Consider the following 144,179-nt stretch of genomic DNA (forward strand, 5'->3'; position numbering starts at 1 on the left):
TTGACCAAAGAGTACTTACAATATGAACATAGTGAAATAAAACAATAATATTTTTACTGGTGAGAAATGAAACCTACCTTCATCATGTTTATATTGGACATATGGACATCCTTCCTTTAGTAATTGCAGTTACAAAACAAATGTATCTGTTGGAATAACATGGTTTTTACGAATTCATTATACCATAAAATATTAATGTGCTAATTTAATAACCACCGTTTGCAACAGAATATTACGTTTTGCTAACAAAATGCAATATCGGGATGTAATATTTAAATTGATCTGATCCGATGTTTAGAGTTAATGTCATATATGAATTATTTAAATAAAATGAAATGGAGTTTAACTTCCTACTGTTCTGCTCCGACTGGGCTAACGAAGACGGGCATACGCCATACTGTGTGCTATGAGGGAAATTTTGCCCAGGCAGCGGAGTATAACCTACTCTTATATCAAAGTCCAACTGCCATGTGATCTTGTATAAACGGGACCTTTGTTTTTCGTCCTATCGGAATAACTACACACCTGTCCTTGTCAGGCCCTCCGTCCTGCACCACTGACAAGTGGGAACCACACCGGAAAATCTGGATGAACTTTCTCGGCCAATGCAGGGAGCGAACACCCGACTTCCAGGCTAGTGAACCAGTGTCTTACCCACTTAGCCACCGTGGCCCCAATATGGTAAGCGGAAACATTTGTAAATTATTGAAAATGGTTGAGACCTACCTTCATACTGACGATAAACACATATCTCTTCTAGTAAGTGAAATTACGTAACAATTGCATCCGTTGCAAAGCATTAATTATCATTAACCACCGTTTAATTGTGCGTGACATTTAGATATATTCTGATCCGATATTTTGTTTTAATGTCAAATCGTCCCTTGAGTAAGATAAGGTCGTAAGTGACAATTATTTCATTTCGAGATAATCGCATTTAAAGGTTTAAAAATAACATCACTAAATGATGTTTTAATATTTTTTTTAGCTTTTTGAAACTTAACCATAACTCCTCTAACAGTTTAACATGCAAATATCACACACCGGTTTTCAGGTGTTTTCTGCTCAAAATTTCACTTACGACCTTACTTTACTCAATTCTGGTTCGATATTTTGTTTTAATGTCAAACGCTTTATATTAATTATAACTATTTGAACCACAGAAACGGGCGTGATATTGACAACATGGGTATAGACACTAATGTCTTGATTTGTTCTCCGATGAGGGGGGGGGGGCAAATGGTTAGCACGTGCGCGCTGTATCGTAAGGTCTGTTATTGAGACAACTGGCGTGGTTTCGATTCCCCGGTTGTACATGACAAGAAGTAGGGTCGCCTATCGAACAAAATGGGTTTTCTACGGGTCCTCCGGTTTCCTCCCACTCTAAAGACCCCAACGTGCATGCGAATTTTGAAAATAAAATTGAACCATGTGTTAGGCCCGAATTGACATCTCAGCATATTCTCGCTCTAAAATTGTATCCATAAAGTCATAGTAATCTTGCTTTAAATTGTTATCCTTTTCAAATCTATGCAACAAGTTATTAAATCGCTTAAACGCATAATTACGATTATTTGGCAAACTAGGCCTACTGCCTTTAAAAGGTAAACACATTTCAAAATGATGCGATTCAGTTAAGTGAATAGAATCATTCATTTGATCAAGAAAACCTCGATCATCTTTGGATAAACGTGTACGTACATGGCGCCGCGATATCTCGTCCCAAACGAATGACTAGACACCATATATTGCCAGGCCCTCTGTCATGCACCAAAAACCGGCAGTTGTAGAATAGATCGTTAAACCCCCTTTTATGATCATCCATGTGACAGTCTATTCTCTCAGTGGCGTGGTTTCGAATCCCCGGTTGAACGTGACAAGGAATAGGGTCGCCTGTCCAACTTCGTGGGGTTTTTTCCGGGTCCTCCGGTTTCCTCCACTGCTAAAGACCCCTAAGCGCAAGCGAATTATGAACATAAAATTGAACAATATGTATGTCCCGAAAAGACCGAGTTTGTGTCGAGTGGACGTTAAACCCCATTTCTCTCTATTCTCTCTCTATTTGTGTATGGAAAATTCCACTACATGTAGTATGATTCACCGACGTAAACAAAATCCAACTACGTGGTTGGTAACATATTGTTATGTTAATTTAATAAAAATCCATGTAAATTCATGTAAAACATGTTGAATTCAGTTTGATATTTTCCAAACAATCAATAAGCTGATGCAACGATTAAAGGCCCTGTCCAGGTTAGTATTCTTCCTTTTGGATACCAAATCGCTGGAACTAACCTGCTTTCTGGTTCTACCCAATTCCGCACAGTAGCAGGCAGTGGCGTGTAGAGAGGTAGATGGTCCTGGACACCAATTTCAGGGTTGGGCGTCCAATCAAATATTGAAATTACATTTTAAAGATAGGTTCCCAGAAAAGTATGGAAAGTAGAGATATCCAATCTTACTAGAAAAATACTGGATTCCCCGAAAAACACTCATGGAGCATATACAGGACAAAAATGTAAGGGTTCCCTCCCCTAATCAACAGCCCGATGATTAGGAATTTCTGCACGCGTGATGTCACAGGTCACACGCGAACATTGAGCTCTTGATGTACAAGTTGATAAACTTTATGTAGAGTTAGACGTTCAACACTTTCTGAGATAAAAAAGACGCGGGTAGTGGATAATCCGAGAATTTAATTAGGATTCGATATTTGTAGTAAGCGATTAAAGACAACATCGTCTTATGTATGCAATGAATTCTCCTCTGATTTCTAAGAGAGGTAAGCCCCGTTACGTAAACATGACCTGGTTTGATCGAATTTTTATAGCAGGACATCCCTTCGCAATTACAATGTTTGAGAAGGATTTGAAGCAAAATTATGACAAATTTATTAGTTTGAATATGTTTTTAGTCCATATATACCATTAAATCACCCAGTTTGTACTCGGGGACCCATCTTTAATTTTGTTGTACAATATACATAATGCAAGAGCTAAATCTGCCTATATTGCAGGTCTTTCTTTATTCCTGAAATGTTATCTAAATTATTAAGTAGACATTAATTAACTAATCCAGACCATAATCATCGCTCGATGGCATCGCTAGGCTGCGCTGTTTATTGGATTAGGTTCCAATTTGCTGTTCGACTTCCATTCATAATTAAATCATGAAATGGATAATCGAGACTATGATTTTTTATCCTATCGACTTGAGTAATTATGAGTGAGAACCTCCAGCTCTTTATCTGATCTCCCATAATGTATCTTTAGTATAAATACAAAGTTTATTTCATCTGATATTTAAAATATCTTCCTTTCTCACATTTCTTAGCTGATTACTATAGGTCATGTAGCTGAGTCTTGTTGGCATACAATCAAGGAATTAGTCCAAGGCATTACCAAACCTCTACATGCTACTAATCCAACCCAGCATTCTGGTAACTTTTTAGAGAAAATATGTATAGACAGATTCTACATAACTACCTCCTAATGCGACTAATCATCATTTCGGAATTGCATTTAATGTATGTCTTTCATCTTTACTTATTCAAAATGTCTTCCCGTCCCATATTCGGGGCCACGGTGGCTAAGTGAGTAAGAAGTTGGTTCTCTAGCCTGGAGATCACGGGTTCGCTCCCGGTGTTGGCCGAAAAAATTCATCGGAATTTTTCCGGCTTGGTGTCCCCTTGTCAGTGGTGCAATCGCCGTTTGGATGGGACAAAGAAACAGAGGTCCCGTGTACACATTGGCGTGCAAGTAAAAGATCGATGTAAGAGTAGACCGTAACGCCGCTGTCCGGGCAATTTTCCCCCATAGCTCGTTTTCATTAGCCCAGTCGGAGCAGAACAGTAGGACGTTAAACCCTAATTTATTTCATTTCTGTAGTTTCAAAATTTCATGACCTCGTAAGATATTATTGGTAAGAGAATATCAGTGCTTGTATTTACTTACTCTGATTGGAGGTACAAAAGATTACTACATCTATTAGTTAACACAATAAAGGTTATTAGTTAAAGACCCAATACCACTCTTGTTGTAACTGAATATGTCCCAATCTTTATTCTGGTCAACAAATTGTACTATTTTACAATATTCCAATTAATTGATGATACAAATTTCATCTTAACACACCTAATTTAAAAAATTCGAAAAATTCAACTAAATGATTTGAAAAGCCTGACGTAAAGCTTTTCAAATGTGACTTGGATTTAAAAATATTTTTGAACCTTTTAGACAAGTAAAATATGATTTAATGGTTAATTTACACAACAGGTAGGACACGAACACATCTAGTACTAAGAATAAGGCTATTTTTTATTTTCTGGAGTAGTCAAGCCAGCAAGAGTGTTATTGTCCCTTTAACAATGAAATACCTATCACCATAACCAACAGTACTTTTTTGTCATAAGTAGTTTTATGTCTATCGCATATTATGTACCCGTGGATTGACCAAAGAGTACTTACAATATGAACATAGTGAAATAAAACAATAATATTTTTACTGGTGAGAAATGAAACCTACCTTCATGATGTTTATATTGGACATATGGACATCCTTCCTTTAGTAATTGCAGTTACAAAACAAATGTATCTGTTGGAATAACATGGTTTTTACGAATTCATTATACCATAAAATATTAATGTGCTAATTTAACAACCACCGTTTGCAACAGAATATTACGTTTTGCTAACAAAATGCAATATCGGGATGTAATATCTAAATTGATCTGATCCGATGTTTAGAGTTAATGTCATATGAATTATTTAAATAAAATGAAATGGAGTTTAACTTCCTACTGTTCTGCTCCGACTGGGCTAACGAAGACGGGCATACGCCATATTGTGTGCTATGAGGGAAATAACCTACTCTTATATCAAAGTCCAACTGCCATGTGATCTTGTATAAACGGGACCTTTGTTTTTCGTCCTATCGGAATAACTAGACAGCTGTCCGTCCTGCACCACTGACAAGTGGGAACCACACCGGAAAATCTGGATGAACTTTCTCGGCCAATGCAGGGAGCGAACACCCGACCTCCAGGCTAGTGAACCAGTGTCTTACCCACCGTGGCCCCAATATGGTAAGCGGAAACACTTGTAAATTATTGAAAATGGTTGAGACCTACCTTCATACTGACGATATAAGTGAAATTACGTAACAATTGCATCTGTTGCAAAGCATTAATTATCATTAACCATCGTTTAATTGTGCGTGACATTTAGATATAATCTGATCCGATATTTTGTTTTAATGTCAAATCGTCCCTTGAGTAAGATAAGGTCGTAAGTGACAATTATTTCATTTCGAGATAATCGCATTTAAAGGTTTCAAAATAACATCACTAAATGATGTTTTAATATTTTTTTTAGCTTTTTGAAACTTAACCATAACTCCTCTAACAGTTTAACATGCAAATATCACACACCGGTTTTCAGGTGTTTTCTGCTCAAAATTTCACTTACGACCTTACTTTACTCAATTCTGGTTCGATATTTTGTTTTAATGTCAAACGCTTTATATTAATTATAACTATTTGAACCACAGAAACGGGCGTGATATTGACAACATGGGTATAGACACTAATGTCTTGATTTGTTCTCCGATGAGGGGGGGGGGCAAATGGTTAGCACGTGCGCGCTGTATCGTAAGGTCTGTTATTGAGACAACTGGCGTGGTTTCGATTCCCCGGTTGTACATGACAAGAAGTAGGGTCGCCTATCGAACAAAATGGGTTTTCTACGGGTCCTCCGGTTTCCTCCCACTCTAAAGACCCCAACGTGCATGCGAATTATGAAAATAAAATTGAACCATGTGTTAGGCCCGAATTGACATCTCAGCATATTCTCGCTCTAAAATTGTATCCATAAAGTCATAGTAATTTTGCTTTAAATTGTTATCCTTTTCAAATCTATGCAACAAGTTATTAAATCGCTTAAACGCATAATTACGATTATTTGGCAAACTAGGCCTACTGCCTTTAAAAGGTAAACACATTTCAAAATGATGCGATTCAGTTAAGTGAATAGAATCATTCATTTGATCAAGAAAACCTCGATCATCTTTGGATAAACGTGTACGTACATGGCGCCGCGATATCTCGTCCCAAACGAATGACTAGACACCATATATTGCCAGGCCCTCTGTCATGCACCAAAAACCGGCAGTTGTAGAATAGATCGTTAAACCCCCTTTTATGATCATCCATGTGACAGTCTATTCTCTCAGTGGCGTGGTTTCGAATCCCCGGTTGAACGTGACAAGGAATAGGGTCGCCTGTCCAACTTCGTGGGTTTTCTCCGGGTCCTCCGGTTTCCTCCACTGCTAAAGACCCCTAAGCGCAAGCGAATTATGAAAATAAAATTGAACAATATGTATGTCCCGAAAAGACCGAGTTTGTGTCGAGTGGACGTTAAACCCCATTTCTCTCTATTCTCTCAAGAATTCCCGTTCTTAGGTTAAACGTAACAATCAAAATTGGATAAGTCAAATCATTTGTTTTTTAAAAACACAAAGTCTAAAACCGGACCTAGAATTATTATTGGTCCTTTTTTACAGAGAGAGAGAGAGGGGGGGGGGGGGAGAAAGATTAAACAAATCAAGTAAGGAAATAATTTAAATTTGTGTATGGAAAATTCCACTACATGTAGTATGATTCACCGACGTAAACAAAATCCAACTACGTGGTTGGTAACATATTGTTGTGTTAATTTAATAAAAATCCATGTAAATTCATGTAAAACATGTTGAATTCAGTTTGATATTTTCCAAACAATCAATAAGCTGATGCAACGATTAAAGGCCCTGTCCAGGTTAGTATTCTTCCTTTTGGATACCAAATCGCTGGAACTAACCTGCTTTCTGGTTCTACCCCATTCCGCACAGTAGCAGGCAGTGGCGTGTAGAGAGGTAGATGGTCCTGGACACCAATTTCAGGGTTGGGCGTCCAATCAAATATTGAAATTACATTTTAAAGATAGGTTCCCAGAAAAGTATGGAAAGTAGAGATATCCAATCTTACTAGAAAAATACTGGATTCCCCGAAAAACACTCATGGAGCATATACAGGACAAAAATGTAAGGGTTCCCTCCCCTAATCAACAGCCCGATGATTAGGAATTTCTGCACGCGTGATGTCACAGGTCACACGCGAACATTGAGCGCTTGATGTACAAGTTGATAAACTTTATGTAGAGTTAGACGTTCAACACTTTCTGAGATAAAAAAGACGCGGGTAGTGGATAATCCGAGAATTTAATTAGGATTCGATATTTGTAATAAATAGTAAGCGATTAAAGACAACATCGTCTTATGTATGCAATGAATTCTCCTCTGATTTCTAAGAGAGGTAAGCCCCGTTACGTAAACATGACCTGGTTTGATCGAATTTTTATAGCAGGACATCCCTTCGCAATTACAATGTTTGAGAAGGATTTGAAGCAAAATTATGACAAATTAATTAGTTTGAATATGTTTTTAGTCCATATATACCATTAAATCACCCAGTTTGTACGCGGGGACCCATCGTTAATTTTGTTGTACAATATACATAATGCAAGAGCCAAATCTGCCTATATTGCAGGTCTTTCTTTATTCCTGAAATGTTATCTAAATTATTAAGTAGACATTAATTAACTAATCCAGACCATAATCATCGCTCGATGGCATCGCTAGGCTGCGCTGTTTATTGGATTAGGTTCCAATTTGCTGTTCGACTTCCATTCATAATTAAATCATGAAATGGATAATCGAGACTATGATTTTTTATCCTATCGACTTGAGTAATTATGAGTGAGAACCTCCAGCTCTTTATCTGATCTCCCATAATGTATCTTTAGTATAAATACAAAGTTTATTTCATCTGATATTTAAAATATCTTCCTTTCTCACATTTCTTAGCTGATTACTATAGGTCATGTAGCTGAGTCTTGTTGGCATACAATCAAGGAATTAGTCCAAGGCATTACCAAACCTCTACATGCTACTAATCCAACCCAGCATTCTGGTAACTTTTTAGAGAAAATATGTATAGACAGATTCTACATAACTACCTCCTAATGCGACTAATCATCATTTCGGAATTGCATTTAATGTATGTCTTTCATCTTTACTTATTCAAAATGTCTTCCCGTCCCATATTCGGGGCCACGGTGGCTAAGTGAGTAAGAAGTTGGTTCTCTAGCCTGGAGATCACGGGTTCGCTCCCGGTGTTGGCCGAAAAAATTCATCGGAATTTTTCCGGCTTGGTGTCCCCTTGTCAGTGGTGCAATCGCCGTTTGGATGGGACAAAGAAACAGAGGTCCCGTGTACACATTGGCGTGCAAGTAAAAGATCGATGTAAGAGTAGACCGTAACGCCGCTGTCCGGGCAATTTTCCCCCATAGCTCGTTTTCATTAGCCCAGTCGGAGCAGAACAGTAGGACGTTAAACCCTAATTTATTTCATTTCTGTAGTTTCAAAATTTCATGACCTCGTAAGATATTATTGGTAAGAGAATATCAGTGCTTGTATTTACTTACTCTGATTGGAGGTACAAAAGATTACTACATCTATTAGTTAACACAATAAAGGTTATTAGTTAAAGACCCAATACCACTCTTGTTGTAACTGAATATGTCCCAATCTTTATTCTGGTCAACAAATTGTACTATTTTACAATATTCCAATTAATTGATGATACAAATTTCATCTTAACACACCTAATTTAAAAAATTCGAAAAATTCAACTAAATGATTTGAAAAGCCTGACGTAAAGCTTTTCAAATGTGACTTGGATTTAAAAATATTTTTGAACCTTTTAGACAAGTAAAATATGATTTAATGGTTAATTTACACAACAGGTAGGACACGAACACATCTAGTACTAAGAATAAGGCTATTTTTTATTTTCTGGAGTAGTCAAGCCAGCAAGAGTGTTATTGTCCCTTTAACAATGAAATACCTATCACCATAACCAACAGTACTTTTTTGTCATAAGTAGTTTTATGTCTATCGCATATTATGTACCCGTGGATTGACCAAAGAGTACTTACAATATGAACATAGTGAAATAAAACAATAATATTTTTACTGGTGAGAAATGAAACCTACCTTCATGATGTTTATATTGGACATATGGACATCCTTCCTTTAGTAATTGCAGTTACAAAACAAATGTATCTGTTGGAATAACATGGTTTTTACGAATTCATTATACCATAAAATATTAATGTGCTAATTTAATAACCACCGTTTGCAACAGAATATTACGTTTTGCTAACAAAATGCAATATCGGGATGTAATATCTAAATTGATCTGATCCGATGTTTAGAGTTAATGTCATATGAATTATTTAAATAAAATGAAATGGAGTTTAACTTCCTACTGTTCTGCTCCGACTGGGCTAACGAAGACGGGCATACGCCATACTGTGTGCTATGAGGGAAATAACCTACTCTTATATCAAAGTCCAACTGCCATGTGATCTTGTATAAACGGGACCTTTGTTTTTCGTCCTATCGGAATAACTAGACAGCTGTCCGTCCTGCACCACTGACAAGTGGGAACCACACCGGAAAATCTGGATGAACTTTCTCGGCCAATGCAGGGAGCGAACACCCGACCTCCAGGCTAGTGAACCAGTGTCTTACCCACCGTGGCCCCAATATGGTAAGCGGAAACACTTGTAAATTATTGAAAATGGTTGAGACCTACCTTCATACTGACGATATAAGTGAAATTACGTAACAATTGCATCTGTTGCAAAGCATTAATTATCATTAACCATCGTTTAATTGTGCGTGACATTTAGATATAATCTGATCCGATATTTTGTTTTAATGTCAAATCGTCCCTTGAGTAAGATAAGGTCGTAAGTGACAATTATTTCATTTCGAGATAATCGCATTTAAAGGTTTCAAAATAACATCACTAAATGATGTTTTAATATTTTTTTTAGCTTTTTGAAACTTAACCATAACTCCTCTAACAGTTTAACATGCAAATATCACACACCGGTTTTCAGGTGTTTTCTGCTCAAAATTTCACTTACGACCTTACTTTACTCAATTCTGGTTCGATATTTTGTTTTAATGTCAAACGCTTTATATTAATTATAACTATTTGAACCACAGAAACGGGCGTGATATTGACAACATGGGTATAGACACTAATGTCTTGATTTGTTCTCCGATGAGGGGGGGGGGGCAAATGGTTAGCACGTGCGCGCTGTATCGTAAGGTCTGTTATTGAGACAACTGGCGTGGTTTCGATTCCCCGGTTGTACATGACAAGAAGTAGGGTCGCCTATCGAACAAAATGGGTTTTCTACGGGTCCTCCGGTTTCCTCCCACTCTAAAGACCCCAACGTGCATGCGAATTATGAAAATAAAATTGAACCATGTGTTAGGCCCGAATTGACATCTCAGCATATTCTCGCTCTAAAATTGTATCCATAAAGTCATAGTAATCTTGCTTTAAATTGTTATCCTTTTCAAATCTATGCAACAAGTTATTAAATCGCTTAAACGCATAATTACGATAATTTCGCAAACTAGGCCTACTGCCTTTAAAAGGTAAACACATTTCAAAATGATGCGATTCAGTTAAGTGAATAAAATCATTCATTTGATCAAGAAAACCTCGATCATCTTTGGATAAACGTGTACGTACATGGCGCCGCGATATCTCGTCCCAAACGAATGACTAGACACCATATATTACCAGGCCCTCTGTCATGCACCAAAAACCGGCAGTTGTAGAATAGATCGTTAAACCCCCTTTTATGATCATCCATGTGACAGTCTATTCTCTCAGTGGCGTTGTTTCGAATCCCCGGTTGTACGTGACAAGGAATAGGGTCGCCTGTCCAACTTCATGGGTTTTCTCCGGGTCCTCCGGTTTCCTCCACTGCTAAAGACCCCTAAGCGCAAGCGAATTATGAAAATAAAATTGAACAATATGTATGTCCCGAAAAGACCGAGTTTGTGTCGAGTGGACGTTAAACCCCATTTCTCTCTATTCTCTCAAGAATTCCCGTTCTTAGGTTAAACGTAACAATCAAAATTGGATAAGTCAAATCATTTGTTTTTTAAAAACACAAAGTCTAAAACCGGACCTAGAATTATTATTGGTCCTTTTTTACAGAGGGAGAGAGAGGGAGGAGGGGGGGGGGAGAAAGATTAAACAAATCAAGTAAGGAAATAATTTAAATCTGTGTATGGAAAATTCCACTACATGTAGTATGATTCACCGACGTAAACAAAATCCAACTACGTGGTTGGTAACATATTGTTGTGTTAATTTAATAAAAATCCATGTAAATTCATGTAAAACATGTTGAATTCAGTTTGATATTTTCCAAACAATCAATAAGCTGATGCAACGATTAAAGGCCCTGTCCAGGTTAGTTTTCTTCCTTTTAGATACCAAATCGCTGGAACTAACCTGCTTTCTGGTTCTACCCCATTCCGCACAGTAGCAGGCAGTGGCGTGTAGAGAGGTAGATGGTCCTGGACACCAATTTCAGGGTTGGGCGTCCAATCAAATATTGAAATTACATTTTAAAGATAGGTTCCCAGAAAAGTATGGAAAGTAGAGATATCCAATCTTACTAGAAAAATACTGGATTCCCCGAAAAACACTCATGGAGCATATACAGGACAAAAATGTAAGGGTTCCCTCCCCTAATCAACAGCCCGATGATTAGGAATTTCTGCACGCGTGATGTCACAGGTCACACGCGAACATTGAGCGCTTGATGTACAAGTTGATAAACTTTATGTAGAGTTAGACGTTCAACACTTTCTGAGATAAAAAAGACGCGGGTAGTGGATAATCCGAGAATTTAATTAGGATTCGATATTTGTAATAAATAGTAAGCGATTAAAGACAACATCGTCTTATGTATGCAATGAATTCTCCTCTGATTTCTAAGAGAGGTAAGCCCCGTTACGTAAACATGACCTGGTTTGATCGAATTTTTATAGCAGGACATCCCTTCGCAATTACAATGTTTGAGAAGGATTTGAAGCAAAATTATGACAAATTAATTAGTTTGAATATGTTTTTAGTCCGTATATACCATTAAATCACCCAGTTTGTACGCGGGGACCCATCTTTAATTTTGTTGTACAATATACATAATGCAAGATCTAAATCTGCCTATATTGCAGGTCTTTCTTTATTCCTGAAATGTTATCTAAATTATTAAGTAGACATTAATTAACTAATCCAGACCATAATCATCGCTCGATGGCATCGCTAGGCTGCGCTGTTTATTGGATTAGGTTCCAATTTGCTGTTCGACTTCCATTCATAATTAAATCATGAAATGGATAATCGAGACTATGATTTTTTATCCTATCGACTTGAGTAATTATGAGTGAGAACCTCCAGCTCTTTATCTGATCTCCCATAATGTATCTTTAGTATAAATACAAAGTTTATTTCATCTGATATTTAAAATATCTTCCTTTCTCACATTTCTTAGCTGATTACTATAGGTCATATAGCTGAGTCTTGTTGGCATACAATCAAGGAATTAGTCCAAGGCATTACCAAACCTCTACATGCTACTAATCCAACCCAGCATTCTGGTAACTTTTTAGAGAAAATATGTATAGACAGATTCTACATAACTACCTCCTAATGCGACTAATCATCATTTCGGAATTGCATTTAATGTATGTCTTTCATCTTTACTTATTCAAAATGTCTTCCCGTCCCATATTCGGGGCCACGGTGGCTAAGTGAGTAAGAAGTTGGTTCTCTAGCCTGGAGATCACGGGTTCGCTCCCGGTGTTGGCCGAAAAAATTCATCGGAATTTTTCCGGCTTGGTGTCCCCTTGTCAGTGGTGCAATCGCCGTTTGGATGGGACAAAGAAACAGAGGTCCCGTGTACACATTGGCGTGCAAGTAAAAGATCGATGTAAGAGTAGACCGTAACGCCGCTGTCCGGGCAATTTTCCCCCATAGCTCGTTTTCATTAGCCCAGTCGGAGCAGAACAGTAGGACGTTAAACCCTAATTTATTTCATTTCTGTAGTTTCAAAATTTCATGACCTCGTAAGATATTATTGGTAAGAGAATAACAGTGGACTGACAGAATCTAATTCTAATCCTACCCATGCCCCTAGGTATCTACATTCAGAAAAATCATCGGTTTTCTTCTACTTTACGATCAACTATATTGTTATTAATTTATACCAACATTAAAACATTACTCGGCACATGTGTGCCCCTAGGCTACGGGCACCTGGACAAGTGTCCAAGCTGCCCCGACTCTCACGGACCCTGTCTATATTGCACATACTGTTATTATTACAGATTATCTTTTAATAAGGCATTGGAGCAACAATGTTTTATCAATACCATTGATCCTAGAAGTGTTATCACATCCAGTGAACACGCGAAGAAACAAGACTTGGTAACATATTTTATCACCCAATAATACATTCTACAGTAGATATCGCTTGTGTAATAAATTTCATAATCTATATCGCTTTACATGAATTTGATTGGTCAGTTAAAAAGGAACTACTTTTTTGTATTTTCAAAAAACAGTTCAATTTTTATTAAAAGTAATTCCTTTTTTTAAAATTAAAAATGAATTATTTTCATTTAATTGATATTGATGGAAACACTGGCTCAATATAAAGGACTTTGCAATGGTTGAATTGCTCTCAAGAAATGATGTATCACTACGCCGTAATGTAATCAGGTTCAGTAAAAGTGAAGTCTATAGCAAAAAATTATATTTATTTATTTGTGCACGTAAGAATGGATTGGGCGATAAATAAAATCTCCTACTCGTCTTTTTTGATACCAAAAAATATCAACACTCGTTGATAAAGTAAAAAAGAAAAACCTCAACAGAGCCTCGTTTTTTGTTACTTTATCGTGTTGATATTTTTTGATATCAAAAAAGACTTGTAGGAGATTCTCTATCTAGATACCAGGAGTCTCTTGAGACAAACTATATCATACACAAAATTTTTGCTCTGTTGGTAGTAAAGAAAATAAAGTACTTTTGCACGGATGTTTGCATTTTGTACCTGACGGTACGTGTCCTCCCTAATCAATGTCACGGAATGCAAATCTACCGCTTCAGGGGCTACCGTTACCATGTCGACATAAGCATCTTCAAATGCTTGTACATTTCAACTCCAGCCAAACCGCAATTCATCACATAAAGTAGCAACCACATGTATTGTCTTTGATGCAGGACGGAGGGCCTGACAAGGACAGCTGTCTAGTCGTTCGGATGGGACGAAATACCGAGGTCCCGTGTACACATTGGCGTGCACGTAAAAGATCCCTCGACAGTTGGAATTAGATATAAGAGTAGGCCGTAGTGCCGCTGTCCGGGCAAAATTTCCCTCATAGCACACTGTATGGCGTATGCCCGTCTTCATGAGCTCAGTTCGGAGTAGAACAGTAGGACGTTTAAACCCCATTTCATTTCATTGCGTTTCCTATAGTTTCAATAAACTACATGTTTAATCCAGCAACCGTACTATTTTAGCAAAAGCTGCTCATTTAATGAAGTCTGCGATATCACCTCGGTGGAAGCGGACGTAAAATACAACTTACCCATCATTTAATGAAAATCAAACACACATGTCTTAGAAATCATTTAGATTACAGCACTCCTCTGCATATGTAGAGCCAATAGCAAATGATTCCTTATTTGCTTGTCTTGCTGTACCCATTTTCCATGATGGTAGATTATGTGGTTAGGGGTATCCCTCCAGAACATGTACATACCAAATATGCCAGTACCGCGATGCAGTATCCCGAAAATGGTAAACGGACCTCGCAATTTACTATATTATGACGAAGTCTTGCAGAGTTATGCCTATTCGTAAGTTTAGGTTTTCGGTCTCAGGTTGTAGGATAGGGGTACTTACACCTGCAAATGGTGTAAGGAACCAGTTAACATCACTGGGTGTATCTACAAATGAGAGAATGAGAGAGGGAGAGAGAGAGACACACATGGGGTTTAACGTCCACTCGACACAAACTAGGTCATTTCGGGACTAACATATGGTTTAATTTTATTTCAATAATTCGCTTGCGCGTAGGGGTCTTTAGCAGTGGGAGGAAACCGGAGGACCCGGAGAAAACCCACGAGGTTGGACAGGCGACCCTACTCCTTGTCACTTTCAACCGGGGAATCGAAACCTCGCCAGTTGACTCAATGATAGACCTTACGATACAGCGCGCTCGTGCTAACCATTCGGCCATCCAACCCCCCATGAGAGAATGACAAAACCTTTTTAGGTATTGTTTTTTAGTGTAGGGTTAAACTTTTAGGATGTCATTCAGTCCACCCAACTCCACCAAAAAACCATTTCTTGTAATTGTTTGGGGGTTGGCTTCCTCCTTTTCATAAATTGACTGATGTATTAAAAGACCTTGGCCCGTTTTTCACAAAACATTCTCAGACTTAAAAATTTACTCCAAATTGTTGGCCTTATTTTAACTAAAATATAACCCTTTATAAAACTTTTGTTGTTTTAATATAAGTGTTTATGTTTCTGGATCAAAGATTTTTCTCATAGTGATTGAAAGTTAAGTATATTCTTAACTTAAATCAGAGAATACCAAATACTGCCAGAAACCACCAACAAACCTTGTCTTGCATCCTTTTGGGGTTGACCCCCTATTTTTCATAAATAGACTGACCTCTAGGTCTGCTCCAACTGGGCTAATGAAGACGGATATACGCCATACTATGTGCAGCATGAGACATTTTCCAACTGTCATGGGTTTTTACAAATATGTACACTGAACCTCAATTTTTCGTCCCATCCAACAACACAGCCTCTTGCCATCGTCTTGATATTGCCAAGTCGGTGCAGAACAGTAGGACGTTAAACCCCATTACATTTGTGCCTTGCCAGGCACCCTATCCTGCACCAATGACAATGGTGGAAACATAACTGAAAATCCTGATCGAACACGGAACCTCCAGTTTAGCGAGCCAGTGTATTATTCGCGGTTAAAACGAGATTAATCAATTCTCAGCGCTGTTATAAAATAGATTGTATATGGACACCAGAAACTAAACAGATACGTAACTGATGTGGTTTCACTCAATTCACATGAACACGTGAGACTGGTTATCGAATCAAATAGTGACACCAAACCTCCACGTACACAACAGGAAAAATACCCCCAAAGCAAAGCAAGACAAGCCCAAACTATCTTTTTAAAAAATCGATGAATGACGTTGATGATTTTAATCAAAATCGTTAAACAACATGTTAACATTTCAGCAACTTGTAACTTTTCTATTTCTGTAAAATATATTAGCAGCTGTCTACCTTTGATTTGTATAAAAGACACAGCTATCTCTGAATTAATCACTTACCTTTTTGATTTCTGTACTCCGTATAGTCGTTGATCTGAAAGATTTATCATCATGCGTTTTTTGCTGACCGTTCTTCTCTTGGTTGCTGTAGTTATGATTGTTGCTGAAGCCAGACATGGCAGTCGTCGTAGACGTCGTGCTAGACATAACAGACCATCGTTGAGAAACGTCAGCTGTGAAAGGGTAAAGAATGCAGGTGTTTGTGAGAGATGCTGTGGTAAGACTTTGTATATTGATCCTAATAACTAAAAGCGCGTGGTTTCTGAAGACGCAAAGCGAAATACATGAAATGAAATGGGGTTTAAATGCATTTTGCATACCGATAGTTCATTGGCCAATCACGCTATTTTACCGAAATTTCGCCTAATAGTTTGGATGCAGCTATGGCGGGTGTGGCGCCAGGCAGGGTAAGCTTACTCTTCCGGACACCTGTTACCACTGTTTGTCGTGTATTTTGTACACGAGGAGCAGTCCATTTGCTGATTACACTATTTTGCTTGAATACACTATTTTGCCTATAACGTTTTTAGGACTTCGATTTCTGTCTTATGGTTGGGATTGTTCGTACTTGGTTTTATTTTATTCCTACTGTTCTGCTCCGAACTGGGCTCATGCATACGGGTATACGCCATACAGTGTGCTATGAGGGAATATTGCCCGGACAGCGGCACTACGACCTACTCTTATAGCGAATTCGAACTGTCAAGGGACTTTTTTCGTGCACGCCAATGTGTACACGGGACCTCGGTTTTTCGTCCCATCGAACGACTATGCAGCTGTCCTCGAAACCCGACCTCCAGGCTAGCGAGCCAGCGTCTTACCCACTTAGCCACTGTGACCCCAAGGCTCAAAGCAGAAAGGCGTGGAGGACAGGGGAGGGGAACATGGGGTTTGCGACTTGAAAATTAGACTACTGTCTCCTGCACTTTGGGACAGGTATCGACAGTCGAAAAAGTACATCAATACCTGTAAATACTATGGTCATAAAATTGCGAAAGAATTAGACTTGAATGTTTGTTGGTTTGTCTAAGTTTAGCTTGCTGCTTGCACGTCGGTTTCAATAGACGATCGGATTGAACGAAATGAAATGAAATAGGGTTTAACGTCCTACTGCTCTGCTCCTATGCTGGGCTAATGAAGACGGGCATACGCCATACAGTGTGCTATGAGGGAAATTTTGCCCGGGCAGCGGCACTATCGCCTACTCTTATATCGAAATCCAACTGCCAAGGGATCATTTACGTGCATTCCAATGTATATACGGGACCTCGGTTTTTCGTATCATCCGAAGGACTAGACAGCTGTCCTTGTCAGGCCCTCCGTCCTGCATCACTGACAAGGGGGAACCACGCCGGAAAATCTGGATGACCTTTCTCGGCCAATGCAGGGATCAAACACCCGACCTCCAGGCTAGCGTGCCAGCGTCTTACCCTCTTAGCCACGTGATCCACCCGAGGTCCTGTGTACATGTTAGCATGCATTACATAATATCCCTTGACAGTTGGAATTCGATATAAGAGTAGGCGGTAGTGCCGCCGTCACGATAAATTTCCCCCATAGCGCATTGGTGGAAAATTTGCAACATCGAAATATTATCGGTGGGACGCTTTGCTTTAAGCCAATGCATTTAGGTTTTTGTTTTACATTTTAGACCCGTGTAAAAATGTAGAGTGTTGTGAACCTTTAACTTGTTCTGGAGGTGAATGTAAATGCAACGGTCAGGTCTGTGGGGACAATGAAACGTGCATGATAGCTGATCCTGCTGTTGGTGCAATTTGTGTCGAAAAGTAAGTTTACTTCTTGTCATGGCAAATCTGATTTAAAAAGAGTGATCTACATTTGGTAGAAAGTTCGGGAATAAAGATAAATAATTGAGCCTTCGAACGATGTGTTATTTGTGTCTAATCTTGATATTCCATTTGACTTTTAAAAATAGTTATGTCCTTGAAGTAAAGGTCAGAATTCCCTGGGTGCAAATTTGGGCGTTGAAAGAGAACAAGACATGGGTTTTTTTCAACTATGTTCTCAATTGTCAGAGGTGGAAGTGCCCGTAAAAGATACCTTGGTGGTCGGAATTCAAAGAAAAGTAGACAAAAACCTAGCTGTGCGGCCAAAAGTTTGTTTGTTGTATTGCGCGTAAAAAAAGAATCTCTTACTCGAGTCTACGACATGCTAAACATTAATCTTTTCTCTTTCAGTATTCTAGGTGGTGGGGGTGGGAAAAGATAAGCAAACCAAAAATTCCAGACCCTTTAAAAAGCAAAAACAGATGTGATTTTCAACTTACTTCAAGTCGACAAACCTATAGTATACACTACAGTCTAGAAGACCAACACCATTTCCGCTGATATTATAATATTGTAAAAGAAGAAAATAAATGCTCCGAAACTATGTCTTGGTGCATCAGGTTTAACAAGGACAAGTTTCAAACGTTCACCTGAGTCATGTCGCTTAAATTTCTTGACTCATGTTGATCCACAATCGGCAATTCGCAAATATTCCAGGCATCATAGAATTCTTGCTTTACAATATCATTTTAAATATATTATAATAAATGAAATTCACATCGGTTTTTCAGTGTTTGTTATTTAATGACAAGTTCATATTGTGTTTTATAAGGACTGCGGTGTGGCAATTATTTGTGTAAGGCTGTCCTTACATAATATTATTTATACATCGTTTCGTTTTATTGATCGTAAAGAAATGACATGAAATGGGCTATATGGAAAATTTTATCAACCAGCAATTGTCGAATGTCTGAATGTCAAAAGTCTCGATCTAATTGGAATAAAACAGATTGAATTGGAACCCGGTGCTGACAACCATATGTTTTTTTCCTGTCATCTAAAAAAATTGAAAGATCCGATTTCTGCCCCCCCCCCCCGGAAACAGAAAGAACACCCGATCAATTTATTAAAATAGTTTTCTGATACACTTCTTCTAAGTTACTCAGATCAGTATTATCTACAGTCTTCGACTCGTTGGCCGGTGTTGTTATCTTACCGTGAAAAGATGCGCTTCTGATATCTAACATTTAAGACAACATGAAAATTTTAAAATTGGCACACAAATCGCGTGCAATAATGCTTTCGATCTCCATTTGTAATTAAGGGACTTGTTGAACGAGATATACATATCCCACAAGAGATGTCAACAGGGTTTGGGCACATTATTGTTGCCGGTGGGTGGGGTGGATGGCTGAATGGTTAGCACGTACGCGCTGTACCATAAAGTCTGTCATTGAGTCAACTGGCGTGGTTTCGAATCCCCGGTTGTACGTGGCAAGGAGTAGGATCGCCTGTCCAACCTCGTGGGTTTTCTCCGGGTCCTCCGGTTTCCTCCCACTACTACAGACCCCTATGCGCAAGCGAATTATTGAAATAAAATTGAACCATATGTTAGTCCCGAAATGACCTAGTTTGTGTCGAGTGCACGTTAAACCCCATTTCTCTCTCTCTCTCTACAGGGCACGAAAGTTAATAATGATATTGAAATGATCCACAACAGGTTTTGCAAATGGGTTCTGGGCGTAGGAATAAGAACCCCAAATTGTCTGGTCAGGGGAGACTGTGGGCAATACGAGTTATGTATACTGTATATGATGAATCCTATTAAATATTTCTTAAAGCTAATAAGCATGCCAGACAATAGGCTGCCTAAATACTGTTTTAAAATGTTATACAATCTTGATGTAATTGGGAGAACCACGTGGTGTACCGATATTAAGAGTACTCTATATAGTTGTGGATATGGAGTTGTATGGGAAAACCAGTGAGTCGGCAATATTAAACTATTTACTATGAGTATGAAGTTAAATTTAAGGACATGAACCTACAAGATTGGAACTTTAATATAAACAGTTCTCACAAGTACAACTTTTATACTAACATTAAAAGTGATCTAGTCTTTGGGGGATGGCCGAATGGTTAGCTCGTGCGCGTTGTATCATAAGGTCTGTCATTGAGTCAACTGGCTTGGTTTCGATTCTTGGGTTGTACGTGACAAAGAGTAGGGTTGCCTGTCCAACCTCCTGGGTTTTCTCCGGGTCCCCCAGTTTCCCCCCACTGCTAAAGACCCCTACGCGCAAGCGAATTATTGAAATAAAATTAAACCATATGTTAGTCCCGAGATGACCTAGTCTGTGTCGAGTGGACGTTAAACCCCATTTCTCTCTCTCTCTGATCCAGTCTTAGAAAGTTATGTAACGTATCTGCCTATCCAGTTGAGAGTAAATTTATAGCATCTTTCAGATACTCAGGGCACCGTCTAGAGATTGGACTAGGTAGAAGGGCAGGCGTTACTAGGTCGGCAAGACAATGTAAGCTTTGTAATCGTATGGCTACTGAAGATGAGCTTCACTTCATGTGTGTGTGTGTGTCCAATGTGAAAAGACTTAAGAGTAAATTATTCACCATGTCATCTATACAAATACACACTCTGGGAAAACCTGAGCTTGTTATTGAATAACACCTGATATCTTTACTACATAGCAATTTTTATATAAAAAAAGGCTAGTCATTACATAGCCGAAATGTTAACGTTTTAAATAAGATCTGATTACCTACATATAGATATGCTAATGTTCTGTTATACGAACTGCATTAGCACAAAATGTAGACTTGAAATGATGTCACTCATGTATGCAATTTGTCTGTAAATGTATAAATGTGCCATAGGCCTAAGGCCTTCAGTGCAAATAATTATTATTATTATCATGGTGGCTTAGTGAGTGGAACGTTGGCTTTGCTAACCCAGATGTCCCGGATTCGATCCCTGTTGTGGCCGAGAAGTTCATCGGGATTTTCCGGCGTGTTTCCCCATTGCCAGTGGTGTAGGATGGAGGGCCTGGGAAGTGATTGCGTACAATCGTTCGGATGGGAAGGAAATCCGAGTTCCCGTGTACACATTGGCATGCACGTAAAAGAACCCTTGATAGTCGGAATTCGAAATAAGAGTAAGCCATAGTGCATTGCATATCGTACGCCCAGTAGGAGGAGAACAGTAGGACGTTAACCCCCATTTCATTTGATTTCTTATGTAACGTTAGTTTACTATACATTCATAGCTATATATTGCAAAATACGTCATGCTTAGTCAGTCATTGCATAGGGAATGAAATATAACTGAATAGAATGAGATCACGTGATCAATATGTATATAGTAATATAACTCGCTATATTAACCTACATAGGAATTTTTCAACAACGTGACGTATGCTCAGTAAAAACCACTGAACCGTTTATTGTATGTTTTATTTAATACAAAGGTGCGCCATTTTGTGATTTTCTTGAAGACTATATTCGTTTTATTTAATTCTAGTTTTACCTGGTTAACTATAACCTGTGTAATCGATATTTAATAATGGCCACGACGTTCAATATAACGCTGTACCTGTTCTCCTGTTTTTGTTCGATTATACAAGGTAAAGTTTCATGTTTACACTCAGTTCGATATATATGATATAAGTAATTCATAATGTTAGATGTTAAATGAAGGCATTAGCCCAGTGACTCGTGAGAGTAGGTTTTATAGGACCAGATTTTACTGGACCAGTTTTCACCTGCATTTCGTGTCTGGGAGGTGATCGAACGTTAAAGGGTGCTATTCCGAGATACGCGGAATGGGGGTTGCGTGTGGATGGTGTAATGTCTAAAATTAGGTAGAAATGTGTTTTAACAAATATTGTTATAAATGATGATCATCTGACAGTGTATAGGTTGTCCCTTGCCAACTATTTTGCTAAGCTGGTTATATCTCTGTGTGTATGTGGGGATGGGGGCTAAATTGCTGAGAAGTGGGACAATGTACTTATAAACTGATGTGTATCGTTCTACATTACATATTATATTACATAAATGTCTGATTTTACATGTATAGTTTGTCATCTTGATTGTTAACGTAGTGCCATATCGTACACATCAGGCGCGACATTCATATGGGGGCCACGGTGGCTAAGTGGGTAAGACGCTGGCTCGCTAGCCTGGAGGTCGGGTGTTCGATCCCTGCATTGGCCGAAAAAGTTCATCCAGATTTTCCGGCGTGGTTTCCCCTTGTCAGTGGTCTAGTCGTTCGGGTGGGAAGGAAAACCGAGGTCACGTGTACACATTGGAGTGCACGTAAAAGATCCCTTGGCAGTTGAAATTCCATATAAGAGTAGGCCATAGTGCCGCTGCCCGGGCCAAATTCCCTCATAGTACACTGTTTGGCGTATATGCGTCTTCATTAGCCCAATATAGGAGCAGAACAGTAGGACTTTAAACCCCATTTCATTTCATTTCATGCGACATTCATACTAAATTTAGGCTATCTGGCTACATTTAGCTCCGCTTGAGAACAGACATTTTAATCCTAAATAGACGATTTTAGTCGAAAACACTGAGCATACTTCGGGAATTTTAAGAATTATTTATGGTGCATCCATTTAATGGAATTGAATAGGTTTTTGGGGTCTTTGTGTGTATGCCAGATGCAATATACTAATTTGTAGATATGGCGGCCATTCAGGGCGGAGATTTAATCGCGGATTATGACGTAGATTGATCGCTGTGACTATGTGCAGAATGAGGCGAAGGAGCTAACTCTATTTGTTAAGGCTAGCTAAATTTTTGTCAACGTCGTTGAGATGTAAATAAGGTTAGGGCACGTGATTGTTGGCGAGGTTGTGGGTTAGGGTTAGCATTTTTGCCAGGGTTAGGGTTGGAATTATCGCTAGCCCTGTTTACATCTCGTGACCTATGACGAAAAATTGAGCTGGCCTTATCATTTAGCACTATCCGGGGCGAAGGGGTGTATCTTGAAGTGCACACTGTGGGGGCATTGCGGCGGATCTCTTAATTTGTTTAGGGGGGGGGGGGGCGCCATACTTCGAACGCATTGCGTTTTAAATAAATATAGCCCCCCCCCCCCCATTTACAAGACCGATTAAATATAATTTTGAAGAAATGTAACAGAAGCATTTTCTTGATAATTCTGAGATTTTGTTGTAAGAAATATGTTCATAAGAATATTCGCATAGTTTAGCTAAAGTCGTGTGGGCTTTTGGTAGTGATAAATAATGCATTCTACAATAAGCTGAAAATGAGTTAATATGGTTGAATTTATTTGTCCACACCACAGGAATTGTTCAAAGAAAAATTCAGTTCAAGATATATTGTGCTGTTTATGGGGATGAAATCCGAAAACAGATGTGGCAAGGAAATCTAACTCGATTGACACCCCTTGGAGGACCGAGGGGGGGGGGGGGGGAATTCGGACCCTAAACATTCAACTTATTATTCTTTGTAAGTTCGCATTAACCCCGATTTGAGCACATCAGCTGTCTGTGGCACATTGCACATATTCTGACTTATTATATGTTGAAATATCTAGATAAAACCCTGATCCGTAGAATGTTCAACAGTATTTTATTTGTTTAATTTCAAGCTTCTTCGGGCGAGTACTGTTCCTATTATGATAATAGTTTTAGAAAGACGTTATCCAGAAAGTATTGCCCTTATGGTTGTTGTAACAACGGTATTGACGCCAACGATAACAACGTATGCTGCGAATACGATGAATTCAGGAGTGGGGACTACAACAGGTAACATGATTTGTTGCAGGAATGTGTCTTTTTGGATCATTTATGGTTTCTTGTATAATTTATATGTCAGTAGAAGGCTCAGCCAAAGTAAAGTAATTATTAGTTATCTCCCTTTATACATACGTGCATTATTATTCTACTTCCATAGCATATCAATATATTTCCAGCTGTTAATCATGTCCTTCGCGACACACCTGTACACCAGTCGTATAAATATCTAAACACCTAATAACCTAACAAGCAAGTGAAAACATAATGAGAGAGAATGAGAGAGATGGTGGGGTTTAACGTCCACTCGACACAAACTAGGTCATTTCGGGACTAACACATGGTTCAATTTTATTTCAATAATTCGCTTGCGCATAGGGGTCTGTAGTAGTGGGAGGAAACTCACGAGGTTGGACAGGCGACCCTACTCTTTGTCACATACAACCGGGAAATCGAAACCCCGGTAGTTGATTCAATGACAGACGTTATGATACAGCACGCACGCGCTGACCATTCAACCCCCCGAAAACATAATGAACTTGCCAGAATTTATACATTTCTTACCGGACTGTGATGGGTCTGAATGGGTTAACGCGTGCGCCATACACAAATTATATCATATCACTTTACTTCAGATACACAAGTTATAATTATTTTACATACACAAATTATATTATTTGACTTTACATAGACTTTATCTCGGTTCATTATATTGAATATTGTAAAATTAAAATAATTTATTTTCAGGAACCTTACCAATACCATCATAGGAATCATAGTAGGTGTAGTGGCGTGTGTTATATCCATCATAGTGGTGATAGTTATTATAGCATGCTGTTGTTGTAAACGACAACCAGCAACACAGGGACATATTATTGCAGCCCCGAACTCAACAGTGGTATATTCTAGTAAGTATTTACTAACACTTGCCCTTCTTTCAGTTCTATATCCGCTTACACGATAGGGGATCACGTGGCTAAGTGGGTAAGACGCTGGCTCGCTAACCTGGAGGTCGGGTGTTCGATCCCTGCATTTGCCGAGAAAGTTCATCCAGATTTTCCGGCGTGGTTTCCCCTTGTCAGTGATGCAGGACGGAGGGTCTGACAAGGACAGCTGTCTAGTCGTTCGGATGGGACGAAAAACCGAGGTCATGTGTACATATTGGCGTGCACGTAAAAGATCCCTTGGCAGTTGGAATTCGATATAAGAGTAGGCCGTAGCGCCGCTGCCCGGGCAAAATTTCCCTCATAGCACACTGTATGGCGTATGCCCGTCTTCATTAGCCCAGTTTAGTAGCAGAACAGTAGGACGTTAAACCCCATTTCATTTCATTTCGCTTACACGATAGTTTACAACACGTTATAATATCTCGGTAAATTGCTCGATTCATTCTCCGTATTTCCCCGTTTCGATAGAACCCAATCCTCTAATTTGCGTAGAGTGTGATCAGATATCAGTATAATCTGTCCTTATTCAAACTGGGTACACAGCATATAATCATTGGGTTGCATTTAGCGATTGAGCATATTAACAATCACAACACAATTTATTTGGAAAACAATCATTGGTTTATACACATATCGATGGCTGAGTATGCATATGCTACATGTCCATTTATCTTGTTTCGAGAAAATCGCATTTTAAACTTTTGAATTCCTTTTTCAAATCAAGGAATTATCCGAACATGGCATACTATATATATGTTATATATTGGGAATTCTGTCATGTAATGACCCATTTTAAAAATACATTTACACAAACTTTAATGTTTAGACCCCTGACAACGTGTTTTGTAGGCGATATGTCCACTGGTTCCTGTTTAGTGTTATGAGCGTTCAGTAGACAAAAGTTACATGTCCACAAATATCTCTTTTGCATACTAAACTTTTGCTGAATGGGGACATGTGCTATATGTTTTCATGGCAATAACATGATACTCTAATTAATCTGGACTAACAGCATTTACACAGTAGAAGGGCGCATGTTTATGCTATTCAAAAAGGTCAAAATATCATTTTGACCAAAACTGAAGCTGTGTGATTAATTATTTTATCTTGGGAATTGTATTTTACAGATAGTACAAGTACGGTTCATCCAGGAGCTGTTTATCCCCCACAAGGAACTAACAATTCAGCATTGCCTCCAACTGGATATTCCGATCCACCACCGTCTTATGATGCAGTTACCTCCCCCGGACAAGATAACAAGGGCTTCCAAACGCATGTCAATATGAATTAGTTAACTTTTGTGATTAAGAGTTGGTATTAACTGTTCATTATATTAACTGTATAATTTATAGCACGGCTTTCATGGGTTAACAGGTTTAACCAGAGCCCGTAGGCCGAGGTTTTAAACCTATTAACGAATGAAGCGTGCTATAAATGACTTGTAACGTTGACACCTGTCAACTATGACGGGCGGATGCGGTCACAATGGGCCATTTATATGACTTACTAATTCCATTTATATGACTTACTAATTCCATTTATAAAGCTTTATAATTAATTACTTACTTAGGCACGTGCGAACGCTGAAACCCCTCGAAGCGTGTGACTGAATTGAATATTATTTTCATAGCTTGATAAATGATTTATAAAGTCTTGTAAATAATATGGTAGCTATATAAATCTATTTTCTAAGTCTTATAAATGAATTATCTAACGAACTAAATATTCGGGAAAGTTCGTACATCTGCCCGGAAATTCCCGAGGTTGCTTCGGCCAGCCAATCACACTCCCGTCCGCGGTTTTCGAGTTGTGTGCGTCGGTGTCATAGGGCCTACATCATTTTATTCGTACATTTTTTCCTTTAATGGAATTCGGACGGACTAATCTTCCTGCAGAAGATGACCATGGTCAGGATGAGGGTATGTTGTCTTCAAGGGCTTGGGCCCACGCGTGCCGCACGGCACGTTCAGAAAACTTCCCTCGTGGCCCACGCGTGCCGCACGGCACGTTGTACACCCTCTCATACGAAACCTTCATTTTTTCGCCTAATGCTCCAAGTCCGAAAATTATAAAAAAACACAGTTATCTTCTCCTACTTCCTGTTTACATTTTCGCTATTTATAGCTAAGCGATCAAAATAAAAACAAAACTACAAATTGCAATCAAAAACGGATATTATTATACGAATTTACGTCAAAATGGCTAACCGAATGACGTTAGAGGAAGTCTTTCAAGAAATTGTGGCTGATAGGGCCTCATGATTCGGATTACGGAGATTTTGATGACGAAGCCGACGGCAATTTTGTCGCAAAAAACTACGTACGCATCTCTAGATTGACTAGAACCTGCGGACATGGAAACACAGTCCGATCATGGTGCCAATGGTGGTAGTGATGATGGTGAGGGGTATGACCCCCCTCCCCCCGAAGTTCAGCACCCCCATTTTTTGTGAGGGGGGTAAATATGGAAACAAATTGTATTGATGATGATGATGATGATGATGAATGATGATGATGAAGGATTTGTCCGACGTGTATCCGTCATGTCATGTCAGTGCATCCGACACGATATTTCGGCAAACTCGCAAGAAATTGTGAAAAGAACTACCCCGGTCGGTGGGTGGAGGGGGAGCGGTGACCTTAGCAATGTAAATTGACGCTAGGATAACTAAAACATGCATAAAACTTATTCTCGTCATTTTATGTTTACAATAGCCGCCATGAAAGGTAAAACACCGCTATATGTAACGAGGGATTTGATTGGCCAATTGGCCGACTCAACGAAGGAGTACGGAGATTGCCGATTATTTTCTAAGTTATATGAATGGATTTATAAGACTTGATAAATAATTACGTAGTTTCATAATTATTTATCAAACTATGAAAATAATATTCAATTCAGTCACCCATTTCAATGGGTTTCAGCGATTGCCGATTATTTTCTAAGTTATATAAATGGATTTATAAGACTTGATAAATAATTACGTAGTTTCATAATTATTTATCAAACTATGAAAATAATATTCAATTCAGTCACCCATTTCAATGGGTTTCAGCGTCCACACGTGCCTAAGTAAGTAATTAATTATAAAGCTTTATAAATGGAATTAGTAAGTCATATAAATGGAATAGTAAGTCATATAAATGGCCCATTGTGACCGCATCCGCCCGTCATAGTCAACAGGCTATGCTTGTTGTTATTGCAAATAAAACCCACCCCACTTTTCTATATGATTTCTACTAAAACTAGTGTAAACCAGCAAAAGTGTGCAATAACACATTGAACATGTCTAGTTATTGCACGGTTAAGCTCCACCCAATCTAGAAGAGGGGAAAATAATCTGCTTATTTCAACGAAAAGAACAAAGGAAGATTTCCCGTCCATGTTACAACTGTATATAGACAACTGTTTATCGTGTTAACTGTATATAGAGAATTGTTTGAGAACTGTTTATTATATTAACTGTATATAGACAGCGAACTGTTTATTATATTAACTGTATATAGAGAACTGTTTATTATATTAACTGTATATAGAAAGAGAATGGTATATAATATTAACTGTGTATATTAACTGTATATAGATAGAGAACTGTTTGTTATATTAACTGTATATAGACAGATGATGATTTAATATTTTAACTGTATATAGACACCAACACCACACATTCCAATCTGAATTTCGTTTCATCTGGATATTCAAGTAAATAATCAAAGTATATAACACCAATTAACCAAAAACTCAGTTCGCTCTGTTTTTCCACCAAACCCTAACTCACTTTAGATCAACAAGATCTCGATGATGTTTATTATAAAATAAAAAAAATCTTTCCTATGTTTGTCTCTTGCGAAAGCCCGACTATCAACAATTAAAATATACAACGCGACAACTTTTATGAACTGCTCGGAGGTCTTAACTGCTGTGTGCGTATGTTTCGTTGCCTGACAACCTATATTTACAATTTCTGATTAGATTTATAATTATTGTCTAATAGTTCTGAATTTACGCCAATCTTGTTCTTATTTTAATTTTTTAACTGCCTTTTTGTGAATTTCATTTTTCTTTCTCATCAATTTTCGAATCGCACTATTCATCCAAAGTTGGTTTTTGGGTCTGATAGTTACTGATTTCTTAGGGATCTGTGTTTTAGCTAGTCTTGTCGGTTCATAAGATGTATTAATTGATTCGTTATTAATTAAATTTCCCCAGTCCGTGTCAGTAGCGCCATATAAATCTATAACTGAATAATTACCGTAATTTCCGAATCTCGTTGGTTATTGGGGGCTTTTGACATATGTTCATTCATTCACAGATCTAGTGATCCTTTGAATTCCCTGATGTAACTTTCTTGACAATAGCTTGTGATAGCTACTCCTGTTCACCTTCCTTGCATTTCATTTGATAGTTCGCACTGATGTTTGTATATATATATATTCATATTTTTCTTATTTTATTTTATCGATTTGTGTACATGCTTGATAACGACTTGTGAAATTTTGTTGAAACGTTGCAGTGAAATAAATCATAGTAATTGTTATTCCATAAAAGTGTGTTTTTGATTATATGTTCCAATTACTAAATATGCCATTCAGAGGAGTATGTGTTGTCACCGTTATGCATTATGACTATTTTTTATTTTTTATTTTGAGCAATGTAACAAAAAAAGTAGTAATTAATGTATTGGTGGGCTAGAACCGAAACTCTGTCATGTTGCTTAGCAACACAGCCATGTTGAATTTTGGGGAAATCAAGGCACCAGCACCGTTGAAAGCCTTGTTGAAAATTGTGGAAAAAGATGAATATGAATCAGAAAAGTCACCAATTAAATGTGAGAGTTTTGACTGTTTATTATGTAGACCATTCTTGTTTAGAATTAAGGTAAAGTTTTGTAGAAAAACTGTAAAATAACAAGTTGTTGGAAAGTTCAGCTTATCTCAGTTATTTAACCTCTGACCCTGGCAGGTCCTCCTTGCTGTGGAATGCCAGACAAAACATTGTTTTCAAGGGAGATAACTACAATTAATAATACATGGACTCAGACTAGCAATTATTTGCCCATTGACTTCAATGTTAAATGACTGTAACATCACAGACTGTAGCTTTTTGCTCAACATTCCGTTGGTTCCAATCTTTATAGGCACAATGGGGACAACATTTGGCAATCTCCTCATCATAATTTTGTAGGGGGTTGACCATTTAGATTTTTTGCTACACGGATTTGAAGTTGACAGGGGTGAAAATCTCACTTCCGACACAATGATTGCTCTGCAGAAAGACACTTTACACCCCCTATCCCTCCGCTGTAATATCATCAGTATTACCCAAAACTGCTATGAAATTGCAAATTTGATCCCTTTTCTCCAATTCTAGACCAAAAAGTCAACCCAAAAATGCAGGAAGAGGGGAGAAAAAAATTAAGGGAAAAATTGTCTATTTATAACTCGCACTACATCATGAAATAAGGGGAAATAATTACTAGTCTTAGTCCTATATACCTCACATGTTTCTGCAGTTTAAACAAATCTGTTGTTATCTAATAAACAAACATATATGCAATTCCCTGGCCAAAGAATATGAAAATCTATGCATTTTCAGATGAGCTGTGCGGCATTCTGCAAACACTATAATACATCAGAAAACTGCGGAATTTCAGACAGAAATTTAAAAGCACATGAATTTTGAATTAAACAGAACATTTTTATTTTTGAACATAAATGCATTCTGTAAAAAGATGAGATAAATTCAATATAAATCAAACACGAAAATACTTTAAAACAGTAATCATGATGCAATATTAGACTTTTTAACACTTTCATCGAAAACCACACAGTTTTTCTCTGTTAACGTAGTTTCAAGTGCCAAATTGTGGTCAAATCTAAAATGTTGAAACATGCAGTGCCTATCAATTTTAAAATATCTCCTATATAGCTGTATTTCCATAGGATAAGTAAGTTGAAATAATCTGATTATGTAACACTACAACAGCTTTTTCATCCCCACCCCCCAGTTTGGAATCTGATAATTTAAAAGCACATGAATTTTGAATTCCACAGAACATTTTTATTTTTGAACATAAATGCATTCTTCAAAAAGATGAGATGAATTCAATATAAATCAAACACGAAAATACTTTAAAACAGTAATCATGATGCAATATTAGACTTTTAACACTTTCATCGAAAACCACACAGTTTTTCTCTGTTAACATAGTTTCAAGTGCCAAATTGTGGTCAAATCTAAAATGTTGAAACATGCAGTGCCTATGAATTTCAAAATATCTCCTATATAGCTGTATTTCCACAGGATAAGTAATTTGAATTAATCTGATTATGTAACACTACAACAGTTTTTTCATCCCCACCCCCCATTATGGAATCCGATACATTGCTGACCAATCATAGGTCGCCCTGTTCACTCGGGCCTGTCAAATGATTTACAATGGCGATGGTGCCTACAACTTTCCTGACCAAGAGATATGCACAACCGTCGATCAACACACAAGCCATTAATGTTATCTTCCAATATGAGAGGCCATGATAAACACACGGGCGTCCTTTTTAAGCTCGGAAATTAAGTCATCACCAAAAAGCAAAGTTTACAGAGGTCCTCGGGGCTGGAACCCAACCTGATTACGATTTGCCCTCCACTTCCACCACAGGTGTCATAGAGATCAGGGATGAAATTGATATGCATCATCGTTCTCCTAAAGCCAGTCCAGGAAGACATCAGGTTTTGAGATGTAGACCTGAAATGTTAAATTTGGATGAGAATGAGAATTCTGGGGCGAATGCTATCCAGGGAAACGGTCATTGACATCCAGAAAATGGTCAAAATGTGGAATTCTGTCATTCAGTTAAATGTCAAGGGGAGAAGACAGGCCTGTGCAGTACCAAATTTCCAGCCCATTACTATTAGTGAGCAGGAGTGTTGGATCAGGTTGGATGTACTTCTTAAAGTGTATGAAATGCACATTTATCTGACCTGTTTTGCTTCTTTTTTTTAATACTTGTGTTGAGGTCAATCATTCCACTCTATGAAACATTACCCTGGCACCTGAAATGATAGGAGGCTGGGGATAAATATGCAATAAAAAAACAGTGAGAAAATAAGAAAAAAATATGGTTTCAACTGGAAATAGAAATAAACCTCTTTATTTCTAGCGAACAGCCTGTCACTGGCCCTCCAAAAAGGAAACCAGTTAACAGGCAGTAAAAAAGTAAACCTTGAGTGTCACATAAGTCTAAGCCAATCTCAAAGGTAGATGCCATGTTTTGAGGTTTGGTCTAAATATTAAGGCCAAGTGCATGTTTGGTCAAAAGTCACACAGGTGTGAATTTTGGAGTGTACATGTTAACATTTCATTGTATGATGTCAAAAACATGTTAGGTCTAAATGTTAAGGCCAACTGCAGACTTGGTTCAAGGTCGCAACATGTAAATAGGGTTAGGGCACATGATTTTTTGACACAATTGTGGGTTTGGGCTAGGGTCAGGACTAGGTCTTGGCTTAGGCCTAGGGTACATGCTTTTTGACAAGATTGTGGGTTAGGGTAAGGACTGGGTCTTGGGTTAGGGTTAGGGTCAGTCTTGTTTACATCTAGTGACTTTAGACCAAATCTGCAGTTGAGTTGGCCTTAATATTTAGACCTTACCATGTTTTGATATCATTGTGAACAAAATGTTACACCTTTACAACCCAAAATTCACACTCAACCAACGGATACCCCCAATCATGGCTATTTTGATACCAAATAGTCAAAAAACTTACTGCTGGGCAATAAAAAAGCAGTATTCTTACCATTTCTGACACTTTCCATTCAAAACTTCAGGAAATAAGCCGTTGAAAAAATATCAACATCTTTATATCATCAGGACTCAGACTAGCAATTATTTGCCCATTGACTTCAATGTTAAATGACTGTAACATCACAGGCTGTAGCTTTTTGCTCAACATTCCGTTGGTTCCAATCTTTATAGGCACAATGGGGACAACATTTGGCAATCTCCTCGTCATAATTTTGTAGGGGGTTGACCATTTAGATTTTTTGCTACACGGATTTGAAGACGACAGGGGTGAAAATCTCACTTCCGACACAATGATTGCTCTGCAGAAAGACACTTTACACCCCCTATCCCTCCGCTGTAATATCCTCAGTATTACCCAAAACTGCTATGAAATTGCAAATTTGATCCCTTTTCTCCAATTCTAGACCAAAAAGTCAACCCAAAAATGCAGGAAGAGGGGAGAAAAAAATTAAGGGAAAAATTGTCTATTTATAACTCGCACTACATTCGTCCATCATGAAATAAGGGGAAATATTTACTAGTCTTAGTCCACATGAAAATCCTTGGAATTTATAATACTTAATTGTTTTTAATTGTTATATTTTGCAGCGAATCTCACTCACCCATTTACTGATTCACCCGTTAACTCATATTGTTGAAAGATGTAAAAAGATGTTATGCTTATTGTTGAAAGATATCATGCTTATTGTTGAAATATATTGACAGATGTTATGCTCTATTGTTGAAATGATGTTGAAAGATAATAAAACGTGAATTTTTAGTGAGATCTCGAATTTTTGGTGGTGTATAAGATGAAAACATTGAAACTAATTTATCACCCAATAATACATTCTACAGTAGATATCGCTTGTGTGATATATTTCATCTTCTACTGCCATGTCTCCTTAGGAGATATCGCTTTACATGTATTTGATTGGTCAGTTGAAAAGGAACTACTTTTTTTTATTTTCAAAGAACAGTTCATTTCTTATTAAAAGTAACTTTTTTTTATTAAAGTGAACTATTGTTATTCAATTGACCTTGATGGAAACACTGGGTCAATATAAATGACTTAGCAATGGTTGAATTGCTGTCAAAAAATGATCTATCACTACGCCGTAATGTTCAGTAAAAGTGAAATCTACTTCAAAGAATTATATTTATCTATTTGTGCATGTAAGAAGGGATTGGGTGATAAATAAAATCTCCTACCAGTCTTTTTTGATATCAAAAAATATCAACACTCGTTGATAAAGTAAAAAAAAAACTCGGCAGAGCCTCGTTTTTTGTTACTTTATCAACTTGTGTTGATATTTTTTGATATCAAAAAAGACTGGTAGGAGATTCTCTATATGTGCCTATCAGAATGAACAGGATTGCACGTAACCGAACTTACAGTATGTATTAGTTGATTAAGATGGAAAAGTATCACCGCATTGTGTTAAAATTACTGGATTGAGGTCATAAAGTCGATATTAAAAGCACCAAATATAAAACAATTATCGATATTTTTGCATGTTGACTTAGGAATCGAATCATGAATTTGACAAAAGGAAGATGTCAAAAGTGCAATGTGAAGCGAAAATATTAAATAAATTGAGTTTTATTGAATCACTTATATCACAAAATGTATACATAGACAGATGCAATTTGTGAAATGTCAAAATGTCAATTTACGCGATGCCCTGGTGTAAGAGAGTTAATTCTGTTCGCACAAAACCCCAAAAACTTTTTATTTGTCAATATTACGAGTTTTTTTTACATTTAACTTGGTACAATTTGCCACATTAGAGATGCAAAAGCACAAACAACATAGAGCTGACTTTTGATTGGGCTAGCGGGGTTTGATGGCCGAATGGCAAGTGCGTTGTATCATAAGGTCTGTCATTGAGTCAACTGCTGTGGTTTCGATTCCCTGATGCACGTGACAATGAGTAGGGTCGCCTGTCCAACCTCGTGGGTTTTCTTCGGGTCCTCCGGATTTCTCCCACTGCTAAAGACCTCTGCGCGCAAGCGAGTTATTGAAGAAAAAATTGAACCGCAATAAGTTTGTGTTGAGTGGACGATACACGCCCCTCTCCCTCTCTCTCTCTCTCTCTCTTCTCGCCTACTGGGCTGATGAAAACGAGTATATGCAGTGTGCTACGAGGCCCTACTCTTATTTCGAATTTCAGCCGTCAAGGATTCTTGTACGTGCACACCATTGTGTGTCTAAGATAGCGGGAGAGAGAGAGGGAGGGGGGGGGGGTCAGACGTGTGGTGACCCATGATTTTGCATGAGGAACAAGATCTCGCCCTGACCCCTTAAAAATAATACTTATATGTGTGTGCGGGGAAGTGGGTGTGATGTAGTCCCTCCCAGTGCAACCGGGTAATATTGGGCTGTGTGGAATATGCTAGAGTCTATCTGTAGTATATGTGACCCACGGTCTATGTTTGACACTGGTTGAGCATTATGATTATGATTTTAATGTTGAAAATCGCATTGAAACCGCGTGATTTCTTTTCCATTTGCGATGGTTGCAAAAATTCAAGGGGCGCAAAAACTCAAAACTTTGACGCAAAGCTCGTCATTGCGTCCCTCTCACCGTGGGAATGTGTGAGAGAGAGAGGGAGGAACAGAGGGGGAGAGAGAGAGGTGGGTGGGCAGAACAGAAATGGGGTTAAACGTTCACTCGTCACAAACTAGGTCATTTCGTTACTAACATATGGTTTAATTTTATTCAATAATTCGCTTGCACGTAGGCGTCTTTAGCCGTGGGAGGAAACCGGGAAAAACTCACGGGGTTAGACAGGTGACCCTACTCCTTGTCATGTGCAAGCGGGGAATCGAAACCAAGCCACTTGACTCATGGACAGACCTTGATAACGTTAGCTTGAGAACGTTGAGAGAACACTCTTAGAAACGTCGCCCAAATAAACAGGTAGCTGTTTTTCCATGTGTTATAGTTTATTGCTCTATCCAGTTACTAAATGCCTCTCAAAGATTAATATTTGTATAGTTATCAACCTCTATATGTTAACCTAAATAGCGTTTGTTCAACAGCATGACGTATGCTCAGTATAAAAAAAACCATTGGACCGATTACTGTATGGTTTATTTAATACAAAGGTGTAGACATTTTGAAAATTTTTAAATTGGAGTTCACTATAACCTGTGTAATCGATATTTAGTAATGGCTGCTGCGTTGAATATATCTTTGTACCTGTTCTCCTGTTTTTGTTCGATTATACAAGGTAAAGTTTCATGTTTACACTCAGTTCGATATATATGATATAAGTAATTCATAATGTTAGATGTTAATTCAATGTATTAGTCCCCCTGTGGCTTGTGAGAAGGGGATTTATAGGACCAGGTTTTACCAGACCATTTGTTATGTTGATTTTGTTTCTGGGAGGTGATCCGGCGTTGAAGGGTACTTTCCGAGATACGCAGGGTGGGGGTTGGGGTGGATATAATGATTATCATGTATATAATAAATGTATAGGTTGCTCCTTGGCCAACTGTTTTACTCAGCCGGTTATGTGTGTGTGCTTGTTAATTAACAACTAAGGGAGTGTGTGCTGGGAAGTGTGACAATTTATAGACTAGCATGCATCCTTCTACCTTGCATAGTATATAAACGGCTGATTTTACATATATTTAGATATTCTCACAGGAGCCTTTATTTGATATCAAAGAAATATCAACACAAGTCGATAAGTAAACAAAAACGAGGCTTTACCGAGTTTATTCTGTACTTTATGGACGAATGTTGATATGTATTCATATAGAAACGAGACGAGTAGGAGATTATATTTACCACCAAACCCTTCCTGACGCGCACAAATAAAAGAAATGTTTAGTATAGATTTGATTTGAGGAAATCTGATTACATTACGTCATAGTGATACTTCATTTTTTGAGAGCAAGTCACCCATTGCAAAGTCATACTGACCCGGTAAGGGGCGGATCTCTTATTTTGTTTTGGGGTGGGACGCCCTAGTTCAGGCGCATTTCCTTTTAATTAAAGATAGAAAACCCCATTTATATGATCGATTGAATATAATTTTGAAGAAATGTAAAAGGCGGATGATTACCAATTGCTATAAATATACCAGAAGCATTTTCTTGATTGTTTTGAATTTTTGTTTTAAGAAAAGTGATACCTGCTAAATGTTCTTCACGAGGCTATTCTCATAGTTTAGCTAAAAGAATCTAAATTCTTGTGGGCTTTTGATAGTGGACAAATAATGCATTCTACGATGAGCTGAAAATGAGATAATATGGTTGAATTTATCTATCCACACCACAGCAATTATTGTACCAAGAAGAATTCAATTCAAGACATATTATGCTATTTAGTGAAAAAAGGGGGAGGGGGTGAAGGGGTAGGTTGGGGGTTAGGGGGTAAAATCCTAGAAACAGACGTAGTGAGAAAATCAAACTTGAGGGACGTGGTGGATTATGGTCCTAAACATTCATATCTGATCTGTAGAGTGTTCACAAATATTTTGTTTGTTTAATTTCAAATTGTTACAGCCGAGTACTGTTACTATTATGAAAATGGTTTTAAATATATCCAAGCCTCTAAGTATTGTTCTGATGGATGTTGTACCACCGGAACTGACGCCACCATTTACAACGTATGTTGCTATTCCTACGACAACGGGGGCGAAAACAGGTAACATCATTTGTATATAGGAATGTGTCCTTTTATAGTTTTATTTTCTTATTTTGTGATATAAGTAGATTGTTAAGCCATGGTAAAGTAGCTATTATTTTGGTATCTCCCTTTAAACATTAGTGCAGTTTTAGTCTCCTCCCATAGAAGTTCAATCTATTTCCAGCTGTTAAAGATATTATATTCTCAGTTTAACCTCTATACATCTAACCATTAAGTGTAAACATATTGAAATTGCATTTCTTACCCAAAATATTATATGGATGGTATGTTTATGGGGTTAAAAATTAAAAAAAAAAAGAATGTCTTTGTGTTTGTGCGAAAAAGAAATGTTGAATTGTTTTAGTATTGGGGTTAATAACATGTAATGCCATAGAGAGAGAGAAAGAAATGTGGTTTAACGTCCACTCGACACAAACTAGGTCATTTCGGGACTAACATATGGTTTTACTTTTATTTACAGAATTCGCTTGCGCGTAGGGGTTTTTAGCAGTGGGAGGAATCGAATCATATGTTTGTCCCGAGATGACATGGTTTGTGTCGAGTGGGCGTTAATAATTCATCGATTTATCTCGGAAACCTAAGTATGTTTTAATAAAATAATATCAACCGCCCTTGTATTGGTAGAATTTATTTATAGATACATGTATACATGTACAAGTTGTATTACCTGACTTCAGATAGACAAGTTGTATTACTTGACTTCAGTTACACAAGTTATATTACTTGACGTCAGATACACAAGTTCAATTACTTTACTTCAGATACACAAGTTATATTACTTTACTTCAGATACACAAGTTCAATTACTTTATCTCAGTTCATATTGAATAATGTAAAATTAAAATACTTGTGTTTCAGTCATTTGATCAATACCATCATAGGAATAGCAGTAGGTGTAGTGGCATGTGTTATATCTATCGTAGTGGTTATAGTTATTATTGCATGTTGTTGCTGTAAACGACAACCACCAACCCAGGGTCATGTTATTGCAGTCCCAAACACAACTGTGGTATATTCTAGTAAGTATTTACTAACACTTACCTTTCGTTCAGATGTATGTTCGCTTACATATATCGATGTATTACTCCATTCAGCTTCCTTAAGTATGCGTCGAGTGTCACCAGCTATCAATATAATCCATCCTTATGTTTGTTGCTGTTAGTTGGTTGTATTTTACGTCCGCTTCCACCGATGTGATATCGCAGACAATAACATGTTATGTATACAAGGTGCAATAATTTACAATGTGATTAATTTACAATCCATCCTTAACGAAACTGTTTTATTTATAACGAAGTGATATAGAGTAGTGCCTTAATCACAGTCAATATCATCCCACGTGTCATGTGGTTATACACAAGATTGTGACAGTACACAACACTGGAACCTTCATATCTATGAGTGGCTGTGTGTTTAATTATCTCATTGTGGGAATTGTCTTTTACAGATACTGTTGATCCAGGAGTTGCGTATCCTTCACAAGGAACTAATAACCCGACATCTCCTGCAACTGGATATTCTTCTCCACCACCGCCTTATGAAACAGGTACCTCCCCCGGACAAGATAACCATGGCTTCCAAACAAATGTCAATATGAATTAATTAACTTCAGTGATAATGAGTGATTATTAACTGTATATAGACAGAAAACCGTTGATCGTATGAACTGTATATGGAGAATTGTTTGAGATTTGTTTGTTAAATTAATTGTATAAAGGCAGATGATGGTTTATTATATTAACTATATATAGATATATAATGGTTTTTTATATTAATTGTATATAGACAGGGAACTGTTTATTATATTAACTGTACATAGACACCAACCCCACATGCCTGAATCTGAATTTCGTTTCATCTGGATATTCAAGAAAATAATCCAATTAATCCAAAACTCACTCATTTTGGATGAACACCAACTTGTTGATCTACTTAATGTTTATTATAAAATAAAAAATATTTCTTAAGTTTGTTTGTCTCTTGCAAAAAAAGCCCGACTATCAACAATTAAAATATACAACGTGACAACTTTTATGAACTGGTCGGAGGTCTTAACTGCTGTGTGCGTATGTTTCGTTGCCTGACAACCTATCTTTACAATTTCTGATTCCCGGGTGCACGTGGCAAGGAGTAGGGTCGTCAAGGAGTAGGGTTTCTCCGGGACCTCCGGTTTTCTCCCATTGAACCATATGTTAGTCCCGAAATGAACAAGTATGTGTTGAGTGGAGGTTAACCAGGATCTCTCTCTCTCTCTCTTTCTCTCTCTCTCTCTCTCTCTCTCTCGAGAATACGTCATGCAGTGTGCTACGAGGGCCTATGTGCGTATGTGAGGGTAGGGAGAGAGAGAGAGAGAGAGAGAGGAGAGACTAACTTATGGTTCAATTTTATTTCAATAATTCGTTTGCAGGTAGTGGTCTTTAACAGTGGGGGGGGGGGGACCAGAGGAACCGGAAAAAACCCCACGGGGTTGGAAGGCAACTGGACTCATGGACAGATCTTGTGATCTAATACATTATTTATTATTAGGTATACATTATAATATTTACAATATTTTATAATTTATAAAAATTCAATTCATTTTATACTTGTTCGCAATAAGACACAAACTTAATAATCCGTCTGGTCTGGTCTTAACAAATAGATTTAGTCATTGATAAAGTTTGTTTCTCGATTGTCAACATTGTGTGATATCGCACACATCAGGGGCGAAGGCGTGTATCTGAAAGTGGACCGGTGCTCCCTCTCATATTCTGGTTTTGGGCTGGGACGCCCTAGTTCAGACGCATTTTTTTTTAATAAAGAGAGAAAAGCCCATTTACATGATCGATTAAATGTAATTTTGATGAAATGTAAAAGGCAGACGATAGCCAATTGCTATAAATATACTAGAAGCCATTTCTTGGTAATTTTAAATTTTTGTTTTAAGAAAAGTGATACCTGCTAATTATATTCATAAGGCTATTCTCATAGTTTAGCTAAAGAGAATATAAAGTCTGTGGGTTTTTGATGGTGGATAAATAATGCATTCTACAAAATAAGCTGAAAATGAGATAATATGGTTGAATTTTTCTGTCCACACAACAGCAATTATTGTACCAAGAAGAATTCAACTCAAGACATATTATGCTATTTAGTGAAAACAAGGGGGAGGGGGTGAAGGGGTGGGTTAGGGGTTAGAGTATAAAATCCTAGAAACAAACTTGAGGGACGTGGTGGATTATGGTCCTAAATATTCAAATCTGATTCATAGCGTGTTCACAAATATTTGTTTGTTTAATTTCAAGTTGTCACAACCAAGAACTGTAACTATTATGATAAGAGTATTAGTTTGAACCAATTCACCAAGAATTGTTCTGATGGATGTTGTACTACCGGAACTAACGCCACCATTTACAACGTATGTTGCTACTCCTACGACTATGAGGACGAAAACAGGTAACATCATTTGTAGGAATGTGTTCTTTTTATAGGTTTATAGTTTTTTTTCTTATTTTGTAATATAAGTAGAATGTCAAGCCAAGGTAAAGTAGCTATTATTTTTGTTATCTCCCTTCAAACATTAGTGCAGTTTTAGTCTACTCCCATAGAAGGTCAATCTATTTCTAGCCGTTAAAGATATTATATCTTCAGCTGTGAACATATTGAAAGTGCCTTTTTACCCAAAACAGTATATGGATGGTATGTTTAAGGGGTTAAAATAAAAAAAAAGATGCATCTTTGTTTCTGTCTTTGTGCAAAAAAGAAATGTTGAATTGTTTTAGTATTATGCCATAATGAGTTGGGTTCGGGGGGGGGGGGCGGGGGCGATGATCCGGTGGTTTAACGCGTGCGCTATAAATCACCAGGTCTGTCATTGGGTTGAGTGGCGTTGTTTCCATTCCCGGTCTGTAAGTGACAAGGATAGTGGTCGCTTGTCCAACTTCGTTGTTTTTCTCCCGGTCCTCCAGTATGCTTCAACGACTACAAAGCCCTATGCGTAAGGGTGTTATTGAAATAAAATTGAATCATATGTTTGTCCCAAAATGGCATAGTCTGTGTCGAGTGGGCGTTAATAATTCATCGATTTTTCTCGGAAAACTAATAAATATGTTTTTAATAAAATAACGTCAACCGCCCTTGTATTGGTAGAATTTATTTATAGATATACAAGTACAAGTTGTATTACCTGACTTCAGATACACAAGTTGTATTACACAATTACTTTACTTCAGATACACAAGTTTTTCTACTTTACTTCAGATACACAAGTTATATTACTTTATCTCATTTGCACAAACTATATTACTTGACTTCAAATACACAAGTTATATTACTTGACGTCAGATACACAGCTTATATTACTTGACGTTAGATACACAGGCTATGCTATATTACTTTACTCAGATACACACGTTATATTACTTGACTTCAGATACACAAGTTACATTACTTGACTTCAGATACACAAGCTATATTACTTGACGTTAGATACACAGGTTACATTACTTGACGTCAGATACACAAGATATATTACTTTAGTTCAGATACACAAGCTATGTTACTTGACGTTAGATACACAATTTATATTACTTGACGTCAGATACACAAGTTCAATTACTCCACTTCAGATACACAAGTTATATTACTTTACTTCAGATACACAAGTTCAATTACTTTATCACATTGAATAATATAAAATTAAAATACTTGTGTTTTAGTCGTTTGGTCAATATCGCCATAGGAATAGCAGTAGGTGTAGTGGCGTGTGTTATATCTATCATAGTGGTGATAGTTATTATTGCACGCTGTTGCTGTAAACGACTACCACAAACAAAGGGTCATGTTATTACAGCCCCAAACATAACTGTGGTATATTCTAGTAAGTATTTACTAACACTTGCCTTTCTTTCAGATGTATGTTCGCATACACGATAGTTTAAAACGCGTAGAAATATATCGATGTATTACTCTATTCAGTCTCCTTAAATGTGTGTCGAATAATCTATCCTTATTGAAACTGTTATATTTATAACACATGAACATAAACAGTTCATATGGGCGGCTTATCTGACGGCCCCATTTCACTCGCAAGGAGATAGACGGTCAAAAGTGAAAATGGACGTTTTTTTATTTTTGACTTAATAATGAGTAATTGCTCCACCAATCCTCAGATATTCAGCAATTTGTCGTGACATGCTCTTAATCAACCGTCCAATCCTCTTGCAGTGCCACGGCCAATTCTTGCAGTGTTGTCGGTTGACGTTGGCGTCGATGAACACGTCTCCCGGGAAAGGGGAAGGATCATGGACTCATGGCTGGCCAAGGCATAGGGACAATATTGTGACGCTGGAGGTAGTCATTCACGACACGAGCGCGGTGGGCACGGGCATTATCATCTTGAGCAAAGGGCAGAACTATCGGTGCCAGGATGCGGTCACGATAATACACACCAGTGACCCTTCCTTGAACAATATGCAAGTCCGTTCTGCTAGTCATGGTGATTCCTCCCCACACCATAACTGACCCACGCCTGAATCTGTCATGCTGTCTGACGTTAACGTTAGCATGACGCTCATTTACACGCCTCCAAACGCGAGCACGCCTATCGGTGAAATCCAGAGTAAATATGGACTCATCTGAGAACATTATACGCGCCCATCGACGATTACCCCAATTTCTACGCTGCCTACACCATTGACGCCTGTTTGCCATGTGCTGGCGAGTTAATGGAGACACAACACGCGGTCGTCGCGCATGCAAATGGGCTGCATGTAGCCGACTTCTAATCGTTTGGGGTGTAACTCGAATTCCTGTAACTTGGTACAAGTTTACAGAAAGCTGATTGACCGTTTGTCCTCGTTTTCGCAGGACCTGGGTCTACGAATGTATCGATCCTGGGCTTGTGTAGTGGCTCCATGACGACCTGAACGAGGTCTATCATCAACATTGTGCGTTTGTTGGTACCGGTTCTACAGTCTGCTGATAACAGACTGTGACACATTAAGCATGTTGGTTACTGTTCGCTGTGTAGAACCCATTTAAGGCATGCCATAATCACGTAGACGTTCATCCTGTTGAAGACGCCTTTATTGCAAATTAAACTTAACACACTAAAGCAAAGATACGATAAACAGTAAATCTTATGCAAGAACCGATAGGAAAGCAAACATCGATAGGATAAACTAGCACGCGGCAGTTTTCATCAACGCTTTCTTGAAGTGTCAAATTTGACAATGAACCCTCCCACGTGTATGGCGCTATTGCGTGTCGCATGTGCAGCTCAATGGTTCTGTTGGGGCGATAAGTTCTTCATCTGTGAACATACTCTCAAAGCATGTCAAGTGTCCATGACTATTTATCATATCACAACCTGCATAAGTATTTGCATTTCAATATCCCCTACCTTTTTGAAGAGTATATATTAAAATCATTCGATGCCATAATAATTGGCAAAAATTAGTAAATACAGCATCACAGTCAATATCATCCCACGTGTGATTCGGTTATACACAAGATTGTGAAAGTGTACGACACTGACCCCTTCATATCTATGAGTGGCTGTATGTCTAATTATCTCATCGTGGGAATTGTATTTTACAGATACTGTTCATCCAAGAGTTGCGTATCCTCCACAAGGAACTAATAACCCGGCATCTCCTCCAACTGGATATTCCTCTCCACCACCGCCTTATGATACAGGTACCTCCCCCGAAAAAGATAACAATGGCTTCCAAACACATGTCAACATAAAATAATTAACTTCTGTGATAATGAGTGGTTATTAACTGTATATAAACAGAAAACCGTTTATCGTATTAACTGTATATAGACAGATAATGGTTTATTATATTAACTGTATATAGACAGGTGGTGGTTTATTATATTAACTGTATATAGACAGAGAAAGGTTTGTTATATCAAATGTATACATGTTTATTATATTAATTGTATGTAGACAGATAATGGTTTATTATATTGACTGTATATAGCTAGAGAACAGGGTTATTATTTTGTTATTTTGTATTTCCAGTATGAATTAGTTAACTTATTATGATTAAGAGTTTTTATATTAAAGAGCCAAATCCCGATAATTTTTTAGAGAATAAAATTGCTCAATTTTGTGTTAAAATGCCTTAAAACCCTGTACCTACTCCGCGAGCAAGTAACTCAATGTTTGTGATATGTTTGCAAACAAATTAAACACGTCAGTCTTCATCTGGAAATAGAGACCGATGTCCAAAACTGTATTATACAGTGTCTGGATAAAACCAGACCTTTTTTTGATAAAAAAATAATGTGTATGTGAAATTTACCGTCCGTTATCAAGTACAGCACATGGGTCATTCACTGTAAAGACCTCTCAAGAAACGGGAATCGATTATCAGGTCACCCAATGAAAAAATTGACCTGAAATCTTAAAAGGGTTACGTGTCCCAAAAAGCAGTTTTGACGTTCACGTCCAAACGACTCAATATTTTGAGCTGAAATTTTGAAACAAGGTCAATACACCATTCCTATATATTTTGGTGCTTAAATTTCATATGTACTCGGATTTTAATTTTTGAGACTCTGTTCTAATCGGAATAGTCCCTTTAACTTTATACAGATTTCGATAATTCGCTTGCGCGTAGGGGTCGTTAGCAGTGGAAGGAAACCGGAGGACCCGGAGAAAACCCAAGAGGTTGAACAGCAGACCCCACTCCTTGTCACGTACAACCGAAGAATCGAAACCACGCCAGTTGACTCAATGACAGACCTTACGATACAGCGCGCACGTGTTAACCATTCGGCCATCCAACCCCCAACTTTATACAGAGAACGTTTTATTTTATTGCTATTTTTATATTAGCGCTTGATATGAGCCTTCACAGTTTTCATCTGTGTTTGATATGAGGTCACAAAATGGACAAATGTCTTGTGTGAGTAAATGTGTCAAGTAATTGCCGTCCCTATTTCCAAGCGACTCAATATTATTAGTTGGAAATATATAATAATATTAATCACTATTTTTAAACGAGTCAATATTATGAGCTAGAAGTTTCAGACCAGATAAATTAAAGTTTGCTTGGTATAAATCATGACATTTCAAACTTAACCCCGTGTAAAAAAACCAATATAATGAGGAATCTAGGGGTGATATACAAATATATATATATATATATATATATATATATATATACAATACCTGATTTTTAACCATGTGTAGAAGCCCTATCCATTTTAAGCTACCATTTATAGTCTCTGGTTTATAAACTTCTAATAGATCTATATTATAACATTATATTATAACATACTTCTAATATAATACTATATATACTGTAGAGCTTATTTAAGTTCTCTAAATGATGCGCTGTTTAATATAAAAATTCGTTGAGTGTATGATGTGTGACGAAAACTAGGATAATGAGGTACCTCGTTGACAATAATGCTGGTATCCATTTCTGGAAGTGGGTTTTTATGGTCCAGGCATCGGTTGCACGTATTGGTCCAATTAAATAGAATAACGTTAACGTAAAACGGTGCCCATACGAAACACCCAAACAATGATACTTTTTATATAAGAAAGAGCGGGGTTAAATGTCCCTTTAGACGTCATTGGCGTTTCTAGAGAGACATATAGTCGACATCATGCAGAGTTCTTACAAGAAGGCATCCCCAGAGCCTCTTCGGGTTAGAGCAGTGGTTCTCAACCTATTTTTGAAAACGGCACACCTTCGAATACATGCACAAATAGCGACACACCTGACTAAATATATATGAAAACATGGCAAGTCATTGACGGCATTTAACCGTGAACACAGACTAGTCATAGACACATAGAATGACCCAACTAAATAAAGAAAAACATAGCTATGAACTTACTTTGTTGCGGTGTTTCGAATTTCATCAGTCAAATAGCTGGCTTCTTTAGTGAGAAATTTTCTTAGCTTTCCGTTCAAAATTTCGAGGCACACTTAGGAAGATCTCGAGGCACACTGGTTGAGATTCACTGGGTTAAAGGCTAGGCTAGAGACAACATGCAATGTTCCTAGGAGAAAATACCTTTATTATCCTTATCTTAGAGAACGAGGCAGATGATCATGTAGACTTAGAAAGAAGAGCGTAAATATGATGGCTTATATATAGCTTATATTTAATGTCATAGCCATGTGTGTAGGTTCCTGTATATAGCCGTTGTATTATGGATGCTATAAAGATATATAAGCATAGTTTTAACAGCACAGGGTTCCAGAGTTAATTGAACCTTAAAGTTTTATACACAACGTGAAAGTCCGAATAAGAGAAGTGTCACCATTGTATCACTGGCCGTTTTCTGGAGGTTCGTGACTAGGATAGTGCCACACTAATAGACCTATATATATATTATAACATACCATTTATAGCCCTCGTATATAAACTTCTAACAGACCTGTCCATTGTAAAATATCATTTATAGTCCCTGGTATATAAACTTATAACATACCTATCTATTGTAACATACCAATTGGAAACACATCATTCGTCAGCGATACACGAATAACCATCCTGATTTTGAATTATTGTTATCTCTGTTATTGAAAAATTTCGAAATCGTTATCCCATACGGGGATACCAGAACAGAAGCATCCGCTTTCTAAAAGTAGCGCAATTTGTCAGGTGTATACCTTCGAATTTCTGTTAGGTCGTGTCCAGTGAAATGAACGTTCTTGGTCTGTTGGTGTGAGACTTGATGCACAAAACAGGTATCACGGTACTCTCGGAAAATATCGAAAATAATCCCATTTTTATGAGATTATTAAAATCAGGATACTGGTGTGTGTTTGTGTGTGTGTGTGGGGGGGGGGGGGCTTTTATGATACATATCAGCTCTAGCCCGACTATAACACCCAGGACATATAAAATAGATTTATTTATTATAGTAATAACATTAAATCTTGCGTTCACTGTTTTTAGTTATGTGTGTAATTTGTATAGTGTTGTATCACCACCGTTAAAATTCCAGGGAGATCAAATCAAAAAAAATTTCCACGTCTGTTGCTTAAAGATACATTATGGGAGATTTTAATAGAGAGTTGGCCTTTCTTGCTATACTAGTTCAAAAATAGATGATAAAAGAAGAATATATTGAAAATTTCAGTCAAATTACTTTATTCTGAACAAAGTTATCACCATTGTAATTTTTGACTAGAAATAGGAGTCAAATTTAGGATTGCGGTCAATCTATGACGTAAACCAATGAGGTGTGTAAGCAGTGGGAGGAAACCGCAGGACCCGGAGTAAACCCATGAGGTTGGACAGGCGACCCTACTCCTTGTCATGTACAGCCGGGGAATCGAAACCACGCCAGTGTTGACTCAATGACAGACCGTATGATACAGCGCGCACGTGCTAACCATTTAGCCATCCAATCCCCCTTCAAGTATATATATAGATCGGGGGTTCGGTAAGTAAACGTTCAAAATAACATTTGAGACAATTTAACAAAAAAAACCATGAGTATACAAAGAATAAAACATTTACATTCAATATGTATAGAGAATTCTTCTTTTTTTTTTAAAAAAAAAGAGAGATAATATTAATATTCCGTTAGTATTGTTTTTATATAGTATTTGAGATTGCCATTAATTATACTTCAAACGATACTAGAATAACATAAAAATAAATGTTTCTTCTGGCGTCTCTTTAATACCCTAGTAATCTGATATACCAATGTTAAGCAGCCAACTACCATCGATTCATCAATTTTGTTGAAATTGTTGATAAGTTAATTAACCCTTAGCGTATTTATCAGCAATATTTTAAATCCAATTAGATCAAAGTAGTATGCAATGTATATAGTATTACTACCATTTAAGAGTTAATATAATAAATGAAATAAAATGAAATGGGGTTTAACGTCCTACTGTTTTGCTTCAAACTGGGCTAATGAAGACGGACATACGCCATACAGTGTATTATGATCGAAATTTTGCCCGGACAGTTGCACTACGGCCTACTCTTATATCGAATTCTAACTGTCAAGGCATCTGCCACGTGCACGCAAATGTGTACACGGGACCTCGGTTGTTCGTCTCATCCGAATGACTAGACAGCTGTCCTTGTCAGGCCCTCTGTTCCGCATCACATGGAACCAAGATGGAACCACGCCTCACATAATAAACAATGTAGGTTTTTTACATAAAACTGATATAAACAAAAATAGATAAAAATCCAATATTGAAGTTTATAGAATAATTTATGCACATCTAATAATATGAGACTTTAATTTTAGCACAATATTCATGAAATTTGGAATGTAAGTAGATCTGACTAATCCGACAATGTTATTGGAAATTTTCTAACGCATCCTCCTCTTGGAGAAATTAAAGATCAAAGTTTTCCAAAAAATCGAAGTCAGATTGCCTTGAAATTTGTTTTCTGTACTAAGACACTACTGATGAGTAGTCATCATCTTGAAAAGTGAAAAATCCCTTAGAATTTTACGTTATTTTAACTACAGACATTTGAGTTACATTGTATTGGAATGAACGCCTAATAAACGTTCTGAACAGAATTGTGATTCGGTCAACTGATGGTCATTATTATGAATTGAATATTAAAAATAGTGAAAAACCCACACTAACGGGTTTGAAAACAAATACAACAGGCCATCCTTTGGCAAATTCGTCTCCTATTTCTAAAATTATTACATTTCTGGGTAGCCTGTTTCAGGGCCGATTTTCTAATATTTGAGATTTTCAATATTTCAAATTCCCCCTTTAAAGATTTTCGTGCCGACAAAGTTGTTTACAGTATTTTTTTCTTAATTTTCAAAAAACTTTCCGATCAGGTCAAATGTTGATGGCAAACGATTAACTAGGTCATTTGATGCCCAATTTAAAAGTTTTATTAAAACAAAGTAACGCCATAAAAAGTGGACAACTCTGAAATCGAGTCAAATGTTGTTAGTTGATGAAGTAGGCTATTTGGTGCTTATTTTATTTTTTTTTTATCAAAATCTGTTGGTAACCTACGTTGGTAACCTGGGTTACTCTTAAAATGTTAAAACGGTAAATTTTGCCCGTTTTAATATTACCATTTAAGATCTTGGACAAAACATCTGATGGGAAGTGACGTTTGGTTTAAACATTTCTCATTATAATTCAGTCAGTTTATGGCCTTCTGTTTTTAATAAGTGACATCTTTAAATTTAATTTCTTTAAAAAGTATAGAACTTTGAAATCAGGTCAAATATTGGTCGGTAACGATTAAGTTGGTCAACAGGTGCTTGATTTGAATGTTAACAAAATTGGTTGGTATACCAAAGGTTCTGTGCAACTTTTAAAATGGTAAATATTTTCCGGTTGAAATAATTACAATTAGAACGAAGTTAATAATTCTTTTTTGTTTAATATTATGGACATAATCAGTAACTTCTTTCTGGTGGTAAATGATACCGGATTATCATGACTTAAGCAGATTTTTGGCCGATTTAATCTGTAATGCATTTTTTACCGATTTTAATAATTATGTTTTCGTTTTGAGATTCTTTATATAAACCATGACGCGAACCTAAATATGAAAGTTTTTATCTGGTTATTATTATTATTAGGTAGAAAACACAGTTAATTTCTCGTTTGACCCACTGTTAAATCCTTGAAGTCTTCAATTTGATTAAGATGTGGCACCTTAGGTTGGTCGTGATGAATTTACAAGCAGATATCCAACGGCAGCTCGTACAAAGGGTTCGCGCTCGTTAAAATATCGTTTTTTTTTTTTATCAAATTGATTAACTCAAATCTTTCAATTTATACTAAGTTAACAAATTCAAAATGCAAGGTTTAATATTTGTTCAGTAAAATTCTTCGTTCATTTTGATTGGATAATAGTTCCAATTATTGTCTTGTATTAAACCATTGGATACACCTTTCATCATCTGACAGTTATCGGCCGTAGTACCACTAGGTGTCACTTTATAGTTTACTCCCCAGCAGTCAACATCTGACGCACATTTTACTAGACAACCAGCACGTGAATTAGTGGTGTAATCTTCTGATCCTAGGGAGAACTTCCGCCCATGTTGTGATGTTGTATGCGATGTTCGTCTGGAGGCTGTGGATAACAAAGAAAATGCACATTATTATCCGTTTGTATTTCTCGACTTTCTGTGTCATGCAAACATACCACGCCAGACGAAGTTATGGCAAAAGGTTTAACGAAAAATCGTCAGTTCAAGAAAGATAATCGGAAACGGAAAAATAAATAATTGATGCATAAATTGAACAATTCTCCTGATGCGCTCGAAAAAAAAAGTAGCGACGAACGGACTATGATACCAAATCAAAATCCTGAAATCTTTAACAACGAAATGACCTTAACACTCTTTTATACACTTTATGGCAGAATTACTGACATTTCCTCGTACCAAGTAATTCTATGTTTACATCGTTGAATGGGTGTCCTCGCGGAAGGAATTCCCACCAGGCGTCGCTAGTAAAAACTCGGTCCCATGTCACCTTATCGATTTTAATAGAACAGTATTTCGAAGTAGCGGGATTAAATTCCATATTAGCAAAAAAAAACCAATGTTTGTCAACATACCAGTTCGTAATGAATAATTAGGAAAACAATGCTGTAAGGTAAACAATGAGGTCACGTGCGATCGCCTCCTCTATGGTGTTACCTAAAAGTTATGCCCCCTTATCTATAGCGAGGACGCCCAATATATCAAATACAATGAAGCTTACCTTGACAGGAAGCGGGTTCATTGGTGTCACCACAACAGATCTTCTTACCGCTAGTAAAACCTGACAATACAGGAATTTTGTATAATTGAAAAAAAATACAATATGTGCATACGGAATCAAATATTGATCGAGCAAAGTTGACCTGCACGCGTCCTGTTGAACAAACAGTTAATTATGGAAATATTTCATCAGTTTGTGTTGAATGATTAGTTAAGTATGGCTAGGGGTGGACTTATTTCATCATATCGGGATGCAAGATCAGTTCATGTCGTTTACTCTTATATCAAATATAAACTTTCAAGTGCCATTTTACGCGCAAACCAATGTGTACACGGGGCCACATTTTTTCGCCCCCACCCGAACAACAATTAAACATTGTCATTGTAAGACCCTCTGTTCCGTACCGCTTGACATGGAAAGATCACGATGGAAAATTCCGAGAAACTTTATTGGCAACCACCGGCACCGAATCACGATATAAGAAAGCAAAAAAAACGAAGTATTAAAAACTAAAGGCAGCAATTCTTACTAACTCCTGGCAGATATAGGGATTAATATAAAGATAAAATATAGGTTCTGTTTAGACCTAAATACTGATTTTGTTTCAGGAGAATACAACCCTTAGATCGTGTGTATTGAATTTATTATTATGAAATTATTACACTATTAATGATTAACAATTATAAAACTATCAAATATATGTGTAATGATCAAGATGGCAATCCAGCAAAACAAATCACATTTGCGATATCAAATTAAATAAACAAGAGCAACGCTAACGCTGCATGATATGATAATTTTAAAACGATAATGAAATATGAAATGGCTGCAACGATTGTAATATGAGACAAAGAAAGCTAGGCGTTGGATTTTTTTTCTGGCCAAATTTACGGACTAAATTGTAACAAATAATTTGGTGTGACACCGTTCGTAGGGGTCGGGCATGCACCAAAATCAATGTTCCTGTTCCTTGAGTATCAGGAATAAATATGTCAAGTTCCAGGATTATGCATTCTCACGGCGGTAAACACAACTATTGGGCGTTGTTGAACCAAACAGTTGCCGTCCTTATGGTATATTGGTTAAATATGCAAATTTCCAAGATGGTCCAGTCGGAATTGCAGTACATAGACCATAAACACAATAATTGGGCGTGGCTCTGTCCTTGATGGCTGGAAATGAAAATGAAATGAAATGGGGTTTAACGTCCTACTCTTCTGCACCTAACCTGGGCTAATTGAAGACGGGCATACGCCATACAGTGTGCTATGAGGGAAATTTTGCCCGGGCAGCGGCGCTACGGCCTACTCTTATATCGAATTCCAACTGCCAAGGGATCTTTTACGTGCACGCCAATGTGTACACGGGACCTCGGTTTTTCGTCCCATCCGAACGACTAGGCAGCTGTCCTTGTCAGGCCCTCCGTTCTGCATCACTGACAAGGGGAAACCACGCCGGAAAATCGAGATGAACTTTCTCGGCCAATGCAGGGATCGAACACCCGACCTCCAGGCTAGCGAGCCAGCGCCTTACCCACTTAGCCACGTGATCCCCCTTGATGGCTGGAAATGGACTAATATAAATAAGTATAACCCTGTTATTGAACTAATTGATCATGCTGAACATGAACAAAATATGTTAATAATTGCAGCATCTAGCTAGAGTATTTACAGACATAATAATAACAAACAAGTGGGCGTACACCGCCCTTAGGAGCGGGGCATGCACCCAAATAAAAGACTGCTTTCCTTTGGGTAAAATGAATCAATATGCCAAGTTCCAAGATGATTCATTCAGAATTACAGCTTGTAGACGATAAACACAAAAACTGGGCGTGTCTCTGTCGGTTTGTTGAAATGACTATGCCGAATTTGAACAATTTCTTAACAAATAATGGGCGTGGCACCACCCCTGGGAGGGGGGACATGCAACAAAATCCATAGTTTCCGTCCTTAGGCTATAAGGAATAAATATACAAAAAATGGGATGGTTCTGTCCTTTTTGGTTAGACATATACCAAAACAATAGGGTAGAAGGAATAAGTATGCATAGTTTCAAGACTACCTGTTAAGAATTGCAACCCTTAGGCCACACACAGACACGTGGCTTTCCCCCTAGAGGTCGAGCATGCACCAAAAATAATAGCAGTCATCCTTAGGGTATAAACAATAAGTAAGACAAGTTTTCAAGACGATGCAGTTAGAATTGCTGCCTTTGGTTTTTAATATTTCGTTTCCTAATTTTTTTTATTTCGTGTTGTAAGAATAAATAATTAACAATAAACTATGTAAATATTAACACAATATTACAGAATAATCGAATACTAGTAATATTGGCTAGAAGGCGCCCTGAAACGAACCTTAGATCAACACGATAAATACTTCAACTTCGATTTCTCTAGTTCAGTTCAGTTAATATTTATATTTTCATAACTCCTTAAGCAAGAAGTGATATAAAATGTTAGTGGGTTTACCTTCAGGTACAGAACAATCTTCGTCAAGGAAGCCATCTCCATCATCATCTAAAAAAATATAATATATGTATTAATTTCTTCCCAGAAAAAAAAATCCTCGCCATTTCTACCATTAAAGGCGTAAGAATACAATACTCGCGAAATACCTGTCGCCGACTATACGTCATGGATAGCTTCTAGCTTAAGTCACGGAGTCTAGCTGCTAACGATAGGTAGCGGAATCTAGCTGCTATGCGTCACGGAAACTAAGTGCTAACTATAGGCCACGTAAAGTAAATGCTAACTATTGGTCACGTAAACTAGGTACTAACTATAGGTCACGTAGATTGGTTGCTGACTATAGGTAACATTAACTAGCTGCTAACTATTGGTCATGGAAACTAGGTGGTAACTATAGGTTACGGAAATTGGATACTAACTATAGGCCACGAAAACTAGCTGCTAACTGTAGGTCACGTACGCGAACTGCTAACTATAAATCACAGAAACTAACTGTTGAATACGAGTTGCATAAACTAGCTGCTAACTATAAGTCACGTATACAAACTACTATAGGTAAAATTAACTAGCTGCTAACTATAGGTCACGTACGCGAACTGCTAACTATAGGTCACGTATACAAACTACTAACTGCAGGTAACATGAACTAGGTGCTAACTATAGGTCACGTAAACTAGGTGCTAACTATATGTCACGTAAGCTAACTGCAGGTCACGTATACAAACTACTGACTATAGGTCACGGAAAATAACTGTTGAATACGTGTCACATAACCTAACTGCTAACTATACGTCACGTATACTGGACGCTGAATATAGGTCATCTAAACAAATCGTCAACTTTCGTATATAAGTTGTAGGTGAAGGCTATTCAATATTATGTCCATGGCAAGAAAATGCGATATTTATCTTTAATTTATCATGGCTATTTTTACATCTTTACACTGGATATCTATATACTGAATGACCTTCACCTGTAGTCTATATACCAGATGAAGGTCATTCAATATATTGATAACCATGACTATAATTAAAGCAGTCGAATAAAAAATATTGTATTTGCTTGCTTCTTATGTAAATAGTTAAATAATTTTAATCAACACGATATCATAAATAATTTAAAAGTATGTCCACTTTTGGGACTAAGGCAACATTTACACAAGCGTTTAACATTTAAGGCCCTGAGTACATCGACACTTGAAACTGGAGACAACTAGCTGCCGTCATATGAAAGCAACTGGCCGTAACTGAGAGGATCCGGTCAGTTGCCGGGTTGTGTTGATGTACGCGCTCTTGCGACTGGAAAACTACTGCCAGTTGCGATCGTGCTCTACTTTCCGACACTTAATGGTACCCGGTTTCTCTACAATGGTTGATTTTGTACGACCAATACACCACATTGATGTCACGTGATCAGCATTCACCGCTAGTGGTGTTGATTCAATATGTATACACTTAGATAAAAACAAAGAAAAATTGTTTTCGTAAAAGTGCTACATTCATGGGCTTTCCAATATTTCTGCTAAATTTCAGAATTTTAGCTTAATTGTTCTACATATAATAAAGGAAACAACAGTCTGGTAAAACAGCTTCAAGCGAATTGGCTTAAAGAAAAATTATGGAAATTTGTTATTATGAGACTTTCTATTATGAGGTCGTTTTTTGTTCACAAAACACCTATCACACATGGACAAAATTGGTATTTTTTAAACGCTGATAACTTGACCTACTGACACACTTGTTTTCTGTTGATGTACGCGCGTTGAATTGAACAACCAAACATTTGCTGTCAGTAGCCCCCAGTTTCCGCAGTGTCGACTGCAACCGATGTTTTCTGTATATAGTTCAGCTCGGCTGATATCTGGGACGGTAATAGCTATGGGCTCTTATCGGGGGTGCCAACACTTAACTGCATACAATAGGAAAGGCACGTACATTTAAAACTCATAAAACGTCACCCAAATAAACAAGTGTGTAAAATAAATAAAATTATTAAAATACAAGTGAGATAAATTAATAAAACAAAAGAAAGATAAAGAATATAAGATAAATATCTCAACTATTGTAACACTATTTTAGTGATAACAGAGATCAGTTTAGTAAATGTAGGATTTACTTACATCAGGCATATAACACAACTACATCAATACTACAGAAACTAGACTATACTGGAACTAGACTACGTCAAGGACTAGACTACGACAGGAACACATCTAACAATATTAAATCCACCATTCTGCCCCTTTGCCAAAGCAGCGGCTGCACGCGGGTCGTGTGAGTCCATGCACTCGTCCAAGCCTCTCTTCCCCGCCCATCTGTGCCCGTCTCTAGTCGACTGCCTAGCTGTCATTATGTACCCTCGGACGATAGATAAGACATATGCAATTGTCTCTTTTATCTCGTCACGGGATGCTTACTGACCAGTGCATATTCCTTTGAAGTAAAGCGGAACGTGTGCACAGATCATATGTAGTTTGTAAATGAAATATGGGATTAATTATATGTTTAATTAAATCCGTGCCTTAACTAGGGTGACCCACCATAAATAAATATCTCCATATATCTCGACAATTACGCCACAATATTTATATATATGCCAAGCCTCAAATCAGTTTCACACAATTATAGTCACCAAATAAACGATCATGTTGTACTTAATAAGCTATGACCATTAATCACGTATAAATAATAGACTGAAAACTGGTTCCAAGAGTCGGCCATAACATCCAGACACTTTTGAGTAAAAGATAGGTTACGTGCCCTTGTTTTGAAATTAGTCTCGCTTAACCAGTCTATCGACCATTCTACGTCTGATTGACAGGTCGGGATAATCAAGACTACTTTTTTACGAAACATAACAGAAAGCTAGAACAAGAAATTCCTGTCTAACCCGAGTGATTCAGAGATATTATTTGTACTAAACCAAAAGATGCCGCTCTTAACGGTACAGTTAATGATAAAGCGATTTAAAAAATGAAAAGAACGTAATTTCTAAATCTGCTGTAATAACCAAGAAGCTTAATTTTACTGCTATTCAAAATCGTCAACAATAAATTTTTTACGTCTGTAATAGTTGATAGATTTGTAGAGAATTGCACGTACCATGGCTATTTATAGTATCATACTGTCAGAAAGTTGGTCTCGGCACGGCGAATGTGCACGCTTCAGTGGTAGTCTCGAACTATCAGCGGTGGACTGTATTTCTGTGAGTACATGGGTCACCCTACCTTAACAAAAGTTTATACAGAGTTGACAAGTCAATATCATATGTTATTAAATCCCAGCTGAGATCATACAGTTCTAAGCACCTAAATGCCCGTTCAATTTGATGAATTGTAAAAATTATTTGAGACGTGTTTTAAATATAGACACGGAATGTGAATTACGAACACTCGGACCTAAGCTGTTCCACAAGTAAGGATTCTGGAAGGCAAACGATAGCTCACAATTCGAACAGGTCTAATAGTTTACTCATATAAGAAGGTACCATGTGGTTAGAAGTTAAAAGATTTTAAAACGGATTCAAAAGCCAATAGGGAGCCAGTGTAAATGATATAAAACCGGAGTAATGTCATCATTAAAACTTGTTCTACTTATAAGTCTGGCAGCACCTTTTGAAGTTGATCTATCAATCTGAAAGAAATAAGATCTTCGTAGCTTCCTCGGATATATTTTTACATATACGACTAATGTTTCTGATATGGAAATAATATGATTTCCAAATATTACTGACTTGTTGTTCCATGGACATGTTAAAATCAATTACTACACTATTTCGAGCAGAAAGAGAAGGATATACATTATATTCAGCTATTCTAATTTCCTTATTAAACGAATCTTTAAGTTTTGATAGCAGATTATCGGATCCAAAAAGCAAATACTCGGTTTTATCAGCGTTCAGTTCCACAAAGTTAGTGAACATCCATGTTTGAAATTCACCAATACATAATGCGACCTGGGACTTGGTAACGACTCCACCAGTTGACGATTTAACAATAAGTTTAATTGTGTGTCGTCAGCGTAGATATGGAATTCCACACCATGCTTCCTTACTAGATTGCCCAAAGGGGATGGTTGAGTGTACAAACTAAACAGTATGGGTCCCAAACCTCACCCTTGCGAAACTCCATACTCAAGACTAGTTACATTGGACGAGCGAGCACAAACTGGGACACACTGCTTGCGCAATGTTAAGTAAGAGCCAAGCAGTATCTACAATGCCAAAGCGTGAAGACAGGCGTTTCAAGAGAATCCTGTGATCGACAGTGTCAAGCGCTGCTGACAAGTCCAACATTATAAGGATAACATGGTGTCATTATGTACTGGAGTAAAGCAGTTTCTGTACTATGGTACCTCTTGCATGCGCACTGAAATAACTCTTAACAGATGTGCAGTTATTTGCTCAGCTATACATTTGTCTATTATTTGCGAAACAGAACTTAGATTAGATACAGGTCTAAATGACTTTAGATCATTCGGGTTTAGGGTAGACTTTGCAGTAACGTTTCGCAGCCTTAAAAATTAACGGAAATGTTGATTCGTTTATAGCTGAGTTTACTAGGTGGTGAATAATAGGGTTGAGTTCTTTCTTCTTCCCTGGAGTTTTACGTCCACTTCCACCATGGGTGATATCGTAGACAAGGGCTTGAGTTCAGTCTGGCATGCTTTAAGTAGCCAAGTAGGCAGCGGATCAAGCGAGCAGGATTTTGTAGTGGACGATTTGACGATTTCAGAAACATGTTCTTCTCTTACAGGTTCGAAACGACTAAACGTAGGTAGTGTGACTTGGTTTTGCGGACAAATGCTATTATTTACATCGGCACTGTGCAAGCTGTCTCGTATGACTGGAATTTTATTGTTGAAGAATTTCAAGAAACGATCAGCGAGTTCAAGACTTTCACTATCGGTTGGGATGGTAATTAAACAATTAAACAAATCGTTGGCAGATATTTTAATATATTCTGTTAAAATCACTTAGATATAAAAAAAATGAAAATCCGGAGTAAAAAGTCTGTGTTTGATTTTAGACGTTAAAGGGGAACGTAGCACATTCCACTAAAACATGCATTATTTAAAGGGACAATAACACTCTTGCTGGCTTGAAAGCTCCAGAAAATAAATAATATCTCTATCTAAGTACTATATGTTTAAGTGTCCTACCTGTTGTGTAAATTATCCATTACATCCTATTTTACTTGTCCAGAGGGTTCGAAAATATTTTTAAATCGAAGTTTCATTTGAAAAGGTTTACGTTAGACGTTTCAAACCATTATGTTGAATTTTTCAAAATTTTTAAATAAGGTGTGTTAAGATGAAATTTGTATCATCAATTAATTGAAATATTGTAAAATAGTACAATTTGTTGACCAGAATAAAGATTGGGACATATTATTCAGTTACAACAAGAGTGGTATTGAGCCTTTAAAGATACAGTATATAGGATTTGAATAAAGTTCAAAAATAGATAAGTCAAATTGAAAAGGAATATAATTGAAAATTCTCATTCAAATGACTTCATTTTGAGCGAAGTTATCCCCGTTTGAAGTTTTGACAAGATGTGGCATTGATTGTTTATTATCGTAACAAGTTTACTTGTTATTCGAAAATACATAATTATTAAATGTTTATCGATCAAAACGTCTTACCTATCTCATCGCCTTAAACTAGAAGACTATGAATGCTGAAAATTGATTGAGAATGTTAACTGGGTTTAACATTATTTTACCATCATAATTTTAACAATATTTAATTTCGAGTACGACATTAGTATATACAATACTGATATAATGGATTTGATATTACCATCATGATCACATAATTAATTACAAGCTAGTTTCATTTCGTACCTTAATGAAAATATAATTTATCGCATAACAACGCCATTGTTTGTTTTTGTAAGGTGTTTGGAGTGATATTAAACCTAAAGTGCATTAATCTAATCAATCGTACAATAATTTCTAATAGCGTTTTATCCGTGATAGACAATAGTCACGCCACTTCATATAACATTGATCAACGACGATCTATTTTTTTTTTAATCTAATAAGGTGACGTAATTATTGACTATATCTATACTAATATTTGTGACTTTCGTTTGTCTGTCTGTCTGTTCGGGGTTGGCGGCTACACCAGGTCTGCCCCGAGTCTGAAATTTGGGGTATAGGGGTAGCTCGGACCGGGGAGTAACATAGGCCAGATGGCGTTAGTCTACCACTTTCGGTTTCGGGGTTATGAAACTTATTACAGCTTTAATAGCGACAGAAATGAAATGAAATGGAGTTTAACGTCCTACTGTTCTGCTTCGAACTGGGCTAATGAAGACGGGCATATAACGTCCTAATGTTCTGCTTCCAACTGGGCTGATGAAGACGGGCATACGCCATACAGTGTGCTATGAGGGGATGTATGTCTTTTTGGGCATGTCTTCGTAATATTACGGTAATCTTAACTGAAATGAAATGAAATGAGGTTTAACGTCCTACAGTTCTGATCCGACTGGGCTAATGAAGACGGACATGCATCATACAGTGTACTATGACGAATATTTTGCCCAGGCATCGGCACAAAGGCCTACTCTTATATCGAATTCCAACTGCCATGGGATCTGTTACGTGTACGCCAATGCATACAGGGGGCCTCGGTTTATCGTACAATTCGAACGACTAGACAGCTGTTATTGTGAAGCCCTCTATCCTGCACCGCTGACAAGGGGAAACCACGTCGGAAAGAAAATCCCGATGAATTTTCTCGGCCAATGCAGGGATGTAATCTTAACTATTTATATAGCATTTAGCATAATTAATTAGGGTGAACCCACAGCCGCTGCTTCTTTATTATCAGAAGCTCTATGAAATTAACTCAAACCATATCCACATGCATAAGTCATAAACATATCTTTAAAAGTTCACTGATTAAATAATTAAATATTGTAGTTCAACCGATTAAATTATAAGGGGGCGGCCCACCATTAACTGCATTAAGATAATACATTATTCCATACTTTTGTTATAGCTCGGCCATAATTGAATGTTTTTAGTCAGAACATTGGTATTATCTAATTCTATGTTGTGGGTAGGAGTTTTCAATGTTATGTTCGACTACTGCAGATATGTTGGCTTTCATGCACCTAGTTGCTACTTTAAGTTCTTTGGGTCTCGCATATAACGAGGCGGTACGGTGCGGGGCCGGGTAAATGGTTATCTCGTGCGCGCTGTGTGAGGGAGGGGGGGGGGTTGGATGGCCGAATGGTTAGCACGTGTGCGCTGTATCATAAGGTCTGTCATTGAGTCAACTGCGTGGTTTCGATTCCCCGGTTGTACGTAACAAGGATTAGAGTCGCTTGTGGGTTTTCTCCAGGCTCTCCGGTTTCCTCCCACTGCTACAGACCCTTACTCGCAAGCGAATTATTGAAATAAAATTGAACTATGTGTTAGTTCCGAAATAACAAAGTTTGTGTCAAGTGGACGTTAAACTCCATTTCTCTCTCTCGCCTATATACATTGATTTGCCACTACATTGGATCTAGTACACTATATCTTTAAAGTAGCCAATTCTCTAACTCAATAGGATCAAAAGTCGTCAACATTGAAACCACGAATTATTTGTCAATTCAAATCAACAATGATGCTGTGATTTTACCGGGAAAATGTGGGCTTCTGATACACGAATCGTGTACCATGGTGTATCAAGGGATTCGAAGAACAAGGCTAGACATATTCCACAAATCATGGCAAACGGTGACGCCATATTGTTATCTGGAGAGCAATAAATGCTATCGGTTTAAACTGGAATTACAGACGCTAGAGATTGCAATTCGATTGAGACATTACCATTCAATTAAGACTTTTGGCTTAATTAGCTGAACATAACTTATTTGAAATTACAGTACAAACAGAAACGATTGAATGTAAATCAGTTTATATACATTCATATTACATTATTATATGCATTTCGACCCATTTGTGTCAACTTTTAGGTCCCAAAGTTAGCTCGTGAACCTTAAAGGAGCTAAATTTGGTTGAACAGTGATTACTAAAGGTTACATTTTTTGATTTTATGACTTGTTGGGCTGGCTAGGTGGGTAAGACGCTGGCTCGCTAGCTAGCCTGGAGGTCGCGTGTTCGATTATCCGACGTGGTTTTCCCTTGTCAGTTGTGCAGAACGGAGTGCCTAACAAGGACAGCTGTCTAGTCGTTTGAATGGGACGAAAACTAAGGCCCCGTGTATACATTCGCGTGCACGTAAAATATCCCTTAGGAGTTGAACTTAGATATGTGTATGCCATAATGCCGCTGTCCGGGCAAACGTTTCTTCATGGCACACTGTATGCACGTCTTCATTAGCCCAGTCAGAGCAAAACAGTAGGGCGTTAACCACATTTCATTTCACACTGGGTAACATTTTATAAAACCAATACACAAGAATAAATGTGAGTGAGATATGCAGGTTGCATGATACACTCACAGACAAGGACCAAGATACGAAATAAACTGACATAAAGTTATGGGATATAGATCGATTTATGCTACTCTTATTATATCTAATATTTATTTCTTATATCTAATATTTTTTTTCGTTTGGTTAAATATTAATGGAGATACTTGAAAATAAATTACTGTTTGTACTATAAAAGCGTCATCAATATTTGTCATTCACGGGAAAATGTTTTAATGTTTTATCTTACGATTGATTTTATTACCTTTAATGGCCACTTAAGAAATGGTTTGTGATGTTTTTACTTTCCTATTAAAGATACATTATGGGAGATTAGATAAAGAGCTGACAGTTCTCACTATAATAGTTAAAAACTAGATATTGTAAAGGGAATTTGCTGAAAATTTAAGTTAAATTGATCTACTCTGAACCGAGATATCAGCTTTTGAATTTTCCACATAGCCTCGATCATCATTACTAAAGTCGGTACAATGAAATATATAGTCTCGGTTATCGATTTAAATCATGTACGAACGTTGAGCAGCTTATCGGATTCAAATCCAGTAAATATCGCAGGCTAGCGATGACATCGAGAGTTGATTATGGTCTGGATAAGTTAATTAATGTCTAATTACTAGGTTAGACAACATTCAGGCCTAAAGAAATGTATAAACTGTGTGTAGTGCCTGTGACGTCACCAGCCAATCAACCGGATTTCAAGTCGTAATTGAAAAATTGAAAAGTGTTTTGGCGTGTCGGATACTTTAACGTTAATCAGATTGGTGTTAACTCCACGTACACGAAATTTAGATTTCTCGTCTTATGTGGTCTTTAAGGTTATGGAGAGTATTGTAATTGTTTATGATAATTGAGAATGTTTCTTTAACAATATTACTTGCACCAAAAAGTAGTTCCTTTTTAATAAAATATGTAGTTCCTTTTTAATTGACCAATATAATTCACGTAAATTATCACACAAGCGATATCTACTGTAGAACGTGGTATTGGGTGATACATAGATCATATCCAAATTTTATAAAGAGAGAGAGAGAGTCAGGGTTTAACGTCCATTCGACACAATTTATTAAAAAGGAACGACTTTTTGGAGCGGGTAATATTGTTTGGGATAAGTTCTCAATTATCATTAACAATTAAAATACTCCCCGTAACCCTAAAGGAAACACTAGGTCAATATAAAGGACTTTCCAACGGGTGACTTGCTGTCAAAAAAGATGTATCACGACGTCGGTAAAGTAATCAGGTTCATTAAAATTAAATCTATAGAAAAGAATTATATTTACTTATTTGTGCGCGTAAGAAAGGGTTTGATGATAAATAAAATCTCCTACTCGTCTTTTTAGATATCAAAAAATATCATCACTCGTGGATAAAGTTAAAAAACTCGGCAAAGCCTTTTTTTTTACTTTATCGATATGTTGATATTTTTGATATAAAAAAACGACTGAGAGATTCACTAAATATATGCAACGAGTATTCAATTAGTCACGATGTCGAATTGGAAATGGCATCGTTTATAGCTTATCTAGTTACACACTATTTAATACTGTATAATTGACTAAATACTTTAAATACGTACTAAATTGTTAAGTAGTGATGCTTTGTATCATTAAACAACATAAAGTTTCAAATGTCAATTTATCGACCCATATGGCAATTATTCGGTCCATATGTCAATTGATCGACTCAGTGGTGTAAATGTTTAAAGTGTTGTATTATTTAGCAAGGGTCCTTGGGTAATTACAGGTGCGATTATTCTCCAATGTAAATATTGATTTACGATTCCTTAATACAAACATGCGTAAAGTTACAGAGGTGTATTTACTCATCCCCAATCCTCCGAGTTGTAATTTATTTATCTACTTACCTATTGGTATTTTGTCGATACAACAAACTTCTTCATCTGTTTTCCCATCACAATCGTTATCTATAAGATCTCCTGGTATGGACAAGCTGTTGACACAGGCCTAAAACATACAGTAACAAATTCATGGTATTTTAAATTACGTCACTTTACCTTATGGTATTTTAATTTAGGCTGTCTTAGCTTACAGTATTTTAATTCACTTTACATTCGGTGTAGAAATTATTTAGATAGGGAAGATGGTAATCAACGAACGTGGTAATATTATTTAGATAGGAGAGATGGTAAACATCAAATGTGGTAATATTATTTAGATAGCGGAGATGGTAAAAGGGTGGTAATATTGTTAAGATAGGGGAGATGGTAAACTGTACATTGGTAATATTATTTAGATTGGCGAGATGGTAAAGAACACATATGTGGTAATATTACCTTGATTGGGGAGATGGTAAACAGCAAAAATGGTCATTTTAATTAGATAACGGAGATGGTAAACAACAACTGTGGTAATATTATGTAGATAGGGGAGATCGAAAGCTACAACCAATAATGGCAACAAGGCGAGATGCAACACACGTGGTGACATTGTTTAGATTGTCTGCCACGTTCATAAAATGTTATAATTACCGGAATATTGGTCGTCTCTTGGAATGTCAGACCAAATGAATAGCCTTCACAACTGGTCATTCCTTGAATATATGCCAAATACTTCCCGCCATTGCCATTTGAAATTTTTTGTGAAGCTGCCAATGACGTGGTAATCAAGACTTCTCCAACCACAAGACTTGATTTACCAGTCACTTCCGTCCAAGTAGTTGTGATTGTTTGGTTGTTGAGACGTAAGCCAGAAACATCCGAACTATTAATCACTATTGTAACATAAACTTTGAAACCGGAATAGCTAAAGACCGAAAACGTGTAGAAGTCGCGTGCTGCTTGGAGTGGTGCCAGTATCATCATAGAAGGATCGCCGGATCTATATGTGTTATTATAGTTAGAAGTGCTGAGCTGTGCTACTAGAACTGGTTTAGACGATTGAATGAAATAAAAATTATTTGGTTCTATAACAGATTCAAAATAATCTCCAGTTTTATTTAAAATGATTATATCCGTTCCCATTTCAACTCTGGTTGCTACTTGGGTTGCTACGATACGGTATACCGTTGGTTCTGTGTACTGTGGCTCCGTCACTGTGACGTATTGGTTGCCAAGACGACGAACAGGTGGAAGTGTGTCCATTACGTGACTTCTACATGACTCCTGATAGATTGAGGTACGGTTTACGCCACTTAGGACAGAAATCGGTTTGTCTGAAACAATATAGGTACCGGTTAGATCGTCGCCTACCTGTAACTGTAAAACCTGATAGGCTGAAAGTGTTACCACAATGGTTTCTTCTGAACTATAAAGACGGCCATCAAACATGACACTTACAACATTCCTAAATTCTGGAACACGAATTGTGATCTTGCTATCGTTAAATGGAGCCGTGATAACAATAAACGATGCAGATTGAATAACGCGCATATAATAGTTTACTGACAAATATACCTGACCGAGTAGCGGCATCGGCAACGCCAAATAAGCATCTCCGTTTGACGCCTGCTTGCTGAACACCACCACAGTAATATCCCCGGTACTAACAACTTGTACACATCGCGTATCAATAACATTTCCTGTAGGCATGCGTATGTCCGCAGAAAGTGGTATGACGAATCTTTCATCTGGGGCTAAGTTGAATGTCGTATTTTCTGGTTGTACGAAAGTATCTGGTGCATGAAATGTCAGATCCACTTGTACATCAGTTGTTGCAAGACATGTCATTACAATTTCAACTTTTTCATTGTTGTTGCCATTGTAATTCTGAGGGAATGACAGTAGAAACTCACGACCAGGATACGATTTGCTTCCTGAAAATAAACAAATATCATAATGATTTTCAACAACCAATATCATGATAACTGTCAACAAGCATAATAATTGTCAACAACCAATCAACAACCAATATCATTATAATTTTTAACAACGAATATAATAATGATCAACAACCAATATCATAATTCTCAACAACCATATCATAATAATTGTCAACAACCATTTCATAATAATTGTCAACAACCATATAATATAATTGCCAACAACAAATATCACAATAATTGTCAACAACCATATAATATAAATGTCAACAACCAATATCATAATGATTGTCAACAACCATATAATATAAATGTCAACTGCCAATATCCTAATAATAGTCAACCATATAATATAATTGTCAACAACCAATATCCTAATAATTGACAACAACCATATAATATAATTGTCAACAACTAATATAATAACTGTCAACAACTAATATCATAACAAATTGTCAACCAATATAATAATTGTTAACCAATATAATAATTGTTAACCAATATAATAATTATCAACAACCAATATCATAATAATTGTCAACAACCAGTAGCATAACAAATTGTCAACCAATATCATAATTTCATAGTGCATGTTTTCACTGTTTTCTCAAACATTTTGATTGTTTCAGATATTAAACTTTACACAAAGTTTAGAGTGGTAGTCAGTGACCGTCGACGTTTAAGATTTTGAGGTAATTAGTTTTTTCACTTATTTAAAAGTCGTATCGTGCATTTAGCTAAAGTCGTTGAACAGTCACTAGCTGACAACCGTTGGCTAATCCTACTTGGCCACTAATTGTTTCATTCGGTCCTGTCTCCGCGGTTTAAAATAACAAACTTTAAACTATTGAGTTATCACAAGTTTGTCTGTCTGTTCAGGGTTGTCCCGAGGCTGAAATTTGGTCTACTAGTGCAGCTCGGACCGAGGCGTACACGTAATAGAACCTATGGCAGTTAGAATTCTGAATAACAGTAGGTCGTAGCGCCGCTTCCCGGGCCAAATTCCCCTAATAGCACACTGTATATCGTATCTCCGTCTTCATTGGACCAGTCGAGGCAAACAATTTCATTTCAATTATATTGTTTTGGGGACACTTATGAATCAAATATCTAAGTTGGAATAAATTATGTTGAATGGCTTCGTGTGATTTCCAAACAATATAATCGTCCAAGATTGTCTCACTATAAATACCAGTTATCAGGTTTAAAAACGTGCAAATAGATTAGAACTGTATATTATTGAAAAAAACATTTGTCTAAAAATAATTATTGTTGTGTATTTTAACACAACTCTGTTAACTCATTTTTTGTCTCAAACCTTATGATTCCCCTCGCTACAAGGAACAAATACACGTCCAAACATACAATTAAAACAATGTTATTTTCTGACACATTTTCTGATTATCCATTAAAACAAATCCGTACTTTCGAAGACAGTGCAAATGTCCTTCAACTTATACAGACATCACTCCGCGTTCAAGACGTTTTTGGCTCAAGTTTATAATTTGCTTTAATATGTGCATATACATTACAAATTGTTGCTGAAGTGTTAACTTATGTAATTTTAATTGGTCGTGTCGTACTATTGCGATTCGCTGCAGCGGCCTCCAAATGTCAACAATTTAGAAAGTTTACAAAAACAAACGTCAGGTTGGTATGTTATTCTGAATAGACGCATTGCATAAAACTTGCCAAATGTTTTATTGTACATTTGCGACCACGTCTCCAACTTTACCTGAGCAATAAGGCCCCTTCCCAAACACAGAATTTAACCCAGGAAATGTTCTCAAAAACGCAACCAGACTTCTGAGATGGTAATGTGTTCTCCATGATTTTCATGTAACTTATGCTGTACGTGCTGTTCACCGGGACCAGCCCTATAAAATGCACCCCTATACCTGGTTAAATCATTCACACTACAACGTCAGCAGCACGCCACGACTCACGACAGCTCAGAGGAACCAGGCGTTTAGAAGACTCGACGCTGGCCATACTGCCCAAGCCGTTGCCAATCACGTCTATGTCAATGTTCGGACCATCTACAGGCATTTAGCAACGATTTCGGGCCAGCAACACCACGGATGAACGCCACCGAACTGGTAGACCAAGGGCTACCACAAGGCGACAAGACCGCCATGTTGTGCGACAGCACGTGCAGAATCCCTTCACACAGGCATCTGAGACAGCACGCAATAGAGAACTGTTCTGTTCACAGATGAGAGTCGGTATTGCATATCAACTGCAGATGGCAGGACCAGAATATGGCGTCGATGTGGCCAGCGTTATTCTGACCAATGTGTCATGGAACGAGACTCATGGGGGAGGGGGAGGGTAAGCATCATGGTTTGGGATGGAATCGGCCAGAGAGTGGGTCTTGTGGTGTTTCAAAATCTTGGTCCAGGGAGAAGAGGCAGCATCACAGCAGTGCGCTACATCGATACAGCTCTCAGACCCCACGTCATACCACATTTCGAATGTCATCGAAACAAAGTTTTTCAGCATGACGACGCCCGTTCCCACACCACCAGAGTTACCCGGGACTTTCTACAGCAGAACAGTGTCAACGATATGCACTGGCCAGCCCTTAGTCAGGACTTAAAGCCGATTGAACATCTTTGGGATGAAATTCAGAGGAGACTTCATAACGTCGTACCGAGACCAAACACAGCCGATAGATTGTGCCAGGCTTTCCTGAGAATATGGTTCCAGGTGCCAATACATGTACATGTACAGACGCTTCACTGCTGTTATTAACACTCGTGGCGGACACACCAGATACTAATGTATAGACTGGGTCCAGACTCTAAACCTTCTCGTAATGTCTTGGAATTGTGATGAATTAATCACTAATGTGTCAACATACTGTTCACAAAAAAATTGCTTTGATTTTTACCCATTTAGTAAGTCGTTTTCTAGAATGATTTGAATAAAGTGCCTCTCTGATTTTGAAATCGTACTGACGTTTTTTGGGTTTTTTTTAGTATATTTAGAGAGGAATAGGTTGCAAGGAGAAAATTTAAAAGGTATTGTGGCATCATGTAGCAAAAAACATAATCCTCGAAGTTACAGTTCGATATGCACGAATATCGAAAGGAATCATATTTTAAGTTTCATCAAAATCGAATAAACATTATGACCTCTAGAGGTTCCACAACCTTGATATTACATACTTTAACGCCATTGTTCTTACTCGGATAAAAATTGTGACATCTAGAGGGACCACAATCGAAAAACGCGAATTATGGTACAATCATTGACCATAATCCAGGAAGTTACAGTCCGATATGCGCGATAGTTCCGATAGGAACCAAGATCTTTGGTGTATAAAAATATATTAGGTTCCATTAAAATTGAATCAACATTGTGACCTCTAGAGAATTCATAAGTTTGATACTACGTACTTTAAAATAAAGACTATTTGCGAACTGGGAGCGGCCATTTTGTTCGGCATTTTCGTTCCAATTCTCACGCAATTCGAACTCAGTGCTCTTTATGGTGTAACCGTGATGTATTCGAATGGTTTTTGTAAATCGGATACAATTTGTGACCTCTGGAGCGAACACAATCTAAAAACGCACATTTTCGTACAATTAAGGGCCACAATCCATGAAGTTGCATTCATTTAAAGTTTCATCAAAATTGGATAAAAATTGTGACATCTAGAGTGCCGACAAGCTAATAGCGTGATTTTTCGATCATAATCCATGAAGTTGCATTCATTTAAAGTTTCATCAAAATCGGATAAAAATTGTGACATCTAGTGTGCCGACAAGCTAATAGCGTGATTTTTCGATCATAATCCATGAAGTTGCGGTCCGATACATGCCAGTTTCAAATGGAACCGAGATCTGTGGAATATAAACCTATATTTCAAGTTTCGTCGAAATCGGATAAGAGGCGACGACAATATACGTCCACACGGAAATAAAAATTTAGAGCTGTTATAACATATATTTGATGTCATCTCAGAAATATGAAGGCTAATGTAGCATAGTATGTTAAATGCAGTAGCTTCGTGTACCTTGAATCGTAGGAGCAATATTGCTGTTCACTTTATCACTAGCGGTACCAATACATCTGCGGTGTAAGTAGTCTATGAAACAAAATAACCTTTTGTGGGGAACCCCCACGCAGCCCAAATTTGTTCTACTAAAAGTTGAATGTGCGTGCTTCAGTCACTAGTTCCGAACTGATTTCTAGTTAGACACCGAGCACAAGACTACTCAGTAATATATTTTATGAGACAATAAGTAGCCATCGTACGTGAAATTTTCAACACATATACGAACTATTAAAGCCGCAAAACTCTGTTATTAACGATTCTGAATAAAGGTAATATTATTGTTATAGAAGCGTTAGAAAATTAAGTTCCTTTTGTTTTTAATATACTGTTAGGAGCGGCATCTTTTGGTTTAGTAAAATTAATATCTTCGAAGCGCCTTTATTAGGCAAGAATAGAATACTAGTACTATTTTCCATTTGCTTTCACAAGGTCCTCGAAACACTTGTTGAGTTGGCTAACAAAGCTATTAGTAAGGTTTGATACTTTTTTTTAAGATTTAAATTATTTGTTTATCTGGACAACTTCCAGTCAATTTTGTATCGCTTTGTTTTTTATTTATAAAGCTTGTAGCTGCACAGTACTGCCTTAAGAATTTGCTTCATTATTTGGTAAATATTCTATTCATTTTCAAGTCATTATTTATTGTTCTGTATCATCTCCGGCATATGTAGATATCGACATATAGGCATTAAAGCTATAGTGCAAAGGCACCTTTGGGGAAACATCATTTCAGGTGTTGTGACAAAATGGTGTCACTTTACGATAACCTTTACAACATGTCCAAAAGTCAATTGTCGGAACATTTACACCATTTCACAAAAATATTTTTTAATTCATTAAATAAATTGTAACAATATTAACATAGGAAAAACAGAGAAATATTGTAGAAAAACTTACCAGTTACATAGAAAAATAATATAACAAACAATGCCTTCAGAACAGCCATGATATTATCCATAAAATAAATTGTCTAATTCACTTAAGTCTAATTTCCGTTCATTCTACTTGGTTTTCTTGGTATATCTGAATGTTTTATTATCTCTCGCCAAATATATTATAAAGTGACTGGGCTGTCATTTCCTGACATTTAGAAACAATAGCCGAGAATCATGAACAATTTGAAAGGTTTTTAAAAGCCAACATGATTGATTTTCCCGCAGTGTGTTCATGTGGCCATTAAATCCATCTAAAGTTTGTAAAGTAGAATGGTTGTGCCATGACGTAGAAGAGAATACAGGTATATATCTATCCAATACCTGTTCACCTCACCTGTATATATATATTGAATATCGACAGCTGAGTTTATCAATATTAATCTATGATAGGTAGTCAACGTTCATAGACAACAAATAAACATCATAATATACTTTCCAGGGAGAGAGAGGGGCGGGAAGAGGGAGAGAGAGAGAGTGGGGGAGAGAGAGAGAGAGAGAGAGAGAGAGAGAGAGAGTTGAACGTCCATTCGACACAAACTAGGTCATTTCGGGACTAACACATGGTTCAATTTTATATCAATAATTCCCTTGCGCGTAAGGGTCTTTAGTAGTTGGAGGAAACCGGAGGACACGGAGAAAACCCACGATGTTGGACAGAAATTTCATAAAACATTCACAACTGTTATTTTGGTTTTATACTGATGAATTAAAGTTTACACTCGATAAACTACGAGAAATTGTTTTCCTGTTTTATCGTACGATTGATTTTACTCCTATTAATGGCCACTCACGAAACAATGTGTAATGTATACAATTCTAAATTTGCCTATTGTGGGTCTTTCCTTAGCCCTGAAATGTTATATAAACTATTAATTAGACATTAATGAACTTATCCAGACCATAATCAACTCTCGATGTCATCGCTAGCTTTCGATATTTTCATATTCAACGTTCAAAAAACATCAAATAAAACATTTGTTCTTACTATTTATTTATTTGTTTATAATTGTCTCTGTAGGAAGCAATATTTAATCTATAAAAAAACAACGACACTCTTTCTTTGCATGGACTTAAATCATGCCATATTATGGTCGTCTACAAACTTATCTTACACACCACATCCAACCTTTATATAGAGTTCAAAGGTGTTATATTATGGTCATCTATAAACTTATCTTACACACAACCTCCAACCTTTATATAGAGTTAGAACATGCTATATTATGGTCATCTATAAACTTATCATACACACCATCGCCAACCTTTATATAGAGTTAAAACATGCTATATTATGCTACTAATATATATGGTTGATTCTCGCTTCCCAGTGATGCAGGACGGAAGGCCTGGCATGTAGAGTTGTCTAGTCATTCGGATGGGGCGAAAACCCGATGTCCCGTGTACACATTGGCGTGCACGTAAAAGATACCTTTACATTTGGAATTCGATATAAGAGTAGGCCGTAGTGCCGCTGTCCGGGCAAAATTTTCCCCATAGCACATTGTATGGCGTATGCTCGTCTTCATTTTGCCTCGTTGATGTACTCTGATGGTTATTTATGAGCCTCTAGAGTCGTCGGGAACAGGTCCCCCCCCACTGGGTCCTAGGCATTACTGTTTGAATTCAGCGTGATCAAATGGGGTTTAACATCCACTCGACACAAATTAGGTCATTTCGGAACAAACATATGGTTCAATATTATTTCAATAGTTCGCTTGCGCGTAGGGGTCTTTAGCAGTGGGAGGAAACCGGGGGACACGGGGAAAACCCACGAGGTTAGTCAGGTGTCACGTACAACCAGGGAATTGCAAAATACCTATTTAGCCTAGAGCACCTTTTCTAGAACTAAAATAACCCCTATAGTATTACATAGTAATAAATGTTTCATATTTTATGAAATAGGTAAAATAAAGAACTAGTTGATTGATAGTGTTTTATTGGCCATAGCACAGTCACTGTTGAGTAATATAAGTTTACATTTATATTAAATAATTTAATAATTTTACAACTTTTCATTCTGGTTCAATGTCTTTGTTTAGTTTAGTTCTGCCTGTGGTACGACTGGGGCTAGTCTTTTTTAAATGCCCCAAATAACAACCCGAATGCCTCACAACATGGGTCACAACAACAATGGACACACAGGGCCCAGAATTTCTGTAAACATCCACAATTAATCTCCAGAACTTTGAAAAGCGGAGTGACGATCCACACGTGGGTAAAGGCTATTCTAGCAAATTCACATCCCCATTCAGCAGCAATACACATACCGCAACACAAGGTGGCGAGTTTATAGAAGAAATTTTTCCATATATTGAAACAGAAGAATGAAGCTCTCCATACACAATCTATACTGTGAGCTCCTTCAGGTTCAGCTAAAACATCTTCAAATTGAACCTGAAAACAAATAAGATATAAGACTGAATTAGATACAGTGATTTTGTTTAATCACAGACAATAAAACGCTACATAAATAGAAAATGAGAAATGAAATTTAATGGGGATTAACGTCCTACTGTTCTGCTCCGACTGGGCTAATGAAGACGATCATACACCATACAGTGTGATATTAGGGAAGTTGTGCCCGGGCACCGGCACTATGGCCTACTCTTATATCGAATCCCATCTGCCAAGCGACCTTTTACGTGCACTGCAATGTATACACGAGACCTCGGTTTTTCGTCCCATTCGAACGACTGGACAGTTGTCCTTGTCAGCTGTCCTCCGTCCTGTACCACTGACAAGGGAAAACCACGTCGGAAAATCCCGATTAACTTTCTCGGCCAATGCAGGGATCGAGCAAGCGACCTCCAGACTAGCGAGCCAGCGTCTTACCTACTTAGCCACGGTAACTATCAAACATGAACAATAAAATTGTAAAAGAAATATTTGAAATTTGAGCTGATAATTTTAACTATATGATATAAATATCCCGTAAATAAAACTTTGAATATATAAAGCATAAAGCAGCGACTGTTCTAAGAGATTGAGACTTACTCCAACAAAATCATTAATGTTATTAGGATCTCTGTTAATCATATCTAGATCAGCCATTTTGATGTCAAGTTTGGTAGTTGGTAGATTCAGATGAAGGCAAAAGGGAAATGTTATTATGTTTGTGGATATTGGGCAATATATACTTTATATATCGATGTCACGTGATAACGTGATACAAACATCACCTTAACAACCATAACTACTTGCAGTTTAGCGTTTATAACACCTATGCATTCCGTGACTACTTTCAGTTTAGTTCTCTTATATAATCAACAAGAAATAAACGAGTCTAAACATTTTCTGATCACTGGGGAATATATGGTTAATACATGGGAGTTATAATATTTCATTGATAAGCCTACAGTATGACGTTAATCTCATTAAGAAGATTATCTGATTAACAACTGTTGATATTATAGTTAATTGACGGGGATTGTTTCAACTGATAAACACTATTGAATGATACATTGAGGTTTCTATTGATTGGCCGTAATACTATTTTCATCTATTTTATAATCTTGATGGGTTTTTTTGTTAATGTTCAAATGTCGTTTAGGTTAACTTGATTGTCCATACATCCTGATAAAGACCATTTGGGAATTTATTAAATAATGGAATGATACATTGTGGTTTGCGACAGATTGATGTAATATTGTTGTAAAAAAATTCTATTTAAAAGGCAAGAACATAAATTACGCCAATTTTATCATTTCCATGTTTTTACTAAAACATGGAAAGATAGCGAGATAGCGAGAAAGAGAGAGAGAGCGAGAGAGAGAGAGAGAGAGAGAGAGAGATGGGTTAACGTCCACACGACACAAACTAGGTCATTTCGGGACTAACATATGGTGTAATTTTATTTCAGTAATTCGGAGGAAACCGGAGGACCCGGAGAAAATCCACGAGATTGGACAGGCGACCCTACTCTCACATACAACCGGGGATTCGAAACCACGCCAATGGTGTATGGAGGCAGACCACCATAAATTTCCCCATTGACTTCAATGTTAATTCTGGCCTATTTGCCCACCTCCAACTTTTCCCCAAATTTTCGTTGGGCTGAATGCTTTTCACTAAATTTTGTATGAGGTTTACCATCAACATTTTGAGATACACAAATCTGAAGAAGCATACTAAAAACGTAACTAGTTGCCGTACATGTCACCGTAGCCAACCTGATAACCCCATTATCCTTCCGCCTCAAAATATTTACCAAAATCTGGCCGAAAATGTTAATTCAAACCCTCTTCATCCATTCTAGACACAAAAAATCAACAAAAATGGGCACACAAAAGGGGAGAAAAGAGACAGAAAGATAATTGCTATATAAATAGACGAACTACAATTTGAAATTTAATGGTGGTCTGCCTCCGTATAGTAAGCAAAACGCAAAGGCTCTCTCCCCCCCCCCTCTCTCTCTCTCTCTCTCTCTCTCTCTCTGCTCGTAGGTCAGCCTATGTGGTCACATAAGGAATCGAAGAGTACATCAAGTATCATCTCTATTCAGGATATACAGCAGATGGCCAAGAGTCAAACGACTAATTTGCCAAACTACCCTAACTTTGAAGTGATCAAGCGATCTGAAAATAAAACGTTCACTTTTCGGTATCCCAGAAAGATATATCGCAACAATACTCTCTGAATAGAGATAATTTAATGTGAACTTCTTCATGTACGTATCTGTCTTGTGAAGTGTGCCATTAGTGGGTAGATAAGAACATTATTTTTATTTTTAGCATCGACCTTGAATAACACTCATGATCAGTTGGTAGATAAGATACTGTATTATTCTTTAATGCCGACTGGTATGGCCTTGAACGACACCCACGATTAATGATTAAACAAATTGACTAAACATTTCAATAAAAGTTAATGTTGCAGTAAAAGTTCATGTTGCAGTAAAAGTTCTTACTGCAGTAAAAGGACATGTTGTAATAAAAGATGATGTTTCAGTAAATTGGCTTGTTGCAGTAAAAGGGCATATTGCAGTAAAAGGGCATGTTGCAGTAAAAGGTTATGTTGCAGCAAAATGACACGTTGCTGTAAAAGTTCATGTTGTAGTAAATGATCATGTTTCAGAAAAAAGGTATGTTGCAGTAAAAGGAGAGAGAGAGAAGTAAGGTTTAACGTCCACTCGATACAAACCAGGTCATGTCGGGACTAACATATGGTTTAATTTTATTTCCATAATCCGCTTGCGCGTAGGGGTCTTTAGCAGTGGGAGGCAACCGGAGGACCCGAAGTAAACGAACGAGGTTGAACAGGCGACCCTACTCCTTGTCACGTACAACCGGGGAATCGAAACCACGTCAGTTGACTCAGTGACAGACTTTATGATACAGCGCGCACGTGCTAACCATTCAGCCATCCAACCCCCCAAACAGCTGCGGATTTAGCTGCGAGGTCCATCGCCTTTAAGAAAACAAGTATATCTGAACATTATATTAGCCTGTATTTTTAACCCCAACAAGTAAATCAATTAGTTCCCCTGAATTGTTTGAATGTCCATGGGGCATTATGGTAACAACAAAAACACAACACAATTTATATGGAAAACAATCATTGGTTTATACACATATAGCGTTTCAACAAGTATTCCATTATCGTTTTTTGCAAGCACAAATGATTGTAATCGTAACAGCTTCCTCCTTGCGCAAAAGCCTAAAGGTCTAAATAATACGGTTAAAACACACCCATCATTTATATTGACTACCCTCGCTAGTTTGTTACAAATGTCGCAAGACTCCTTTGTGAAGCATCCTGCTGTATGTATAACAAATCATACCAAACTTAGGCTGTCTGTCTACAGTTAGCTCCACTAGAGAACAGACACTAAGCTAGTTGGCCGACATTTCAAGTACTAAATCGACGATATTAGTCGAGAATTCCAGAATTATACTTCCATTCAATAAAATTGCAACACTTTATTTAGTCTTTGTGTGTATGACAGATGTGAAACCCAGTAGAACCGCCTTACAAAACAGTATACTAATTTTTTGAAATGGCGGCCATTTATGGCAGAGGTCTATTGTCGAACTATGAAGTAGATGATCTCTGTGTGCAGAATGTGTAAGAAATCAATGTATTTATTAAGCTTTCATATTACATATGAAAGCTTATTGTTTCTGTTAAGATTATTATTGTTATTTTTTTTTTGTGTTTTGTCCACAAATCGGATTTCTCAGAATCTAACCATAGGATCGTTCTGAAACTTTTACCTATCCCCCCAAAAATGGGTGGTGGCTGTTGATTAAATATATTTTCAAAACGTTTTACGAATCCGAAATCACCGAATTTTACGAAGGAATGCATTTGACCTACAATGCTGTAACTTTGTGACTATTTGACCTATTTTACTAATTCTTTTTTCTTTGAGTATCTTGAAACATTTACTTCAAATCTGCAATTTCGGATTTTGGCATTTCGAAAATTCGTCGCTGTCATTTCGAACCGGAAGTTATTACCAATTTGACAACTTCTTTAATAGTTGTGCGATTTTCGTGAAATTTAGAATGTTAGTAGATCTTGCCAATGCGACTTCAATGATGTCCTTGGAAATTTTCTAAATTATCTCCCCTTGGTGAAATTAAGGATCAAAGTTTTCAAAAAAATCGTCGAAATATAGGTCAGAATGACCTAAAAAAAAAATTCGATACTAGACAAGTAATTACTGATTCGTACACAAAATATGGAGTTTGTCGATCGAACCGGAAGTGCCACCATCTTTAAACGTGAAAAATCAAAAAGGCTTTTTTGCTATTTTACTTACAGACTCGGGCGTCATATTTTCGGAATCCTGGAAGGAATGCCTAAAAATCTATCGGATCAGAATTTTGATTTCGGTCACGTGATGGTCACCATTTTGAATTGAAAATGAAAAATAGAAGCAATTTGAAGGGCCGGGACTTTGGAACACAAGAACTCTCCTTCTAATTAAGCTAGAATGTTCAAACTTGGTGTAGGCGTTCACTAGGTCAATGTCATGATTGAGTTCAAAGATGAGCATTTTTTGCCTAGGGTAAGCAGAGATAAGCAAGCTGATTTGTTGATTCTTTAGGGCACGATGACATTGGTTATAATGAATGGAGGGCGATGAAACTTTTGTCAATCGAGAGGCTAATAGCTGGCCTGTTGTGTGAAATCATTGTATCATTTTTTGAAAATGTCCGGGGTAGCCGAAAAAAGGAGATCGAAATCCAAAAAGTCGTATTTTTACGATTTGGGGCATTTTTAGAGGTCGTGTAAAGTAAAATAAAGCATGCATATACATATATTATTGATATTAAATATATCATATAAAAAACTAAACAATGAATCAGCTGTCATTGACCTGAAAAGAAAGAAAGAAAACTAGATCTGCTAAGCAGATATTAAAGCTTTCATATTCACAGTCACTGTCACATGTCATAGAAATAATATGAACAGAAAAAAAAATCATTATAATGAGTAAAAATTTGGTGAAGTTAATTCGATTTTTCACTGGTAAATAATTAAATAGACAAGTGGCATAACTTGACCCGCATCCCATCAGCTATCCTGAAAAATGCTGGAAAAATTAAACAAGTAAATTGTGTTTAGTACTGGGTTAATTAAGACAGGCATATGCCTTTGCTATACAGGATGACATGAGGGAAATTTAGCTTGGGAGGTGTAGGCCTGCAGCCAAAATTTCTAGCTAGCATAGAAACACAACTCCGCTACACGGTCTTCCATAAAAGAAAAACTATACATTTTTGGAAAGCTTATGATGCCAGGAAGACAAAATCTGGGAGTTCCAAGCAAAATGTTTGCAATTTATTGATTTAGGGCCAGATGAAATTCGTCAAAATTGTCAAATAAATGCTATTTGTGTACTAACAATTCTGAAGTTGACATAAAATTAAATAGCTGGTAAAACACCTCATGCCTTCATCCTTGGCAATGAACAGTTTATTGGACAGATTTTGATGTAAATAAAAATGCTCAAAACACAAATGTCATGGGTGAATAAAGAATTGTGGAAATCCATTAACGGTAAAAAAGAATTATCTCCCTTTCTGTCAAATGCCTGTAATTAATAGACTATCAGGTCTTGTATGAATCATAAGACCAGGTGTGGGCAAACAAGCCCAATAATTATTTTGTTTGTTGGATCTCAAGGGCCTGTTAGGGTTGGTTGTTGGATGTTTGCTCAGAAATTATCGCTTGTATGGAACATGCTAGAGTCGATTTGTAGCATATTCTAGCCAGGGGATATGTTTGACAGTAGTTGAGTGATATGCTTTTGAAATAATGGAGATCAGTAGCACTTTATAAGCATTGAACCACATGATTTTTTTCCACTAAGATAAACATTCTAAACCCACATACATGTTCCCTTTCAATTAGCCACTACAGTATTTTTACAACTGTACATGTAGCTGTGAACTACTATTTCGGATATGATTAATGGTCAAATTACAAACATACATGTAGATATAAGTTAAAAAAAATAATTGTGTATCTGGGCTGGAATGAAGGGAAAGGTTAGAAAACAGGATGAACAGTTGTGAAATTATTTATTAAAGTGAAACAATCATTGAAAATCAAAATTAAACAGTTACTCTGCACATCAAATGTCATCAAAGTTAATCTTCATTATCATCATCACTGTCACTAAATGTATTAACATCAAATTCGGTCTCTTTAACAGTTTTTTTTTCATTTTCACATTGACTACACATGCACAGGTCTGTACAAGAAAGGGGGGTTGGGATGGCCTAGAGTGCCGCGCTTCGACCTCTAGCTGGTCGGTCACCTCTGGCTTGTGGCTGTGGCTTTGATCCCAGGTGTGAGCGTATGTGGCATGGAGATAGAGGCGTCTTCTCAACCTCGTGGGTTTCCTCCGGGCACTCCGGTTTCCTCTCACTGCTAAAGACCCATACGCGCAAGCGAATTATTGAAATAAAATTGAAACCGTATGTTAGTCCCAAAATGACCTAGTTTGTGTTGAGTGGACGTTAAACCCCATTTCTCTCTCTCTCTCTCTGTACAAGACAACTTTGCTGGCCATTTATGATTCTTTCTCTTATGACATCTTCACAGAATATATTGTATGTGGTTTAATATTCGACGGAGGGCTAGTCATCTTTGCTGAAAAATATAAATAAACATATACATGTACACAATTAAAACAAAATTCTGGAGCTTGGTTTACTCTCATTAATTTCGTACAACAGAGGAAAAAGACACTTACACAGGGGTTAACATCTTATTTTCATGCAGAAACCAGCTAATGAAGACAGGAAGGCATTAGCAGTACAAGGACAGATAGAGAGGAGAATTGCGGTTTAACGTCCACTGGACAAAAACATAGTAATTTCAGGACTCACCCATGGTTCAGTTTTATTTGAATAATACCAGTGGCAAGAAGGCGGAGAATACAAATAAAAAAAACATCACAAATATTTACCTTTCTGATAACTGTCTAAGAAATTCAGTACATGTATATTGCCTATAACATTTTTGGTGATATCTGACCTCAATGGCCACACAATCTTGCCCTCTGATATGCCTTAAAATATCTTCATCCTCTTTCAATTCAGCAGCTTTCAACAGTTGGCCTACAAACAAATTTGCAAACAAATTATACACCATATAGCGTTGAATGTTGTTTGTGCTCAAGGGTGGGGGAGGGAATGTCACTTTGAGGCCTACATGTACATGTACCTGGCTGGTCAACTCTGGCATGCGGTTTAGTTCAGATCCTTTGTGTGAGCGGAAATGGTCTAGAGACAGATCGTCTTAGCAAGGCACCTACAAGTGGGCCAAGAAAATAAAAAACAAGTTAACTTCTCTATGTTTCATCCCTTGTGCAAGCAAATGTGCAACACTTTAACCAATGACTGTGCCAAATCAACAAATGGGGTAAAGGGCTTTACTGGCTAGCTTCATAACAATTTTACAGTGATTGCAGTAGCACTTCTGATTCCATTTACAACAAAAACAACAACACAATAATTAAAAACTGTAGGATGAATATATTTAATATTTATTAGTAATAATTATAAATTTAGTAAGTAACATAATATTAACATTAGGCCTACCTGAGCCTGTTTGGGTCTGAGTCTGTGTTAATACATCCTTCTTCCTATTATCTCCAACAGTGACAAATCTGTCACGTTTTTTACATATAATACACACAACAGGCAGCACCGATTTACTCTTTCTTTTTGCTTCAGGAGCGTAATTTGTTTGGAGAGCTAGGTCCCAGATCGTCTACACTCCCGCTATTCCCTGGTTGGATTGTAGCCGGGGATTTTAATTTTTCTTTATCTATACGATTACGGGCAGACCCAATTCGGAATTTGTCTGTAAAAGGCCTGTAGCATGTTGGGTGAAATCCAGTATCTTTTGGCGCGTCGATAAATTCCTTGTTTGATTATATCACCCGAAGTCGCCTGTTCAACTATCCATTTCGCTCGCCCATCAAGTTTTAGCCATTCATGGGCACATTCACAGAATTTATCCCAGCGAGATTTTGTAAATAATTGTTCTCGTTCCTTTCTAAATCCTTGGTAATGAATAATACAGCGTAAATTTGATTTACGTTACGACAAAGTCTAACACTGTAAGTACCAAATAGTCATACGAGATATGTGCATCTCATCAAATTCAGCTTATACCATACCCACAATAATGTTACGGAGTCAGTGAGTTCAAGTTAGACAATACGCTGACCTTCCACTGACCATGCTTATAATATAAAATCTGTCAATGACAGCTGATTCATTGTTTAGTTTTTTATATGATATATTTAATATCAATAATATATGTATATGCATGCTTTATTTTACTTTACACGACCTCTAAAAATGCCCCAAATCGTAAAAATACGACTTTTTGGATTTCGATCTCCTTTTTTCGGCTACCCCGGACATTTTCAAAAAATGATACAATGATTTCACACAACAGGCCAGCTATTAGCCTCTCGATTGACAAGAGTTTCATCGCCCTCCATTCATTATAACCAATGTCATCGTGCCCTAAAGAATCAACAAATCAGCTTGCTTATCTCTGCTTACCCTAGGCAAAAAATGCTCATCTTTGAACTCAATCATGACATTGACCTAGTGAACGCCTACACCAAGTTTGCACATTCTAGCTTAATTAGAAGGAGAGTTCTTGTGTTCCAAAGTCCCGGCCCTTCAAATTGCTTCTATTTTTCATTTTCAATTCAAAATGGTGACCATCACGTGACCGAAATCAAAATTCTGATCCGATAGATTTTTAGGCATTCCTTCAAGGATTCCGAAAATATGACGCCCGAGTCTGTAAGTAAAATAGCAAAAAAGCCTTTTTGATTTTTCACGTTTAAAGATGGTGACACTTCCGGTTCTATCAACAAACTCCATATTTTGTGTACGAATCAGTAATTACTTGTCTAGTATCAAATTTTTTTTTTAGGTCATTCTGACCTATATTTCGACGATTTTTTTGAAAACTTTGATCCTTAATTTCACCAAGGGGAGATAATTTAGAAAATTTCCAAGGACATCATTCAAGTCGCATTGGCAAGATCTACTAACATTCTAAATTTCACGAAAATCGCACAACTATTAAAGAAGTTGTCAAATTGGTAATAACTTCCGGTTCGAAATGACAGCGACGAATTTTCGAAATGCCAAAATCCGAAATTGCAGATTTGAAGTAAATGTTTCAAGATACTCAAAGAAAAAAGAATTAGTAAAATAGGTCAAATAGTCACAAAGTTACAGCATTGTAGGTCAAATGCATTCCTTCGTAAAATTCGGTGATTTCGGATTCGTAAAACGTTTTGAAAATATATTTAATCAACAGCCACCACCCATTTTTGAGGGGATAGGTAAAAGTTTCAGAACGATCCTATGGTTAGATTCTGAGAAATCCGATTTGTGGACAAAACACAAAAAAAAAATAACAATAATAATCTTAACAGAAACAATAAGCTTTCATATGTAATATGAAAGCTTAAAAAGAGTATCTGGTCTTACAGCTAATCTGGGATTATTTCGTCTGAGATAAGGAACAGTGGAGGGGGGGGGGGGAATGGTGGCAAAAAAAAAATAACTTAAATAGAATGAAAGATATGATTAAAATAAATTGGATAGAGTCAGGTAAGAATAGTAGTAGGCATAAGGTTCAAATAAAGCATAGTATATTTATAAATACATTTTATAATTCTTTATTTCAAATCCATTAAGGGTGATATAAATTTATTCGTCCGGGATTTATTTGACTCGCGCTGTTATAAAGCGTAGGGAAATAACTGGTGATTGGTCACCATGGGCCAATCAGGAGCTCGTATTGTGAACTGCTGACCCGACCTTGAAAGTTGTAAACAACAACACACATGTGTAATGGCTGCGCCCATGAAAGAACGTGAATCGACTGATATTTCATCAAATTTACGCTGTATTATTCATTACCAAGGATTTAGAAAGGAACGAGAACAATTATTTACAAAATCTCGCTGGGATAAATTCCGTGAATGTGCCCATGAATGGCTAAAACTTGATGGGCGAGCGAAATGGATAGCTGAACAGGCGACTTCGGGTGATATAATCAAACAAGGAACTTATCGACGCGCCAAAAGATACTGGATTTCACCCAACATGCTACAGGCCTTTTACAGACAAATTCCGAATTGGGTCTGCCCGTAATCGTATAGATAAAGAAAAATTAAAATCCCCGGCTACAATCCAACCAGGGAATAGCGGGAGTGTAGACGATCTGGGACCTAGCTCTCCAAACAAATTACGCTCCTGAAGCAAAAAGAAAGAGTAAATCGGTGCTGCCTGTTGTGTGTATTATATGTAAAAAACGTGACAGATTTGTCACTGTTGGAGAAAATAGGAAGAAGGATGTATTAACACAGACTCAGACCCAAACAGGCTCAGGTAGGCCTAATGTTAATATTATGTTACTTACTAAATTTATAATTATTACTAATAAATATTAAATATATTCATCCTACAGTTTTTAATTATTGTGTTGTTGTTTTTGTTGTAAATGGAATCAGAAGTGCTACTGCAATCACTGTAAAATTGTTATGAAGCTAGCCAGTAAAGCCCTTTACCCCATTTGTTGATTTGGCACAGTCATTGGTTAAAGTGTTGCACATTTGCTTGCACAAGGGATGAAACATAGAGAAGTTAACTTGTTTTTTATTTTCTTGGCCCACTTGTAGGTGCCTTGCTAAGACGATCTGTCTCTAGACCATTTCCGCTCACACAAAGGATCTGAACTAAACCGCATGCCAGAGTTGACCAGCCAGGTACATGTACATGTAGGCCTCAAAGTGACATTCCCTCCCCCACCCTTGAGCACAAACAACATTCAACGCTATATGGTGTATACTTTGTTTGCAAATTTGTTTGTAGGCCAACTGTTGAAAGCTGCTGAATTGAAAGGCATATCAGAGGGCAAGATTGTGTGGCCATTGAGGTCAGATATCACCAAAAATGTTATAGGCAATATACATGTACTGAATTTCTTAGACAGTTATCAGAAAGGTAAATATTTGTGATGTTTTTTTTATTTGTACTCTCCGCCTTCTTGCCACTGGTATTATTCAAATAAAACTGAACCATGGGTGAGTCCTGAAATTACTATGTTTTTGTCCAGTGGACGTTAAACCGCAATTCTCCTCTCTATCTCTCCTTGTACTGCTAATGCCTTCCTGTCTTCATTAGCTGGTTTCTGCATGAAAATAAGATGTTAACCCCTGTGTAAGTGTCTTTTTCCTCTGTTGTACGAAATTAATGAGAGTAAACCAAGCTCCAGAATTTTGTTTTAATTGTGTACATGTATATGTTTATTTATATTTTTCAGCAAAGATGACTAGCCCTCCGTCGAATATTAAACCACATACAATATATTCTGTGAAGATGTCATAAGAGAAAGAATCATAAATGGCCAGCAAAGTTGTCTTGTACAGAGAGAGAGAAATGGGGTTTAACGTCCACTCAACACAAACTAGGTCATTTTGGGACTAACATACGGTTTCAATTTTATTTCAATAATTCGCTTGCGCGTATGGGTCTTTAGCAGTGAGAGGAAACCGGAGTGCCCGGAGGAAACCCACGAGGTTGAGAAGACGCCTCTATCTCCATGCCACATACGCTCACACCTGGGATCAAAGCCACAGCCACAAGCCAGAGGTGACCGACCAGCTAGAGGTCGAAGCGCGGCACTCTAGGCCATCCCAACCCCCCTTTCTTGTACAGACCTGTGCATGTGTAGTCAATGTGAAAATGAAAAAAAAACTGTTAAAGAGACCGAATTTGATGTTAATACATTTAGTGACAGTGATGATGATAATGAAGATTAACTTTGATGACATTTGATGTGCAGAGTAACTGTTTAATTTTGATTTTCAATGATTGTTTCACTTTAATAAATAATTTCACAACTGTTCATCCTGTTTTCTAACCTTTCCCTTCATTCCAGCCCAGATACACAATTATTTTTTTTAACTTATATCTACATGTATGTTTGTAATTTGACCATTAATCATATCCGAAATAGTAGTTCACAGCTACATGTACAGTTGTAAAAATACTGTAGTGGCTAATTGAAAGGGAACATGTATGTGGGTTTAGAATGTTTATCTTAGTGGAAAAAAATCATGTGGTTCAATGCTTATAAAGTGCTACTGATCTCCATTATTTCAAAAGCATATCACCCAACTACTGTCAAACATATCCCCTGGCTAGAATATGCTACAAATCGGCTCTAGCATGTTCCATACAAGCGATAATTTCTGAGCAAACATCCAACAACCAACCCTAACAGGCCCTTGAGATCCAACAAACAAAATAATTATTGGGCTTGTTTGCCCACACCTGGTCTTATGATTCATACAAGACCTGATAGTCTATCAATTACAGGCATTTGACAGAAAGGGAGATAATTCTTTTTTTACCGTTAATGGATTTCCACAATTCTTTATTCACCCATGACATTTGTGTTTTGAGCATTTTTATTTACATCAAAATCTGTCCAATAAACTGTTCATTGCCAAGGATGAAGGCATGAGGTGTTTTACCAACTATTTAATTTTATGTCAACTTCAGAATTGTTAGTACACAAATAGCATTTATTTGACAATTTTGACGAATTTCATCTGGCCCTAAATCAATAAATTGCAAACATTTTGCTTGGAACTCCCAGATTTTGTCTTCCTGGCATCATAAGCTTTCCAAAAATGTATAGTTTTTCTTTTATGGAAGACCGTGTAGCGGAGTTGTGTTTCTAAGCTAGCTAGAAATTTTGGCTGCAGGCCTACACCTCCCAAGCTAAATTTCCCTCATGTCATCCTGTATAGCAAATGCATATGCCTGTCTTAATTAACCCAGTACTAAACACAATTTACTTGTTTAATTTTTCCAGCATTTTTCAGGATAGCTGATGGGATGCGGGTCAAGTTATGCCACTTGTCTATTTAATTATTTACCAGTGAAAAATCGAATTAACTTCACCAAATTTTTACTCATTATAATGATTTTTTTTTTTCTGTTCATATTATTTCTATGACATGTGACAGTGACTGTGAATATGAAAGCTTTAATATCTGCTTAGCAGATCTAGTTATTATTAATTTTGCTCAATCACTAATTAATGACAAACTAGGGTTGTTATAGTGTTCATACAAACTGGTAGGCGTAACAGATAAACGATTTGATTATATTTTTGTCCTTTTTATACTTTCTAGAACCAGCATATTCTGCCCAGCTCCTTACAGCTGCCACATCACAGTATACATTTGCTGTCACCTATATAGACGTCTATTCTCATGCCGTTGACGGATACGGGTAAATAGGGCGTAGTTTAATTTGTTTATAACTAGTTACAACATTTTGACAGTAAAATATGTTGTCATATAAATGCAATGCCTTTTGTCCATGTGAACAGCATGTACTGTTATTATCTTATCTAGGATATGAATTAAAAGATGTTGTTTTGATATTTTGACGTGGCAGATAATGCCGCTCGCGTAATTTAAATATATTGACCATTACTCGTTGTACTTTTGCACACGGGTTTGGTAACCTTTTGCCCCGGCCCTCCTGAGTTACCGTGCTTTCATCAAGTTGTCTTAGGCTTCTGTAGACCAGGTCAGAATTAGTACTCAAGATACATATAAATGGTGACGAATGTTGTCCACGTGACTAGAATCTTCGATAACGCTTATTCGTATATTCACATATCTAATGCTGGGTTCCCACTTTCGTGCGATGCATTCTGATACGTTTCGATACGATTAACACGACTTCTACGGCCGACCTCATTATAATAAGGCCTGATAGGATTACCACGATTACTCCATGATGAAAACCACGATTTCAATCGTAGCACGAATCGTGATAGTGGGAACCTGGTATTACAGCTTTGCTTAAGTAGTTGCGTTTTGTCTCCTAGACTGTCTTCTATTTAATAGCTTCTGAAATCTAAACACAGCGTATCACTGTTTAGCCACAGGTGTAGTACACGAAGCAGATGGTGCTTTCTAGAACCCTGATATCGAGAGAGAGAAATGTGGTTTAACGTCACTCGTCACAAACTAGGTTATTTACGAGACTAAAATATGGTTCAATTTTATTTCAATAATTCGCTTGCGCGTAGCAGTTGGAGGAAACCGGGGAAACCGGCGAAAACCCACGAGGTTGGACAGGCGACCCTACTCCTTGTCACGTACAAGGACTCAATAACAGACCTTATGATACAACGCACACGCGCTAACCGTACGACCATCCAACTCCTCGTTAAAGTCAAAGAACCGGTAGTACTACATAATGACCCGGACGTAATGACTTTATAAATTGAGCCATATTTTAGTAACGAAATGAACCAGTTTGTTTTGAGTGGACTTTATACCAAATTTCTCTACCTCTGTATTTCTTAAACACTAACCTAGTAGTCAAGCTTGAATTACTGACATTATTTTTCTACAGATTAACGCGTTAATGGGATTAGTGGCAACAGGATTCTAAACGACATTTAGTTGCTTCGTTAGCTAACTGTAGATAAGGTAATCGCTTATTGTTTATCCATTGGTCGTTGTTATTGACACTAAACTGAAAGTAGAATTGTGGTAGTTATGGCGATGTTTGTATCACGTGATCTAATGACTATAGGGTATATATTAAGAGAGCATTATTAAAATAACATCATATATCTTAGTTTTACCTTCTCTTATCAACAACTACAAAATTTTACCAAAATGGCTGATTTAGATATGGTTAACAGAGATCCCAATAACATCAACGATTTCGTTGGGGTAAGTTTTGTTTCATGAAATTTTAAAATTCGTAATTTAAGTATTTAGTTTGAAAAAAAGATACCTAATAACATCTACTGGATATATAAACTAGGTAGCTAATCAGGGGGGGGGGGGGGGCAATCTTGCCTTGTGTCCGTGGTGCGTTTGGGTAGCATCTAGTCTTTGGGTAGTATAAAAAAAAACCAAGATCCCATATACACTTTGGCGTACACGTAGACCAAACCTTCACAGGTGGATTTCAAAATATCAGTACACTGTAGCGCTGCAGCCCGGGAAAACTCCCCGGGCTGTGCAAAAAAAAAATATAATACCCGGTTAAACCTCATTTAATTTCTAAATGAAATATTGCATCAAAATGGTAAGAGATACAGGAGATATAATAATATCTTGTGGAATCAATTCTAGATGTTGATCAATTGAGGAAAGGTGTTCATTAATAGATCAGATTAATCTGTCTTGTTGAGCGTTCCTTAACAGATCAGAATAATCTACCTTAATCCGTTTGTCAGTGTAGGTTATCCATTTACTCAATCAATGACACATTTCTTCGGATATATTTCCGTGTGCGCTTTTAAGATTATCTAAATTATTGTATTGTTTATTCTTGTCAAACTAATTCATCAGTATTTCGTGTTTTCTAGGTTCAATTTGAAGATGTTTTAGCTGAACCTGAGGGGGCTCACAGTATAGATTGTGTCTGGAAAGCCTCCTTCTTCTGTTTCAATATATGGAAAAATTTCTTCTATAAACTAGCCACCTTGTGTTGTGGTATGTGTATTGCTGCTGAATGGGGATGTGAATTTGCTAGAATAGCCTTTACCCACGTGTGGTTCGTCACTCCGTTATTCAAAGTTCTGGAGATTAATTGTGGCTGTTTACAGAAATTCTGGGCCTTGTGTGTCCATTGCTGTTGTGATCCATGCTGTGAGGCGTTTGGACTGATATTTGGTGCGTTTAGGAAAGATTAATAAAAACGGATGCCTTCCGGTCAGCTGAATACGAAACGAAATCTTTCCAAAACCATAGTATTACAAATTATTTGATTAGTTGATTACTGTTATTCAATCATTCGCCCTGTGGAAGAATGTTTTCTATAAACTCGCCACCTTGTTTTCTGGTATATATTGCTGCTGAATGGGGATGTAAATTTGCTAGAATAGCCTTTACCCATATTTGGTTGACTCCGTTATTCAAAGTTTTGGCGATTAATTGTTGATGTTTACAGAAATTCTGGGCCTTGTGTGTCCATTGTTGTTATGACCCATGTTGTGAGGCGTTCGGCTTGTTAGTCGGAGCCTTTAGGAAAGATTAAGGGAAAGTAAAAACACCTCATTTACTGTTACTCCTCAAGTTAGACATATTAATTTTCGACAAACTTTCGTGTTTTTACATTTATAGTGTATATAACATTTAATATCTATGACGGTATATAGTTTTATATACAAAACCCAAAGCAATTCTGTGATCAATTTGTTGATAGTTTTTTGTTTTATTGAAATAAGGACATTAAAAAAAAAAATGCAATATAATATTTGTATATGTAGTAAGAAATATAATAATTTATTGATCCTTAAAAGGACATTAAGAAATTTTTGTATATAAGATTTGTATATGTATATTAAGAAATATAATAATTTCTATCGACTTCAGCTAATCTGTGATATTTTGTAAATAGAAGCTTGATGTTTCAGTGGAAATTGTGTTTTTTGTTTTGTTGTTTTTTTGTCCTTATTTATTCTATTTAAAAGCATGAACGATATTGAAGTTTTATAAATACTTTGTTCGGACAATTATTTGTTGTAACTTGTGAAAGTATTGGAGTATTTATCTATTGCAGAGTTTTGTACATACAACTTTTTATTGTTAAAGTGAATATGGCTCTATTTTCTGGAACCTTGTGAAATTGAAAATTGTTCTAAGGCACATATTACTGTAATATGAATGTATTATAAAGTGATAGATATTCAATTTTTGAAGAAATTGATTGAGGAAATTGAGGGTATGCGCGCTATTATTTACAATTATTTAACACCTGGACGTTTTTTTTTATACGAATCAGATTTATAAACAATGTACCACAGACGAGACTGTGTATTATGGAGATATAATTATTTTATGCTGTTATTCCTGTAAAATCTATGTTTGCATCATCCAAACTTGACTGCGATGTTGTTAATAAAAATTAATTTATTGTTGAAGAAATTGTAACTGCGTGTCTATTATATGCCGCATATCCTATGTTGTTGTTTAACGTCCGCTTCCACCGAGGGTGATATCGCAGAGAAGTTTCTTATTTTTATTATATTAGCGCATGCCCAGCGGTCATGACTGTGAGACAAAATTGAGAAGGCGCCCCTATCTCCAAACCGCGTACGCGCAAACCAGGGAACGGCTCGAAGCACGGCACCCTAGACCACTAGCCCCCGCCTCCCACCATAACTTATGAGTAAATAATATGTCCTTTATGCGCCCGTAGACAGAACGGAAACCCGGGATTCGTCGAGTGCATGTAAAAGGACCATCAAGGAAGCGTGGAACTAAGGGCTAAATTATCCCCCTAGCACTGTGTGTTAGTCTCAAAATAACCGAAGTATAGTGTTAACGAGACGTTAAACATCATTCATACACTTTTCACCCGTTCTATTCCGAAAGTGCTCAGGAAGACGGACATACAGAAAAGATTATGTATTTCAATAAACTGACAAATTAGCATATTTCAGGATGGATTGGTTAAATCTATTTAGTTAAAGATGCATTATGTAAGATTTAGATAAAAGCTGACAGTTCTCGCTATAAAAGTTAAAACATAGATAATGAAAAGAGAATATGTTGAAATTTTCAGTCAAATTATTTCATTCTGAGCCGAATTATCGCCTTTAGAAGAACAGAGTGTCACTGCCACCTTTCTATAGATAATAAACACTGTCTCGATTATCCATTTTTGAATTAAATAATATACTGTCAGTCGTATTTAAATCTGTTGTAAATCTCGAGCATCCGATGGCATCGAGGGTTGATTATGGTCTTAGCAAGTTAATAAATGTCTAATTAATGGTTTATATAACATTTAAGGCCTACAGATTAATGCCTCGTTGATAAGTAGTGTGGTCTTGTTAATCTTTAGGCTATCAGCCTAGATAATTCTTAATTTTCGCGATCGTCAGCATTTTAACATTTACGCTCCGGTGATTACGGCAATTCACCAGTGATATATATAGATGAGCTAACGCTTTCCTAACGGCCGCTTCTGTGAAAGTGATATCGCCAACAATACTTTAGCAGTTAACCGTAAACAATAATATACACTGTTGTATTCTAGTGAATAATATCTGGTGTCATGTTCCAAGTATCTGTGACAGAGAGATTGGTCCAAAGCCTACCTCCTTCTGGTTACGCAAGAATCATTTTGTCCATGTAGAGGACGTGCCCAAACCATATTTAATCCGTGTGAAAAATGCAGGATGACCCGGTTTTAATTCTGTCTTTCACGTTTTACATTTTTGGATTGAGTTTTTTTTTTGGGAGGGTGGGGGGTGGTTGGCCTGCGTCTCGTGGCGTCTAGCTGTGCTCAGACTGGGATATTGAAGACGGGCATACGCCATACAGTTGGACTTATTACGTCATGTACAAAATGAAACGAAATGGGGTTTAACGTCCTATTCCGAATGGGCTATTGAAGACGGCCATACCCTATACAGTGTGCTAAGAGGCAAATTTTACCCGGGCAGCGACAATATGGCGGCATGGTCTACTCTTATATCGAATTCCAACTACCAAAAGATCTTTTACGTACACGCCAATGTATAAACGGGACCTTGGCTTTTTTCCTCCAAAGCGAACGACTACACAGCTGTCCTTGTCAGGCCCTACGCCCTGCACCAGTGACAAAGGGGAATCATGCAGTTTCTCAGCTAATGTAGTGATCGAACATGTGACCTCCATCTCCGGGCCCCTGGACAAGTGTCCCAGTTGACCCCCCCCCCTGCCGACTCTGACCTCCAGGCTAGCAAGCCAGCGTCTTACTCACATAGCCACCGTGGATTCCCAGCATGTTAGACGCAAAATAGATAAATGTAAATATGCCTGGTATAAATTTGTAGATTAATTATTTATTTTCTCAAAATAAAACTTTTGCGTTCAAGAGTAAATGATTTTTGGTATTATTTAAGTAATTTAATTAGAATTGCAATAGTAGAAACAAGCCAACAGCGAGGCTAATGTCCCATGCCGAAATCTCAAAATAAATAGATGACAAAAATAAATTAATCGCGCATTTGTCTCTTTCATTAGTATCGAGCACTCAATTGGGTTATATATACTTAGTCTAAGTATAATATTTTCACGATTAAATCCAGTCAAGGTTTTGAGGTACATAAGTTTCACCACTCTCTAGAAGTTAGAATCAAAGTTATCTTATCCCAAAACATCGACCAATGTAACTGCTTAGCTCTGTTTAGCTTGAGTGGGAAATGTTAATCACTGAACATCAAGTTTAAACATTCTACCTCAATTAAAAGCGTGCATATAAAAGAACCCTTGGCAGTCGGAATTCGGTATATGAGAGTGCGCGGTAGCACCGCTGTTCGGGCAAAATGCTCCTCATTGTATTGTATTAGTCCTGTCGGAGCAGAATAGTCAAACGTTAAACCGCATTTCATTTCAATTTGTGTTAGAAGAACCAATTCATGACTATAACATAGAGCTTTATATTCTTTTTAAATTGGAAATCAAATCAGTCAATGCATACGAACACATTTTATTGAAAATAAACAAGGACTTCTGTTATCTTCGTCATTTTAACATGTATTAATCGGTGGTAAAGGAGGTAGTTCATCAGTAATACACAGATGAGCCAAACCTGGAAACAAAGATTAAAGTTACAATTTCATATTTTTAAAATGTATTAAAATAAAGCCTTAAAATAGATGGTATCTATAAACAGTCCTACCTTGTTAAAAAATAATCCTATTAATCCTATAGTTCACTATTGCCAGTTGAGAAATTGGCAAAAATGTCATTTTCAACTTTAAATTCAAGCGTTTGAAGATAGCTATTCCATTGGGAGAATAGGAAAACAAGGGAGGTAATTGTGATATTATTTCCGGTGTCAATGAATTTTAAGAGCGGGAAATAATGCCTATGATCGTATAATAGTGAGTTGACAACCTATTGAGCAAAAGACATAGAAATAATTATGTTTTGACTTTCTTTTGAAAATATGAAATTCTCGCTTTAACAACACATTTTATTTATTTATGAAGTACTAGGGACATTCCGCAAACCGAAATGGGTAAGACGCTACTTCACTAATCCGGAGGTCTGGGTTCAGATTAGTTACTCTTGTTAGTGGTGCATGACGGGTAACTGGCAAGGGACAATGACTATTCATTCGGATGAGACCAAAAACCGTACACATGTAATATTCATTGCCCGGGCAAAATTCATTCATAACACACTGTATGGCGTATGCCCGTCTTCACCATAACGGTTGATGCAGAAAAGTATGTCGTTAAACACCATTTCATTCAAATTAAAACGACAGTACCTCGTTGATAAGATATAGCAAGGTTTTTGGATTTTTGTTTAATGGGAGCCGCGTCTCGCTAGCCTGGCGGTCCCGGGTTCACTCCTATTACGGGCCGCGAAGGTTTCTCTTATTTTCTGGCGTGGTTCCAACTTGTCAGTGGTGCAATTTAAGATCAATGCTATGCAATGATACGTTTCGCGCCTGCAAATAAATATTATTTCTGTTACCGGGAGTACATTAAAGGTGGTCTGCTTCCATAAAAAGGAATACGAGTTATCTCTCTTTCTACAGCATCGTGCTGTTGTATAATTTGATACTGTATCGTGTTCCCGGTTGTAATCATAACATCTTCAGTTGTGTTCCGGATTTATCTGTTGGATTCGGTCTCAATATTTACCTGTAGGCTTTAGTCTAAAGATTTACCTGTAGGCTTTGGTCTCAAGGTTTACCTGTAGGCTTGGGTCTCAATATTTACCTGTAAGCTTTGGTCTCAATATTTACCTGTAGGCTTGGGCTCCAAGATTTACCTGTAGTTTTGGGTTTCAAGATTTACCTGTAAGCTTGGGTTCCAAGATTTACCTGTAAGCTTGGGTTTCAAGATTTACCTGTTGGGATGTTATGCAAGATTTACCTGTAGACTTGGGTATTCAAGATCCCGGGATGGTGTGGTCCGGCAAAGGTGTATAAGTTTATTTACAGTTCACCCAGGGGGAGTTGATTCTGTCCCAATCTACTGGCAATTAATATGTAATGTCCTACCTGCACAAGCAGATTGTAGTCCCGAATTGTAATCCAGAGCTACTTCATTTCTAACGTAATCACCACGGTCATCAACCCATTCATCCTTCAGATTAGGTCCACCAACCAAACCTCCCACTAACAGATGGGGATTGGGAGCTGTGCTGTTGAAGGCGTTCCAACCACAGAAGATGTTCAAATCTGGACAAGAACTGGAAAACAAAAGAGGAAGTGAAATAAAAACAAGATCATGTTAGCCTGTCAGCTACATATTAGTCCTTGAACTGCATTTAGTGATTGAGCACATTAAAAAAACACAACACAATTTCTATGGAATACAATCACTGGTTTATATACATATAGCACGATGTTTCGACAAGTATTCTATTATTGTACGTGATACTATCAACCTACACATTGTCGTGCACATAAAAGATCCCTTGACAGTTGGAATTCGATATAAGAGTAGGCCGTAGCGCCGCTATCCGGGCAAAGTTTCCCTCATAGCACACTGTATGGTTTATGTCCGTCTTCGTTTACCCAGTCGAAGCAGAAAAGTAGGACCTTAAACCCCATTTCATTTGTTTTCTAAAAGACCTGTCAGAAGAACGGTTCTGGTTGAGAGGCAAGCAGTATCGATCCGAAAAGTACGACAGGGGCTACGGAGCCCCAACAACATGTCCATCGCGTAAATGCGGTGAATATAGACTTGATCCTAGTCCATATCACGTTTTCCCCGATACTCTCCAGGGAAAACATACCTCGTTCCTTACAAAAACGAGATGGAATGACCTTGGCCAGCTTCAACTAGCACTGTGCCACCCAGACATAAATTGTTCGTCTTATGCTGAACATTGACACCGTTTTGCAAAAACACGAAACAAACTAAAGATATTCTCTTTACCTGGGTCTGTGATGAGGTTTCACGGGATATTTGGAACCAAAACCAATGACGTAACTCATTTTATAATTATTATCGCCAAGGATATAATTGATTTGACTCAAGGCCCATTGACGATTTTCTGTAGCATCAATACCCAGGTCTGCTGCCCATATGGCAGCGTATGCTGCATTCGCTGTAAACAAAGAGTTAATGACTGAAGATAAAATCTGTAGTTGATTAAAACTTTTTGACAAGATGAAAATTATTGGGCAATCGACTAGACCTATATTACCTCTTCTGTAGCTTTAATTGGTTAAAATTATTTGACAAATTTAAAACGGACGACATTGCACAGTACTGTGGGATCTTTTTAAATGGTGTCGAAATATCTCTTACCAGCATGCCGACAAGTTCCCCATTTATCAAAATACGCCATACCACACGGTGTGTACGGTGTTGAACTACCAGGCTTCCATGTCTTCAGGAAATTCTGTATTTCAACTTTATACATATCACCATGAGTTAATTCATACAGCATTAACTAGAATATAACAATCGTCGTGAGTTAATTCATACAACATCAACTAGAATATAACAATCGTCATGAGTTAATTCATACAAAATCAACTAGAATATAACAATCGTCGTGAGTTAATTCATACAACATCAACCAGAATATAACAATCGTCATGAGTTAATTCATACAACATCAACTAGAATATAACAATTGTCGTGAGTTAATTCATACAACATCAACTAGAATATAACAATCGTCATGAGTAAATTCGTACATCAACTAGAATATAACAATCGTCATGAGTTAATTCATACATCATTAACTAGAATATAACTGAAATGAAATGAAATGGGGTTTAGCGTCCTACTGTTCTGCTCCTAAACTGGGCTAATGAAGACGGGCATACGCCATACAGTGTGCTATGAGGGAAATTTTGCCCGGGCAGCGGCGCTACGGCCTACTCTTATATCGAATTCCAACTGCCAAGAGATCGTTTACGTGCACGCCAATATGTACAACGGACCTCGGGTTTTCGTCACATCCGAACGACTAGACAGCTGTCCTTGTCAGGCCCTCCGGTCCTGCATCAGGCTAGAATATAACAATCATCATATGTTAATTCATACATCAACTAGAATATAATAATCGTGTAATATTAAATACCAGTTTATTATTTGATTATGCAATAAAAATATATAGTTGACCTATCATTGCTACTAATAGATAAACAAAGTCAATACTGTATCTATACTAATCGATGTAGTTGACCTACCATTGCTACTAACAGACATGCACAAACCTACTAATAGACAGGCCTACCATTGCTACTAATAGACAAACAAAGATATAGTTGGACTACCACTGCTACTACATACTCCTTGCAGTGTTTCGTTTGATTATACCTAATCCCACTAAACACTGCTTTAACAAAAGTAAATTTCTGTTCCAAATTATGACTGGTCAATGGTCCGATTAACAACCAATAGCTAACTGAGTTACAAAAGCATTACTCTTAAAACAGAGCTCCAAATTGGACCAAATATGTTTACATAACGTTACGTCATGGCTCACGATTTTATTATACCCAATTAACCAGTGCATAGCAGAATATTGCAGAAAAACTAATTGTGTGACAAACGAGGCTATCAAATCGAAAACAATGTAAACAATACTGTTTGGAGAAGAACATACTTTCACCGTTTTTAATACCTTAAATCACTGTCCAAAGTTTTAGGGAAGACCCAGATTAAACGAAGGGCTGTCATGTTGCTGTACTTGGGAAAGATTGGATCGAACGGGGGAAGAATAGACAAACTCCCTCAAAAGCTCAAATATCAGAAGCCAATCGAGCCATGACCAGAGAGGGATTTTTTCGGGCCATTGCTTCAGGAATATGCTGCTACTGATAGACAAACAAACCTATAGTTGGACTACCACTGCTACTAATAGATATGGTTGATTCTCGCTTGTCAGTGATGCAGGACGGGGGGCCTGACAAGGACAGCTGTCTAGTCATTCGGATGAAACGAAAAACCGAGGTCCCGTGTACAAGATCATAGTCATTCAGATCGTATGAAAAACCGAGGACCCGTGTACATATTGGTATGTAGTCAAAACAAAAACTGACATTTGGAATTCGAAATAAGAGTGGGTCGTATCGCCAAGATGCGTGAAAAATGTTCTTTCATTTCAAAAGGTTTCCCCTTGTCAGTGGTGCAGGACGGAGGGCCTGGCAAGTACAGCTATCAGATTATGCAGTTCAATTACTAAATGCCATTGAAACAATTTAGTAAGCTATGATCTAATCGTCTCGTAATTGGTGTATTAATCTGGATTTCAAAAAGTTCAATGGGATCTTCCGGAGTAGGTCCCCTTGTAAGTGGTGCATTGGACAATGTATAGTTATTCAGATCGGACGATAAACCGAGGACTCGTGCGTACGTCAAAAATCAATCTTGACAGCTAGAATTCGATATACTTCAACACAAGGATCAAACATGGGACCTACAGGTTAGCGAGTCAGCGTCTTACCTGACAAGCTGCCAGACCATTACTCCAGTCTAAACCTACAGGAACATTGGTTTCATGATATAGTATAGCATCGTTTAAATACGTCTGATTACCAGTAGCCTTGAACAACCAGGCACCAGCTAAACATAGTTCATCTTTATAACCACTCGATCTATAATTAAGATCTTTATTTTTTTAAAAAAAATAGATTTCTTTATTATGAAAATGACATAAGCGGTTGTTGTTGGGTTTTTTTTCATCTATATTTTTTATTTATTTATTTATTCTTTTTAATTAATATGATTTTTTATCTAATTAAAAAATTGCGAAAATAAAGAAATACGATCTTTAAATGGAAGTAAAAGAGAGAAAAAAAACATTTTCTATTAAAAATAAAAAAATAAAATAATAATTGCCTTTTTTATATGAAAAATAACACTAATTATATAAATATTTTTTTAACATTATCTTCAACAGATATTTTGTGTTTTTAAAAAGAATAAGTTCCTTACGTATAATATTTAGAATTATATTTTCCTTTGTAGGTGACAGCAAATGTGTACAGTGATTGGGCAGCTTGGAGAAGTTGAGTAGAATAAGCTTGATCTAGAAACAAATAATATAACGTCATAAATACAATATGTATGTAGGGGAGTGAACAGAGAGAGAGAGAGAGAGAGAGGGAGAGAGAGACAGAGAGAGACAGAGAGCGAGAGAGAGGGTGTTTAACGTTAACTCGACACAAACTAGGTCATTTCGGAACTAACATAGGGTTCAATTTTATTTCAATAATTCGCTTGCACGTAGGGGTCTTTAGCTGTGGGAGGAACCCTCGAGGTTGGACAGGCGACCCTTCTACTTGTCACGTACAACCGGGCAACCGAAACCACGCCAGTTGACTCAATGACAGGCCCCATTATACAGCGCGCACACGCTAACTAATCGGTCACCGCCCCCCCCCCCCCCCCCGGCTGAGTGAATAAGACGCTGGCTCGCCAGTCTGGAGGTTAAGGGTTCGATCTCGATGTTGGCCTACAAAGTTCCCTTATCAGTGCTGCATAACGGAGGGCCTGACAAGGACAGCTGTCGAGTTGTTCGGATTGGACGAAAACACGAGACCCCGCGAATATATTGGCAGTTGGAATTCGCGCTGCCCGGGCAAAATTTCCTTCATAGCACACTGTTTGGTATATGTCCGTCTTCATTATCCCATTCGGAGCAAGACAGTAGATAAACCCAATTTCCTTTCATTTCAGTAAGTATGTATGAAGGTCCGTTAGTGCCAAACCAAATCCCTTTAAAATTAAAGATTTATTATGTTACATTAAGACATGGGGCTAGTCGTTCTTGTTATTACGAGAAACCACACCGGAAAACCTTGAGAAGGGAGGGGGGTCGGGTCGCGAACTATTTTATGTACCCATCTACACTAAAAAGGAAATATATTTTCATTCAGATATGTCATCCCTTTCAGTAATAGTAGCGGCAAAGTTAATATTTACTGATGGCCAGTTTGGAGGTTCAGCTGATTGATGTGAATTTTAGAATTGTTTTTCCCTTTTTTTTTTAAAAGCGATGGAACCGGCAGCAAAATCCGCCGCCGTTTGACCAGCTACGTCACTTCCTGGTTTAGTTGAAGAAAGAGAGAAAGCTGGTCGAGCCATGGTCATATCTTCTGGTCTACTCCAGAATTGATGATCTATATCGCCATCGCCAACCTAAAAATAATATTGTACCGAATATTGTACCAGCATTTGATCCCCACCCATCCCATATATGTAGCACAAAATAACTAATATCACAGACACGGTTAACTAGTCGCTGCTTTCATACGAACTGTAATTGGGGTTTATATATATCATTAAACCTACCCGGTGTTCAGGTCTATCAACTGGTGTAATAATTAAATAACGGTATTTTACCTCATAGTAATAAATTTGTTTTGATGGAATCCAACATTTAAGGAAATAATCTAATTCCCATTTAACCGAATCTAAGGCCATGTTGATTTGTCCTAGAGCTGTATAAGTATCATACCATCTGATTATACCATTTAATAAGACACGTACGGCTGATGAGGCGGGAAAATTAAACTTGACCAGATCCCCAGCTACAATTAAAACATATCCATATTTACATATATTATTTAAAAGATCTTTAATAATCATAAAACAAATACTGTATTTGAAACATCTTTAATAATCAAAATATACAGACTGTCAGATAATCTGTCTAAACTGAAGTTGTTGTTGTTCTTAGTGTTTAACGTCAGCTTCCACCGAAGGTGATATCCAGACAAGTTGTCGTATTTTCATTATCTTAGCGCACACACAGGGGTCTTTCCTGTAGAAACTTGAGTACCTGGAGTAAACCCATAAGGTTAAGAAGGTGTCCCTATCTCCAAGATAAATACGCTCACACCAGGGATCGAAACCACAACCGTAAGCCAGAGGTGACAGGCCAGCTATAGGTCGAAGCCCAGCACTCTAGACCACTAGGCCATCCCAAACGCACTATCATTGCTATATCATTAAGTGTAGTAAGTGCAGGGGGTTCCACAACAGACAGACAAACATAATTACAAATTCATGTTTATCGTAATTAAATTGGCGTAACTCTCTCTCTCTCTCTCTCCCTCTCTCTCTCTCTCATCACTCATCTCTCTCTCCATATATATAATTACTTACCATCATACCATCCACCAGATAAATCCTCTCCATGATCCCCCTGGTCGTTCACAGCTGAATCCCCCCGCCAGGGTATGGGGTTATTAGCAGGTAGTTTACCAGATCGTTGAGCATCGTAAAATAAGATCGATTTAGTTACAACTTCACCATAATCATACTTGGCTTTTGAACAAATACTCGCTGTAATTATATCATTAATGTTAATTTATAAACACATCATATCTTTTTGCAATTAAATGGGATTTAACAAGACTAATTAAGACAGATACAAAAGACTTGATTTTAATTTATAAATACAATAATATCTTTTTGTAATGAAATGAAATGGAGTTTAAATAGAGCTGAATACATGTCAATCGGTGGGCCATTTTGACACATTTGTCCAGACAGTGGTGTTTCCGTCATCTCTTCATTGAATACGAACTGATCACCTAACGTAAGGACATCATGGTTATCGAATACCTACAGGTTATTCAGTACCATCTAATCAGCTAACATAAGGACAGCATGGTTATTGAATACCAACTGATCAGCTAACATAAGGAGAACATGGTTATTGAATACCAACTGGTTGGCTAACATCAGCAGAACATGGTTAAATAATACCAACTGGTCAACTAAGATAAGGAGATCATGGTTAAAGGATGTCAACTGATCAGCTAACATAATTACTGAATTAACCAACTGGTCAGCTAACATATAGACCACAAGGTTATAGAATACCAACTGGTCAGCTAACATAAGGAGATCATGGTTACTGAATTAACCAACTGGTCAGCTAAGATAAGGAGAACATGGTTATAGAATACCAACTGGTCAGCTAACATAAGGACAACATGGTTATTGAATACCAACTGGTCAGCTAATATAAGGACAACATGGTTATTGAATACCAACTGTTCAGCTAACATATAAGGACAACATGGTTATAAAATTTCGTGATTTTCAAATATTTTAACTGGAGGATATATTATTTGTGAAAATAGAATCTTACCTGTAGCGGCCAGGTAAAACATGGACGTCAGGGCTATTAGAACCTTCATGTTGCTTGAAATGTTCTAGAAAATAAATTTTGTGTATATCAATCAGCAAAGTTACTGTGTATCCGGGTTGCTGATCTCTTGAAGTACCTACAAACCTTTAGAATTTAAATTTGAAACATGGTAACGCGTAAAGAAGGTCATTAATAATTCGAGAACGGCGTGGATTACAATAATGTAACTGTCAGTATAAATGTACCTAAATTTACTTTATCTAACTGATTATATACTATAGACCTACCTGTAAGCGTGGATCTTTGTTCAAATAGTCATCACAATCTGCAGATGGTGTTTTACTGTCTTATCAGATCATGGCTTTATCTATGTCGTATATATATATATATATAACACCAATGAGAGTGTCATGTGACCTCTTTGACCCAAGATTGTGTTGGAAGAGGCGTAGTTCCCCATTGTCGGGTGTCATGGTGGCTAGGTGGGTAAGACGCTAGCTCGCTAGCCCGGAGGTCGCGTGCTGGATCCCTGCATTGGCCGAGAAAGTTCATCGGGATTTTCCGGCGTGGTTTCCCCTTGTCAGTGGTGCAGGACGGAGAGCCTGGTAAGGACAGCTGTCTAGTCGCTCCGATGGGACGAAAAACCGAGGTCCCATGTATACATTGGCGTACATGTAAAAGATCCCTTGGCAGTTGGAATTCGATATAAGAGTAGGCCGAAGTGCCTCTGCCCGGACAAAATTCCCCCATGGCACACTTTATGGCGTATGTCGTCTTTATTAGCCCTGCCGGGGCAGAACAGCAGGGCGTTAAATCACATTTCATTTCATTTCATTTATTTAATATTTGATGTTTGAGTTCTGCCATGCCTCACAACCTGATCAGTCAGGATAGAAAACCATCAGAACTGTGGGCGATAGTCAGACAGCCGCTCACTTCTTAGAGAGGGTAGACATCAAGTCAGACACCACCTGGGTTGTTTAGACGACCATATGATGTAGCGCTTTCCTGAGTCTAGCCACGCAGGTTAGACTTTTACAGGAGTTGGGGTTGAGAGAAAGAGATGTTAATTTTAAGTATTGTAATGTAACCTATTCTTGTAACCTATGCATCCAGTGCTTGATATAAATGTAGAACCGAACTGGTTGATTGTTATTCCCGGTAAGACAAAGGTTTTAACAACTGTGATAGTAAGCAGAATATACACAACGTGAGTCCTAAGAAGAGATTACGAAACAAATATAACCAGAGACAATAATAGACGATCACAAGGCTATTAAAATATGTAGTAGAAATGCGTCACACGTTGGACATGGGGAGTTATTCTACTGTACTTTCCACATCTTATTTTACAAAATACTACTGTAGATCTGCTTTCATATCGTGTTTGAAAAGTTGCCGTTGACATACTCTTAAAGGAGCTAAATCGTTAATATTAAGGACCTACAAATTGACACAAATGGGTCGCAACGTATATAATAATGTAATATGAATGTAAAAAAAACTGATTTACATTCAATCGTTTCCGTTTTTACTCTAATTTCAAAACAGTTATGTTCGGCGAAATACGCCAGAAGTCTCAATCAAATGGCAATCTCTAACGTCTGGCTATTCCAGTCTGAACCGATAGTATTTATTGCACATGCTCTCCAGAGAAGAATATGTGGTCACCGTTTGACATGACTTGTGGAATTATGTCTAACGTCGTTCTTCCGAGTCTCTTGTTTACAAATTGCGCTGAAACGCATTATGATACACGATTCGTGTACCAATAGTAAAACGTTTATTTTGTCTTAAATATTGGATATCAGAGGCCCATCTTTTCCCGGTAAGATCACAACACCGATGTTGATTAAAATTGACAAATAATTCGTGTTTTCATTGTCGAAGATTTTGGATGATATTGAGTTAGAGACTTAGCTACTTTAATTAAAACTTTTTATTTTGTCCGGTATATGTTTATTACAGATTAGTTGTAAATTACATATCTGTGTTTGGTAAATAATGACTATGTATTATTTATTATGAATCTATTTGAGTTTTCGGAAAGTATTTAAGTTATGCTTTGTTTGATAAAGTGAATATACCTACGCTGATTACCTTACTTTTTAACTTAAACCTGTATTTCGGTCGTATAATAGCTGACATGATAATATTGATTGTTTTATTAAAATAAAATACCAAAGAAGATCTAACATACAGGCATGTTAATTCTAGGGGCGTTGACCACGATGAGATGTGTTTTGTTAATGTTATCGATCGCTTTCAGTCCGTATATAAAGTTATAGGAAATATATTAAAATCATCAGCATATTTATTCTTGTGTAAATGTTATCATACAAGAAGAAACATGACCCCGAATTTGAATTTGTTCTTAATTATGTATCCTCTAGTTTGTATTCACGTATTCAAACCCAACTTTAAAATGTCAATGTGCGTCTTAAATCTGTACGTAACTTGATCAGCTATTGCATATTTAATCATTCAGATTGGTTAAAATAGCCTGTCATTATTTACTTAATACTCTAATTGTTCCAGGAAACTTTTCTTGAATAAACATACTTCCGAACATTATTTCTTAAATGGGACATCAAATTAAAATTCAAAAATGCATATTTACACATAAATACCAATATAAATAGACCTTTTTTGTCTACGGATGTACAGAAAATATAAATACACTGGTCTACAAAAACTGAAATAAATTTAAATGCATGTATTTAAACCAAATTGTACTGCACACATATAGCACACGGGAATGTCCGATCCAAAACTGAGCTGCGTTGCGCATGCTCGGAGACTTGAGATTCAATGGAATCATGGAGCAGATTTCGTCATATAGCAAATCACGATTTACACGTACACAAAGCAGTCTGTTTTAACGGACATCCAAATGGATATATCTCGGGAAACACAGCACACAGGTACAGTTTCTTGATAGTTTGTGATAAAGGATCATCTAGGGTTGTTGTTTATATAGATATAGCACCCTACTTTAAGCCTTACTCACGTTGCTGCGGAAGTTCTGTATAACAGCCCGTCTTCATCAGCCCAATCGGGGTAGAACAAAAGGACGTTAAACCCCATTTCATTTCATTTCGGTGTAACAGAATTAAATGGCGGCCACTACGGCTTTACTGTCTAGGTAGAAACCACAGTTAATTTTTCGTTTTACGCACTGTTAAATCCTTGGAGCATTTAATTTGATTGGCACCTTCGGTCGGTCGTGACGTATTCGCAAGCAGATATCCAACGGCAGCTCAGATAAGGGGTTGCTAATTAAAATATCGTTTTTTCTACCAAATTGATTAACTCAAATCTAACAATGTATTTCTGTGTTTATACTAAGTTTAAAAAAAAATTCAAAATGCAAGGTTTAATATTTGTTCAATTAAATTCTTCGTGCATTTTGATTGGATAATAGTTCCAACTATCGTCTTGTATTAAACCATTGGATACACCTTTCAACATCTGACAGTTATCGGCCGTAGTACCACCAGGCGTCACTTTATAGTTTACTCCCCAGCAGTCAACATCTGACGCACATTTTACTAGGCAACCAGCACGTGAATCAGTGACGTATTCTTCTGATGGTAGGGAGAACTTCCGCCCGTGTTGTAGTGCTGTATGCGTTGTTTGTCGGGAGACTGTGGATAACAACAAATACACATTATGAACGAGAGAGAGAGAGAGAGAGAGAGAGAGAGAGATATTAACGTCCACCCAATACAAACCAGGTTATTCGTGACTAACATACGATTCAATTTTATTTCAATAAATCGCTTGCGCGTAGGGGTCTTTAGCAGAGGGAGGAAACCGGACCAGATGAAAACCCACGAGGTTGGACAGGCGACCCTATCACGTACAACCAGGGAATGAATCGAAACCACGCCAGTTGACTTAATGACAGACCTTATGATACAACGCGCACGCGCTAACCATTCATCCACCCAACTCCCAAATTCTTAACGGTTTATATTTCTCGACTCTGAGTTTATGAAAGATCATCGGTTGAAGAAAGAAAATCGGAAACGAAAAAAAACGAGTCACAACAAATTGAACGAATCAAGCATCAATTGAACTATCAACTCTCCGATTAAATGAAATGAAATGAAATGAAATGCGGTTTAACGTCCTACTGTTTTGCTCTGAACTGGGCTAATGAAGACGGGCCGATTAAATGATGCGTTCGAAATTAGTATAGACTGTCGGACTCTGATAGCAAATACAATTTAATACAAATCTTGAAATCTGTAATAACAAAGTTTTCTTATCACACTTTTGTTATGAATATTTCCTCGTATCAGGCCATTCTATTCTTTAATCGTAGACTTAAAAACAATGACGCTTACTTCGACATGGAACGGGTTCATTGGCATCACCGCAGCATATCTTCTTACCGCTTGTAAATCCTGAAAATACAAGAATTGTGAATAAGTTATATCCTAGTACATGTGTAAGAAATTAATTATTGAACGAGCATAGCTGACCTACCTGTCTAAAGAACCCCCCCCCCCCCGCCCCGCCCCGCCCCGCCCCGCCATCCCCCTAACACACACCCTCACTAAACACGCGTTCACCATACCTCGTCAAACACTATAAATTTTATTACCTCGTACACACTTTTAAAGCAGTATGGGGTGGGGGGAGGTAGTCGATTGGTTACCGTGTGCGTGTTCGACCAGGCCTGTCATTGAATCAGGTGGTTTCGATTTCCCGGTTGTAGGTGATAAGGAGTAGGGTCGCCTGTGGGTTTTCTGCGGGTCCTCCGGTCCCCCCCCCACACTGCTAAAGACGACTACGCACAAGCGAATTATTGAAATAAAATTGAACCATATGTTAGTCCCGAAATGATGTAGTTTGTATCGAGTGGACGTTCAACCCCATTTCGCTCTCAACCGCCCCCTAAATCAAAACCTAGCTACCAATTTTTCTTGCGCTTGTTTATAATACAGAATGTCCCAATAAAATGTTACCCTAACCCTATATACCGTGGTTACGTCTTCCAGAAAATAAATGTAACCAATTTTAAAGACACATACCCACAAAAGTATTTATAGGGTATAGTTATTCCAAATAAAAGTATGACGGTTTGGGTATATAGATGCCCAATCTTACTAGTAACATTTCCTGAAAACCACCCATCGGGTATGCAGAAGACAACAATGCATATACTAGGCACATACGTAAACGACAGTCGGAAAAGGAATGAATACTCAAATCACGTGACAAACACGGATGCCTAAAAATAGATAAGATCAGTTCTCTTTCAATTAAAATGTTTTGATGGGGATTCAGATCGCGATGGCAGATTAGTGAATTAAGTCGAGTGGGTGGAATTAGTTAATGAAGCCGGGGTGAACGAATTACATAAAATAAATTTTAAAAAAATTCATTTCTGGGAATGCGACGTCATTTTAGTCTTTCTGCTCATATTCTAGTCTACGTTTCTATGGATTGTTTATTGACGGAAAGTTACGACTACCCGCGAAAAACGGCGGAAATTCCTATTGTTTATTGCAGGTATTATTAACATTGGGGTTCGTGGTATATTTATGGAAAGGATATGTTGACATAAATACTGACATTATTTAAAAAAAATTATGGCGCTTTTCCGGTTTCAGTTGTATGTTCTTTAATATTACATTTCCGCTTTACGTATTTTATTATTACGCTTCCGTTTTATTTTGTTTTATTAATATAACGTTTCCAGTTTATGTTTTTTTTATTATTACGTTTCCGTTTGTTTCCGTTTGATGTTTTTTTTTATTATTACGTTTCCGTTTGTTTCCGTTCTGTGTGTTTTCATTTGATGATGTAAAGTAAAGATAAATCATTGGACTAACATAATATTACAGACTTATTGAATACCAGTAATATTAGTTAGAATGTGCCAAGGATAAACGATCCTTAAATCAACAAGATAAATATTTATACTTCGATTTCTCGAGTTCAGTTCAAACAAGTGACAGAACATGACCTAGAAATTATATAAACAGATAATACTCTTTACTTATAAATAGAAAAAAATTACAATCGACAAATAATATATCAACATGTTTCTATAGCAAAGCCGGCACAATATTTGCTAGCATTCAATTTGTGACCTTCTCAAATAAAAAGTATTCCTGGATGTTCTAGAAGGAAAGTATGTCTCCACCCTCTCCTACATAACACTCGTGAATTTCATAAACCGCAGATCCGACAGGCCAGTGGTTTACAATAATTCTGCTAGTTTAGACCACCATCAGATTCAACAGCACAGATGGTTAAATACATAAAATACAACACCTATTTGTTAACACTCCGAACCCCTCAAGCAAGAAGTGATATAAAATGTAAGTGGGTTTACCTTTAGGTACAGAACAATCTTCGTCAAGGAAACCATCTCCATCATCATCTAAAAAATATAATATATTTATTAAATTTTCCCGGGTATAAAACTCAAGCCATTTCCACCATATTTCCCGACAAATCGGCTATAAGACCATGTATTATTATACTGGACGCTGTCTATACGTCACGGGAACCAGTTTCTGACTATATGTCACGGAATCTAATTGCTAACTATATGTCACAGAAACTAGCTGCTAACTATATGTCACGGAAACTAGCTGCTAACTATATGTCACGTAAAATAGCTGCTAACTATAGGTCACGAAAACTAGCTGATATCTATATGTCACGGAAACTAGCTGCTATTTATATGTCACGTAAAATAGCTGCTAACTATAGGTCACGAAAACTAGCTGATATCTATATGTCACAGACACTAGCTGCTAACTGTATGTCATGGATACTAGCTGCTAACTATAGGTCACGGAAACTAGCTGCTAACTATAGGTCACGGAAACAAGCTGCTAACTGTATGTCACGGAAACTAGCTGTTAATTATATGCCATATACATTCGCTGCTAACTATATTACACGGAAACTAGCTGCTAACTATATGACACAGAAACTCGCTGCTAACTACACGTCACAGAAACTTGCTGCTAACTATAGGTCAAGGAAACTGGACGTTAACCATACGTCACGTAAACTGTGCACTAACTATAGGTCACGGAAACTAACTGTTGAATATAGGTCACATAAACTAACTGCTAACTATAGGTCACACTAACTAGACGCTGAATATAGGTCAAGGAAACAAGATATGTGTTACATGTGCAGGTCATTCAATATTATTGCACCATGTACATGACAATAAAATACAATAGTCATGGTTCATACACTGTATATCAATATAATGAATGGCCTCCATAGACAGTCTACAGGCGTAGGTCATTCAGTACATTGACACCCATGACAGAGAGATAGATAGATAGATAGAGAGAGAGAGAGAGAGAGAGGGAGAGAGAGATAGGATAACGTCCACTCGACACAAGCTAGGTCATTTCGGGACTCAATCATGGTTCAATTTTATTTCAATAATTGACTTGTGTGTAGGGGTCTTTAGCAGTGGGAGGAACTTGAGAAAACCCACAAGGCTGGACAGGCGACCCTTCTCCTTGTCACGTACAACCGAGGAATCGAAACCACGCCAGTTGACTCAGCGCGCACGTACTAACCATTCGGCCATCCAACCCCCCGATCGGACATTCAATATAGGGGCGGATCCAGGAATTTTGCAGGGGGGGGGGTGTCATGTTCCTGTGACAATGTATCCCCCCCCCCCCCGCCTCCTGCATGGTCTCTATCGTCATTTTGGCGTATATACATACACATTGAGCTTTTTAAACAGAGAAATCCAACACCTCGTTTGACGTCAATTTTTATTATGAATTAATACAATGACATTGTGATCCAATTTCCTGGATGCAAAGCATTAATTGTGATATCACATAATGTCTATATCATTATCTCGTGCTTTGAGTGCCCATCCTGTCCCAAATCTGACGATAAAGGATAAAGCACACAGCCGAGAAACCTTTCTCATAAAAAGTGTTGATTTACAAATAAAATTATGTAGCTGAGCAGGGAGGGGGGGGGGGTCGACCCCCCCCCCCCCCCCCTCTGGATCCGCCCCTGAATATTGACATCCATGACAAATCTAAAGAAACATATTGCATTTTCTTCATGTGTAAACTGTTAAATAATTTCATTCACCACGATATTATAAATTATTGATACCTGTCTTGTTTACGGCTAGGGTAACATTTATTCAGGCTTGTTTAAAGGAGCTATATCGCTAATATTTTGGACCTAGAAATTGACCCAATGGGTCGCAACGCATATAATAATGTAATCTGATTGTATATGAACTGATTTACATTCAAATCAGTTAGGTTCAGCGAAATACGGCATGAGTCTCAACCGAATAGAAATTTCTAGCGTTTGGTTATTCCAGTCTATTGCGCATGATCTCCAGATAAGTTATGGAGTCGCCGTATGACATGAGTTGTGGAATATGTCTAGCCTCGCTCTTTCTGGTTACTTGTTACAAATGACGATGAAACCCACTATGGTACACGATTGGTGTACCAATGGTAAAATGTTTATTTTGTCTTAAATATTGGATATCAGAAGCCAACCTTTTCCGGGTAAGATAACAACATCAATGTTGATTTGAATTGACAAATAATTCGTGTTTTTAACGTGTAAGACTTTGGATGATACTGAGTTAGAGACTTAGCTACTTTAACTTTATGTAGATGTTGTGAAACCTGCGTGTTTTCTGAAATGTACGGTACACGTAATTGTGTTTATTCCGTAATCCACACAACAAGTTCTTTAAGACTACTGAATTTGAGCTGTATATCTTCACTAGAAAGGTAAAAACAAGATATCTGAACCTCGAGTAAGCTATTCATACATATTTTGTTTCAAAAGCTTATCGGTAACTCCTGGAACTCAAATGCCCGTATCTCAGTCAATTGTCAAGCTACAGACCACAAAGTTTGCACAGTTTCTAGTTTTTACATGTACAATAACACTTGTTTATATGCCCTCTAGAGCTTTTAGTTTTTATCCGATTTTAAAAATGTCATCATTACACCCTGATAATAGTTGAGTTTGAATTTCGTGAAAGTGAAAATCCGACCGAAGCTGCCCAACAAAATGGCCACTCCTCATACGCAAATAATGTAAAAATATGGTATATCAAGGTTGTGGACCCTCTAGAGGTCACAATTTTGATCCGATATTGATGAAACTTTAAATTAATGTTTACATCGCAAAGATCTCGGATGCTGTCGATATTTGCGCATACCGGTGTGTACCTTCCTGGAGTGGGTCCCAGATTGTACGAAAAAATCGCGATTATAGCTTGTGCACCCTCTAGGGTCACAGTTTTTATCTGATTTTCAAAATCGTTTAAATATATCAAATTTACGCCCTGATTGCGATGTTTACGTTTACCGGGATGCTCGATTGTTAGAACAAAGTCGCGGAAACATTTCCAGGAATATTAATAATTATGTAAACGTTTGAGTGATAAAAGACGCGGATACATGATTTTTGAGAATAGCGAGAACAAACCTAAACCAACGTATTGCTGATTTTCAGAGGAAAACAGCACGACGAAATGGTCACCAAATTGCTACATGTTACATTAAAACAGTTTGTAAATATTCTTATGTACATCTCATTCTCTATTTTAGTCTGACTGATGTCTGGACAAGAGGGGTGTCAACACTTAAATTTAGCATAGGTAATTTATAAAGTAAAAGGTAAAAACAAACAATTATGTTGATATAAATGATTTGTGTGATATTAGGGTTGCGTTTCCATTTTAATATTATTGACATGACTCCAAGTATATACGAAATTTATCTGGCTAAGGCACTGTGAATTGTCGGATTTGACATTTAAGATTACTGAATGATATATTTTTTTTTTATTTTTTTGGGGTTCTACTCCATGTTGGTGTCCAAGAAGACCTGAAGTACTATTGTAATTGTCAACGGATTCATGTGCATTTATTTTTTTTACAGCTAAATATTTTATTTCCTGGTTGGAAATTAAAGAATAGTATCTGGCATAGTTTTAATTATCAACCTACCAAACATTGAAGGTTGGCAATAAATGAAATAAAACGTTGTACGTTTCTAAATCAGTCAATTCAAAATCCATGTATGAATAATTGACACATAGACTTTCAATGGAACGCTTTGTGTCTGATCACGCCTTCGGGCGTGGTTTCCCCTTGTCAGTGATGCAGGAAAGAGGGCCTGACAAGAACAGCTGTCTAGTCGTTCGGATGGGACGAAAAACCGAGATCCCATGTACAAGTTGACGTGCACGTAAAAGATCCCTTGACATTTGGAATTCGATATAAGAGTAGGCCGTAGTGCCGCTGTCCGGTCAAAATTTCCCATATAGCACACTGTATGGCGTATGCCCGTCTTTGTTAACCCAGTATAGGAGCAGAACAGTAGGACGTTAAACTCCATTTCATTTCATTTCACTGATCACGCCGTTAATAGAAAGTTTGTTAATCACAATTAGCTACATTAAATGAAGGTATAGCCACTCATTAACTCAAAAATAGATTAAAACAATAATCAAACAAAAAAGAATTGAACTGAAGAAAGAGGCGGTGATAAATATGTGAATTAAAAAAAGTGTTTGCAAATATTTTGATATTCTCTGTTAAAATCACGTAGACATGAAAAAGAACATCCGGCGTGAAAAGTGTGCACTTGATTTTAGGTGTTAAAAGGGGAAATGGATTATTTAAATTAAAGTCTATAAAACTCCATAAACACTATCAGCAGATATCAATATAGACTTCCGTTAACATGAATTTCTTTTCATCCGCTGAATAACACGTTGTTTCAGATTAGACCAGTTTTTTGCGTAGATTCCGAATCTGGATGGTGATCAGGCGTTTGAGGGGGCGTTTTCGAGATATAGGGGTCAAATGTCTACATTGGGGGGGGGGGGGGGTGATGTCATTTTGTTGGTATAATATATTAATAAAACATAAATTTCTAGAACTGCCCATCTATAAATAAGTGTTTATGATGCCCCTGGGAAACTGTTTTGATTTATGGGGAGGTGGGGTGGGGGTAGCAGGTGTGCGCGTGTGGAGGGGTGGGGTGGGGATAAAATTGGCGGGCAAATGAGTTCACGTTGATTTAAATGATAATTTTCTAAGAGCTTGATGAAACATCTCTAAATATGTTTATAAGATTCCTATTGTATGGGGGTTGACGCCGGGGTGAGTGCCCGTGGGGCGGGGGGGGGGGGGCGATGCGGGTGATGGCGGGTGGCAACATGTATTTTTGTGGACAGAAATCATTTCGTTAGCGTTTTCGTTCGAAATATTAAATTATAATGGTACTTTTCAAACGCCTGATCACCACCCAGATTCGGAATCTACGCAAAAAACTGGTCTAGGAAAACTTGGTCTCATAAATTCACAGCTCGGGTGGCGATTCCCCCCCCCCTTCAGCCACCGGACTATACGTGACTCATTACTACGCCTACTATATCAGTAACCTTATGTTCGAGGGTATTAATATCGAAATATGGTCAAATAGTCTTCTGTTACAGATATCAGTTTTAAAATGATTGACTTATTATGATCTGTCTGCCATAGACAGAATCCTTATAAGGTAGCCCATATCTTTTCTTTAAGTTCAGAAATTAGTCCTAAACTCTGACAGGAGGTGATTCTTTGAAATCTTAAGGAAAATGAACAGTTCCCATAAAATAAAATTAAATGGGGTTTAACTCTTTACTGTTCTGCACCGACTAGAATAATGAAGACCGACATACGCCATACCGTGTGCCTCTAAGTGTACGTCACCGAATCATAGGATCATAATATCAGAGGAGGATCCAAATAACAGGAACACAGGACCATGATCAATGTTCAGGAACACGTTTCTGTGTTAATTCGGGGCCGGTAGCCTGCGTATTGATCAAACATATCTTTGATAGTCAGACATTGATCACTTACTGTTTATCTTTTAGACACAAATGATATATACAAATATATACAAATACTTTCTGTATCTATAAATGAAATCGGGTTTAACGTCCTACTGTTCTACTCCGACTAGGTTAATAGTGTGCCATGAGGGAAATTTTGCCCGAACAGCGGCGCTACGGCTTACTCTTATATCGAATTCCAACTGCCAAGGGATATTTTATGTGTACGCCAATTTGTACACGGAAGGACTGGAAAGTTGTCCTAGTCTGGACCTCCATCCTGCAGCACTGACAAGGGGAAACAACGCTGGAAAATTCCGATGAACTTTCTCGGTCAACACGGGGAGCAAACCCGCGACCTTAAGGTCCATGGTCTTACTCACTACACGTGTCTTACCAGGTTTTTTCTGAAGTCTTTCTTCCCCAGCATAACCGAAGTCGAGGACTTTATCTTGCTTATAAACCGTCTATGTTTACATACAATGTACGCAAGGTGAGAATATCCCAGAATTTCCACAAGAAAAACCTTATATCACGTTTTCTTATGGAAAAAAAACCTACCCTGGAAGAATAACCCGTTACAGGTTTAAAGAAAAACTTTCAGAAGAATAACCCCAAATTTCCCTTTGTATATCCATAACCTCCCCCTACTTTCAGACCGCAAGTTATTTCGGGCATAGAATATACCCCAAAGATCAAAGAGATTTACAGTTCCAGGTTTATAAAGAAGGAGTAACCATACTACGCTTCGTGGGGGGGGGGATGGCTGAATGGTTAGCACGTGTCTGCTGTATCATAAAGTCTATCATTGAGTCAAATGGCGTGGTTTCGAATCCCCGGTTGTACGTGACAAGGAGTAGGGTCGCCTGTCCAACCTAGTGGGTTTTCTCCTGGTCCTTCGGTTTCCTCCCTACGCGCAAGCGAATTATGGAAATAAAATTGAACCATAAGTTAGTCCCGAAATAACCTAGTTTGTGTCGAGTGGACGTTAAACCCCATTTTTCTCTCTCTCTCTCTATGCTTCGTGTACGACGCGAACTTGCTGTTGACGGGAGCAATGGTTTGGACGTACTGGCATTTACGGGGTTTAAGGTTCAACATAGATATGGCGATGAGGGAGGGGGTGTTATTGTGGAAAAGGCCTTGGATTTGTTGTGAAAATATATCAGAGCCCACCACTATTTGAAAGTTGGGAAATTCCCAAATGAATGTCAAGAATTGATTGAGGATGTTAACCGGGTTTAACATTATTTTACCATCATAATTTTAACAATATTTAATTTCAAGTACGACACGAGTATATACAATACTGATATAAAGGATTTAATATTACCATCTTAATAACATAATTAATTACAAGCTAGTTTCATTTCATATCTTAATAAAAAAAATATAATTTATCGCATAACAACGTCATTGTTTGTGTTTGTATGGTGACTGGTTGATAAGCAATCGTACTATAATTTCTATGAACAATTACAGCGATAGATTATAGTCACGTCAGTTGATATAGACATTCATATATTTCAAACCTTGATCGACTATGATCTATTTTTTAATCTAAGGAGGCGTTTTAAACATTGACTATATAAAAAGTGATTATCGGTCATGAATTTGGCGCTTGCATTCCCCTTCATACCAATGCCCTTGTATTGCTTACACATGATTAGAAAGCCGTTACCTTATTTAACCGTCCGATCACTTCGCAATTTAGGTTCGAAAATTCAAAATAACAAAAAGATTATTCCAAGGTCAAGATTTAAGAAATAGTTCTTTACCCCTACCCCCTACCCACCTCACCTCACCTCACCTCACTGAATACGCCCTTCACGCTGTGGCGAATTTGGCGCTGTAAATAAGCCTCACAAAATATTTCATTCATTTATCAGAAAACAATCTTCCAAATTGTCTTCTACTTTCATATTAGGTTATTTCAATGGTTTCCTGGATTTTAACAAGGCTGTCTGATAAACAAGAAACTTAGTTTTCTTTTCTACAAGGAGGAAATTGATTTGTATATTGAAATTGTCTTCGCTAAGTTTCAATATCGGCTTCACGATATCATATATCGATTGATATCCGCCCCCATTGTTTGACTGTGATTAAGAATTTAATAAATTGCTTAGTTATTATCACAAGTCGATTGTATAACCAGCCCACGAGTAGTTTACATAAAGACAGAAAATACAAAAAGAAAAATGAATTGTATAATTATAATCTCAGGCTCACATATTTTTTTAATGGAATATTGGTTAGCCAAGAATGCAATTAGCGCTCACTGCTCCAATTAGGAACATGTCTTGAAATCATATATAAAGTCAACAAAAGGTTTTTGGGGCTTTTTTTGCAGGGGTTATATAACAAACAAAATCGTCCTGGTCCATCAAAATATTTTAGTATAATTCCGATCAATATAAATACAGGTGGGTATCTTTCTTTGTAAAAAAATAATAAAATAAAGTATAAAGTGTTCTGCATGTCTATCGATTGGCACAGTAACGTAAGAGCATTTTCATTGTTGTGGGATCCCGGTGTTCGCCGAGAAAGTACATCGGGAGTTTCCGGAATAATTTCCCATTGTCAAAGGTGCAGGTCGGAGGTACCGCGTACACATTGACGTACATGTAAAATATCCCTTAGCAGTTGGAATTCGATAAACTGAACACTGAATGGGTATGCTCGTCTTCATTAATCCTGTCGGAGCAGAACTGTAGAAAGTTTAAAAAAACGCATTTCATTGTTGTGGGGTCTTTTTAATCTCCAAAAAGTGCGCTATTTTTCCAATATTGCTTAAATTGAAAATGTGACAAATATGGTCTTATTATCGTCGACAAGAACCAACAAGATCTTTTTTTTTTAAATAGGGAATGATTTTTGTATCAAAGGGTAGATCATTGATTCCAGTGTCTTCGTTTCAATTCAGCGATTATGTTTCCCCTGATTTTAATACTATTATCAACTACTTATTAGGGTGCAGTATAATGTGCACGTTCTAGTGTAGTTAATTGAACAGACAGCTGTTCTTATCCCATCGTATTCTGTATTACTGCATGCAAACTGGCTATCAGATTCGTGGTACAGTTTTGGATGATATTTGCAAAATCAAGGTGTTCTTCAAGGTGTTATTTGTAACCCTGACTACTAGTGATATATAAAATCAATATAACTACCGAATGTATGATATTATTGCCGAATAACCAGGTGGTTACAAATATCATATTATACCATTTTCGGGGTATTTGAAAATATAATTGTTTTCCTTATTCTGGAAAAACACGAATTTCGAATTTTACTTTTTTCCAGGTAATTACAATTCATTTCATATTTCCCATGTAATTATAAATTAAAGTTCAAATGTTACCAAATTAAAAACGAAGATTTCTATTCTCGGTTTCGTACCCTGTCTAAACAACAGCTTGATTAATTTGCATTATTCAAAGAATAAACATTACCACCCACAATCGTCTGGTTTATCTCAGTACAGCTTTTTTGATTTTGATGCCAACATCAACGCCTGTCCGTCCGTCCGTCATTCGTTCACAGTTTCTGCTAAATATTCTGCTGGTTTAAGTTCGTTTACAGGAATTTCTATTTGGGACTGGAGGAGAAACGCTTAGAAATTGAAAGATTTTCGGCAACTGGTTGCGTTATCTCCTCCTTGGAGCGTTCCCTTAGGAAGTGTTACGTTGGTGGGATTGTACATAAGAGCGTATAATCTCGTTATATCCAATGCAATACGATGGGGGATTAACGCCCTACCGTACTTTACTAATGAAGATAGACATATTACGTTCAGTGTGCTATGAAGGGAATTTTGTTCGGAAAGCGGCGCTACGGCTTACTCTTATCAAACTATTTCCAACTGTCAAGGGTTATTTTATGTGTACATCAATTTGTACACGGGGGATTGGTTTTTCGTCCCATAGGAACGCATAGACAGCTGTCCTTGCCAGACCCACCGCCGTGTACTACTGACAAGGAGAAGCCGTGGCCGGAATATACGGAGGAACACCCGGAGTGAACCCAGGAACTCTAGGCTAGCGAGCCAGCATCTTACTCTCTGTAGGCTAGTGGTTTAAGTTCATATCGTTTCCGGGAGGTTGGATGGCTGAATGGTTAGCGTGCGCGCGCTTTATCATGAAGTCTGTCATTGAGTCGACTGGCGTGGTTTCGAATCCCCGGTTGTACGTGACAAGAAGTAGGGTCGCCTGTCCAACCTCGTGGGTTTTCTCCGGGTCCTCAGGTTTCCTCCCACTGCTAAAGACCCCTACGCGCAAGCGAATTATTGAAATAAAAAAATAAATCATATGTTAGTCCCGAAATGACCTAGTTTGTGTCGAGTGGACGTTAAACCCCATTTCTCTCTCTCTCTCTCTCTCTCTCTCTCTCTCTCCCATATCGTTTCCGATACCCCTGCTTATATTAGAACATACGTTATGTGGTATGTCTTTCTACTGGTAGAACACTGTGAATGTTATTTCGAATGTCCCAATGGCATTATGTGTAGGATAAAGCACGAGACTGCGGGTATGCTGGGAAAAGAAAGACTGAAGAAAATAACCCGAGAAAAAGAAAAATCAAGGCCGGCAGGCCGAGGGTTTTCTGTCGAGGATTTTTTCTGAAGTTTTTCTTCCCCAGCATAACCGAAGTCGAGGACATTATCTTGCTTATAAACCGTCTATGTTTACATGTGCGCAAAATGAGAATATCCCAGAATTCCCATAAGAAAAACCTTAGATATGTTTTCTTATGGAAAAAGACCTACCCTGGAAGAATAATCTGTTGTTTAAAGAAAACTTTCAGAAGAATAAACCCAAATTCCCTTGTATATATTCAAAGTCGCCCCCGACTTTCAGACCTCAAGTTGTCCCGGGCATAGAATATTCCCCAAAGATCAAAGAGATTTACCATTACAGGTTTATAAATCAAGCGATAACGAATATTTAAACTTTCGTAAAATAATCCCAACACTATCATTTTAAGTTTCATGGTGTAAGGGAAGGGAAATGGGGTTTAACGTTCACTCGACACCAACTAGGTCATTTCGAGACTACTATATGGTTTTAATTTTATTTCAATAATTCGCTTGCGCGTAGGGGAGGAAACCTGAGGACCCGGAGAAAAACCCACGAGAAAACCCGCCTTGTCACGTACAACCGGGGATTCGAAACCACGCCAGTTAACACAATGACAGGCCTTATGATACAGCACGCACGTGCTAACCATTCGACCATCCACCACCACCATCACCCCTTCCCCTCCCCCTCCCCACACTCCGGTTTAATTGGCACTCTTAAGACAAAATGATAGTAATGACGTCACAATTACGTCATATATGCAAATTTAGAAGTTGCGGTCCAAAAATTCACAGGTCACCCATTATTCTTTTAGATGCTAGTAAATTATTTTCAAGATTTTTCAGAATTAAAGAACACGAACCAACAAGCACCATTTACTACCAAATTTATTATTTTCAAAGAAACCCTGAACATTGATAAAAGTGCACAAAAAATATATTGGACCATGTCTAAAATTTGCGTAAGAACCAGTTTTGAGTTCGTGTGATGGTTAAAATGCTTTGTGCTACCTCAGTTATCTCCTTTTGGGGCATTGGCCGCTAGCCTACCAAGCAATCGCGACTACATCGCCATAACCGTCTAGATTATCCACATGTGTTGGTGTTGTTTAAAACTTAGTATTTAGAAACAGAATGATTCTTGGAATATTTCTCCATCTGTTTATGTAAAATATTGTTTGTGTTTCAACAGTTCAACAGGTGCGTGGTCCAATTGTGAATATTAACTCTTAATTGGAAATAAACTCGCCCATTGTCTTGTTTAACCCTTGCGAATTTATCGAGGGATGCCCTTCGTTGCTAAAACCCCATTAACAGATTCCTTTTAGAAACATTAAAGAAAACGAAGTGAAGTAGCTGCATTCTAGTGTCATAAAAGTACCGTGAAGATGTCATCAAAATGAGCCTAACAGCTCGTTGTTATCTCAAAGGCATTATTAGCTGAACTTATTAGGATAACGTATACAATAAATAAAAAATACAGGTGGATTAATCAGAGAACTTACTTCAAATCAATAAAAACAACACAAGTCCCCATTAGCTAAGTAGGTTCATTTATATTTACACGAATATCTCCACTTAAAACCCAGATTTCCTTTCATAATAATCCTACTTTATATAATCAATAAACATGTATATAGACCATTACGAAAGTTTAAAAGTACACTTTATAAATTATATCGATTCATACAAAGTATCATGTTTTCCGCGTGTACTGCCAGGTGCAGTTATGGATGGAGAGAATTTGAAAATTTGAAAATTTATAAACAGATAAATACTCTTCCAAGGGGTTCAGTCCTTTTTTTCAGTGTATGCTGACATCATTTAACGTCAAAATAGACGCAATGGCGTCATGGGATTCATTTATAATAATTTCTGATTAGATATTCTGACTCGAATGGGTCATGTTTCTATCTGTAATAAAGGTAGATTTGGCGGCCATTTTGTGAGTAATTAGTGTTGTTTGGTGGTTTTCGAATTTTTTGAGTAATTAGTATCAAAAATTTTTTTTGCCAAATTTTAGTTTTTTTCGGTATTTTTCTGGAGTTTTTTCGGTATTTTTCGGTACTTTTAGATTTTTTTTTGGAATTTTTCGGCACTTTTCAATTTTTTCCTGATTTTTTTCTGTTTATAGTACAGTAGAATGGTTAAGTGCTTTTGGGAACACGACGGGGTTGAAACATACAACAAACTCTGTTATTATACGGGGGGGGGGGGGGGGGGAGAGAGAGAGTTGGCAGACGATAATCCAAGAATTCACTTCGGCTTCAGAAATAATTTAGATTTTGGATGTGATGTATAGAATATGGAAATATGGATATCTATAACACATATTTCCTTGTTGCTCACTTTGAATGGGATATACTTCTGTGACTAGTAAGACGTGCTCCAATAATGTCTAAGGTTGCGTATTCAATTAGTCACGATGTCAAATTGGAAATGAAATCTTTAATAGATAAGCTAGTTACAAACCTACTATTTAATATTGTATAATTGACTAACTACTTTAATTTAAATAATGTTTATTAGTTTTAAGTGTTAGTGAATTGTATATATCATTAAACGACATAAATTTTGATATGTCAATTTATCGGCATAAATATCAATTTGTTCAGCACAAATAATGTCAATTTGTTCGGCCCATTTATTATGTCAATTGATCGGTCCATGGTGTAAATGTTTACTGTGTTGTATTATTAGGCAAGGGGCTGCTGATTAATTACCTAGATGATGAAAAGATGATGAAACAGAATGGTGTATTTACTCACTCCACGGAGTGTATTTATTTACTTACGTACCTATAGGTGTTTTGTTGATACAACAAACTTCTTCATCTATTTTACCATCACAGTCGTTATCTATAAGATCACCGGGTATGGACAGGCTGCTGATACAGACCTAAAATATACAGTATAAAATATACAGATCGAACATACAGTATAAATACAGTCCTAAAATATACAGCATAAAATACTGATACAGGCTTAAAATATGCAGCCTAAAATACTGACATAAAATATACAGTTTAAAATACAGGCTTAAAATATACAGTATAAAATACAGCCCTAAAATATACAGCATCAAATAAACATACAGTATAAAAATATGAAATGAAATGACGTTTAACGTCCTACTGTTCTGGGGAATTTGAGGGGAATTTTGTCCTGACAGCGGCGCTACTGCCTACTCTTATATCACATTTCAACGGCCAAGGTTCTTTTACGTGCACGCCAATGTATAACGGGACCTCGGTTTTCGTCCCATCAGAACGACTAGGCAACTGCCCTGGTTCGGTCCCCAGTCCTACATCACTGACAAGGGTAAACCACGCCCGAAAATCACGATGATCTGCAGTAACGATCCCACGACCCCATTCGTGGCTCCCCAGTATAAAATATACAGACCTAAAATATGCAGTATAAAATACAGGCCTAAAATATGCAGTATAAAATATACAGGCTTTATATGACTTGATTACACCACGCATGATACAATACTAATGTATTTCACAATTTACTAAACTACTTTTTAAAAGCAATGTCGGGACACCACACTTTATAAAAAGTAACGACACTTTATGTTAACTTTAGTTCATGTTACATTATTCTGATTTAGATAATGTTACGTTACTGCACCCTACGTTACTTTACATTATGATAATTATATTTTAAGTTACGTTATGTCATTTTAAAATCCATCACATGCCACTTTTGTTTTACTATAGGTTACTTTAATTTATGGTATTTTACTTAACGTTACTTTACCTTATGGTATTTTACTTTACTTTACCTTATGGTATTTTACTTTACTTTACCTTATGGTATTTTACTTTACTTTACCTTATGGTATTTTACTTTACTTTACTTCACCTTATGGTATTTAACTTTACTTCACCTTATGGTATTTTACTGTACCTTATGGTATTTTACTTTACCTTATGTTTTTTTTTCTTTACCTTATGGTGTTTCACTTTACGTTACTCAATGGTATTTTCTTTTACTTTACTTCACCTTAAGGTATTTTACTTCAGGTTACTTTATCTTGTGATATTTTGATTTACGTTACTTTACCCTGTGTTATTTTAATTTACTTTACCTTATTACATTTTACTTTGACTTATTCTACCTTATGGCATTTTACTTTACCTTAGTTTACGTTATGGTATTTTATTTCACTTTACCCTATGGTATTTTACTTAACGTTGCCTTATGCTATTTTACTTTACTTTACCTAGTGCTTATGATATGTTACTTTGCATTACTTAACCTTACGGTACTTAACGTTACGTTCCTTTAATTTAGGGTATTTTACTTTACTTTACATGGTGTGGGAACATTATTTAGGGGAATGGAAAGGAACAAATGTGGTAACATTATTTAGATCGGGAAGCTGGAGAGCAACAGATGTTGCAATATTTTCAAAAGGATGCAGAAACTTTTTATTGCCAACTTAACTAAATGTCAATAATTACCGGAGTATTGGTCGTCTCTTGAAATGTCAGACCAAATGAATAGCCCTCACATTTCATCATTCCCTGAATATATGCCAAAAACTTTCCACCATTTCCATTTGATATCTTGTGTGAAACTTTCAATGACGTGGTAATCGGGACTTCTCCGACCACAAGATTCGATTTACCAGTCACTGCCGTCCAGTTAGTGGAGATGGTTTGGTTGTTTAATCGTAAGCCAGTTACATCCGAACTATTAATTACTATTGTAACATAAACGGTGTAACTTTTATAGTCAACGACCGAAAACGTGTAGAAGTCGCGTGCTGCTTGGAGTGGTGTCAGTATCATCATAGAAGGATCACCGGATCTATATGTACCGTTATAGTTAGAAGTACTGAGCTGTGCTACTAGAACTGGTTTAGAAGATTGAAGGAAATAAAAATTATTTGGTTCTATAACAGATTCATAATAATCTCCAGTTTTATTTAAGATGATTATATTCGTTCCCATTTCAACTCTGGTCGCTACTTGGGTTGCTACGATACGGTATACCGTTGGTTCTCTGTACTGTGGCTCCGTCACTGTAATGTATTGATAGCCAAGACGACGAACAGGTGGAAGTGAGTCCATTACGTGACTTTTACAGTGCTTCCCATAGACTGTGGTACGGTTTACGCCACTTAGGACAGAAATCGGTTTGTCTGAAACAATATGGGTACCGGTTAGATCATCATTTATCTGTAACTGTAAAACCTGATAGGCTGACAGTGTTACCACAATAGTTTCTTCTGGACCATATAGACGATCAGCAAACATAAAACTTACAATATTCCTAAAGTCTGGAACACGAATTCTGATCTTGCTATCGTTAAATGGAGCCGTGATCACAATAAACGACGCAGATTGACTCGCGCGCATATAATAATTTACTGACAAATATAATTGACCGAGTAGCGGCATCGGCAACGCTAAATAAGCATCTCCATTTGACCCCTGCCTGCTGAACACCACCACAGTAATATCCCCGGTACTAATAACTTGTACACATCGCGTATCAATAACACTTCCTGTAGGCATGTGTATGTCCGCAGAAAGTGGTATGACGTATCTTTCATCTGGGGCTAAGTTGAATGCCGTATTTTCTGGTTGCACGAAAGTATCTGGTGCATGAAATGTCAAGTTCACTTGTACATTAGTTGTTGCAACACATGTCATCACAATTTCAACTTTTTCGTTTTTGCCAATGAAATTCTGAGGGAATGACAGTAGAAACTCACGACCAGGATACGAATTGGTTCCTGAAATGACATGAAATGAAATGGAGTTTAACGTCCTACTGGGCTAATGAAGACGGGAACAGTGTACTAGGAGGTAAATTTTGCTCGGGCAGTGACACTACGGTATACTCTTATATCGAATTCCAACATCTAAGGGATCTTTTACGTGCACCACTGACACCACCGGGATCTTTTACGCCCACGCCAATGTATACACGGGTCCTCGGTTTTTGTCCCATCCGAACGACAAGACGAATGTCCTTGTCAGGCCCCCCGTCCTGTGCCACTGACAAGGGGAAACCACGATGGAAATTCCGGATGAACTTTCTTGGCCAATGCAGGAATCGCACACGCGACCTCTGGGCTAGCTAGCCAGCGTCTTACCCACTTAGCCACCCTGAGTCCTGAAAAGAAAATATGATTATTGTCAACAAGCAATCACATAACATTGTGAACACATTTGCAACCAATATCATGACACTTGACAACAACCAATATCACAGCAATATAGAGATTACTGTAAAGAAGCAATATCATAATAATTGTCAACAACCAATATCATGATAATTGTCAACAACTGATATTATAATAATTATCAACAACCAATATCACGATAATTGTCAACAACCAATATCATAATAATTATTAACAACTAATATGATAATAAGTGTCAACAACCAATATCATAATAATTATCAACAACTAATATATCATAATAAGTGTCAACCATAATACCATAATAATTATCAACAACCAATATCATAATAATTATAAACAACCAATATCACGATAACTTTCAACAACCAATATTATGATAGTTGTCAACAACCAATAGCATGTTAAGTGTAATTATCAGCAACCAATTTCATGATTCAACAACCAATATCATAATGCATGTTTCATTTGTTTCTCAAATATTTTCACTGTTTCAGATTTAAAACTCGTGTAATGATCAGTGATGGCCGATGTTTACGATTTGGGGCGCAATGAGTTTGCAATCACTTGATTGAAATCCGTACGGTGCGTTTAGTCCTACCTGGTGACTATGTGTTTTATTTGAGTAAGAAGATGATGTCCTTCCTGTTGTATGTTAGTTGTAGTGTAATTATATTTTTGGTTTGGGAGTAGAAAGCTTTTTTGTGGGGTGGTGTACTAAAAGGTTCACAAGTGGTTCCGATTAGAAAATATGACCAGTTGGTGTTTTAAGAGAGGTCAGGTCAGATGTCTAGGATTGGTTACAATAGTTTGATCGAAAGGTCATATGTATTGGGTTTGCAATGAGGGGGCCATGTTTCACCGTGTATACATTGGCGTGCACGTAAAAGATACCCTTGGAGGGTGAAGCATGTATGGACAGATGTCTCGAACGTTTAAATTGAGATTAAACTACATAATAGGACCAGGAATATTAACTATGCCGGGAGATACAGATTGTCCCCTTGGCTGGTGGTCCTTCAATATAGAACAGCGTAACGGTACCGAAGCTGCTGTTTATCCCCTTGGTTGGTGGTCCTTCAATATAGAGTAGCATAACAGAACGGAAGCTGTTGATTATCCCCTCGATTGCTAGTTCCTGCCACTCGACACAAACTAGGTCATTTCGGGACATGGTTCAATTTTATTTCAATAATTCGCTTGCGCGTAGGGGTCTTTAGCAGTGGGAGGACCCGGAGAAAACCCACGAGGTTGGACAGGCGACCCTGCCAGGTGACTCAATATGACAGACCTTATGATACAGCGCGCACGTGCTAACCATTCGGCCATCCAACCCCCTGAAATAAGAGTAGGCAGTATGGTAAATTCAATATTTAAGTGTGTGGGAATAATTTATGTACGCTAAACAAACAAGTGTGTAAAAATTTAATTTAAAGAGTGTTATTTTCCGAAACATTCACAAAGTCTATTTTCCGTCGCCTCTCTATACAAGCGTTGGCCCACAAATTAAAATAGACTGAGTTTTGGAAGAAAAATAAATTTCTGGTAAGTTAACACACCCTTGGATTTTGATAAAATAGTTGGCTATATGTGCATATTAAAGATACATTAGTTAAGAGTTTAATAAAGAGTTGACCATTCTTGCTATAATAATTCAAAAATAGATGATCAAAAAAAGAAATATTGAAAATTTCATTCAAATTACTTCATTCTCAGCCAACATATCATTTTTTGTAGTTTTGACAAGATGTGTGCACAGTGGTAACCAGGGCACTGGTATAATCGAACCGTTTTAATCTAGTTAAAATCTCGAGTATTCGATGCCATCGAGAGTCGATTATGGTCTTGTTTTGTTAATAAATGTCCAATTAATAGTTTATATAACATTTCGGGCCTAAAGAAAGACCTGCAATAGGCAGATTTAGCTCTTGCATAATGTATGTTTAATGGACCGAGTTTTTGCATTTGGCTCTCTGAATCAAAAGAAAACGTTGACTTCTTGGGCCTAATAGGACCGCGATTTACAAAAAGGTCAGAGTTATCCTATTGTGGTAAGAAGGTGGCCATCTGTGACTTAAAGATGACATGATCAGACACAAATGTCACGAAGGCGATAAGTACACGAACCAGTACAGTGATAACCATAGTTTATTGCTATAATACAATAATATTATACAAAGAACATCAATATGTTTATAAATCAATTGTAGGAAAATTGCCACAATTTCATATAATTAACTTGTAACAATATTAACATTTTTTTAAACAATATTTTTATTTAGGAAATCTGAATGCGACTGGGGAACAAACTCCCCTTGGGTTCATATTAAAGATACATTATGGAAGATTAGATAACGAGCTGACAGTTCTCACTATAATAGTTAAATAATAGTTAAAAACTAGATAATGTAAAGAGTATTTGTTGAAAATTTCAGTCAAATTGATTCACTCTGAACCGAGAATTTAGCGATTAAATTTTCAGCTTTGCCTCGATCATCGTTACTAAAGGCGGTACGATAAAAAGCAGAAGCCTCGATTATCCATTTCATGATTTAATCATGAGTGAAAGTTGAGCAGCAAATCGGATCCTAATCACCCAGGTAAAACTCTTACAATATATGAAATTCCTGGCTTATTGAAAGAGATGTGGCACAAGTCATTTTCTTATCAAAATTGTGTGAGTGGATTTCGTGTAGGTGGTATTTGGCCTTTTAAACATGTGATATTCTCAGACAAAGACTTTGCGCCATCAACTGTGACAGATAAACCTTACAATAACCCATCTCCATCACAAGTTTTAAATTCAAGTAATCTTACCCAAGAGAGACAGATAATTGAATCACATCTGTTAGAACGAGGGAAGGTCCTTGTTGATGTTCGAGGTGATGGTCACTGTTTGTTACAGGCTGTTAATCAAAGTTTGCTAGAGCAAAATATATGTATGACTACGAAGCAAATAAGTGAAAAGCTGATAGAGGAGGTTGAAACTAACATTGGCTTTTACCAACAGTTCAGCATTGACGACGACGATGTATTTAAGCAGCTAAAACAGTACCTTTTCTGCAAGGATTACAACACAAATACTGCTGATATGTTACTTGATGGTATATGCAATGCCCTTGGAGTTCATATAGATTTGCATCAACTTGATGCAAATAGAAATACCTGCCAAAGACAGCATCCACCAAGGAATATAGAGCAAGCACATCTGAGTATTGAATTAGCCTTATTTGGACATGGTGTTGGAGATCACTACGTCAGTTTCCAAAAGAAAGCGATGGACACCGTTCAACTATTAGATATAACGTTCGAGCCAAACCTCTCTCCAACTACAGATGGTGAAAATGGACATACACCTCACAAGACAATGCCAGTGGACACACTACCATTTAACAGTCCACCATCAATAGTTCGACCCTTGCCAAAGGCGCCCGTCAGTCAAAAGAGATTAATTAACAGGAGGAGGCGACACACAGCAATTTTGACCGACTCCCCAGTAAAAGATTCACTAGCTGCTGAAGAAGCTATGAAAACATCGTAAAAATCAGCAGCAAAGAAAATCAAATTCAGTCTCGATAAAACGGGTGTGGACATAAATAACAGAAAGAAAGTACAGAAAAGAAAGAAAAATCGCATTGAAATTTCTGATTCCGATGAAGACGATGCTGATGTAGACTGTGTTGTTTGCGGCCAACCCTACTCCAATAGTCGCCCTAGAGAAAAATGGGTCAGGTGTGTTGTCTGTAAGATGTGGGCCCATGTTCTGTGCACTCCTCAAGACACACTCGCTTTCACCTGTCAAATGAAATGAAATGAAATCGGGTTTAATGTCCTACTGTTCTGCTCCTATACTGGGCTAATGTTTAAGACGGGCATACGCCATACAGTGTGCTATGAGGGAAATTTTGCCCGGGCAGCGGCACTATCGCCTACTCTTATATCGAATTCCAACTGCCAAGGGATCTTTTACGTGCATTCTAATGTATACACGGGACCTCGGTTTTTCGTCTCATCCGAAGGACTAGACAGCTGTCCTTGTCAGGCCCTCCGTCCTGCATCACTGACAAGGGGGAACCACGCCGGAAAATCTGGATGAACTTTCTCGGCCAATGCAGCTTTCACCTGTCAAAATTGTGATTCGGATGATGATATATAAACAGTGCGTCTTGAAATTGACAAGACAATACTGAAAGACAATGACAAAAAAAATGTAACAAATATTATTTCAAATATGTGTTTTAGATGTATGTTTCGTATTTTATTTCTTTCAGATTAAAAAAAAATATGTTAATTCCTCTCTCCTGTAGTTATCAAACATTTAGATTGTATCAGCCTGGTGTTATTAAAGATTATCCTGCTTAAATTAAGCATCTTTCAAATTGGGGTAAGTTAGTACACCTTGTCCCAACATTCCCCGTATGCTGTCCCGACCGGCCCGACATGGGTTAGGTTAGGACGGTTTCAAGGAATGTACTAAATTGACGAAAGAAAGTCAAAACTATTTCATTGGATTCTGGATTAGGTACCAACTATTAGAGCAATATTAGCTTATAATAAGTTCGGTTTTCGAATATTAGAAAGTGTGACTACTTTTTAAGTCGCTATACACACGGCGTAGAATAGCAGGAATTAAAATTGCGCTCGCTGCACAGCCTCGTGCCTCCGGCGTCACAGATTGTCAACATGTTATATGATTTCATTTGCGCCCCCCCCCCCCCGCCAATATATATTTCACGGATATGCCGCTGTCCTAATCCAGTAAATATCGCAGGCTGGTGATGACATCGAGAGTTGATTATGGTCTGGATGAGTTAATTAATGTCTAATTAATAATTTAGATAACATTTCAGGCCTAAAGAAAGACCTGCATAGCTGTATAATGTATGTTTAACATATAAAACGAAAGAAAACACAAAGAAGTAAAAGAAATTGCTGTTTGTGACATTATTATAACCCATCCCATCGTTTATATTTACATCGTCATGGGCCTGCTAACGAACGTGTCAATGAAGGTGTTTAGGCGTTCATTTAAAGATAAGTTCCCAGAAAAGTATTTATCGGGTGGTTATTTCCAAATGGCAATTTTGGTATATATGTAAAGTAGAGATATCCAATCTTACTAGAAAAATACTGGATTCCCTGAAAAACACTCATGGAGCGTATACAGGACAAAAATGTAAGGGTTCCCCTAATCGAGAGCCCAACGATTAGGAATGTCTGCACGCGTGAATGTATCTTTAAATCAATTAAACACCATATGTACGTCAAAACGCACTATTTCAAATTGTAAAACTTACCTGTTACACAGAAAAACAATATAACAAACAATGTCATCATAACAGCCATGATTTATCCATAAAATAAATTATCTAATTCACTAAAGTCTAATTCAAAAATAATTTTCGTCCACTTCACTTTGTTGCCTTAGTATATAAAGGTTTAATATATAAATTATATCTCTCCAACTATATTATTATTTACTGGACTGTCATTTTCTGACATCTAGAAACAATAGCCGAGAATCATGAGCAATTTGAAAGGTTTTTAAAACCAAACATGATTGATTTTCATGCAGCGTGTTCATGCAGCTATTACATCCATCTAAAGTTGGTAAAAGAAGAACGGTGTGCCATGACGTAGAAGTGAATACAGGTATATATATATCCAATAATGTTCACCTCACCTGTATATAGACTGATTAACGAAAGCAGAGTTTATCAATATTAAACTATGATAGGTAGTCAACGTTCACAAACATCAAATAAACATCATAATTTACTTTCCAATAATTCGCTTACGCGTAGGGAGGTCTTTAGAAGTTGGGGGAGGGGCTGGGGAAATGAAATTAAATGAAACGGGGTTTAACGTCCTACTGTTCGGCTCCGACTGGGCTAATGAAGACGGTATGCTATGACGGAAATATAGCCCGGGCAGCGGCACTGTAGTCTACTCTTATATCGAATTTCAACTGCCAAGGAATCTTTTACGTGCATGCCAATGTAAACACGCGACCTCGGTTTTTCGTTCTATCCGAACAACTAAATAGCTGTCCTTATCAGGCGCTAAGTCCGGCACCACTGACATGGGGAAACCACGTAGGAAAATGCTGATGAACTTTCTCGGCAAATGCAGGGATCGAACAGGCGATCTCCAGCCTAGCCAGTGCCTTCCCCACTTGGCCACCGTTGGGAATCGAAACCATTATGCCAGTCAAAGCAGAACAGTAGGGCGTTAAACCCCGTTTCGTTTCATTTTATTTTATTATCCATATACCGGAGTATGATCATTTAATTATTCGGGTGTATTATATGTACTGTATCAATAAAGGGGGGGATGGTTAGCGTGTGCGCGCTGCATCAAACGTTCTGTCGTTGAGTCAACTGCCGCACTTTCGATTCCTCGGTTGTAAGTGACAAGGAGTAGGGTCGCCTGTCCAACATCGTGGCTCTCTCCGGCTCCTCCTGTTGTTGTTTATTACAGATTTAACGTCCAATACATTAAATATGATATTATGGACAGGTTGATTTAATTAAATTATTTACATTTAAAGTGTTGAAAATTGGTAAAAACACAAATCAAAGAAAATAGTCCTTGTATATTAAAAGGTCGCCTTAAAACATATTTATAAAATCGACGTACTGATGAAATATTAAAAGAAATACAACCTGTAGTGTATTAAAGATACATTATGGGAGATTAGATAAAGAGCTGGCAGTTCTCACTATAATATACTCTTTAAAAAAAAGTAGGGGATATTCAGCAACAGTACGAAACTGTGGAAATGCACTGCTGTCTTTATTAGAGGTAACCAGTGTATGTTAATAACAGGCCATTTGCCTACGCATGAAAATAAACAGTTCATATGGGCGGATTATCTGACGGTCCCATTTCACTCGCAAAGAGATACACCGTCAAAAGTGAAAACGGACGTTTTTGATTTTTGTCTTAATAATGGGTAATTGCTCCACCATACTCAGATATTCAGCAATTCGTCGTGGCATGCTCCTAATCAACCGTCCAATCACGATTTGGACCAATCTGACCCACTCCTCTTGCAGTGCCACGGCCAATTCTTGCAGTGTTGTCGGTTGATGTCGACGAACACCTCTCCCGATCAAATTAAACGTAACACACTAAAGCAAAGATACGCTAAACAGTAAATCTTATGCAAGCACCGATAGGAAAGCAAACGTGGATAGATAAACCAGCACGCGGCAGTTTTCATCAACCCTTCCTTGAAGTGTCGAATTTGACAATGAACCCCTCCCACGTGTATGGCGCCATTGCGTATCGCATGTGCAACTCAGTGGTTCTGTTGAGGCGATAAGTTCTGCATCTGTAAACATACTCTCAAACCATGTCAAGTGTCCAGGACTATTTATCATATCACAACCTGCATAGGTATTTGCATTTCAATATCCCCTACTTTTTTAAGAGTATAGTTAAACACTAACTAATGTACAGGGAATTTCCAGAAAACTTCAGTCAAATTGATCCACTTTGAACCGAGAATTTAGCGATTAAATTTTCGTCCTAGCCGCGGTCATCATTACTAACGTCGGTACGATAAAAAAACATAGTCTCGATTATCCATTTCCTGATTTAATCATGAATGGAAGTCGAACAATAAATCGGAACCTAATCCAGTAAATATCGGAGGATAGCGATGACATTGAGAATTGATTATGGTCTGGATAAGTTAATTAATGTCTAATTAATAATTTAGAAAACATTTCAGGCGTAAAGAAAGGGCTGCAATAGGCAGATTTACCTCTTGCATAATGTAGGTTTAATATTATTATTATTTCCGAGAAACAGTACTGTCCTCTGAAGCAAATAGATATGAATGGATGTCAAGTGTGGTGTTGTTTAGTTAGAGATGAAATCCAGATGATAGTACAGATCCTTTATGTTTAAGAAGTTGACTAAACTTTTTATTAGTAAAATACTCAGTCCAAGTACTAATTAACACCATCAGTCAACCAAAACACCCCGATGTAGATATTATTTGATGAATGTAATTTATCTTACAATTTAAATTACTGAATCGAATCAATATCAATATACCCTAGGGCGTCGCATGAAACAAAAGAGGATTACGGGCTAGTTTAAAGGGCACAACATGTGACATGAAATGAAATGGGGTTTAACGCCCTACTGTTCTGCTCCTTACTAGGCTAATGAGGCAGGGCATACGCAATACAGTTTACTATGGGGGAAATTTTATCCGGACAGCGGCACTACGGCCTACTCTTATATAGAATTACAACTGCCAAGGGATCTTTTAGTTACGAGCACGCCGATATGTACACGTAACCTCGGTTTTTCGTCCCGTCCGAAGGACTAGACGGTTGTCCTTGTCAGGCCCTCCGTCCTGGATCACTGACAAGGGGGGGACCACGCGGGAAAATCGGGATGAGCTTTCTCGGCCAATGCATGGATCGAACACCCGACCTCCAGGCTAGCGAGCCAGCGTCTTACCCAAGAGGATTACAGGCTAGTTTAAAGGACACAAAACGTGACATGAAATGAAATGTCATGAAATGAAATGAGGTTTAACGTCTTACTGTTCTGCTCCTGACCGGGCTAATGAAGACGGGCATACGGTGTGCTATGAGGGAATTTTGCCCGAACAGCGGCATTATGGCCTACTCTTATATCGAATTAGAACTGCCAAGGGATATTTTACGTGCACTCCAATGTGTACACGGGGCCTCGGTTTATCGTCCCATCCGAACAACTATACGTTGTCCCATGTCAGGTCCCCTGTTCTATTCCACTTAAAAGGGGGAACCACGCCGGAAAATCTGGATGAACTTTCTCGGTCCAATGCAGGGATCGAACACCTGACCTCCAGGTTAGCGGCCAACGTCTTACCCGTGGCTCTCGTGGCTCTCCACAAAATGATACCAAAAAATAAGACATGTTTTTAGAGTCTCGTAATAACCATCATTTAGTTGTAGCTAAGGATAGTCATGCAGATTCGCCACAAACGTCAACACAATAATAAAAAAAAACGCAGGCAGAAGCGACCACAGTTCAATTAAGAACTGATTAGAAATTACCATAAATGTTTTTTATGTAAATCACCTTCTATACATAAATATTGCATTAATATGTGGTTTTAAACGCTTTTTGTCCATATTAATCTTCCAGAAAAATTGAACCATACGCGCCTTAACGTCATAAATTGCGTCATTTCTGTGAATATATTATTTAACATCATGAAATACCTTGATGCAGTTGATCACGCGGTTTGTTTTAATTCAAACTGTAATCAAAAGAGGAAGCCATGCAGATCGAATTTACGGTATTTAATTAAATAGTTCATATTTAAGATTAGGTCTTATTTGTACACTAATAACTTGTTTATCCCATTAATGTAAGCAATATCGACCTGTTATCTTTAATTAGTGTTTACGCTCTATTGCCGATATTATTTCTACAGTTTCACAAATAAATATATAATAGGTATTATAACAAACCGTGGATATAGGCCATATACTTAGTACTTTTATTGTGTATCTTTGTATATATTATATAATTTCAGGTAAAGTAGTAATTGATCAATGTTTGAATGGTGTGTTACCACTATGCCGGAAGACTGTTAATCCTTTAATTGATCTTAAAACCATACTCTGTTTAAAAGTAGTCACTCAAGAACTGTTCACTAGTGTTCAGCGTTAATGAGCTTTTAATGGTTTGTTCTCACTTTCCCAGCAGATTAACCCTACTAATTAAGCGGATTAGGGATTAGTTATAGATTAGTGAGTTATACTCTGTTTTAATTATTGCACGAAACAGTTCAATTTAACCTATGACATGTATGAACTATAAATCACTGTCTGATTTTTCGTTCATATGTCAAAGGGTCGAAGGTGTAGATATAAGTTTATGGAACCATTTCTACACTGAAGGTGCAAGAACAACCAAAAATATGTTGAAAGTTGGCATTCAAAGTTAAAGAAAGTATCGTCAAACCACCCGAATATTTTTAGATTCATAGAACTACGTCAGAACAGGGTTACACAGAGATACAAATTTTACAATATGGAAATGGAGGCGTTTCAGTCCAACGAAAAGAAAATACATAGAATTAAACAGAGGAATACATGATGAAAAACAAAGATTATGAACTGGTTTGACGACTTTATATGAATATGGAAATTCGATATCACATTAAGTCGGATTTTAAATATACATGTACAATACTAAATTTGTTAATAAAATAACTTGTATGTAAAGTACTTAATATTGATATGAAAAATATATATGTATATGCTAAATTTGTTAATAAAATAACTTTTATGTCAAGTGATTAATATTGATATGAAAAAGACTATAGTTTTAACACCATTGTTACCCTAATTAGTACTGGTCCAATGATTTTACCTGGAAAACAATAGCTGCTGGGAAAGTGAGAACACCCCCTCTTAACCCCTCCTAATAAAATTTATTAACCAACTAATTAATGACATTTTGAAAACAGTTCATGTCGGCGTTATGCCTTCAAACATGAATTCAATTCACTATATTAATATAAATAGATGGTCGATCTGTGTCGAAATTTGATTTATTTTAAAATGACAAACGTTCAGCTTAATATGTGTACTATACACAGTCAGTGTCGCCAATATACTTAAAACGCGCCAGCTCATGTACCACTCTTATGCTGATGATACACAAATTGTTGACAGCTGGAATTCCACAGATCATCAGGATTCATTTAATAGAATCGCATTATGTACAAAAGATATCAAATCATGGATGACCAATAATATGCTCAAACTCAATGATGATAAAACAGAGGTCATGGTTATTGGTACCAAACAACAACTTTCTAATAAATCAGCATCTACCATCCACATCGCTGACTCTCAAATAAATATTGTTAACTCGGTTAAGGATCTTGGTGTCCATCTTGTTTCTGAGCTTAGTATGGAAAACCATGTCAATCAGCTGTGTAAAGTCTGCTACTTCCATCTCCGGTCTATCCGACAAATTCAACATCTTATTACAAAGGATGCTGCGCATACTTTAGTCAGATTACTAGTTTCCTTACGACTCGACTACTGTAACAGTTTACTCTATCGTATAAATCAGAACCTGATAAACAAACTTCAAATTGTGCAGAACACTGCAGCTAGGATCGTCTGCAGATCTGACAGAAACTGTCACATTACATCTGTTTTAAAAGAACTGCACTGGCTACCAATCACACAGAATCGATTTCAAACTCCTGTGTATGGCCCATAAATGTTTAAATGGAACAGCCCCAGAATATCTTAGTTCAATGCTATCTGAATATATCCCCAAACGTACCCTAAGGTCAAACAATCATCACCTTCTAACAGTACCAAGTTATAGACTTAAATCTTTTGGGTTTCGACGATTTTCCCACAGTGTGCCAAAACTATGGAACTCTTTACCCGTAAATCTCAAAACTTCGCAATATTTGGAAACTTTCAAATCAAAATTAAAATCTCATATGTTTGAATCCTGTTATAAAGAGTGAACTATAAAACTGAAGAGCTAAACAAACCTGCGCCATGAGCATACTGTACTGTTTGGATGGAATGCGCGCAATATAAATATTCATTATTATTATCTCCAATAATCGAGGCGGTCGAAATTTAATACACAATGGTTACAAGTACCGAATAAAGTCAAGCAGACCAAATGCCGTCCATTGGAAATGTTCAACAAAAACATGCCCAGCTACTGTAAACACCAAGAATAATGTTTTTACCACTGTTGGATCCGAACACAATCATCAATAAAAGTTTAAATTTGTTAAAATCAATACAGTTTTATTCTTAAAAAGATATGGGCTATAGTTTATAACACCACTGTTCTAGGATTAACGGCAGAATAAAGTCAAGCAGACCAAATGCCGTCCATTGGAAATGTTCAACAAAAACATGCCCAGCTACTGTAAACACCAAGAATGATGTTTTCACCACTGTTGGATCCGAACACAATCATCAATAAAAGTTAAATTTGTTATAATCAATACAATTTTATTCTTAAAAAAGATATGGACTATAGTTTATATCACCATTGTTCTAGGATTAACTCTGGATTAGCGGCAGAAATTGACATCAAAGCCTGTCGACAAAGTGGGAACACCCCGTTCGAATTGATATCTCACTAATGTTTCAAGTCTTTTAACTTAATGTAACAATAATTATTATTATTATAGTTAACACGCGTTCTTGATACATTCATATCTGCTTCTGTATTTAAACATCTGTTTCCAGTGTACAATTTAACATGATTGGTCAAATATTATTATATAATTATTTTAATCCTAAGCTTGTATATATGTTCCTTATTCTATTGTAGCTTTAGTCGGTGTGTTCCCACTTAGCCGGCAGACTGTTAATCCTTTGATTGATCTTAAAACTATAGTCTGTTTAAAAGTAGTCACTCAAGAACTGTTCACTAGTGTTCAGCGTTAATGAGCTCTTAATCCCTCTTAATAAAATCAATTCACTATATTAATATAAATAGATGGTCGAAATTATATTTATTTTAAAATGGCAAACGTTCAGGTTAATATTCGCTTTATTTCCAATAATCGAGGTGGCCGATATTTAATACACAATGGTTACAAGTTCAGTATAAAGTCAAGCAGACCAAATGCCGTCCATTGGAAATGTTCAACAAAAACATGTCCAGCTACTGTAAACACCAAGAATGATGTCCTTACCACTGTTGGATCCGAACACAATCATCAACCAGATAATGTAAAGATTAAAGTTATTTAATAAAAGTTAAATTTGTTAAAATCAATACAGTTTTAGTCTTAAAAAATAAATGGACTATAGTTTATAACACCATTGTTCTAGGATTAACTCTGGATTAGCGGCAAAATTTGACATCAAAGCCGGCCGGCTAAGTGGGAACACCCCTTTAGTCTGGTGACCGACTCGCCCTAGCAATATCTTTAGTCTGGTAACAGGCTTGCCCTAGCAATACCCATCTCGTTATTGTGACTGTTAGCCAGTTCTAGAAATTCGTTTATTAAAAGTACAATTTTAATTATTTATTCTGAGTTATCATCGTCGTTAGTGTTGAATAAGCTACAACCCCCAGAAAACAGCACTTCGGCAGTACTAGCTACCACTACGTTTCAAAACAACTAAAAATCAAAGAAGCATCGATGTCCGTTCGGAATGGTTTTTTTTAAATGACTATATTTTATTGAAATGGCTGTATTTTATCTAATGTTATGAAATATTTGGAATTATTTAAATGTTATTTCAATGACTGTATTTTTTTAAAAAATTTTATTTGAATGACTGTATTTTTTTAAAAAAATTTATTTGAATGACTGTATTGAATGACTGTATTGAATGGGATGTTATTTAAAGATCAACATTGATCTTACTGGGGAAAGATGGATTTCTGATATACAATATGTAAGACAAAATAAACATTTTACCACGTTTCAGTGCCATTTGTAACACCAGACTCGAAGAACGAGGCTAGACATATTCAACAAGTCATGTCAAACGGTGGTGCCATATTCTTATCTGGAGAACATGCGCAATAAATACTGTTCGTGTAAACTGGAATAACCAGACTCTAGAGATTGCCATTCGATTGCGACTTCAGAGTCCTGTTTCACAAAAACTTAAACTAAAATTACTAAAATAGATTTTAACTAAAAATTAAAATGAAATTTAAATTTTATGCGTTTAACGAAAATCGATTGTAACTTAAAATGCAATTTTAATAGATTTTAGTTAAAACTGCTTGCGCCCCCGCAGTGCACAATTCCGGCGAGGGCACTTAGGGTGTAAGCATAAGCACTTCGGAACTGAAAACTGTTTCCAGGTTGAACTAACCGTTACAATACCAATGAGGAGAGTTTCATACGTTGTACCAATGTCTGCACATGGTCAGACAGTCGTAGAGAGACGAAATAAATAAGTTTATTGCGTATTATTCGGTTTGAAATGTATCAGCGGGTTGACCTTGAACTTGCATGTCGCTTTCGTGACCTTGGCATTTGATTTACCTGGAAATAATGCGTATCGATAAACTAAATCGCTTGAATTTCGTAGTTTTATAGTATTTTGAAAACCATTGAGAATTGTCACAAACATGTGACATTTCTGACTCAAACGATTAATCTAGACTTAAGTATTGTCGAATTTTAAAAGTATTTAACAACACTTAAACTAATTCACGAAATAGCCTATGTCGCAATAGATCTAACAACGTAGCTCTAATCAATGTTTGTTAATGTCGTGATATTAAGTTAGGAAAGTGTGACGGCTGTCCTAAGTTAAAATTGATTTTAGTTAAAATTGTCCCTAAAATGGTTTTGTGAAACGCCACTATTTTAAATTAAGATACAATTTTAACTTACAATATTATTTTAGTGAATTTTATCTAAAATGCTTCAAATCGTTTTGTGAAACGCATCTATCTTAAGTTAGGATGGAATTTTAGTTTAAGACGATTTTAAGGAGATATAAGTTTTTGTGAAACAGGGCCCTGGTGTATTTCGCCGAACATAACTAATTTGAAATTAGAGTAAAAACAGAAACGATTGAATGTAAATCAGGGCCCTGTTTCACAAAAACTTAAACTAAAATCACTAAAATAGATTTTAACTAAAATCAAACTGAAATTTTAAATTTTATGCGTTTCACGAAGATCGATTGTAACTTAAAATGCAATATTTATAGATTTTAGTTAAAATTGCTTGCGCTCGCTCAGTGCACAATTCCGGTGAGGGCACATAGGGTGTGAGCGTACACGCTTCAGAACTGAAAACTTTTGCCAGGTTAAACTAACCGTTACAATACCAATGAGGAGGGTCTCATACGTTGTAACAATGTCTGCACATGGTCAGTCAGTCGTAGAGAGATGAAATAGATAAGGTTATTGCGTGTTTTTTGTTTTGAAATGTATCAGTAGGTTGGCCTTGAACTTGCATGTCGCTTTCGTGACCTTGGCATTTGATTTACTCGCAGTCTTCAATGGAAATAATGCGTATCGATAAACTAAATCGCTTGAATTTCGTAGTTTTATGGTATTTTGGATAACAGAAACTATTGAGAAATTGTCACAAACGTGTGATATTTCTGACTCAAACGATTAATCTAGACTAAACTATTGTCGGTTTTTAAGAACTTTTAAACTAATACACGAAAAAACCAATGTTCCGGCGATGCCTAGATTTGAAATGTCAGTTCCATGAACCCTTTCAAAAATAATTTGAAAATCCCATTGTGCCACACTCCTTATTGCCTATCTATCTTACTAAATTTTGTCCGCGAGAGCACCATGCAGGTGGTGATAACCCTTGGGTCAGGGATTTGGACCAAATTTTTTCTGTGAGATGGGTTAGTACCCAGATACATCCCCACAAAATATTAGATTGATTCAATTGATACCGACCTGGAAAATTGGAAAAGTATTTTTTAATCGAAAAATAAGCCAAAAATAGGCAATTTTGGATCCAAATTTGAATGACCTGCTATTCGGAAAATAATTGATTTGGATAGACAAAATTTTGGGCATTAGTAGGACCACTCAGGTTCCTCCTTCACACTGAGTTTGAAGTTTCTACTGCTTATGCTACCTTGGTACTGGCCGGATACCCAACTCTCTCTGAAAATTGAATTTAATGAAAACCAATGTTTAAGAGGCTAAAGCTCGTTCTTAGCAGGGACTAGGACCAAAGTTGAATGTTACCCACAACTAGCAACCTTCCTACTAACAAAATAAAAAATAAAAATGACCGGAACAGTCATAATAAAAACAGGAGAAATATATTAAAAACACCAAACATTAGGATAAAATGTCCCGTCTATCAATACCCCAGATGAATTATATGTATGGACATCTTTACAAATTTAATATATTCCATTTAGTCGTTAGCAAGGATGATTTACACATGAGAGGAACAAAGTAAAATGAGATTTAAAGTCCACTGGACACAAACTAGGTCATTGTGGGACTAGCATAATATGGTGATGCATACTGTATCTATGGACATCATCACAAAGTTAATATATTCGTTATCAAGGGTGATTTTGACTTAAGAGAGAGAAATGGGGTTTAAGGTCCACTCAACACAAACTAGGTCATTTTGGGACTAACATATGGTACAATTTTACTTCAATAATACACTTGTGGGAAAAGAGAATATCCATGAGGTTGAACAAACAACACCACACCATGTCACCGGCATACTGTCACACCACTTAACTCAATGACAGACCTTAGGATCTAAAGTCTATGTGTTAGACCAGGGACAAGTTTCATGAATGTCCAATGCAATTTAAACAGAACAAATCGTCTTCTATAAATATGATATAATGAAAGGTGAAATATTATACACGATTCAGTGTAAGCATATTTTAGCTCTTGGGTAAAAGAAGTGTTTCTGAGGGATGTACATGTTCGCTCTTGTAACAGGTTTTAAGGACGAGGGGATTGTAGATGATCCCGTGACAGTGAGTCTTAGTCACACAATCAGCAAGACGACCATACAACACCTTTTCTGCCAATGTTTCTTGTGCCAAATAGGTTATTTTGGTCAAACATATTTTAGGAATCAGACCAGCTTATTCCCATCTGTATTTAGGAGCCGATCATTGTATGGAAACATTTGGACGTTTTCATGGAGAGGCATTGCAGATCGGGAGGCTATGATAATTTTATACCGACATCCCTGAAGGAGAAGAGGTCAAAAACAGTACTACAAAATAAAACAGTACTCTGTGGTCCAAAAACCTTGAAGGAAGGTCAGAGAGCATTTACACTCGAACGTAGGAATCTAAGTAAGTGAGCACTTCTGCTCGAACGTAGGTATATGTAGGAGTTTGGCACATGCGGGCAACATTATCCTGGAGTGCCATAAATCCTGTTTTGATCTATGCCATGATTCAGAGATTTCAATACCAGACATTAAATGTCCCTACATGAACACTTCTGAATGTTTCTTCTTATGGTTCTTCGTTACATGAGCAGGTGTACAAATTAAAAGATATCAAGTTTATGATAGTCATGTCAGTCAAATTTATACGATGATCTGCTCATGAATACAGATCTTAATAACAGTGTTCTGATCCCTGCAAAATTACACACCACCTATGACCCTTCCCTATGGCTATCAAGCAAGCGTGAAAGTCAGATTTTGTCACAAAAATATTATGATTTTAAACAAAATGATCTATTTGACACGATTCACGTTGAAATTACGAAATATTACAAGTAATGGTGATGATCAGTAGTCATTTGAAGATAATCGTTGGTCATTGCTGAAAAGGTGCTGCTTTGGTTAAATTGTGCTAATATAAAAGCTTGCTATGCCAGTCCTTACATTTATGCACTTCCGTGCTACTAACTACTGAATACAGGTGAGAATAATCGTTGCCTGATCCTGCAAAATTATACACCAGTTAAGCCCCTTTCCTACGATGACCGCCAATGTCCGATTTTGTCACAAAAACTTCATGATTTTTAACCAAGATAGTATATTTGGCACAAGGAACGTTCAAGTAACAAAAAATAGTACTAATGTTCATAATCAACGGTCATTTGAACTCTTGAAAACAGTATTCGGTCATTAGTGAAAAGACGAATTTCGTGGAAAATACCGTTTTTACACATTTTCAGAATATTACAGCACTCTATTGGGTTGCGTTCCGGTCAGTTTTTTTCTTTTGACATTTACTTTGAGAAATGCCCTTCACAACCACACCAAGCAATTCTATGTCAGACCTGCAAAGAAGCAGCTACATGCGTTTTAGGATAGCATAGTTTTAAACATATGTAAAATGACCACTTTATGATCACTCACAAAAAATTCCACACGATTCATTCATTCCCAAACGACTAGGATTTTAAGACGACTACTAGGCCTATCATACCTGACCAATATCAAAAATGTAGAGACACAACTTTTCGGGTAGGAGCGTTTTGAAATTAGGGTAACAAATTGGTCGAAATATGTCAACTTTTGCCCCAAAACAACAATTTCCAGTTATACCGGAAGTTGTCCGTTCAAAATTTTTTCACTCCATCATGTGACTTCTGTCGCCTAGGGGTCCCCATAGACCAAGTATGGTTGAAATTTGCTGACCCCCCGGATTATCGTTTTTTTCAATTTCTGCATGGTGCTCTCGTGGACACGCTCTTAAAATGATTTTTCCAAATATAAAATACCCTTGGCTCCTATATAAATCATCATAACCACAAAGCCATAAATACTTTGCATATACGTATATAGTAGTATTATAGGACTGACGGGGTTTCGATCCCCCGGTTGTACTTGACAGGGAGTAGAGTTGCCCGTCCAAGCGAATTATTAAAAAAAAATTATCCATGTTTTAGTCAGGAAAAGCCCCCCTCTCTCTCTATCTATCTCTCTCGCCCTGTCTCTCTCTTATTTTTTTTTTTTTTTTTTGGTCTATTAATTATTTGAAAATAGTATAATTTATACTTGAATCATGGTAATATATAAAATAGTAACAAAGAGTTTTGTTTACTGGGGTTTTGAGGTTTTCTTGTTCTTGGGGTTTTAATTTGGGGCGTCATCTAATTGCTTATATTGCCATACAATAAAATAAACGAGTGGGCCGCAGCTATATTTCCCATGGAATGAAAAAAAAAATGAATGAAAATTATTTTTGTGAATGATAGTATACAACCCGGGCCATTGGCAATATTATCATTATTCCAAATATATCCATATGTCGCAATAGATCCCACAACATGTTCTAATCAATGTTTGTTATCGTGATTTTAAGTTAGGAGAGGGTGACAGCTGTCCTAAGTTCAAATTGATTTTAGTTAAGATTGTCCCTAAAATAGCTTTGTGAAACGCCACTATTTTAAGTTAAGATACAATTTTAACTTACAATATTATTTTAGTGGATTTTATCTAAAATGCTTCAAATCGTTTTGTGAAACGCATCTATCTTAAGTTAGGATGGAATTTTAGTTTAAGACGATTTTAAGGAGATTTAAGTTTTTGTGAAACAGGGCCCAGTTTATATACATTCTTATTACACATTATTATATGCGTTGCGACCCATTTGTGTCAATTTCTAGGTCCCAAATAGAGAGAGAGAGAGATTGGGTTTAACGTCAACTCGACACAAACCAGGTCATTTCGGGACTAACACATGGTTCCATTTTATTTCAACGATTCGCTTGCGCGTACTTTTCTTTAGCAGTGGGAGGAAACCGGAGGACCCGAAAAAACCCACGAGGTTGGACAGGCGATCCTACTCTTTTTCACGTACAACCGGAGAATCGAAACCACGCCAGTTGACTCAATGACAGACCTTATGATACAGCGCGCATGTGCTAAAAATTCGGCCACCCAACCCGCTCCAATAATCGTGAAATGTCATTGAAGTGTAAAAATTGTGTTAAATGCAACACAAACAGCGTTATTTCGGGAATTTGTTTCAATTATTCGCATGTGCGTAGGTAATGGAAAGATTTGGGACGGGGGTCTAAAGACGCAGAGAATCCCCATGATATTACACAGGCGACCCCACGTCTTGTCGCCACAGGTCGAAACCGCACCACTAAACTCAGTCGAAGGCCATACCATCTCAATCACAAACTGTTGACTAAATTGTAATGTAAATGTAAATGTTAAAGTAAGTAAATGATACCCCCAGATGTAATAAAAAAAAACGATTTGACTTTCTTGCATGCACCCACAAATAACACTGATTGACAGTCGTTAACCGTTGTATAAAGTTATCTAAATTATTAATTAGACATTAATTAACCTATCCAGACCGTAATCAACTCTCGATGTCATCGCTAGCCTGTGATATTTACTGGATTAGAACCCGATCTGCTGCACAACGCTCATTGATGATTAAATCAAAAAATGGATAATCGAGAATGTTTAGTAATGATGATCGAGGCTAGGCCAAAAATTCAATCGCTAAATTCTCGGTTCAGAGTGGATCAATTTGACTGAAATTTGCAGCAAATTCCCTTTACATTCAGTGCCGGTGGAAGCAATTCTTGATTGGGTGGGGGGGGGGGTACTGTCTTACGACTGTAGGCGAGGGTCCAGGGGCCGCATAACTTTCAGGCAAACACGTGAGGTGAAAACAAAAATTTATATTTCATCACTCTACTTTGTGCGACATTTTACGGGCATCGATTATGTTTTGTGAATTCATCAGCAACAGTCTGATTGGATGGTTGGAATTCGGGTCGGAATA

General features: G+C 37.2%; 6 protein-coding genes and 7 long non-coding RNA genes across 13 annotated transcripts; 6 read left to right on the forward strand and 7 right to left on the reverse strand.

Moving 5' to 3' along the window:
- Positions 1-16,341: 16,341 nt before the first annotated feature.
- LOC126826960 (uncharacterized) lies at positions 16,342-18,926 on the forward strand. Its single transcript, XR_007682477.2, has 3 exons — positions 16,342-16,571; positions 18,006-18,141; positions 18,553-18,926. It is a non-coding gene; the product is annotated as an uncharacterized LOC126826960 (long non-coding RNA).
- Positions 18,927-21,575: 2,649 nt separating this feature from the next.
- LOC126826969 (uncharacterized) lies at positions 21,576-26,324 on the forward strand. Its single transcript, XR_007682496.2, has 4 exons — positions 21,576-21,776; positions 23,777-23,933; positions 24,669-24,829; positions 25,996-26,324. It is a non-coding gene; the product is annotated as an uncharacterized LOC126826969 (long non-coding RNA).
- A 3,603-nt stretch (positions 26,325-29,927) lies between these two features.
- Positions 29,928-32,684, reverse strand: LOC126826974 (uncharacterized). Its single transcript, XR_007682503.2, has 3 exons — positions 32,666-32,684; positions 31,850-31,921; positions 29,928-31,613 (listed from the first exon to the last, which is right to left on the reverse strand). It is a non-coding gene; the product is annotated as an uncharacterized LOC126826974 (long non-coding RNA).
- A 3,052-nt stretch (positions 32,685-35,736) lies between these two features.
- On the forward strand, positions 35,737-39,286 carry LOC126826973 (uncharacterized). Its single transcript, XR_007682501.1, has 4 exons — positions 35,737-35,889; positions 37,175-37,316; positions 38,178-38,338; positions 38,767-39,286. It is a non-coding gene; the product is annotated as an uncharacterized LOC126826973 (long non-coding RNA).
- Positions 39,287-40,609: 1,323 nt separating this feature from the next.
- LOC130013688 (uncharacterized) lies at positions 40,610-44,292 on the forward strand. The gene is made up of 3 exons (XR_008788913.1): positions 40,610-40,754; positions 42,017-42,177; positions 43,899-44,292. It is a non-coding gene; the product is annotated as an uncharacterized LOC130013688 (long non-coding RNA).
- An 8,860-nt stretch (positions 44,293-53,152) lies between these two features.
- Positions 53,153-64,910, reverse strand: LOC126828104 (uncharacterized). The gene is made up of 4 exons (XM_050557684.2): positions 64,419-64,910; positions 63,795-63,894; positions 53,478-53,525; positions 53,153-53,157 (listed from the first exon to the last, which is right to left on the reverse strand). The coding sequence occupies exons 1-4, from the start codon at positions 64,908-64,910 to the stop codon at positions 53,153-53,155; spliced, it is 645 nt and encodes a 214-aa protein (XP_050413641.2).
- Positions 64,911-72,772: 7,862 nt separating this feature from the next.
- On the reverse strand, positions 72,773-73,756 carry LOC126828103 (caveolin-1-like). The gene is made up of 2 exons (XM_050557683.1): positions 73,700-73,756; positions 72,773-73,099 (listed from the first exon to the last, which is right to left on the reverse strand). Exons 1-2 carry the CDS (start codon positions 73,754-73,756, stop codon positions 72,773-72,775), a joined length of 384 nt encoding a protein of 127 aa, XP_050413640.1.
- Positions 73,757-79,045: 5,289 nt separating this feature from the next.
- LOC126828187 (uncharacterized) lies at positions 79,046-81,329 on the reverse strand. Its single transcript, XR_007682936.2, has 3 exons — positions 80,764-81,329; positions 80,130-80,280; positions 79,046-79,810 (listed from the first exon to the last, which is right to left on the reverse strand). It is a non-coding gene; the product is annotated as an uncharacterized LOC126828187 (long non-coding RNA).
- A 1,458-nt stretch (positions 81,330-82,787) lies between these two features.
- On the forward strand, positions 82,788-85,114 carry LOC126828134 (uncharacterized). Its single transcript, XR_007682905.2, has 3 exons — positions 82,788-83,595; positions 84,079-84,210; positions 84,530-85,114. It is a non-coding gene; the product is annotated as an uncharacterized LOC126828134 (long non-coding RNA).
- Positions 85,115-87,920: 2,806 nt separating this feature from the next.
- On the forward strand, positions 87,921-88,948 carry LOC130013557 (caveolin-1-like). The gene is made up of 2 exons (XM_056102225.1): positions 87,921-87,977; positions 88,622-88,948. Exons 1-2 carry the CDS (start codon positions 87,921-87,923, stop codon positions 88,946-88,948), a joined length of 384 nt encoding a protein of 127 aa, XP_055958200.1.
- Positions 88,949-92,723: 3,775 nt separating this feature from the next.
- LOC126827179 (uncharacterized) lies at positions 92,724-98,257 on the reverse strand. Its single transcript, XM_050556416.1, has 6 exons — positions 98,168-98,257; positions 97,677-97,827; positions 95,525-95,669; positions 95,150-95,321; positions 94,267-94,457; positions 92,724-92,838 (listed from the first exon to the last, which is right to left on the reverse strand). Exons 3-6 carry the CDS (start codon positions 95,664-95,666, stop codon positions 92,777-92,779), a joined length of 567 nt encoding a protein of 188 aa, XP_050412373.1. The 5' UTR covers positions 95,667-95,669; positions 97,677-97,827; positions 98,168-98,257; the 3' UTR covers positions 92,724-92,776.
- A 939-nt stretch (positions 98,258-99,196) lies between these two features.
- Positions 99,197-101,396, reverse strand: LOC126828102 (endoglucanase F-like). The gene is made up of 4 exons (XM_050557682.1): positions 101,337-101,396; positions 100,343-100,522; positions 99,578-99,765; positions 99,197-99,373 (listed from the first exon to the last, which is right to left on the reverse strand). The coding sequence occupies exons 1-4, from the start codon at positions 101,383-101,385 to the stop codon at positions 99,197-99,199; spliced, it is 594 nt and encodes a 197-aa protein (XP_050413639.1). The 5' UTR covers positions 101,386-101,396.
- A 19,380-nt stretch (positions 101,397-120,776) lies between these two features.
- LOC126828100 (IgGFc-binding protein-like) lies at positions 120,777-123,397 on the reverse strand. The gene is made up of 2 exons (XM_050557677.2): positions 122,431-123,397; positions 120,777-120,790 (listed from the first exon to the last, which is right to left on the reverse strand). Exons 1-2 carry the CDS (start codon positions 123,320-123,322, stop codon positions 120,777-120,779), a joined length of 906 nt encoding a protein of 301 aa, XP_050413634.2. The 5' UTR covers positions 123,323-123,397.
- Positions 123,398-144,179: the final 20,782 nt, after the last annotated feature.

This window comes from Patella vulgata, chromosome 7 (genome assembly GCF_932274485.2).
Source record: "Patella vulgata chromosome 7, xgPatVulg1.2, whole genome shotgun sequence".
NCBI lineage: Eukaryota > Metazoa > Mollusca > Gastropoda > Patellidae > Patella > Patella vulgata.

What these genes read in the sequence shown, in the direction of transcription:
- LOC126828104 (XM_050557684.2), bottom strand. Translation starts at nt 64,910, where the DNA reads ATGGGAACGGATATAATCATTTTAAATAAAACTGGAGATTATTTTGAA. An exon ending in AAGAGACGACCAATATTCCG is followed by an intron (nt 63,895 to 64,418) that starts GTAATTATAACA and finishes TGTATGTTTTAG; the next exon opens with GCCTGTGTCAACAGCTTGTC. An exon ending in TATCGACAAAATACCAATAG is followed by an intron (nt 53,526 to 63,794) that starts GTAAGTAGATAA and finishes ATATTTTTTTAG; the next exon opens with ATGATGATGGAGATGGCTTC.
- LOC126828103 (XM_050557683.1), bottom strand. Translation starts at nt 73,756, where the DNA reads ATGGCTGATCTAGATATGATTAACAGAGATCCTAATAACATTAATGAT. An exon ending in ACATTAATGATTTTGTTGGA is followed by an intron (nt 73,100 to 73,699) that starts GTAAGTCTCAAT and finishes ATTTGTTTTCAG; the next exon opens with GTTCAATTTGAAGATGTTTT.
- LOC130013557 (XM_056102225.1), top strand. Translation starts at nt 87,921, where the DNA reads ATGGCTGATTTAGATATGGTTAACAGAGATCCCAATAACATCAACGAT. An exon ending in ACATCAACGATTTCGTTGGG is followed by an intron (nt 87,978 to 88,621) that starts GTAAGTTTTGTT and finishes CGTGTTTTCTAG; the next exon opens with GTTCAATTTGAAGATGTTTT.
- LOC126827179 (XM_050556416.1), bottom strand. Translation starts at nt 95,666, where the DNA reads ATGCTGTATGAATTAACTCATGGTGATATGTATAAAGTTGAAATACAG. An exon ending in GGGAACTTGTCGGCATGCTG is followed by an intron (nt 95,322 to 95,524) that starts GTAAGAGATATT and finishes CTTTGTTTACAG; the next exon opens with CGAATGCAGCATACGCTGCC. An exon ending in AAACCTCATCACAGACCCAG is followed by an intron (nt 94,458 to 95,149) that starts GTAAAGAGAATA and finishes TTTGTTTTCCAG; the next exon opens with TTCTTGTCCAGATTTGAACA.
- LOC126828102 (XM_050557682.1), bottom strand. Translation starts at nt 101,385, where the DNA reads ATGAAGGTTCTAATAGCCCTGACGTCCATGTTTTACCTGGCCGCTACA. An exon ending in GTTTTACCTGGCCGCTACAG is followed by an intron (nt 100,523 to 101,336) that starts GTAAGATTCTAT and finishes ATATAATTACAG; the next exon opens with CGAGTATTTGTTCAAAAGCC. An exon ending in ATCTGGTGGATGGTATGATG is followed by an intron (nt 99,766 to 100,342) that starts GTAAGTAATTAT and finishes TTTTAATTGTAG; the next exon opens with CTGGGGATCTGGTCAAGTTT.
- LOC126828100 (XM_050557677.2), bottom strand. Translation starts at nt 123,322, where the DNA reads ATGCCTACAGGAAGTGTTATTGATACGCGATGTGTACAAGTTATTAGT.